This window comes from Ovis canadensis, chromosome 3, assembly GCF_042477335.2.
Source record: "Ovis canadensis isolate MfBH-ARS-UI-01 breed Bighorn chromosome 3, ARS-UI_OviCan_v2, whole genome shotgun sequence".
Lineage (NCBI taxonomy): Eukaryota > Metazoa > Chordata > Mammalia > Artiodactyla > Bovidae > Ovis > Ovis canadensis.
The window spans coordinates 19228157-19369686 of record NC_091247.1 but is presented as its reverse complement, the minus strand read 5'-3'; the positions used below and the strand labels follow the sequence as shown (position 1 = coordinate 19369686).

Below are 141530 nucleotides of genomic sequence, written 5' to 3'. Positions count from 1 at the left end.
AGGAGGGCAAGGTTGGGGGTGCTGGGGGAGGCAACAAGGACCAGAGTCTAGACACTAGCCTCAGCCCCTGAGCAGGAGCCCTGCTGACTTTGTACCAAGTGGAGGCGATCAGAAGAGAAAGCATTTAGGCCGCAAGTATGAGCTCGGGCCAGGGCCACGCTGGGCATTGGGAGAAAGCGGAGAAAGCCATGGTCCTCGCCCGCCAGGGCTCACGGTTGGATGGGGACATAGACACACGCATCCAAAACCACCAGCAATGCAGCAGGACGCAGAGGTGTGCTGCTCGCTGCAGGAGCTGCAGGGGGGCGTGGCACCAGCATCTGCCCTCATCCACACGCACGTGCCAACCCAGGCCCACAGCAACTGAAAACAGGAACCATCATGCCCATCCCACAGATGAGCAAGCTGCGGTCCAGGCAGGATGGAATCTTTGCCCCAAGACGAGGAACTGAATCAGGTCTGCCTTTCCTTCGGAGACCTCTCCATACCTGCCCGGGTGGACTCTTTCCAGGACCAATTCTCCAGGACCGACTCTCCAAGACCGATGGCCCTGGGGCCGGGTCCATCCTGGAGGCTCGCAGTCTCCTCTTCACAGCTTTCCTCACTCTCTTGGTTATAGTCCCAAGGGATTTGCTGCCCTACATCTCTCGTCTTTTCCTTTCAAAGATGAGTCATAAGATGAAATGAGGTCTTTTGGAGTAAATGATGATGGGCTTGAATTATTCAAACTCCTCCAGATTCTGAAATGAGCGTAATGTGTTTATGCTTGGCATTAAGCATTGAAATGGGCTGAGGGTTCACAGGATTTATCTTAATTTGTGAAAAGCCTCTTGGTTGCACGCTCCAGCCCAGGGCCAGCGTGAGATAAATGTCTAGGGGACATAAAAAGCAGTGCCCACTTCCCTGCTAATCCCCCCTGCACCTTTCTCCCCACCAGGTTGACAACCCTGGCTTGGCTATTGGCAATTTCCCATTTTCCCTGATAAAGTGAAGCTCCATCCCTCGGGTGCAAAGTGGGGACTTTGTTGCCTGCTTTGCTGAGATCATGAAGCCCCTGCTACCCATGAAGAACTTAAAGTTTAAAGCGAGGGTGGACAGTTGTCTCTTGTGTAACCTGAAAGTGGGTTTAAAGAAGGAGATAGAACCCTGCTGCGTCTGTGGCTCACAGGGCCCACGGGGTCCCCCGACGTGAAGTAGGCACCAAGTAATGTCAGCTAGGATAGGCTTGGTGCTGGACAGAGTTTCCCCATCCCAAGCAGAAATGCCAGGCTCCTGAAGGTGTGCTCAGCCTGCATCCTGAAGAGCCCACTCGAGGGCAGCAAGCCATGGGGCAGGTTGAACCCCCCGGCATCCAGCCCCGGGGAGCTGGCACCATTCCAGGCCAGTGGGAGGGGGACACCCCTGCCTGGATGCAGCTCTGAGGCAGGAAGGAACACGGGACTTTCCAGCCTCACCTCCTGCACTTGCATTTCTGGACAAGGCTTCCCAAACAGCCCAACCCAATGGGCCCCAGGGGACAGGAGAGCCATTGCCAAGTTCATCCAGGCCAGCCCCCAGGACCCGGACAGGCAGAGAAGAGCACAGAACGGACAGATGGGTGAGGGCTGGCTGAAGAAGGAAGGGGCCTGGGCAAGTCCAAAACCTGACACCTCTGCTTGGACTTCCTTTGGAGCCCTCGGAAGTCTAGCAGCTGTCAGAGCAGAGAAGGGAGGCTGGAGCAGATCTGCATGAGAGGGTAGCATTGTGGGTGGGGGGGGTGGTGGTGGCAGGGGGCTGGGCAGGGACAGAAGTCGAGAGGTGGTGCCCCCTCATGCAGGTTGTCAGTAGGAGGTGTCTTTAAGTTGGATGCAAGTCAAAGAAGAAGGACCAGGAACTATAAAGTGGGGTCCAGGGTCTGAATGCACCACATCCAGGCACTTCCTGCCAGGATGGAAGCAGAATCTCCAGAACGGACCCCAGACAGGCTCTACCACCTCTCAGGCTTCCCCTGCTGAGTGGGTGGAACTGGGGAGACCAGCCCCCAGGGCCCAGAAGAGGGTGCCCAACTCTTTGGGTAGCTCTCTGACTTCAGTTTGAACTTCCTGAGGTTGCCCCTATACTGGAAGGATTAAAAACCTTGGCCACAAGTGCAAGCCTAGGAGCCAGACAAGGAGACCTCCACCCCAAAGGGTAGAGTTTCCCAAAGCGTGTTCCCCAGACTTGTAGTACCACAAGTTGCTGTAGGGAAAGAGGGTTCTGCAGTCACGTCAGTTTGAGAAGCACTGATAACTGCTGCCTGTTACAAATTTCCCAGCCTTCTAAAGGTTCTGATAAGTCCTGCAAGGAGGCAGGGAGGCCTGCTAAGCTCTGTAGAGCTCAGCCTTCCACAGCCACATTTGACCGCAGAACCCTTTCATCACAGAGCATCTGTGGATACTTTGGGCACTGCTGCTGGAAGAAACCCTCTGTTAAAGAGCAGCTGCTATGCCTTTGAGCCATCGAAACCCTTGTCACCGTGGCCTTTATCTCCCTCGTGTCATCCCTGAGCCTTTAGAAAGCCCCGCTTACAGAATCTGGCCCCACTTGGCTGCCCAGTGAGGCTTATCAGAGGCGCTGTCTCTGTGTACAGGCTCAAGGGCTGCCGAGGCACAGTGACAGGCGGCAGCATTTGTCCAGGCCACGAGGAAGGCGAATCTCCAGGGAATGATTAGAGCGGAGACAAGAAACCAGCTGCCCTTCCCACGTGGACAGCCTGCCTCCTCCACAAGCTGGCGTCTGGGTTACTCATATCACGCGCACAAGGCAGCTGCTATCCTGAGGGTGGTCCGGGGTCCAACTGGAGGGAGTGTAGCACTGGCTTCTTCTAGGGTCCTGCTCCCCCATTTTCATCAAGGAGTCCTCCTGCTCTGGCCCAGTGTCATGGGCCTGGGCAGGACAAAAGGTCAGTCCCTGAGTCAGGCTTGGTCCAGGACTTGAGACCGGGACCCCAAGGCCCTCTAGTGGTTTCTGCCTCTTTGTCCCCCAGGCAGGCAGGTGGGCTGGGGTGGGCTGGAAAGCGGCCCCTGAGTCCTGGGAAGGAGCAGTGACTTGGGGCCTGGTCTCCGGCCCCCGAGAAAGGGGGCACCTTCCCCCATCCTGGAATTCCCAGCCCCCTCTCTCCTGCAGTAGGAATGGAACCCACTCTGTGCCTCTAACTCCTTCCTCCAATGACCCCCACCACAGATGAAGGGAACATGTACCAAGTGACATGTTGGTTCCAGCTCAGGTGCGTGTGGCTCCAAAGATGGGGTTCTCCTCCCTGGCCCCCCCACCCCTCCATCAAGGCCTCCATCAGCCCACTGCCCCCTACTCTGCCTGGGGCAGCCACAGGATGGGACAAACCAGAGAAGCTCAGTGGAACAGCTTCAGCCCAGCCTCGCAGCCTCCTGGCTTCTGAGCAGTTTCGGGGAGCTGCAGCCTCAGGGAGCTCAAGTTCACTCAGATGCCCGCCCATTCCTACCCTCTCTCTTGGAGCCCACCTCCAGGTGTGTCCACGCTGGCATTAATGAGATCCTCCGAGGATGCAGTTTTCAGGCCTGACTCCAGATGGCAGGAGAGCCGAAAGTGGATGCAGAGTCCTCAGGGGCCAGTGGTCAGCAGAGGTCATTTCTGCCATTCTCCTGCCTCTACATTGTTGGGCCTCCACGCTAAGGGCGTCCCACCTGCTGCCGCCTGCTGTCAGCACCATGGCAGCCCTTCCACCTGCAGTCAGAGGCGGAGGGCAACAGGAGTCCTCCATCCCAGCAGTAGCCGGACCCTGGAGGTCTGGGAGCCCCCACACCCAGGCCTGGGGACTGCCGTGGCCTCTGTTTACTTCCCAGTGTCCTGGCTTCCTGTTTGTCCTCCAGACCCACCAGGGAAGCCTGGTCAGTGGGACCAGGCCGAGATGCCGCATCTAAGCCCCAGCTGTGGCTGATCCCTGCACTGTGTATGTGAACTGGGTCTCCCCAGTGCTCAGAAACCCAGGAGCCAAGAAGGCCTCATTTCTTCTCTCCTGGCCCCTCTCAGTGCTGAGAATCAGCCTTCCCTTTGTGGGCAGAGACCCCACCTCTCCCCAGGCACCCAGCCGACAGCGCCCCGCCCTGCTCTGCTCAGTCTGTCTGGGTCTAGCTCACTGTCTACCCAATGCCGCCAGCATGTCAGAGGCCACAGCATCAAACCCCCACACTGACAAGGATTGCTGTGGCACTATGACCTCCTACAGATATGATCTTATTAATCTTCCACAGCAGCAGGGGAGGTTCAGAGAGGTTAAGGAACACGCCTGAGGTCACACAGCTCGTAAATGGCAGAGCCAAAGTTCCAGCCTTTCACAAGGCCACTCTGCCCCTGGAGAGTCTCAGCGCTCTGTTGATCTTATCCCACAGGGCTGACAAGCACAGGCAATGGCTGAACTTTTGGAAATCAATCCATGTTACTATCTTCTTTGACCTGAAGCATAGCTAGGAAGGAACTCAGAGGGCAATGCCAGGGTCCTGTGAGGCAGACTGCTCTTCTCACAATACCTTTGTGTACCAAGAGAACCCAGCAGTTTGTTCTTTGTAAGGAAATGTTGAAGTTACTTTCCCTCTACAGTTAGAAATGGTCCTTGTGGTCATGAGTGAGCAACCACAGTGTTGCTCTGGCAAGAGCAGGTGAGAGATAGGACTACAGAGAACAGGAAGTGTGCTTGGAGATGTGTATCCTCATCACCGTCTCCATCACCACTCTCTCCAGCATCACTGTCTCCATCATCATCACAACCATCTCCACCACCATCATTCCCTCTGTTACCAACCTTCAGCTATCACTGAATCCACTGAATCCCTCAGGCCCCAGCATTCGCAAAAGACAAGAGCAAGGAGAATGTATGGAGCTCAGATCTAGACATCAAGATACAGTTCCAGAAGACTCAAGGCCCTTTGTCCCTCTGGCCCCATATTTCTTCATGGCCACAGGCTTCCTGTGATCTCAGTAACTTCACGGGCTCCAGTGGTTGAGACCCTGTGCTTCCACTGCAAGGGCTATAGGTTGGATCCCCAGTCAGGGAACTAAGATCCCGCATGCTGTGCAGCATGGCAAAAAAATAAAAAATAGAACTTCACAAGTCCCCCAAGTGAGGAGAGAAAAGCCAGCCTCTGCCTCCCACCTGCCCTGGTCCTTCCCCTGGCTTCCCCGACAACCAGTCCTGCTTCGGGAAGCTAATTAGTTATATGACCAGTGCCGGCCCCTTCTCATGTGCATGAGTTCATATAAACTTTACAGAAACCCTGCAAAATCTTGGGCCCATTTTATTAATACATAAGGCACTTATGCTCAGGGAGTTTGACTAAAGTGTCCACAGCCACCCCCCAAGTGAACGTTGCAGTCACAGCCCTCATCACAGTACTCGGCCACCACCGCTTCCTACAGTGACCTTTCTGGCCCAACCGGCCCTGCACCCCTCCAGCTTCCCAGTGGCTCTAAGAATCCCACTTTGAGAACAGGTCCAGCAGGAAGTGATGAGCCAAAAGGTCAGAGGCATGGAACAGGGGGCCCCCTCACCCTTCTCCATCCCCGAATGTCCTCATGGAGCCGGGCTAGCAACGAAGACGGAAGGGGGCTGACATTTGTCAACCCCCTGTGTTGTGGCTTGGGCATCAGCCCATTTAATCTTCCGGACAAACTGAGGAGGTAGGTGATACCATCCCATTTTATAGAGAGAAATCCGGCTCAGAGAGGTGAAGTGACTCACCCGGGGTGACACAGATACACATGTGCCAGAGCCCCTGCCTTTCCAGCTGTCTCGGTGACCCTCCACCCCTGCGACCCGAGAGGCACAGACACAGCCTCAGGGCACCCTCATCCCCCCAGACACAGATCCAGATGTAGAAAGCCTTTCTCTCTGTTGTCTCCTGCTGCTTTGGAATGACTCAGACTGAGAAGACTCTGGGGCTGCATTTTACCCTTTCCTCCAAACTCCCCGTGAAGCTTGTGGAGGCCCTGGAAGGAGGGGGATGGTGTCGTCCCCACCGTGGCTGTCAGGTCAAGGAGCGGCGGTCCCACAGACAGAGCCAGGAGCAACGGGTTTCTATGACAACCAAGCTGCAGTTGTCCATAATTATAATTAACTTGAGAGTTGCTCATTCTCCTGGACCCTTCCTGGAAGGGAGGAGGCTGCAGTGGGAAGCAGGGGCTGGTGATTCTCTGAGCCTCTGGGTCACTCCTGGGTTGGCAGCCCTCAGGGCATGGGCCATCCAAGGTTGGGGGGCACCACTGAGCTGGGCAAAGATCCCCCCAGGGGTGACCCTGCCACCTAGCATCGCATCAACCTCTTCCAAGCTCTCCTTGAGGGGTTCTGGGGGCCAGGGGCTGAGTCGTGGGCACTGGACCCACCTGACCTGGTGTCAGAGCACAGCCTCGCTGGACCTGAGAACACGGAACACTGAGTTTTCCCGAGCCCCTGTGGAGGTGGGAGTGGACCAAGGTGAGAGAGGGGTAGCGGCCGAAACAGCCAAGCCCCCTGACCCCATCCTGCCTCATTCAGGGCACAAGGAATAAAACTGAAGGCTGGTATTCACTGCCGGCCCCAGGAGGAGCCCCACGTCTCACAGCTCTGGTCAATGCATCAAAAGACCAATTCAGTCATCCATTCTAACCACTTACACCTATACAGTGATTCATAAAAATAGGATTTTTAAATTTAGTTTTTTATGGAAGTATAGTTGCTATACATTATAAGTTACAGGTGTAAGATACAGTGATGCACCATTTTTAAAGGTTATACTCCATTTATAGCTATTATAAAATATCAGCTATATTCTCTATGTGGTACAATATATCCTTGAAGTTTATACCTAATAGTTTGTGTTCTTAATCCTCTACCTCTCCATAGCGCCCCTTTCCCTCTTCCCACTGATAACCCCTAGCTCGTTCGCTGTGTCTGCTTCTTGTTTGTTATTTTCAACAGCTTGTTGTGTTGTTAATTGTGGGGTTTTTACATGTAAGGTTATGAAAATTTCTTCCCAGGTTAGGCCAACTCTTCTTGACTTCATAACAATAGTCAGGCTGTGCTGGACCTGTCTATGTCCTGTGCCCACTGCTTCAGCTTGAGGGAACTTCATTGAAGATGGGATGGAGGGAGAGTCAGCCGGGCTGCCTGCGCCCCAGAAGATGAGACTGAGGGTCAGGGTGGAGGAAGGCAGGTTAGGGGAGGCTGAGGAGCACAGGGGAGACAAAGGGACAGAGAGACGAGGTTGAAAGGCAAAAAAAAGGGAGACTCTGGGACCTGGAAACTTGTATTTGCAGGAATTTCTCATCCTCAAGAAAATATTCAAGGGTATTATTTTTTAATGTATCCAGATTATTCTAGAATATTGTCAATCATATTCACAGATAAAATGATAGCTCTGGAATGGCTTCACGGTGACCCAGACTTGGGAGAGAAGAGGAAGGAAGGGGCAGGACCAGTCACCACCCAAAGTGAAAGTGAAGTCGCTCAGTCGTGTCTGACTCTTTGCAACCCCTTGGACCATAGTCTACCAGGCTCCTCCATCCACGGGATTTTCCAGGCAAGAATACTGGAGTGGGTTGCTGATTCCTTCTTCAGGGGATCTTCCCAACTGAGGGATCGAACCCAGGTCTCCCACATTGTAGGCAGACGCTTAACTGTCTGAGCCACCAGAGAAGCCCCAGCCGCATCAAAGAGCAAGTGGGCATGGGGCTCACTGCATCATACTCTCTATTGGAGCATGTGTTTGAAATTTACCCCATGATTAAAAAAATTAAAAATCCTTTTAACAGTATGTAGTCAATATAGTCCAGATGTTTTTAAAGAATAGATTTTCGTATCTAGTTTTCTTTATAAGAAGAATAGATTAGTAAAATGACTGCTATCAACTGTCCCTTCTCAGCTTCTCCTTCTCTGCCCCTCCCCAGTTTTTCCCTCTCTCTGTCTCTCCCTTCCTCTCTCTCTCCTCTCCGTCTGCCCTCGCTCTCTGCTCTTGGTCTCCTGCCTTCTCTCTGTCTCCCCTCCCCGCTGCCCCCCACTGCCTCCATCCAGGAGTCAGCAGCCAGATGCAGCAGCTGCATACTGATTCTCCTCTGTCTTTCCTCCAAAATACTTCTTAAAATACTAGCACAAAAGAAAAATAAAAATTACTCAAACAAAACATCACAGGAACCTTCCAAATCCACCCTGTCCTGGCCAATTTGCTACAAACATTAAGATTGATGACTTGGCAGTTTGTCCATTGGGTTCTGGTAAGCCCCTTGTGGGTACACTGGCTGCTCCAGGGCTGGTTCTCATGGCAGAGACAGGGCTGACCCTGGGCTCCTGTCTGGAGACCTGTGCTGTCCTGACACCCACAAATGCTATGAAGCAAAACTGAGTTCCATTAATGTTACCTGGGAACGTCCCCTCCTTTCCTGGCTTAGTTTTCGCATCTATAAAGGAAGTGGGAGCCTGAGGTTGTCACTAAGCCCCTCCCTGCCCTGGGAAGTGGTATCCCCCATGTTAACCTTGTTGCAGGAATGGTTTCGCTTACAGGGCTGATGGTGTGTTCTGGGAGACCCCTGGGAGAGCTCAGGGCTCCCCTCTGGCCCTTCCCCAGCCCACTGCATGGAGTCACGGAGAGAAATGGGAGGCCAGGAGGGGCTGTACGGAGGTTTCAGCTCCCGCCAGGCTGATGCTGCAAGATGAAACCTCCTTTCTTTTTTAAAAAAATCAGTTCATATATGTTTGGCTGTGTTGGGTCTTCCTTGCTGCGTGAGAGCTTTCTCTAGTCACGATGAGCAGGGCTACTCTTCACTAGTGCATGGGCTTCTCATTGCTGTTGCTTCTCACCGGCTCAAAGGACATGAGTTTGAGCAAGCTCCGGGAGTTGGTGATGGACAGGGAGGCCTGGCGTGCTGCAGTCCATGGAGTTGCAGAGTCAGACACGACTGAGCGACTGAACTGAACTGAGAGCAAAGGTTCAGAAGTTGTGGCACATGGGCTCAACTGCTCTGTGGCATATGGGATCTTCCCAGACCAGGGATCAAACCTGTGTCCCCTGCATTGGCAGGCAGATTCTCATCCACTGTACCACCAGGGGAGCCCCCTCAAACCTCCTTTCAACTTAGCCCTTCTGTCTGGGTCCCTTTCACCCACGCTGGTCTCAGGTCACAGGAGCAGCAGAATATTCCCAAGTGTGAGCCTCCCAGGTGGGTGACCAGCTGCCCCATTTGGCCCAGCCAGAGGGTTTCCCATGATGCTGGACTTTCAGGGCTAAAACCAGGACAGTCCTGATCAGCCTGGGCAAGCTGGTTATGGAATTGTTGGTAAAGAGGAATAACAGAAGGGAAATAAGTTTAAGCTTATTGCGATTGCCCAGCTTAGGGAGATGAGGAAAGTGGAGGCTGTTTACGAACTGCAAGTCCTATGATTAAAATAGCAAAACCCCAGGCCTGTGCCGGTCAGTGAGACCTGATTACAAGAAGGTTTGCATTCCTGATGATACTAAATGTTGTCTGAGCCAGAAAAGGCAGCGGCACCAATAGGAAGAATCCTGCTTCTCTGAGTCAAGCAGCCAGTGAGAACCAAGGTCCTTCTCTGCCTGTGAAACAAGGAAAGTGGCTTACCCAGGGAGGGTAGGGGCCAGGAGACCCTGGCCCCAAGGGATCTGCCACAATCAATGCTGCCTGAATGCCTGCCTGTACTCCTGCAACTTCCAGGGGTCACAGCCTGAGGCCACGTTAGCGCTTCCAGCCCCAGGGCGCCTGTCAGACCTGAAATCCTTGGGCCTATACATGGAATGACAAGGTGGTAGGGGGCTGATACTGCACCTGTTTCTGCCTATTGTACTCAAAACACAGACCGCCCTCACTTTTGAAAGAGCCTGTTTTTCTGGCTGTTGTTCAGTCATTCAGTCGTGTTTGACTTTTTTGCGACCCCACTGACTGCAGCACCAGGATTCCCTGTCCTTCACCATCTCCCAGAGTTTGCTTAAATTCATGTCCATTGAGTCAATGATGCCATCCGACCATCTCACCCTCTGCCGCCCTCTTCTCCTCCTGCCTTTAATCTTTCTCAGCATCACGGTCTTTTTCAACAAATCGGCTTTTCCCATCAGGTGGCCAAAGTATTGGGCTTCAGCTTCAGCATCAGTCCTTCCAGTGAATATTCAGGGTTGATTTTCTTTAGAATGGAATGGTTTGCTCTCCTCGCAGTCCAAGGGACTCCAACACCACAGTTCAAAAGCATCAGTTCTTCAGTGCTCAGCCTTCTTTATGGTCCAGCTCTCACATCCACACATGACTACGGGAAAAACCATAGCTTTGACTATATGAATCTTTGTTGGCAAAGTGATGTCTTGCTTTATTAATATGCTGTTTAGATTTGCCATAGTTTTTGTTCCAAGGAGCAAACGTCTTTTAATTTCATGGCTGCAGTCATCGTCCAAAGTGATTCTGGAGCCCAAGAAAATAAAGTCTGTCACTGCTTCCACTTTCTCCCCTTCTATTTGCCATGAAGTGATGGCATCAGATACCATGATCTTAGTTTTTCGAATGCTGAGTTTTAAGCCAGCTTTTTTACTCTCATCTTTCACTTTCATCAAGAGGCTCTTTAGTTCCTCTTCACTTTCTACCACTTTTTTTTCTGAGTGGTTATGTGAAATCAAATCTTCTGTCATAAAGACCAGGTAATTCATACAGTTCCCTCCGGTTCTTTGTTATCACCACTTCCTTTTGTCCCTGGAAAACAGGAATGCATAGGTGGTGAGCTGCTTGATATTCTCAAATTAAGTGGACCTTGGTCAAATTGTATGACCAATTATGGTCAAAGCACCAAACTTATGAACTGCTATTTTTGTGGTAGATTAAAACAGATTCCATGGTATTCAATAACCCTGCTCACCCAGTTGTCATCATGGCCTCAGGGTGGGGAAGAAGTTGCAGGTAGCACAGAGGCAGGTAACCTGAGCCCACCAACACATGCCTATAAGGGTGGAGTCGCCCCTGCAGTGGGACTGGAAAAAACCTGAACCATGAATCCAGAGGGAGGGACTGATGCAAAAATGATTGATTCGATGCTGAAAAAAGATCTCATGAAAAGCGAGGTGTGGTGTCCATCAAACGTGAGCACAATCTTAACTCGAGATCACACTGAAAATCAGAAAATATTTTGAATGGAATAACACACTCCTCCAGCTCAAAACAGGTATAATGCAGCTACAGCAACACTCAGAGGGAAATCCTTAGCCTTAAATACAGAAAGGAAGAAGGATTGAAAAGTAATGAACTCAGATCCATCCCCCAAATTACAAAAGGAACAGAAAAATAAATCCAAAGAAAGTAGAAGAAATAAATAAAATAAAAACACGAAATAGGAAACAAAATCAACAAAACCTGAAGTTGGTTTTCTGAAAAGGCTGAACAAATGAAGAGACTCCTGCAGGGAATGATTGAGAAGAAAAGGAATGACAGTTCCTGCAGGCAATTGCGACTCTGCCTCTTACGAGTTATGTGTCTTTGGGTGAGTGAGTTAACCTCTCCAAGCCTTCATCTTAAAAAGGAGAAATATAATATCTGCCTCACCAGCTATTATGAGAATTCAATGCAGTAATGTGTCTAGGTCTGGCAGGTATTAGAAACTAAATAAATCATAACAGCTATTGTCATAGTGGTGGTGGTAGTCCCACATGTTCTATCAGAGCCCCTAAGTGCTACAGAAAGACGGTAGATGGAGCACCACTTCCTGTCTAGGAGGAGTCACGGAGGAAGGACTTCCGGGTTAAGCCTCTAAGAGGATTTAGTAGAGGAAGGAGAATCATGCAAGCTAACAGCATAGTGGGCAGGATGCAAGAGGCTTCAAGACCTCAGTTGGTCACTTCCCCATAAAATCCAGCTTGAGGGGAGGAAGGGCCAAACCAGAGGGCCAAATTCATCCTGGCAGGGGTTGGGTGGGGGGGGGGGGTGGTGGTGCCAGTGGTGTGCTCTGTGAAGTACTGGGCTGACATTTGAGGCCGGTGTTGAAAATACAAATGGGTCTGGCTCATGGGTTTCATGCATTATGCAGCCAGGGTAAATAATGAATGACTTGGAAATTTTCTTATTAACCATTTGGTTACGGATGTCTTGCAGGAGTTGAAAATGCAATGGTCTTATTCAGCCTGTCTCTAGGGTTAAGAGAATGATTTAATCATAATTCTCTAAGGCTGAGACATTCTCATGTCTCATGTCTCCACTGAGACATTTTCTGCTAGAGACAAGTGAGCAAGTTTTCAACAGATGAAGTCAGTTTCTCCCAAAAGAAAGTTCTTACCAGACCCTGTTCACTTTCTTGAAGGACTCCATCCGTACAAGAGGTGACACACACTGTGTCTCCCAGATACAGAGAACTAGGTGAGTCTGGAGTTGGATGTGTTAGCCTGTAAATTCCCAGGTCTTGCCTCTGGAGAAAAAGAAAATTAATCCATTGTGTCCTCTGTCCAAGGAAGATCAGCAATGGGGACCCTCTTGGGGGGAGGCTGGTGGACTGAAGCACCTCCCTTGCCTGAAGGGATATCTCCAGACCTGGGTTAGACTGAGGGGGGCTCTAATCTCCAACACAAAGAATTAGGAGCGGTCCCCCTGGAGAAGGAAATGGCAACCCACTCCAGTATTCTTGCCTAGAGAATCCAATGGACAGAGGAGCCTGGCAAGCTACAGTCAATAGGGTTGCACAAAGTTGGACACGACTGAAGTGACCTAGCATGCATGCACGCACCAGAGGGCTCATAAGAAAGTCTTCCAGGTCACAGGAAAAGTTTGCATTAAAATACGTTATCAGCAGTCACCTATGACCTTGGGCTCCTCTAAAAATAGTCAGGAGGGGACTGCCTGACAGGCAGGAGTAACTGCACTCCTGTGTGAATTTATATTCACACAAAAATCAGCACCTGGATGTCCAGACAACCTTTATTTGCAACAGGCAAACACTGGAAATAACCAGATGCCCTTTAAAGGGTGAATGGTAAGCTCACCCAGCAGATCTGTGCCACCAACACTCGTCGGACGCAGCCTCCTGGCGGAGCTCCAGAAAGCCACACTAAGCGCAAAAAGCTAATCCCAGAGGTTTACACACTGCTTCGGTCCATTTACCTCCAGCCGTGATGACACAAAAGGAAAGATGGAGAAGAGTCATGGTTGTCAGAAAGGTGGGAGGGGTGATTGGGTGGGGCTGTGAAAGAATGGCTGGAGGGAATCTTGTGCCATTAGAACCATCGAAGGTGCTGGAGCCACTGACATACCCAGGTGATAAAAGTACATAGAACTAAATAAACACACACGCAAATACAAACAGAACTGGGGAAATCTGAATGAGGTGGGTGGCCTCTGTGGAGGTCCTACTGTACCAGTGTGTGTTATTCTCCAGTGCTTATGGTGTGCATACTAAGTTGCTTCAGTTGTCTCCAGCTGTGACCCCATGGACTGTAGCTCGCCAGGCTCCTCTGTCCATGGGATTCTCCAGGCAGGAATACTGGAGTGAGGTGCCATGCACTCCTCTTCAGTAAAGACCTTTAAATAAGAGAAAAAGCACTTCTGCCTCAATAAAGGAACAGAAAGCCACACAATGCCATGCTAGCAGGGTTTTCTGTTTATATTTGGATTATGGGCATATTTTCCTCTGTATGTACATCTCCCTCCTCCCATGGAGATGTCAGGCATCTCCATCTCCTGCTGGCCTTGCTCTCCTTCTCTACCTGAGATTCCAGGTGAAACTCCAAGGTGTCCCACAGCCTGAGTGCAGCAGTGCTGAGAGGGGCTGCTCTCTGCAGGGAGGGGTCTGCCCTAGGCGTGGCCTCTGCCCAAAGGAGAAAGGGAGGGCGTGGGCTTCAGAGTGGACCATGGAGAAGGGCTGCCCAGTGCACCGAGGGAAGGACCCAGGTGATAGGCTGACCCGAGGACCAGTTTCAGCAGCAAGAACAGCTCAGCATCAGCCACTGTCGAGCCTGTTGGGGATGTAGTGGGGAGAAGGGGACCCCAGAAAAAAACAAGGAAGTAGAGGGAGGGGATCAAAGAAGAGGGAGAGAGAAGGGGAGAAAGAATTGGCGCCACACTCAGCTACACCCCCCAGAGTCCAGGTGGGTCTCCCCATGGCCCTGGAGGAGGAGGGGCTACTGCTACTGTTCTCCCCATTTCATAGATGAGGAAACTGAGCAGAGAGGTGAAATCACCAGACTCAGGACATAACTCTAGTAAGTGGCAGAGCTGGCTTTAAACCCAGGCAGCCAGAAGGGCTCTGCACCTGCTTTTTAATGCTCTGCTGTTGCCATCTTGAAACCCTTAAGCATGTTTGAGCCAAGGGCTCCATGTTTCATCTGGCAAGCGATGTCTCCAGTCCCAGGTGTGTTCATGAAGCAAACACCCCCAGGGTCTCCCCACAGCAGGAGGACATTCTAGAGGCCATGCCAGTGGCTCAGAAGAAAGAAGTGAGGTTCTTGACCACAGCACGGGGAACGAGCATCCGCTGGGCTGGCCGGAGGCCTGGGGAAAAGTCACCAGTTGTCCTTTAAAGCTTGAGAGGCATAACTCAATTCCTTTTACAGTTTCATTCCTAGAAAAGTCTATCGGCCCTGGGAGCATCCTGCTCACAGAATTGAAGAAGGATGCTCACTGTGTCTTCCTCAAGCTCCAAGCTGCGCTGTGTCCCATCAGTCACTGACGAGCAGAGGGTGGAGAGAAAGCCCTCCTCTCCTACCGTGGCCGGCCTGGCTGCCCTGAGGCTGGAGACGCTAGGGGAGGCCCCCGCGGGGGCCAACATGGTGCCGGCCTCAGCTCCATCACCTCTCGTCCCTGAGAGTAGTGTGGGGGACAGATCAGCTCTCCCATTCTGAGCCAAGAGGCTGTATGCAAACTCGTCTGAGGCCAACACAGCCAGCGAGTGTCCGATCAGGGTCTAACCCAGGTTCATCTGACTCTAGAACGCAGGCCTTGTTAATGCACCTTGCCCTTCTCTCAATATAGTCATGCTCAGACACATGAATAGGGACTTCCCTGGTAGTCCAGTGGCTAAGATTCCACACTCCCAAGGCAGGGGTCCTGGATTCAATCCCTGGTCGGGGAACTCGATCCCTCTTGCCCACAACTAAGACCTGGGCAGCCAAATAAATAAATATTTTTTTAAATGAATAAATAAACTACATTATTAATTCCTCAAAGGAGCTGTGCTGCCTCTCTAGGCCTTGGCAGACGGGGGTGCCCCATCTGGAGGAGTGTGGCCCCCACGCCTCCTGCCACCCCCGGCCCTCTTCCAGGTCTCCTTCCAAGACGGTGAACACCCTGCAGCAGGACTTTCTCCCAAGTCCTCCCAGGCCCCACCAGGCTGGGGACACCCTCACAGCCTACTGTACTTTCCTTTTATCCAAAGTCCTCAGGGCCAGAGCTTCTGTCTGTTTTGTTCACCACCAAGAGTCTGTGTCCAGTTGGAGCCTGACACAGAGTTCAGTTCAATTCAGTCGCTCAGTTGTGTACAACTCTTCACAACCCCATGGACTGCAGCACACCAGGCCTCCCTGTCCATCACCAAGTCCCAGAGTTTACTCAAATTCATGTCCATTGAGTCAGTGATGCCATCCAACCATCTCATCCTCTGTCGTCCCCTTCTCCTCCTGCCTTCAATCTTTCCCAGCATCAGGGTCTTTTCAAATGAGTCAGCTCTTCACATCAGGTGGCCAAAGTATTGGAATTTAAGCTTCAACATCAGAACTTCCAAAACACACCCAGGACTGATTTCCTTGAGGATAGACTGGTTGGATCTCCTTGCAGTCCAAGGGACTCTCAAGAGTCTTCTCCAACACTACAGTTCAAAAGCATCAATTCTTCAGCATTCAGCTTTCTTAACAGTCCAACTCTCACATCCATACATGACTACTGGAAAAACCATAGCCTTGACTAAACGGACCTTTGTTGACAAAGTAATGTCTCTGCTTTTTAACATGCTGTCTAGGTTCATCATAACTTTCCTTCCAAGGAGCAAGCATCTTTCAATTCCATGGCTGCAGTCACCATACACAGAGATTTTCGAGCTCCCAAAAATAAAGTCTCTCTCTGTTTCCCCATCTATTTGCCATGAAGTGATGGGACTGAGTGCCATGATCTTAGTTTTCTGAATGTTGACCTTTAAGCCAAGTTTTTCACCCTCCTCTTTCATCAAGAGGCTCTTTAATTCTTCTTTACTTTCTGCCATAAGGGTGGTGTCATCTGCATATCTGAAGTTATTGATATTTCTCCCGGCAATCTTGATTCCAGTTTGTGCTTCGTCCAGCCACACGTGACATTTAATTTTTTTTTTTTTAATGAGAAAAACTAGTTGAGTGATGATGGCCCTGGGGAAGTGTCCATGACCACTCCTGCCTCTGCCCAGCTGATTGGCTGATCTGCTCTGATGCCCAGGTGAGGAGAACACTCCTTCACGGACCCAGGACGTCACTGCGCTGGTCCTGACATGAGGCCCAGGACTGCTCCTCCATGGTTCCCATTACCCTTATGTTCAGGCCGATCCAGCATCACAGGCCACATCTGAACAGCTGGGGTGCCAGCCCATGCCCAGCAGCCTGGCCAGCCCCTGCCCCCTTCACGGACAGGCTCCTCTTTAACAGCATTTACAGAAATGTCCTAAGCCAGCAAGAGAGGTTTGGGAGCTGGACTAGAAGCAAGACCTCAGAGGCCACCCAGCACACAGATCACGGCTTCCCCATTCACAGTCACCCAGCAGCCAGTTTCTTTTCTCCCTGTGGAGCATCTTCCCTACTTTTCCATGAAGCTCCATGAGAGGGTCAGTTTTTACTCTTTCCTTTATTTCCAGAGCATGAGATGGTTGGATGGCATCACCGACTCAATGGACATGAGTTTGAGCCAACTCTGGGAGATGGTGAAGGACAGGGAAGCCTGGCGTGCTGCAGTCCATGGGGTTACAGAGTCAGACACGGCCAAGCGACTGAACGACAATGCCTTTCACCACCCTGGGGACTGAGGTTCTCTGTGCGGAAGGCAGATCAAGCTGCATGTGAGCTGTGGAAGGGTTGGGCCTTGATGGCCTGGAAGCCCCATCCTCCCTGCTGTCCCCGGTGTGGGTGCTGAGCCCAGTGGAGGCTGGCACACGTCTGCTCAGGGCAGACAGTGCCCGGGCGTGACCTCTCCAGCCCCACACCAGGCCTGGGCCTGGCCCGCTTCTCAGAGCAGCCTGTGGCCCCAAGGTGCAGCCCTGGTTCACGGGCTCGTTAATAGATGCTGTCTCTCCAGGCCTCCCACTTTGCACTGGCTTTTTAGAACAGCATCTGATTTCTAATCAGGCGTTCATCTCCCGGGCTTTCAAGGGCCCGAGTCTGGGAGGGTGCGGAGCCTGAGTCTCACACTCTCTCTGCTGCTCAGAGGCTTGTGAGAGCCTCACAATTCCTTCCAGTAGGAAGGCAGGTTGGAGGGAAGGAGCCGGGAGGGGAGAGGGAGACCCAGGCCTTCAATGACCCACCTCGCAGTGGGGCCTGTGTCTGTCCCCTCTACAGGCCCAAACTGACTGCAGCCACCAAGGGAAACTGGGCTGATCAGCCACCCAGACTTCACCGGGCATCTCTCCCCGCCACACACACACACACACACACCCCAGACAGGGAAACCAGACTAACAACACAGTCCATCCAGCTACCTCTTCCAGCATCAGTAGCTTGGACTGAAAGCCCCACTCTGATTCCAGCACCCACAGACCGGGGAGGGGGCTGCCTGGTTCCCCCACCAGCTGAGATCAGAGCCAGTCAAGGGAGCAGGCCCAGTCAGAGCAGCCTGGCCGCAGGACCCCTTCTCAGGAGGGAAGCCTGTGTTACCATGATCTACCAGCCGACTCCCCGATCATGATATATTCATGCCCTGTGTCTCAGCCACCTGCTCAGCCTCAACAACAAATTCCCAGTCCCAGCCAAGGAGGAAAGGTGACAGATAGTTGGGAAAGCTGCAAATGGGTCATTCTGGAAGACAGGCGGGGTGACAAGGGGTCCCAGAAGGCGCAAGAGCTCCTAGAGGGGGAGTCTGGGGTTTCCTGAGCCCTCCTGAGAGCAGGAAGCCTGCAGAGAGAGGCAGACCTTGTTACCGAGTCCAGGTTTGCTCTGCTTACTGCGTGACAGGCCAGTAAATCCGAGACAAGGTGTTAAGACAAGGAAGGGACTTTATTTGGCTGACCAAGAAGATGGCAGGCTAGCGCCTCAAATTAACCATCTTGTTGGGGTTCTTTTATGGATCAGAGATGGCAGATGAGGGAACAAAGTAAAAAGACTGTTCAGTCCTTGCACATGTCCCCTAGAATGGCAAGCCTCAGACAGGGGGATGTGTTAGTTTCTCTTCCTTACTGTCCTTCAAAGGGTGGGCATATAGGGTTACTGCTGGGGTCAGGTTATCTTCCCAAGGCAGGCCATTATGTCTGCCTACAATAACAAAAGCAGCAAGATGAGGGTTAAAATCGCCTGTAAAAGAATGAAACTAGAACACTTTCTAACACCGTATGCAAAAATAAACTCAAAATGGATTAAAGACCAGAAACTATAAAACTCCTAAAGGAAAACATAGGCAGAACACTCTCTGACATAAATCACAGCAAGATCCTCTATGACCCACCTCCCAGAGTAATGGAAATAAAAGCAAAACTAAACAAATGGGACCTAATTAAACATAAAAGCTTTTGCACAATGAAGGAAACTATAAGGTGAAAAGACAGCCTTCAGAATGGGAGAAAATAATAGAAAATGAAACAACTGACAAAGAATTAATCTCAAAAATACACAAGCAGCTCATGCAGCTCAATACCAGAAAAATAAATGACCCAATAAAAAAATAGGCCAAAGAACTGAACCGACATTTCTCCAAAGAAGACATACAGATGGCTAACAAACACATGAAAAGATGCTCAACATCACTCACTATCAGAGAAATGCCAACTAAAGCCACAATGAGGTACCATCTCACGCCAGTCAGAATGGCCACTATCAAAAAGTCTACAAACAATAAATGCTGGAGAGGGTGTGGAGAAAAAGGAACCCTCTTAAACTGTTGGTGGGAATGCAAACTAGTACAGCCACTATGGAGAACACTGTGGAGATTCCTTAAAAAACTGGAAATAGAACTCCCATACAACCCAGCAATCCCACTGCTGGGCATACACACTGAGGAAACCAGAATTGAAAGAGACACATGTACCCCAATGTTTTTCACAGCACTGTTTACAACAGCTAGGACATGGAAGCAACCTAGATGTCCATCGGCAGACGAATGGATAAGAAAGCTGTGGTACATATACACAATGGAGTATTACTCAGCCATTAGGAAGAATGCATTTGAGTCAGTTCTAATGAGGTGGATGAGACTGGAGCCTACTATACAGAGTGAAGTAAGTCAGAAAGAAAAACACCAATACAGTATGTTAATGCATATATATGGAATCTAAAAAGATGGTAACTATGATCCTATATGTGAGACAGCAAATGAGACACAGATATAAAGAACAGACTTTTGGACTCTGTGGGAGAAGGTGAGGCTGGGATGATTTGAGAGAATAGCATTGAAACACGTATATTACCATATGTGAAATAGACCACCAGTCCAGGTTCAATGCATGAGACGGGGCACTCAAAGCCGGTGCACTGGGACAACCCAGAGGGATGGGATGGGGAGGAAGACAGGAGGGGGGTTCGGGATGGGGGACACATGTACACCCAAGACTGAGCCCTGTCAGTGTACGACAAAACCACCACAATATTGAAAAGGAATTAGCTTCCAACTATAATAAACAAATTAATTTTTAAAAGAAAGAAAAAATAAAGATGACGGTTAAAATCACAGAAGCAGATCCAGTATGAATTCAAAATTAACCTTTCCTGATTGCATCCTCACCCCGTCCCTCCAGGACAAATTCCCTCTAGGAATGAAATTCATATGAGCCTGGGACACGCAGGACGCTCTCCTGAGGGGCCTTAGTGGCATGAGGAGTAGGTGGGTTCCCCTGTCCAGTGGGAGAGTGCTGGGCAGGCTGCCTGCAAGGCGGGACTGAAGCTGCTCCCCTGGGTTCACTCACTTTGGGTTACTCTCAGTGGAGAGGGGGCAGGACCCAAGTTCGGTGAACTGGGTGTCAGCCAAGGCCACTAGGGCCCTCAGGAGCTGGGAAAACCTGACTCCCATCTCTCTTTGGTCCTGAAGTCAAACTCACTTCAAGACTTCAGACCCTCTGGGGCCTCCAGGATCCTGCTTCCATACTTCAGGGATCCAGGTGTGAAATGCAGCTCAGAGAACCTGAACTTCCAGTTTATTTACACAGCTTTCAGGAGCCCATGGTCTTCAAGAGGACTCTGGAAAGGGCATTTGTTCCCTGGTGGCTCAGTGGTCAAGGATCCACTGCAATGCAGAAGACGCAGGTTCAGTCCCTGGGTCTGGAAGATCCCCTGGAGAAGGGAATGGCAACCCACTCCAGCATTCTCGCCTGGAGAATCCCATGGATGAGGAACCTGGCAGGCTACAGTCTGTGGGGTGGCAAATAGTCAGACACGACTGAGCAGGGCCTTTCTTTTTTGTTCTCATGCCGACAAGCCGCCAAGTAGCAGCAGGCCCTACCAGTCTCAGAATGTCCTCTGCTGGGAGGGCCTTGGTCCCCCCAACCACACCCTGGCCCCCTCACCACCCACCATCACGCTCGCTTTCTCATCTTTTACTGTCTCTGCCACAGAATGCATTCTTGTCTCATACAGAGCATCTTTCCATCTTCTCTGTTGAGTTGGTGCCAAGGACATCTAGGCCTCAACAGGGCGTATGAGGGCATTCTTGGGAACAAAGACAGTCCCTTTCCTAACAGCAGTTCTGGAACCAGTAGTTAATCCAATACATCTTTCCCTCTTGTCCCATGTGTATGTATTCGTGAGTAGTCGCTCAGTCATGTCCGACTCTTGGCGACCCCATAGACTGTTAGCTCTCCAGGCTCCTCTGTCCATGGGATTCTCCAGGCAAGAATATTGGAGTGGGTTGCCATTTCCTCTTCCAGTGGATCTTCCCGATCTGGGAATCGAAATCCTGTCTCCTATGTTGGCAGATGGATTCTTTACCACCGTGCCACCTGCAAAGCCCACATGTGCATAACTGTACCTAAAAAGGGGGCTCCAGCCTGAGAAATTATAGAAAGAATCCAGTAGCCAGGGCATAAAAGGCTGACTGTTCACTGATGAATAAAATAGATAAATGAACAGGTGCAGAGAGAAGACTTTTCAGAGTTTCCATCACCAGACTAAAGACAGATGCTTCTGGAAGGGGAGCTGCCATAAATCTCCTCCCTGGGAGGGTGGGGATGCCCTCCAGGAGAAGACACAGGACCACTTGTATAAACAAAGTGGTAAGACATCAAGCTGTCTTAGCTCTTAAAGCCTGTAGGTCTTCCCTAAATAAACTCGTTTTTTCTTTCTGTCCCTCCCCTCTCCCTACTGTTAGGTGTACAACCCCCTGTCTCCAGTTATTAAGCCACTTCTTTTGTGCTCACATTTTTACTTGAATCTTTTCTCTTGTTCATCTGTCCCCTTGTCAGTTAAAGTCACAGGGCCCCCTCCTCTGAAGCCAGATCTATAGAATGCAAGTTTTTCCTCCCGACAATTTGATGTGTCATTTTGGGAGCTGTCTCCAAGAAAGCCCTGGAGACAGTTCCTCTGGGCAAGCAGACGTTTGGCCAAAGGGCTTAGCAAATGCAAGGAGACAGAGACAGGGCCTTGCGTGGGAAGAAAATCAGAACAGCCGCAGTCATCTCCAATTTGGAAAATGGGACTGGGCAGGCCATAAACAAGGGCCATGAACTACCCTGGGAGCACACTGCCCCTGGAGCCAGGGACACTGGCCCTGAGCCCATCTCTCCCATCTCCGTCCAGCCAGCCTGGCTTCTCCTGTCCCCTGCCCTCCCCTGTAATGGACAACCGGGCTCCAGCTGCTCTGGTCTGGGGACCAGGTCTCTGATCCATGCAGGGGGACTCTGGCTGCAGCCTTGACCCCATGGACACCCTGCCTCGCTCCCCAGTCCTCCTGCCCAGGCGCTCAGCTCCTGTTTTGCCTCCAGTTCCTCCTGGCCCAGAGAGAAGAGGAGCAGAGACAGAGGCAGGAGACCCAAAGGAAAGAGGACCTTCACGGCTGCTGTGTCTTGGGCCCGTACCCACCCAGAACAAGGCATGGCAGTCGGTAGAGAAGATCAGCAAGACAAGATCATTGCCTTTGAGCCCTGAGGGCCCCCTGAAAGCAAGCCCACAGACATACACCCACCTTGCACTGCCCAGGAGGGCGCCCACCTTGGGAGGAACTCCAGACTCTGGCCTGCCCAGGCTTGCTCTCACCTGTGTAGGACATGGGCACTTCCTTTCTGGGCCTGGGTACAGAGGAAGTATCTGTCCATCCTCATAGCCTGCAGGGCCAGAAGGTATCTGGGAGCTGAGCAGTGAGGTCCAGGAGCGAGGGGAGGGCACGATGCCTAGGGATGCCTCCTCCCAACCCACGAAGGGGATCCACTCACAGGCTCATTCCTTTCTCGCCCACTTGCTAATAATTCATGCCTTAATCTGCCCACTGCTTCCTCTAACAACCATTTGCCGGGTGTCTAGCAGGCGGCAGATCTGGGGAAACCGAGGCAAGTAAGACTCAGCGGCGAAGGGCATAGTGAAGGGACGTCCTGGCAACCAAGTTCACAGCTGAGAGATGCTCCAGGCGAGCTGAAGGAGAGGCCAGAGCAGAGTCCTCACGGGGGAGGGGGCACTTGAGCTCGGCTCGAGAGAGGCTGGGGCAGGCCTCTGTGACAGGTGTCAACACACGTGCCTCGGAAAGAATTGCACATCCAGCTCTTGAAGGCACAAGCTCTCATTCCCGCTGACATCTGCCCCAGTAAAGGGAGGGGTGCTCTGTAAGAGACACACTCGAGTCTTTACAGGGCGAGTGGACCCCTCCCGGTGGGGAAGGCTTGCCCCAGGAGAGATGGTGGGCGCACCAGCTCCTCCTGACAGAGTCCACCTGGTGGAATGTTCAAACACTGCGGGGTGCAGCACACACGGCACTGGGGCTTGGGGGGTGCCTTTCCCGGCCCCACAGGGTAGCGAACATGCTTGGGCTCCAGAGTCAACAAAGCCAGCCTGAGGCCCCAGCACCGCCCAGCAGGCTTCAGTTTCTCCAGCTGTAAAATGGGATCGTAAATAATCGTTTTCCTCTTGGAGCAGATTGGAAGATTAGCAGAGACCAAACATTTCACCCACTTGCCATGCAGGGTGCCCTTGACCCTTGCCTACCCCAAGACAGAGGCCCTGGTCACAGGCTGCAGGGGTCCAGGGAGGACAGAGGTTGTTAGGAGCCAGTGGCTGACATACGTCGCCAGGTTGGCAGGAGGCTGGGGTATGGGGGCAGTTGGACCAAGGGAAGGAGTGCAGGATCTAGGCGATGCACCACAGCCCACACTGCGGGGATCCAAGGAGCCTCCCACCCCCGTCCCCTGCCACCGTCAACCCCCACCCCCTGGGCGAGCCGCTCCGTCTGCTTGGCTCTCTACCCCGCCCTCGGCTCTGCAAGGCCTGGTTAATTTAGAGGAGTCATTCTAATCAATTAGATGAAGTGTAAAATAACTGCTCTCTGCTCTACTCAGGAAATGGGGCTTGTCATCTTTAAGGCTTTATTTAAAAGGCATTCAGTTCAGTTCAGTCACTCAGTCGTGTTTGACTCCTTGCAACCCCATAAACTGCAGCACACCAGGCCTCCCTGTCCATCACCAACTCCCAGAATCCACCCAAACCCATGTCCATCGAGTCGGTGATGCCATCCAACCATCTCATCCTCTGTCGTCCCCTTCTCCTCCTGCCTTCAATCTTTCCCAGCCTCAGGGTCTTTTCAAATGAGTCAGCTCTCCGCATCAGGTGGCCAAAGTATTGGAGTTTCAGCCTCAGTATCAGTCCTTCCAATGAACACCCAGGACTGGTCTCCTTTAAGAGGGACTGTTGGATTTCCTTGTAGTCCAAGGGACTCTCAAGAGTCTTCTCCAATACCACAGTTCAAAAGCATCAATTCTTCAGTGCTCAGCTTTCTTTATAGTCCAACTCTCACAGCCATACATGACCACTGGAAAAACCATTGCCTTGACTAGACGGACCTTTGTTGGCAAAGTAATGTCTCTGCTTTTTAATATGCTGTCTAGGTTAGGATGGAATTTTATGTTCCCAGCAGGTAGGCAGCGGAGAGGGCCATGGGGAGGTTCCTCCCCCGGCGGGGAACCGTCTGCCCCAGGCCACCCCCTACTCGGCCCTACTGGCAGAGGGACCACCAGGCCCGCCAGCCCACTGGCAAACTCCCTCTGCGCCTCCCACCGCCCTTTCCACCTTCAGACACCGTGGGCTGTGGGAGGGCCGCTGTACTTAAGCTCAGCAAAGTGGACAGAGAAGCCCCAGGGAGCCACAGGGCACACGACACACACCCGCAGTGAACAGGGACCCAGCCGAACCCCGAGTCCAATCAGTCGCGTGTCCTTTCAGTCTCTTCGGGGGAAGAATCCTCCCTGACCTCTTCACCTCCTTCATCCGCCATGTTTTGATTCCACTCCTACCACGGGTCACCCAGGAGAGGATGCTAGTCATATAACCCTGAGCACCTGTTGGCACGATGCTGTTTATGGAGCTTGTTTCAAACCATTTCATATCATGTAGGCGATACTCTACTTCTCTCTCATGTCCAAAAGGAGCAACTGGGGTCAGGAACAGCAGGTCCCCTGTGTAGCAGCCCCGTTAGCTTCACCCAGCCTCCTCCCTGCACGGAGAGGGGTCCTGGGGACATCAGCTACCTGGCCACGTATCCTCAGGGGCCACTGCTGCTCTCAGCCATGCCACCCTCTGGAAATTTCATCGCTCAGGATTCCATGAAGGTGCTCAGTGGGAAACACATATGGCAGCTCCAAAATTTCCTCAAGTATCAAGATTAAAAAGTTAAAGTTAGTTGCTCAGTTGTGTCCGACTCATTATGACTTCCTGGACTAAAGCCAGCCAGGAGCCTCAGTCCATGGAATTTTCCAGGCAAGAATACCAGAGTGGGTTGCTATTTCCTTCTCCAGGGGATCTTCCGGACCCAGGGAAGACCTAGGATTGAACCTAGGTCTTCAGTATTGCAGGCAGACTCTTTACCATCTGAGCTACTAGGGAAGCCCCATATCAAGATTAAGATAACCAAAAGATGAGACTTCCCTGGGAGTCTGGTGGCTAAGACTCCGGGCTCCCATTGCAGGGAACTGGGGTTTGATCCCTGATCAGGGAACTGAATCCCATATGCTGCAGTGAAAATAAGACCCCGAATGCCACAGCTAAGACCAGGTGCAGGCAAATAAATAAATATATGTAAAGATACCCAAAAGAATAGAGTGACTGTCTTCTGAATGTGGAGAATGCAAAGCCTTTAGTTCGAGGAAGAGCCAAAGGATAAAGGAATAAGACAAAGAAGATTCCCCTCGTGGCCCGGGTAGCCTGTTCCCACGTGCATGCTGAAAAAGCCGAGGCTGGTGTAGCAGCTGTATTCTCACCCCTGGGGACCAGGGGAGTGGCTATGGGGGCTGGGAGACCCCTGCAGGACCCTGGGCTCCTCACAGCAGACCTGGGCACCTCTAGGGCCGGTTTGCTAGCCACACGCACACCTATCCCCTCAGTTTCTGCACTGGAAGAAGAGGGTCTGTCTCTTCTATCCAGGTATAGGTATTCAAAATAGTTAACAGCTGACATGGTCCAGCACAGACCAATAGCACAGATGTCAGCCTGGCAGCCTTGCTGTGAGCACTGGTTGAACCTGAGCCTTGACTCTCTCATTCAGCCATGTGGGAACAGAGTCATCCCCCGTCGCCTGCTGGCACACGCGTGGCTCGGCGTGACCCTGAGCCATCACATAATAAGGACGATGATGTTAAGCTCTGTTGAGCGCTTACAAAGTGCCAGTCCCTGTGCTGATAGTAGTTCCCATCACTTACCTATGAAGTAGATGTGATCATTATCTCGAGTGAGAAATAAGGAAACTGGGGATCAAAGTGCTTATCACACAGCCGCTAAGAGGTGGAGCCCTGATGCAGGCTCAGGCAACAACCTCAAGGCTGGGGCCCTAACACGTGCTTGCTTCTCTTTCTTTATTTATTTTTTAGTATTTATTTCTGTATTGGCTGTGCCCGGGTCTTAGTTGAGGCATGTGGAATCTAGTTCCCTGACTAGGGATTGAACCCAGGCGCCCTGCGTTGGGAGCACAGAGTCTTAGCCACTGGACCACCAGGGAAGTCCCTGCTTCTCTTTAAAAGAAAATAAATAATGAAATATGCACCCTGGACTCCATTCAAAAAAGGTAGGAAGGCAACAGCCACACGCTCACCCAAGCTTTCATTATGGGGAGAATGAGCGTGCGTGGACCCTAGTTTCCAGATGCTGTAGCAGTGATAGGCATTCATGACCACTGGGAGTCAGGCCACTGTGTACCACAATGCACCTAGCTAAGAAAAGGCTTGGGAGAGGTTAGGGAGCATCCCTAACACCACAGAGCTAAGAGGAGGCACAGCTGAGGTTTGAACGGCCACCTCTCTGAACTGGAAGCCCAACAGGGCACTCGAATTAGGATTAGAATTAGAAATCTTCAGGACTTCCCTGATGGTCCAGAGGCTAAGACTCTCCACTCCCAATGCAGGGGGCGCGGGGGTTTGATCCCTGGCCAGGGAACTAGATCCCACACACTAAAACTAAAGATCCTGAATGCTGCAACTAAGACTTAGCACAGCCGAATAAGTAACTATTGGGTGGGGGGGCCAAATTAGAAACTTTCCTCTGGTCCAGGCAGGAAACTGGGAGGAGGCGGGGCAGCGGGTGCAGCCATGGCCGAGAAATGGCCAGAGGACCGGGGCCGCGCCTGGCTGCAGGAGCCCTCTCCTCCGGCCCTTCCGGCACCATCTGCTCTGGACCCCTCGGCTCCCACCTGTCGTTTCTGTGATGGATGGCTCCATCCAGGCCTTTTGCACAGCCCTCATTCTACAGACTCAGGGAAACCACCCCACTGAGCCCCTCGGTGACTGGCCCAAGGTCACACCACCCACCCCTGCAGCCTGAGCGAGTGCAGCCCTCCCTGGTCCAGCCCGGGCTCTGCTCCCGCCTGATGGCTGAACCCAGCCACTCCCACCCAAAGGCAGGCCCAGCAGACACCCCGCTTTCTTTTTTGCTGTCTTTTCTCCCAGTTCTGTGCCCTTTGGTTCTCCCGGGAACAGGCTGTCATTCACCATGATTAGCTCGCTTCCCCTCTCGCCACAGCCAAGAGCTAATCGTCCTGATTTCCTTCCAAGAATGGTCTCTCTGAATAGCCTTTGCAGGCACAATTAGGCAGGTTCAGCCTGGCTTTCACACTCCAACTCTGAAAAAAAAAATAAAATCAGCCAGGAAGCGGGGCCTCTCGGAAGTTCTCTGAGAGCTCCTTTGTGCAAGGAACAAAGAGCACACATAATTACCTGCTTAGCTGATGAGCAGTGGACCCCAGAGCCACGCTTGCAGCAGAGCGGGGCCCGCTAGCCCGCCCCCACCAAGACCCCGTCTCTCGCCCGCCCCATCAGCAGCTGTTCCTGGGAGCAGCCAGCCGAGCGCACCTGCCTCTGGGACATGCCGTGGGGATGGTGGTGCCCTCAGGGGCCCCTCCCCAGTCAGGCCTGGCCAACTGCGGCCACAGGTCATTAGTCAGGGCCTGGAAAACCCCTGATAGCTCAGTTGGTAAGGGAATCCGCCTGCTATGCAGGAGATCCCAATGCAGGAGGTTCGATTCCTGGGTCAGAAAGATCCGCTGGAGAAGGGATAGGCTACCCACTCCAGTATTCTTGGGCTTCCCTGGTGGCTCAGCTGGTGAAGAATCCACCTGCAACATGGGAGACCTGGGTTCCATCCCTGGGTTGGGAAGATCCCCTGGAGAAGGGAAAGGCTACCCATTCTAGTATTCTGGCCTGGAGAATTCCACGGACTGTATAGTTCATGGGGTCGCAAAGAGTCGGAAACAACTGAGCGACTTTCACTTTCCCTTTCGGAGAAACCCGGTCATGCAATGCTGGAGCTGCAAGGCCAACCGCTTCACTGCAGGACCCAGGGTCAGAGAGGAGGGACGTCCTGCCCAAGGTCATGAGGCCAGTCCAGGCCGAGCCCCCACTCGGAAACCAACCTCCCTGCGGGTGTGCTCGCCTCACGCTGACCATACAGCTGGTTTGAGACACGCAGTCATCTTGGCCAGAACAAAAGCAAAGGCTTCCAGCCAACTAAAGAAAATCATTTTTCCCACCAGACTGGCACATGCCTCAAATTGTCGACAGGCCAAGGAAGCTGTTGCCAGTACTTTGCATGGGGACAGAGAGGGGGTCCTTTATCTCCATGTGGAGAAACCAAGATCCAGAAGGAACTGGTTCAACTCAGCCAATAAACGGCAGAGCCAAGACTGCTCCTGTGTCCCCTCCTCCCTGGACCAGGGCTCCCATCAGATATCTGACACTGCAAACTCCCAACGCTGTTCCTGCTGTCCTAAGGAGACAGCATCTTGAGTGACTCGGAGAGCCCATGCCACTGACAGGTGGCTCCAGACCACCTCACTAACCAAGAGCTTTGGAGACTCTGGAGCTTGGGAGAGACCAGTACAGGCGAGGGACCCCTGGTGGTCACTCAGCTCCTCACTGAACTGTGTACCTGGGCGAGTCCCTCACCTCTTCATACCCCTGCGTGCATGCAGGGAGAGTCATGCCCTCATGTTTGGGAAATGCCACAGAGCATTCTTCTCATAAAGCAGTAAAGGCCCTGAGCAGTCCTGCAGGAAGGAAGCCTGATGAACTCTTTCGGTCCAGTGATCCCTAAATCTCGTGCCTCCTGGAGCTGTTTTTCTTTTTTCCTGCCTGCACTAGTAGAATCCTGATTCGGAAAACATCATTGCATGCCCACCTGTCCGTTCATGAAAAGACCCTGCATCCCATCTCAGGATCCCCAGCACAGAGGCCACAGGGTTGTGAGTGGGACTGAAGGGGAGAAGAGCCTCAAGGAGGGTAGCCCCAGTCCTGTGAGAATCAGAGGAGCAGACCCTAAGCAAACACTGCCGGCCAAATGGAAGGAAAAAACAAGGAACTCGGAGTACATCCCTGACGCTGAAGGGCAGGGAGCAAGGAAGAGGAGATGCCGTGGCCCCTGGGGGCCCCTGGGTGTCGCTGTGGCCCCCTAGGGTCCCTAGGGAGTTTCAGTGGTCCCTTGGGAGTTGCTGTAGCCCCTCCCCCTGGGGTCCTTCAGGACTGAGCAAGAGACACCCAGGGAGTACGTGGTGACCACTGTTCATAACTCTTCCACTACTCAAGCTTGAACTAAGGCCATCTCTGCTCACCGGAGAAGCAGTGCCATCTTATTTGGAGCCACAGACCCCTTTGAAAATGTCACCCGCCCCCTCTCACCTTTTAGCACCAGCTGTGACTAAAAGCAGGACCCAACTTGATCCCCATTTGAAACTGACATCTGTCTCTTGGCCAAAGAGTGCAATATAAATGACAAACTAATGGAGGAAGCCAAGAGAGTTCCATCCAGAGGGCTAAGGCCCTGCCAGCCCCAGGGGCACCACTTTTTATGGGGCACTGTTCTAATCATGAGCAGGTCCTCCAGAGGTGAAGGAGCAGGGCGTGCCCAGGGTGGGTCCACGTGGCCTCAGCTTGGGAGGCCGGAAGTACCTGCCATGCCCTCTGCCGGGAGCGGCTGGCCAAGCTCAAGGCAGAGAGCTCAGAGCTCCAGTCACACGCTAGGCTAGTTGTTATTCGAATTTAAATCAGCCTGAGTTCAAGAGGCCCTATTACTCCGGACACAGAAAATGAAATTAGTGAGCACAGCCCACGATTGCATGCTATTTTCATTCTCTGGATAAGGAAGTTTGGAGGTGGGAGGGCGTCAGATCCCAGGGCAGAGTCTAAACCAATCTGCTTAATCATAGCCCGATTATGTGCAGTGAGGAGGGTGGGGGGAGACACAGAGGTGGCTCTGGCACAAGCCCCCCTCACATCCCAGAATTCAAGAGAGAAAAGGACAGGCTGGGGCTGGAAAGATACAGCCACAACCCCTCCTTGACACTCCCATATCCCCAGGGGTAGAAATGATGCAGTGAGATGATGTTAGGTTCACAGGTTCAAATCCTGGGTTGGCCACTTACAAGCTACACGACCTTGAAACATAAAGAGGACGAGCCAGAGTTTATTAAGGGCCTGTCTGTGCCAGGACTATGCTGACTGCTTTATGTAGATCATGAAACTGTTCTCCCAACCACCCACTGAGACCTACTGTTGCCATTTCACAGATGCGGAAACTGAGTCCAGAAGTTAAATGATCTGGATGTCCTGGTCCTTGAATCTTTTTTTCTTCTATAAAGCCAAGGGAGTCACCCCATCTCCAAGACTTAAGAACAATAACATTTACAAAAATGGCCAGCACCGTATTTGACACGCAATAATGTTTTTTTGAAATGCATTCATGTGGTCATTCATTTATCTCTTTATTAATTCATGCAACCTCTTATTTAAAATAAAAGGGCCAGCAATCGTGCTGAGATGCTGACAGCAGGCCCTCCATAAGGCAAGGGTGTTACAAGTTCCATTAGAATACGTGCATGTGCCCTTCACCCCCACCCCACCACGTCAAGCTAGTCCCTACTCCTGCAGAGTAAGGAGTAAGACTGAGCATCAATCCCTCTCCTAGGATTATTCGTAATTCTAAAAATGGAAACAACAAAAATGCCGATCAAAAGTAGAATGAATAAATTGTGGTGCATTCATATGGTGGGATACTCCCTACAGCAACAAGGATGGAGCACAGCTACATGGAAACGTGGATGAGTCCCACACGTGTGACACTGAGCCGAAGAAGCAGATGCCAGAGCAGATGTCTTATGGTTCCGCTCATGTTCAGCACCAGGCCAGGTGAGACCCACCTCAGGTGATAAGAGTTGGAACCTGGCTATGCCTGTGTGGTGGGGCCACAGGGCCTGGGAGGGGCTTCCTCAAGCTGTAACTTTCTCTCTCTTAATTCTGGAGCCGACTTAATGCATTCACTTTGTGGAAAGGCAATTATGCGGGTGCATTTTTCTGTATCATGAAACCTGGTTTTAAAACCGTGTATTAAACACCGCAGGGTGGCACTGTTATAGACTGTGAGATGCCTGTGTGTGATGATCAGAGGGGTCAGCACTGGGCAGTGAGCGTCCAGGACATCAGGGGAGCTGGGAGGCAGGGGACAGAGGAGAAAAAGGCTCAAGTCTGAGACCTGCAGGTGTTCAGAGGTCAGAGGACCCAGCAGAGGAGACAGAGAAGGGGGCCAGCGATGCTGGTGGGAACCTCGGAGGCCATGTAAACCCCTCAGAGCATTGCTCTGAGAGTCAGGGAAGATGGGGATGGACCGAGGGCCCGTGTTTGGGTCTCACAATGTGAAGGTCACCTGATGAGAGCATTTCAGAGGCGAAGAGGGGAAAAAAGCCAGACTGCAGCCGCTGCAGAGAAAAAGGAGGTGAGGAAGGGACAAGACCCAACGGATGCCACTGTCTTCCCAGGCTCACCTCAATGCTGCTGCCTCCGGGAAGCCTTCCATATGGTCCTTTTCCTTTCACGGCCACACCACTTTACAGTCACTCATGGCTGTCCCCGCCATGGGAGCTGTGTGCTCCCCCAGAGCAAGGACTGTCTCTTTGTTCCCCCCGATCCTAGCACACAGCAGGCACTTCAGAAATCTTAGTGCCTCTCTCTCCCTCCTCAGATCACAGAAGGAAGCTCTGAGACTTGTCCAAAACTGTTCTCCCATGTTATGAGTCACCCCTCCCCAAACAATTGTTGTTTTTGTACTGCTACACGAAGATTATTAGTATAATGATGAGACCTAATATTGCATTAATTTGGCGGTGAATCGTATTGTCACAGTCATTAACTCAGTGATGGCAATTTTGTTTTAATTTAATCCAGCTCTTGCGCATTCTGTCAAAAGCTCCACAAATCATGTAACCCAGAACCTCACTGCAGAACAGACTGAATATCAAATGTATGGAATTCATGGAAATCTGCCTGCAGTGACCATTCTCTGGAGTGAGGAAAGCCAAAGACAGCGGGCAGACAGGTGCGCCCAGGGCAGGACTAACAAACTCTCCTGCCTCCCACACGAGACCCCCTCCACTTCCTTTAGAGCCCAAGGGCCTCAAGGGCAAGAAGTGGGTGGGAGTCTCCTCTCTGTTCCTCGCCAGGCTCAGGGGAACACCCTGCGTACAGCATGTCCGTGCTTCCAAAGCAGTGGAAGAGCAGTCCGGGAATGGAGGAAGGAAGGGCCCAGAGCCCAGCAGCACAAGTTTTAGTCCATAGGAGGGACAGATGAGATAATGTGGGTCTCTCTCCAGCTCAAATCAGGACCCTGGCCCTACTCTAGGCTGCAAAGGCTGTGGAAAAGCTGACCAAGAGCCTGGGGTTTCAGGAATTCATCTGGCTTTTCACTACTGGGCTTCACAGTCTCTGTGCTTGAACCAGACATGACCTCTTGCTTGCTAAGTCACTGGTGGCTGAAACTGGTTGGCTGTCCTTCAGGAGCCTCTCAAGATGGCACTCACCCCTCGACCAGCTCTACTCACTGCTGTGCCAGAATCAGAATGGCTTGCAGGGAAGGCTCACATTAGCCAGACTCGCGTAACTGATGTATAAACCAGAAGCCATGTTTTGTTTTGTTTTTTTAACGGACAATGAGCAACTGAGGTGTGATAAGGATTGGGCTACTTTCTGCCAGAGATGCAGTCCTCCCTGTCCTCTTTCTGGATAGGGTCACAGGGCCTGGGAGGTCCCAGGGCACCAGGCACAGCGCCTTCACCTGGCCCCTGCCCTGCTCTCCTCCTGCTCCCTGAAACAGAGAGGGCTTCTGGGCCCTCAAAGTTGCTGAAGCTCTGGTTCCACTTTCTGCTGAGACCACTACCTTTCTTTTTCATTGTAGCTCCTCACCCTGGGGCTTTGGGGGAGAAAGTCCCAGCCCAAGCAATGGGCTGAGCTCAGCAACAGCCCTCCCTTCTTTCTATCCTTGTGTCCAGAACCCAGAACAGTCAAGGCTCAGTAAACACGACGGAATGAGTGGATGAATGAACTGGCGAGGTTCCTTTCTCTCTTCCGGCAGGTGAGCACTTCCCAGGAGTCAAAAAGACCTGGAGTCGGGTGACGGGGGCTGTCTGCCAGCCCTCCAGACGACCCAGAGTGCCTCATCTGAAGGAGCACAGCTGGACACCCACCGCCAAGGAGCGTGCAGCAGAGCCTGCCGCTTTCTTTGCTCACCGCGCTCACTCAGCTTCCTTTAGGTCTTCCAGGCCTGTGAGCTGTTCCCCTCTAAGACTGTGAAGTCTGTCCCATAACAGACTGACTTGGATTTAGCTTTGAGAGTAGCTATCCTTCCAAGGTTTAGATGAGCTCCTTAGGGTGCCCTCAGGGCTCTTCGCAGGCAGACCTTAGCCAGTGGAATCCAGTCCTTGGACAGCGGGGTGGGACAGGGACTTTGGATTCAGATGATCTGGTTTAGAAGATGACCTGTGTGACTTTCTAGAAGCTGAACAACCTCTCTGGACTGAAGCCTTCTCATTCTTAAAGCAGGGCCAGTGAAAATGTGATGGCATAATTACACCTCCCTGAAGGCACAATACATTTCCCTAGTGGCCCAGCAGGAAAGAACCCGCCTGCCAGTGCAGGAGACATGGGTTCAATCCCTGGGTTGGGAAGATTCCCTGGAGATGGAAATGGCAACCCATCCCAGTATTCTTGCCTGGGAGATTCCATGAGCAGAGGTGCCTGGAGGGCTACAGTCCATGGGACTCAAAGAGCTGGACATGACTTAGTGACTAAACAACAGTGGGGGCACAGTGGAGGGTCATGTAACCCTGGCTCAGCGTCACTTCCCCAGCTGGGGGCACTGTGACTCTGGGAGGACGCTTTGCAGTGTCCTAGAGGAATCCCATGCACTGGGAAGGACTGGAAAGAAGAGGGAAGGCCCAGTGGCTCCTGTTTCCTGGGCTGCTGCCAGTCAACTGAAAATCAGAGGCATTAAGGCAGAAAGAAAACACCTTGGGCTAAAACAAAAGAGGAGGGAATCAGAAAAAGTGGAGGAAAACTCCAGAAGCCAACCACAGCGCGGGGTGGGAAACAAAATATTCTGCACTACTCTCGCTTTTCAGTAAGAAAACTGAGGCCAGGGAATAAGGACACGAGCTGGAGACACACCCAGCTCAGCCCAGTTCCAGCCCGTGTCCCCCCAGCTCCTCTGGGCTGACTCATGGCTGACCGGCTGGATGGATGGAACCACTGAGGGGCTGAGTTCCTTCTGCTGCAGAACAAAGACTCTGAGAGAAGAAAACCCAGCCCAGGAAGTTTCAATGGCCAGGTTGCAATTTAACACATGACACTCAGATATGCCAAATATTTAGCTTATTTATTTCTCTGCAGTTTATCTTACCATTTTCACCAAACTCCACCCATTTGGAGAATGTAAACTTACCAATTAAAGAAACCCCAGTGGAATGGGGCCTTGCAGCTCAAATATAGCAAAGAAACAGGAATATCCTTTCAAAAACTGTGTCAAAGATGAGTGCATGCGCGCTCAGTCATGTCCGACTCTTTGTGACCCCGTGGACTATAGCCTGGCAGGGTCCTGTGTCCATGGGACTCTCCAGGCAAGAATACTGGAGTGGGTTGCCATTCCCTTCTCCAGGGGATCTTCCCAACCCAGGGATCGAACACACATCTCCTGTGTCTCCTCCATTGGCGGGCAGATTCTTTACCATGGTGCCACCTGGGAAGCCCCATCTCAAAGATAGCCATATGCAAAAACAAAACAGAACAAAAAACACTATCTTACACCATATTCAAAATTTAACTAAAAAACGGATCATAAGCCTATATGTAAAGATCAAGTTTCTGGAAGAAAACAGAAAATCCTCATGATCTTAGAGCTGGGAAGCACTTTTTAAACAAGACACAAAATACAAACTATAAAAGAAAAAAAGATGTTCAACATCACCAAAATTTAAAATCTTTGATTTTAAAACACTGTTTAATGAAAAGGGGAGGCACAGATTGGAAGGAAAAACCCACAAACCATATATCTAACAAAGGACTGGTGTCTAGAATGTAAAGAACCTTTCAAATTTATTAAGACAAGGGATTTGAATAGACAGTTAGCAAAGATATGCAAAGCTGTCAGTCATTAGTGAAACATATGCCATTAAAACTATGGCAGATACACTTGACCCCCACTTAGGATGGTTAAAATTAAAGACTAGCCACTAGCTCCAGTGGTCAGAGTTCTCACGTTGTTCCCCGTGCTCATTGGCAGGGAAAAGCGACAGTCACTTTGGAAAACAGTTTGGCCATTTCTGAAAGTTAAAAATACACCTACCAGATCACCAGCCATTTCTGCATCTGAGTTATTTGCCCAAGAGGAATGAAAGCATACATCCATGAAAAACTTCTACATGAATGCTTGTAGCAGCTTTCATCATAACAGCCCCCAAATGGAAACAGCAAAAATCCATCAAGAGGTGAATAAATAAATGCATGTGGCATATCCATACAATGGGATACTACATAGCAATAAAAAAGAATGAACCCTCACTGTACACAACTGGGTAAATTTCAAAATAATTATGTGAGAGAAGCCAGTTAAAAAAGAAATCACTATCAGGTTCCACTTAAATACATTTTCTAGAAAATGCAAACTAACCTATAGTGACAGAAAGCAGATCAGTGACTGCCTGGGGACAGGGTGAGCGAGGGTAAGAAGGAGCCTGAGGGGGAAATTACAAAAGGGCGAGAGGAAACTGGGGCCTGGGAGATGGAGATGGTAACTAGCTGGGCTGTGGAGATGGTTTCCTGGGGGTATGTGTGTGTGTGTGCGTGCGTGCGTGCGTGCGTGCGTGCGTGCAGAGTTCTTTCAGTTGTGTCTGACTCTTTACTACACCATGGGCTGTAGGCCGCTCGACTTCTCTGTCCATGGGATTCTCCCATGGAGAATCAATTCAGCTCAGTCACTCAGTTGTGTCTGACTCTTTGTGACCCCATGGACTGTAGCACACCAGGTTCCCCTGTCCATCACCAACTCCTGGAGCTTGCTCAAACTCATGTCCATTGAGTCGGTGATGCCATCCAACCATCTCATCCTCTGTCGTCCCCTTCTCCTCCTGCCGTCAGTTTTTCCCAGCATGAGGGTCTTTTCAAATGAGTTGGTTCATGGAGAAAACTAAGGTGGATTCACATTCCCTTCTCCAGGGGATCTTCCCAATCCAGGGATTGAAGCCCTGTCTCTTATGTCTCCTGCACTGGCTTTTGGGTTCTTTACCACTAGCACCACATGGGAAGCCCTCCTGGGTGTTACATATGTCCAAACTTAGTATATAGTACACATTAAATACGTAGAGCTTATTGTATGTCAATAGTACTTAATAAAGCCAAGGAAAAACAGAAAAAAGAAAACCAAACTAACAAGAATATCTCAAATTCCAAAAAACAGAAATAACAAAACACTCTCATAAAAGTTTACGACGAAACCTGGGCAGGAGGGCGGGGAGCAGGGGAGCTGCCCTCTTGAAGAAGAAAAATTCTGCTAACTCATGCGTTGAAGAAGATGCCCACACTCAAACTGCAGAATATGTAGAAATAATAATAAAACACCCCAAACCAGACCCTACAGGATCCAGCTAAAACAGTCCTCATAGGAAAACCCATGCTCTTAAAATTTTATATTTAAATCAGCAGAACAACAACAAAGGAAATAAATTATAAATCCAAAGTTGGAAGTAAAAAAAACAAAATCAACCTACGTGGAAGGGAAGAATACAAACAAAAGTGAACATAATAGGTTAGAAAAGCAAGGCCCAGGAATGTCCTTTCTGCACCAGGGGGCACAAAGCTCTGCCCTCCCCTCCACCCTCCCCTCTGGGCTCACCAGGCACCTCAGGGCCTGCTCCATCCCTCTGCCATCCCAGCTCTCCAACCCTCCAAAGCTGGCCCACCTGAGGGGGAGGGGATGAACACACACCCGGGAGTGGGCATGGGAGGATGGGGGCAGGAGGTGGGATGGATGAGCTCACGGGGCGGCAGGGTCTGGGCTGTCAGGCTTCCAGCAGAGGATCCACCCTGCGCACCGGCTGAATGGACCACCCGGCAGAGAGTAGACACAGAGTCCACTCACTCCCCTCCCCACCCTCTAGAGCAGTGGTCCCCAACCCTTACCGCACATCAGGTGTTCCAGGGAGCTTTAAACATGCCCAAGTCCTTTCCCCAGAAGCTCAGATTTCATCTAGTTGCAAAGTAAAAGAAGTCACTCAGTCATGTCCAACTCTTTGCAGCCCCATGGACTCGTCCAGGGAATTCTCCAGGCCAGGATACTGGAGTGGGTAGCCTATCCCTCCTCCAGGGGATCTTCTGAACCCAGGTATCGAACCCAGGTCTCCCATCTTGCAGGCAGATTCTTTACCAGCTGAGCCACAAGGGAAGGCCAGTTGCAAAAGCCAGGAGCAAGTGGAGAGAGGCAGCCCAGGACACAGAAAGGAAGGTGGGCGTGGAAGCCATTCTGGAGTTCAAACCCCTTCTGCCTTTATGAGCTGTGTGACCTCAGGCCAATACCTTGCCCTCCCTGAGCCTCAGTGTTCTCAAATGGAAGAAGCATCCCAGATGATGGGAGGGGATCAGCAATAACACAGGTAACTGTTTAGCTCAGCACAGGTACCTAGGAGTGTATGACAAGGCAAGCTGGCATCATTGGCCCCCCCTGGGCAGCCTCCAATTCCTGCAAGGCAGCTGGGCTCCAGGACCACCTGCCACAGCTGGGGAATCACAGAAGCCCCTGGGGGAGACGCTGGCTTGCAGACATGGCTGCTATGGACCCCCAGTCCCAGCCTCCAGGAGACTATTCTGGTTCCAATTCAGAATGCCTGGCTCCTGGCTCAATGGGCTTTGTCCCAAAGATGTAATTTCTATTTTGATTCCACTCGACATTTAATGAAATGACTTTCAGACACCACGCAGCCTGTCTGAGTTATGAAACCACATCTTCTGGATCCCGTACTCAGCCCAATCACAAGGCCCTTCTTGTTGCTTCAGGAGCTGCCCCACGTCACCCGAGGGAGCTGAGAAGGCCCTGGGGGGGCCAAAGCCTGTGGCGCGGAACCTTCGCTCTGTTTGATCAGGGCCCGGACCCAAGTCCCCGCAGGCTAGACCATGACAACAGCCTCCACCCTGCCTCCTACCCCCATCTCCCTCTCTCCAATCCATCGCTGTTCAAACTGATTAAAAACTTCCAGGGAGACAGGAAATCAATGGGGAGGGTTGGAAACAGCACTGTGAGAAAAACAGATCAGAGAGAATAGGATAGAAAACACTGGAATGTATCGGGTGTGGCAAGAGTGATGGCTGATGCCAGGACACGCTGCCTGTGGGGTGGACACCAGGCCTCCGTGAAATGAGCAGAAAACTGAAAGATGCGGCTCTCATCCATGACCCTTGATCTTTCTGAAATGCACACCTGAGCATGTCACTCCCCAGCTAGAATTCAGTGGGTTTAGGGACAGAGTTCAGATTCCTCAGGATGACATCAAAAGCCCCCCGAGACCCTCATCCCACCCCCATCCCCACTAGAGAGCAGAGGTACCCAGGCTGCCCAGCCCCCACCCCCAGAGGACTCAAGGGCAGGACCTAGCAAGCAGGGCATGAAGTCGTAAGTCATCTCCTAGGTGATCCCAGTCCCCCTGCTGACCTCCTCTGGGCTAAGACCACTTCCTGGATTCTACAGAAGCAAAGCTATGAATATTTCTGGAAGCTTTCTATTCAAAACAAAGTGGTGATGGTGGCAGTGGTTTAGTCACTAAGTCATGCTCAGCTTTTACAACCCCGTGGACTGTAGCCCACCAGGCTCCTCCGTCCATGGGATTTCCCAGGTGAGAATACTGGAGTGGGTTGACATTTCCTCCTCCAAGGGATCTTCCCGACCCAGGGATCAAACCTGGGCCTGGGTCTCCTGCATTGCAGGCAGATTCCTTACCATTGAGCCACCAGGGAAGCTCCTCAAAAGAAGTAGAGACCTTAAAATTTCTCTATGACTTGAAGTGATGGGACCAGATGCCATGATCTTAGTTTTCTGAATGTTGAGCTTTAAGCCAACTTTTTTGCTCTCTTCTTTCACTTTCATCAAAAGGCTTTTTAGTTTCTCTTCACTTTCTGCCATAAGGGTGATGTCATCTGCATATCTGAGGTGATTGATATTTCTCCCAGCAATCTTGATTCCAGCTTGTGCTTCTTCCAGCCCAGCATTTCTCATGATGTACTCTGCATATAAATTAAATAAGCAGGGTGACAATATACAGCCTTGACGTACTCCTTTTCCTATTTGGAACCAGTCTGTTGTTCCATGTCCAGTTCTAACTGTTGCTTCCTGACCTGCATATAGGTTTCTCAAGAGGCAGGTCAGGTGGTCTGGTATTCCCATCTCTCTCAGAATTTTCCACAGTTTATTGTGATTCACACAGTCAAAGGCTTTGGCATAGTCAATAAAGCACAAATAGATGTTTTTCTGGAACTCTTGCTTTTTCCATGAGCCAGCGGATGTTGGCAATTTGATCTCTGGTTCCTCCGCCTTTTCTAAAACCAACTTGAACATCTGGAAGTTCACAGTTCACGTATTGCTGGAGCCTGGCTTGGAGAATTTTGAGTGTTACTTTACTAGCGTATGAGATGAGATCATGGCATCTGGTCCCATCACTTCATGGGAAATAGATGGGGAAACAGTGGAAACAGTATCAGACTTTGTTTTTTGGGGCTCCAAAATCACTGCAGATAGTGATTGCAGCCATGAAATTAGAAGACGCTTACTCCTTGGAAGAAAAGTTATGACAAACCTAGATAGCATATTCAAAAGCAGAGACATTACTTTGCCAACAAAGGTCCGTCTAGTCAAGGCTATGGTTCTTCCAGTAGTTATGTATGGATGTGGGAGTTGGACTGTGAAGAAAGCTGAGCGCCGAAGAATTGATGCTTTTGAACTGTGGTGTTGGAGAAGACTCTTGAGAGTCCCTTGGGCTGCAAGGAGATCCAACCAGTCCATTCTGAAGGAGATCAGCCCTGGGATTTCTTTGGAAGGAATGATGCTAAAGCTGAAACTCCAGTACTTTGGCCACCTCAAGCGAAGAGTTTACTCTTCGGAAAAGACTGATGCTGGGAGGGATTGGGGGCAGGAGGAGAAGGGGACGGCAGAGGATGAGATGGCTGGATGGCATCACCGACTCGATGGACATAAGTTTGAGTGAACTCCAGGAGTTGGTGATGGACAGGGAGGCCTGGCGTGCTGCAATTCATGGGGTTGCAAAGAGTTGGGACATGACTGAGCGACTGAACTGAACTGAACTGGCTATTAAAAGGGCTTCTCTTGTGGCTCAGCTGGTAAAGAATCCGCCTGCAATACGGGAGACCTGGGTTCGATCCCTGGGTTGGGAAGATGCCCTGGAGAAGGGATAGGCTACCCACTCCAGTATTCTGGCCTAGAGAATTCCATGGACTGTATAGTCCAGGGGTCACAAAGAGTTGGACACGACTGAGTGACTTTCACTTCACTGGCTATTAAAAATAGGAAGGCAGGTAGCTCTCTGCAGCTGGAGCCCTGCCTCAAGGCTCTGGAAACCTCTAGAACCAGAGGGATGCCAGATGCTACTCTGCCAGCAGCTTCAAAAAGCCCAGTTGCCACCATATCACGTGAACATCTGGACAAGCCCAGGTTCCAAGAGAAACTGAAAAAGAAATAAACTGAGGACTCCCCTGGTGGTACAGTGGACAGGAATCCACCTGCCGACGCAGGGGACACAGGTTGGATCCCTGGTCTGGGAAGATCCCACGTGCCACGGAGCAACAGTGCGTCAAAACTACTGAGCCTGCGCTCCAGAGCCCAGGAACCGCGACGACTGAACCCACCTGCGTTTTGCAACTTCTGAAGCCCGCGCATCCTACCGCCCCCCGGGCTCCACAACGAGAGAAGCCACTTCAACGAGAAGCCCCTGCACAGCAACTAGAGAGTAGTCCCTGCTCACCAGTCCTAGAGAAAAGCCCCACAGCAACGAAGACCCAGCACAGCTAAAAATAAATAAATTTATTCTAAAAAAGAAACTGAACGTTAACCACTGGTCACTGACCCCTGAACCCGAGGTCTCGAACGCTGGCTGGTCTGCATTCTTTCTGAGTCCTCAGAAGGGTGCATGGCCAAGAAGCTTGAGGACACCTGCGGAAGGAAGTTCAGGTCCCTGGCTCTAAAGGCTTGAAGCTCTGCTCACAGGACAGTCTCTAGAAGGCCCTGTGAGTGCAAGGGAGGGATGGCAGAAACATCTACAGTATCTGAGGATGCAGGTTAGCCCCGAGGGAAAGCGGGGAGACGGGCTTCCCAAGTGGCGCTAATGGTACAGAACCCACCTGCCAATGCAAGAGACATAAGAGACGTGGGTTTGATCCCTGGGTCGGGAAGATCCCCTGGAAGAGGGCCTGGCAACCCACTCTAGTATTCTGGCCTGGAGAATCCCATGGACAGAGGAGCCTGGTGGGCTACAGCCCATGGAGTCACACAGAGTTGGATGTGATTGAAGTGACTTAGCACTCAGCACTCTTGAGGGGGGACGGTGCGGAGAAAGAGACCCAATCATTATCTCACTTAACCCCTACTGTGTGCCCCCCAACTCTGGCCCGCTACTGAGTCACAGACAGCAGTTCCCCCAGGTCAGTCACTCACTCTCTCATTCATTCATTCAACAAACATTCGAGAGAATCCAGAACGCCAGGCCTATGCCCGATGATGTCTGGTGGTACCAGGGCACGTGGCCCCCATCCCTGCCCTCAGGGCACTCACTACCCGAGGGATTGGAGGGGGGGTCAAGAAAGGGACAGACAGGTACCATTCTGTATTATAAACACTCAGAGCCACAGGCACACAGAGGCAACCCCGAGCCCAGCCCCACGGTGTCTGAGTAGCACCATGGGAAAGTGACCTGCTGGACAGGTGCTGAGGTCCAGAAGCCCTGAGGCTCGGTGCTGGTCAGATGGGGTGAAGCCAGCGGGTGCCTGGGCTCCAGCAGTGCGAGGGCAAGGGAGGCCCATCCTTTGATCAGCTTTCTAACAGATCACCTGGAGGCTACGTGGAAAACCGACTGGAGGAGGGCAGAGCGGGGGAAGACTATTTTTTGGGCGGCTCCAAAATCACTGCAGATGGTGACTGCAGCCATGAAATAAAAAGATGCTTACTCCTTGGAAGAAAAGTTATGACCAACCTAGACAGAGTATTAAAAAGCAGAGACATTACTTTGCCAACAAATGTCCGTCTAGTCAAGGCTATGGTTTTTCCAGTAGTCATGGATGGATGTGAGATTTGGACTATAAAGAAAGCTGAGTGCTAAAGAATTGATGCTTCTGAACTGTGGTGTTGGAGAAGACTCTTGAGAGTCCCTTGGACTGCAAGGAGATCCAACCAGCCAATCCTAAAGGAAATCAGTTCTGAATATTCATTGGAAGGACTGATGCTGAAGCTGAAGCTCCAGTACTTTGGCCACCTGATGTGAAGAACTGACTCATTTGAAAAGACCCTGATGCTGGGAAAGATTGAAGGCAGGAGAAGAGGGGGACGACAGAGGATGAGATGGTTGGATGGCATCACCGACTCAGTGGACATGGGTTTGGGTAGACTCCGGGAGTTGGTGATGGACAGGGAGGCCTGGCATTCATGGGGTTGCAAAGAGTCAGACACGACTGAGCGACTGAACTGAACTGAACTGAGAGTGGGGGAACCATGAGCATGAGTGCGGCCATAACCCAGGAGGGATGGCTGGGATCTCCACTAGGAGGGGTTGCCTGGGAGCCTCTGGGACTGATTGCCCAGGATGGTACAGACGAGGGTGCAGATTAGGGAGACAGTGGCAGGGAAGGCTCCCCCTCCTGGCCATAGCAGGAAGAGCCGCTCCAGCAGCTTGGATCCCTGACCTGGAGAGTTGGGAGTTCGTAGGGTGAGGAAGCTGTAGATGGTGAGCATCTTGGGGATGTAACTTGGGGAATGGCAGTGGAACGCCGAAGCGGAGATGTCCACTTGCACGTTAGGTCTGGAGAGTTGCAACTCCACAGACGGGCGTGCAGACGGCCTGGGGAAAAACCCTGCAGGAAAGACAGGAGAGAGCACGGGGAGAGGTCGGGTGGAGGAGGCAAAGGGCACTGAGAAGGGCCCCCCAGAGCACAGCCCAGAGGACACAGGTGAGAACTGAAGGGGCCACAAGGGGGCAGCACACGATAGACCTGAAAGTTCAGAGCCACTGTGCTGGGCTCCCCCAGGCTCAAATGCCAGCTCCTCCCCTTACTGGCTGTGTGACCTTCGGAAAAAGCTGGCTCAGCATTCAGAAAGCTAGGATCTTGGCATCCGGTCCCATCACTTTATGGCAAATAGATGGGGAAACAGTGGAAACAGTAGCAGACTTTATTTCTGGGGGCTCCAAAATCACTGCAGATGGTGACTGCAGCCATAAAATTAAAAGACACTCCTTGGAAGGAAAGTTATGACTGACTGAACTGACCTTCGGGAAGTGACTTAACCTTTCTGGGCCTCCATTCCCTCGCTTGTAAATGGATGTTGTGAGGAGCGAGTGAATCAGTATATGAAAAGTGCTTGGAATAGTGTGTGAAAGTCGCTCAGTCGTGTCCGACCCTTTGAGACCCCATGGACTATACAGTCCATGGAATTCTCCAGTCCAGAATACTGGAGTGGATAGCCGTTCCCTTCTCCAGGGGATCTTCCCAACCCAGGGATCGAACCCAGGTCTCCAGCATTGCAGGCGGATTCTTTACCAGCTGAGCCACCAGGGAAGCCCAACAATACTGGAGTGGGTGGCCTATCCCTTCTCCAGTATATCTTGCTGACCCAGGAATTGAACCCAGGTCTCCCGCATTGTGGGCGGATTCTTCACCAGCTGAGCGACGTGATGTATCAATGTTAGGGAAAAGAAAGCAAAGGCCCAGTGTCTCGGCCCATATAGTGTTGGGGATGAGGTGGGGAAGAAGCCAGACTGCAGGGGAAACTGAGGCAGGGATGGGGGTGTGGGGAAGGTGGTGGAAACTGCAGAGGGCTGGATGGGCGGAGCAGGGAGAGATGAGCCGGCGGACAGGAAGGGATGTCACCCCTCCAAGGACAAGATCCAGGAAGGACAAAGGAACCCAGCCCAGGGCCTGGGAAACCTCCTGGGGGCCCAAACCCCAACCCAACCCCTGCCTGGTGCCCTGGCAGCACTGGCGACGTGTCACGAAAGCCAACCCTGCCCACCCTCCCTCTGTCCTACCCGCAGCCCTCCCGCCCCAGGTGAGACCACTCGGGCCCAGACCGCTCGCTTCCTAAGAACGCAGATTCTTGAGGCTCCAGACAAGCAGGGGCCCACGGGGCAGGGGGAAAATGCGTGGAGATCCAGTGTCCACAAGCCATGCAGCCCTGCTGACCACACATCAAATAGCAGAGGCTGGTGGGACCCAGAGGGCTGGGCCTGGGCCAGGTTGGGGTAGAGGTGCCCTGTACAGGGGACAGACAAACTGCTGCTCCCCAGCAATAGTCAGGGGCACCCACAGAGAGGGGGAGCAGGAAAGCACCCCAGGGAGCAGGTGCAGGCCTTCAGGGCCTGCAGCCGCCTGCCCCTCGGCCCTGGGGACCTGGCATGTCCCCCTTGCCCTCTGCCAGCTACACCCCTCCTCCTGCAGCCTGCTGTGTCCCTTGTCCCCGGCCTCCCCCAGCGGCCCCAGCGGCCCTCCTCCTCTGCCCCCTTCTCCAGCCTCATGGGGCAGCCCTCAACCCCCTCTCCCTTCGTCTACACCTGCTTCCTGACTTCAGGTCCCACCTACCCATCAAAGCCCCCCAAAGGGCTGTCTCCAGCTTAGTCAGGCCTCCTCCCTGAACTCCAGTCCCACCTTCTCACCTGCCTGTCCAGCTCCTGCTTGTGCGTGTGCTAAGTCACTTGCAACCCCATGGACTGTAGCCCACCAGGCTCCTCTGTGCACAGGCATTCTCCAGGCAAGAATACTGGAGTGGGTTGCCATTTCCTCCTCCAGGGGATCTTCCTGACCCAGGGATCGAACCTGTCTCTCCTGCATTGCAGGCAGACTTTTTACCACTAAGCCACTGGGGAAGCACACCTGCTTGTGACCCAGTAGGCACCTCAAAGGTAACCTGCCCAGGACAGGCCTCTCGTATGTCCCTCCAGGCGCCCTGCTCTGGCTACTTCCTCTGACTCTCGGCTCACACCACAACAGGCAGCCCCAGAGCTAATCCCATCTGCTTTGTCTTCAAAATCCAGACAGGACATGGCCGCGCCCACCACCCCTCTGCTGCTCTCCCCACACGAGCAGGTCACATCACGTCACCTGGGCACCTGCAACTGCCTCTGAACGGGTCTCTGGCCTCCACCAGGACATCCCGGCCGGTGGCTGACACACAAAGAAACAAAAGTGCTCCTCTGACAATGGAAGACTGATCCCAAACTCCCCACACTCCTCATCCCATAACAGAGAACAAAAGCCAAACTCTTTCCCCGGGCTTGCAAGGCCCCACGCAACCCTCCACGCACAGACACCTCCCCCACCCCATCCACTGACCTGGCCCCATCTCCCACCCCTCGTTCTGCTCTGACCACGCAAAGACAATGGAGGTTCCTGCCACAGGGCCTTGGCACTTGTCTGGCGGCCACAGGAAACGTGCTTCCTCCCTTTAACTGCGTGCTGTGTCCCCCAACTCCTCCTCCAGTTCCTGAGAGAGAGCCCTTTGCTGACCGCACACGGCAAAGAGCACACTGCCTCCCTGGCGCCCCCTCCTGCCCTGGTCTTGTCCAGAGCACGGCCCCCGCCCGACCTCCAGCAGAGTGGCGAGTCCCGGATCAGCGGGCTTTCTGTCTCCCCACCAGCACACGCTCTGCACCAGGGCCCGGTCTCCCCGGTGCCTGGACCAGCAAGGGTACACAGCAGGGCTGGGATTAATGGCCTCCCAGCCCCAGGCCTCACCCCTCCTCCAGACGGCCAGGTCTGCCTCGCCTGGGCTCAGTGTTTCTGACCCTGGACTAGCTCCCCGACTCCCTCCTGCTCTATCCTTCCCAGGTGCATGGAGGGGGCTCATCCCCGGCTCCCTACGCCCCCGTCTCCGGAGATGATCACACTCCCTCTCTGTGACCTTGGGACACAGGACCCTAACTCAGTGCTCCCGGACCCTGGGGTCCCCCCATTCAGCCACGTCATGATCTATCTTCTGGCTGCGTCTGCTGGCAGAAACCAGGGATGTGAAGGAGATGGGTCCTGCCCAGAAGGGGCTGGCACTGACCACGGAGAGGCCCTACGAGCAAAGGAACGCCATCCTAGCACAGCCTACAAAGGGCATCGCAGAGCATGGCTGGCTGGCACCAGCTGTCTGAAGCCCTGAGGGGGACCCAGGAGGGGTGGTGGAAACAGAGGGCACCGCCTGAAGTCAGGCTCTGCCATCTGCAGCCTGAACTCCTGTGAGCTCCGTCTGCACACAGCGAAGCGGGACTTAGCCGGGCTCAGTTCTCTCAACTGAAAGAGGCTTCAGAGCATCCCCAACCTTCCCCCAGCCAGCCCTTGTGACAGAAGCAGCAGGCTCCTGGGTCCCAGCCAGATCCAGAACCTTCTGAGCAGCATCGAGAGCCCATAGCAGAGGAGAGGGTACACACAGGAGTCGCCAACGCAGCCCAGCAAGCAGCAGCCTGGGGTCCTCAGCCTCCACCCGGGCCAGCGCTTCCCGCCACAGCTCCGGGGCTGGGCCCTCTGCCCTGAGCTCCTTGGGGGCCAGAGCAGCCATCCGCCTGAGAGATGTGGCCCTTCCTTGCCGCAACTGCTCTTCAATCGAAAATTAAAGCAGAAACACAGAACAGAAAGCCAAACGGCTCTCCCTCCCACCACTCTGACTTCACTTCTCCATTTGTGATACCCTGTCTTTATCCAGATGGACCCGTATTTCTAGATCACTTATGTCACTGTAACCACCAGGCACATATAATTTTCTGTTCAGCTCCTTCATCTCCCATTACTCTGGAACCAGCTTCCTGCGTTGCAACATAGCCTTCATATTTACCATGTGTAGTGACTAGTTATTACTCCACTGGGTCCATACCCCGTGATTTATTTTAACCATTCCCCTTCTGCTTGACATTTAGGCAATTTCCAGCTCCAGCTCGACTTGGAGATGGAAGGCTGAGTTCCCTGTTAAGAGATTTCGGAATGAATGGGAGGGTGTAGCCTGTCAGCTGGCATCCGTGGAGGCCTTCTACCTGCAGAGGACACGGAGGAAGCAAGTCACGGAGCCCTGCATCCACACTTCACTCACAGGCACAACCACAAACCCACTGACAGGCAGCAACCCCCTCGCCACCCTCGTCTGTCCCCCTGCAGCTGGCTCCATATCTTTCCATGGCTCCCCATGACCTGGCCGCTGGGGCAAGTAGACCCCCCTTTGACTGGCGTTCCAGGGCCTGCCCCACCCCTTCAGACTCCTCTCTTCTCTCCCACCAGGTGGTTCACGCACCACCTCTGCCATCACCCCTCACCCCCAGACCCACACAAGGCCTGGGGTGACCGCTGCCTCAGCACTTAGCGTCCTTTGTCATTGCTGTGCCGGCAGAGGTCACAACTGTCTCTATGGGAGGGGACCCTGAATTGCAGCATGTATCAAATCCAAAAGCTGATTCTGAGCTACCAAAGTGATGTCACAGGTCATGGAATTGGAAAGAGATGCCCAGTAACATGCAACAAATGTAGACAGCCCGAGACGCATGGAAAATGATAGCAACATGTATTAAGATAGACTTTTGAATATTGATCATGCTTCTCTTTAATATAATTTATTTAATTGCAAGTTTATGTAATTTAATTTTTAGTAGAAAGGCAAGAGGGCAAAGTGGTTGTCTGAGGAAGCCTTACAAATAGCTGAGAAAAGAAGAGAAGCAAAAGGCAAAGAAGAAAGGGAAAGATATACCCATCTGAATGCAGAGTTCCAAAGAATAGCAAGGAGAGATAAGAAAGCCTTCTTAAGGGACCAGTGCAAAGAAATAGAGGAAACAAGAGGATGGAAAAGACGAGAGATCCCTCCAAGAAAATTGTAGATACTAAGGGAAACTTTTTTGTAAAGAGGGGCACAATAAAGGACAGAAATGGCAAGGACCTAACCGAAGCAGAAGAAATTAAGAAGAGGTGGCAAGAATACACAGAACTGTACAAAACAGGTCTTAATGACCCAGATAATCACAATGGTGTGGTCACTCATCTAGACTCAGACATCCTGGAGTGTGAAGTCAAGTGGGACTTAGTCAGCATCACTACGAACAAAGCTAGTGGAGGTGATGGAATTCCAGCTGAGCTATTTCAAATCCTGAAAGATGATGCTGTGAAAGTGCTGTACTCAATATGCCAGCAAATTGGGAAAACTCAGCAGTGGCCACAGGACTGGAAAAGGTCTGTTTTCATTCCAATCTAAAAGGCAGTGCCAAAGAATGTTCAAACTACCATACAGTTGTGCTCATTTCACAAACTAGCAAGGTAATGCTCAAAATCCTTCAAGCTAGGCTTTAATAGTACGTGAACCGTGACCTTCCAGATGTTCAAGCTGGATTTAGAAAGGGCAGAGGAACCAGAAACCAAATTGTAATCCATCGGATCATAGAAAAGACAAAGAAATTCCAGAAAAACACATACTTCTGCTTCACTGACTATGCTAAAGGCTTTGACTATGTGAATCACAACCAACTGTGGAAAATTCTTAGGGATGGGAATACCAGAACACCTTACCTGCCTCCTGAGAAACCTGTATGCTGATTAAGAAGCAACAGTTAGAACTAAACATGGAAAAACAGACTGGTTCAAAATTGAGAAAAAAGTATGTCAAGGCTGAATACTGTCACCCTGCTTACTTATGTGCAGAGTGTGTGAGTACATGCTAAGTCACTTCAATTGTACCAACTCTGCGACCCTATGGACTGTAGCCTGCCAGCCTCCTCTGTCCATAGGATGCTCCAGGCAAGAATACTGGAGTGGTTGCCATGACCTCCTCCAGGGGATCTTCCTGACCCTGGGATTGAACCTGATTCTCTTATGCCTCCTGCACTGGCAGGTGTGATCTTTATCACTAGCACCTCCTGGTAAGCCCCCATATGCAGAGTGTATCTTTCGAAATGCTCGGCTGGATGAATCACAATGGAATCAAGATTACCTGGAGAAATATCAACAACCTCAGATATGCAGATGATACCACTGTAATGGCAGAAAGCAAAGAGAAACTAAAGAGCCTCTCAACGAAGACGGAAGAGAGTGACAAAGCTGGCTGAAAACTCGACATTAAAAAAGATCATATCATCTGGTCCTATCCCTTCATGGCAAATAGATGGAGAAAAAGTGGAAACAGTGGCAGATTTTATTTTCTTGGGCTCCAAAATCACTGCAGATGGTGACCTGCAGCCATGAAATTAAAAGATGCTTTCTCCTTGGAAGAAAAGCTATGACAGACCTAGACAGTGCGTTAAAAAGTAGAGACCTTACTTTGCCAACAAAGGTCAAACTGTGATGTTGGAGAAGACTCTTGAGAATCCCTTGGACAGCAAGGAGATCAAACCAGTCAATCCTAAAGGAAATCAACCTTGAATATTCATTGGATAGACTGATGCTGAAGCTGAAGCTCCAATACTTTGGCTACCTGATGTGAAGAGCCGACTCATTGGAAAAGACCCTGATGCTGGGAAAGACTGAAAGCAGAAGGAGAAGGGGGTGAGAGAGGATGAGATGGTTGGATGGCATCACCAACTCAATGGACATGAATTTGAGCAAACTCCAGGAGATCGTGGAAGACAGAGAAACCTGGCATGCTGCAGTCTAAGGTGTCGCAAAGAGTTGGCCGTGACTTAGCAACTGAACAACAACAATTTTTAAAAATGGCTGTAATTAACAACTATTTTTGTAATTAACAATGCTCAGTGCTATGGGTTGAATTGAGTCCCCTCACCCAAAATTCATATGCTGAAATCCCAATCCCCATTACCTCAGAAGTAATGAAGGCTACATGAGATCATAAGGGTGGACCCTGATCCAATCTGACTGGTGTCCTTTTAAGAAGAGAATAACACACACATAGATTGAGGGACAACCACGGGACCACATGGTGAGAAGGTAGTCATTTGCCAGCTAAGGAGAGAGATCTCAGGAGAAACCAAACCTGCCAAGAACCTGATCTTGGACTTCCAGCCTCCAAAACTATGAGAAAGCAAGGGTCAAGGGTCAAGGGTGCTTTGTTGTGGTGGCCCTAGCAAGTGAATACACTCAAAAAATTCCTGAAAATGTACTAACCAGCTCCCGAGTGGGTACTTGCTGGCTCCAGCTGACCATTACTGACCATCTACCGCTTTCCCGTTTCCTGACTTGATCATGGATGCCTCAAGAGCAAGGTCCTGCCTCACGCAGAGGTCATTAAACACTTTTTAGAAAGGGCCAGAGAGAAAACATCTCAGCTCCACACACAGCACAACCTCTGTCGCAATACATAAACAAGCCATGTGGCCATGTGCTGGAGGAAGCATCCAGTGGGTGCTGAGATGTAGATTTCATATCACTTCCATGTATCATGACATTTTATTCTTTTGATACATTTTTAAACATTGTTAGCTCAGAGTCTGTAAAAAATAGGCGTGGAACTAGATTTGGCCCCAGGGCCTGGTGTTCTGACCCCTGACCTTCAGTACGTCCCTCCCACAGCAGAGGTAGGAGGGCTCGGTTAATGTTTGATGAACCAGGGAGGGATGGAATGAAGGTCCGCCAGCCTGCCCAGCATTTCAGTCAGCCAAGTCCCCTTCCGGGCACTGTCAGGAATCTTTTTTTAATGCAAAATGTTTTTCTAATGTGCCAAGGGAAAAAGAGCTTTCTGAAATATAAATCAAATCTCTCTCTGCAAGGCAGACCCATCCCCTCCTTGCTGCCTCTAACATTCTAAGTGATGTGTCTTAGAAATAAAATCCAGTAACTCTTCCATTAATAACTTCTGTTTACGGAGCGTCTCAAAACTATGTTACATCAAACCTAAGGAGACAGAACTGCTGATCACTGGTTCCCCGGGGGCTGGGGCGGAGGGGAAGTGGAGAGGGGCTGCTGATGGGGGACGAGGTATCTTTCTAAAGTGGGTTGTGTGAACCCAACTCTGTGACTATCCTAAAAACCACTGAAATTGTATCTCCGTAAAGCTGTTTGAAAAACACACCAGGACTAGTCGCCTAATTCTCATGGTGACAGTTTCTAAATCGTCTTTGCTGCTGCTGTCCCTGCAGTGACAGAAGCGGGCTTCGCAGGAGGGAGGCCCCCTGGCGCCCATCTGCAGGCCTTCCCAAGTAGGAGCACATTGTGGGGGCGGGGGTCCCTGGGGTCCCATAGGAGAGGCTCTCCACCCCAAGGGGAGGCACAGCAAGATGCCACATAGGCAGCCAGGCTTCTAGGCACCTTCTGGAAACAACTGGAAACTTCCCATTTTCCACCCCTGGAGGGCAGTCACTGCTCCCATTACTAAACCTGGGATTCAACCTTTCTGGTGCTTCACTGCGAGCTTATTTGCGGGACTCAGGCAGAAAGCAGCCAAGGGTGGCTCCAAAGCCTGGGCCGGTGATGACTTTCTCTAATTTACAAACAGGGAGGCGGGCCACAGGCCCACGGTGGCAGAGTGCAGCCTGCCCACCACACCAGGTACACAGGGAAGGCAGGACGAGGACACGGGCCCCTGGCAAGGTCCCTGAGCAGCAGGAGCAGCTCCAGAAGTGCTTCTTGGGACCAGCATGGTGGCCTGGGTGCCAGTCCTCTCATAAAGGAGAACAATCACTCCCAAGGGGTAAAGGGATGGAGTGTGGCCATGGGGCCAGGACACGTGAGTTCCAGTCCTGGTCAGCCACTGTTTATCTCTGTGGTTCCCAGCAAGGCAGGTGACCTCCCTGTGCCTCAAGGCTATATCTGTAAAATGGATCTAATTCTCCCTGCCCCAGGGTGATTGCGGATCACAGGAACTCAGGGCTGTTGTGAACTCATTGGCTTACTTAAAGGAATAATTTGGGTGTGGACTTCAGGCATGGCTGGATCCAGAAAATGAAGTCACGGAACACTCTTTCTCTGCAAATCAGCTCTCTTTTCCCGTGTGTGTGATGCACAGTCAATACAGGTCTACTTCATGGTTGAAAGGTGGCTGCAGCACCCCCAAACCCTCGGTACCCTAAACCCCAAGGCCTGGGGGAAAAACAGGGCCTCCGCTAGCCCAAACTAAATGCAAGCCCTAAGCCTGGCTCTGGCTGGCAGTAACCAGATCCTCCTTTCAAGCCATCTGGCCACGGTGACTGGTCACGAGACTGACTGTGAGCAACAAGGGTCGTCAGTGGCCTCTGGTGGAAGGAGAGGGTAACCAACCTTCCAAGGCTGCTGCTGCTAAATTGCTTCAGTTGTGTCCGACTCTGTGCGACCCCAGAGATGGCAGCCCACCAGGGTCCCCAGTCCCTGGGATTCTTCAGGCAAGAACACTGGAGTGGGTTGCCATTTCCTTCTCCAATGCATGAAAGTGAAAAGTGAAAGTGAAGTCGCTCAGTCGTGTCGGACTCTTAGCGACCCCATGGACTGCAGCCCACCCGGCTCCTCCATCCATGGGATTTTCCAGGCAAGAGTACTGGCGTGGGGTGCCATTGCCTTCTCCCAGGCTCTACTCACTCCTAAAGCAGATTCCATCTTGCAGAGCCAGGAGGGCCGATTCAGAGGGTGCGGAGTTAGAGGCCTTCTCTGGGTCACAGGAAGTCTCAGGTAGAGCTTGAACTCTCAGGTCAAGGCCACACCCAGGGAGACTCAGCCCCAACCCCCAAACTTGGAGGGCCCTGCTGTTTCCACACTGGCCTGTGTGCAGGAGCAGTCCCCCATGTCTCTTCCCCTGCTACAGGCCTGGCCTCAACCCCTCACCTGGCTTGTCCCTAGGTGAGTGTGGCCAAACTGCAAAACTTGCCCCGCTCACATCACGAGCAGTGATGGGTCACACCTGGCCAGCCTACACTGGCCCCAGAACCCTGCTCTGAAGGTGCCATCTGGAAGTGGGAGGATGGGCATCCTTGGACTCTGATTATGAGGACAAGTCAACTCCGGGAAGTTACATGACTACCTCGACATTGCCCACTGTATGAACTCCCTTTAGAAATAAGGTGTCTTCCACCTACTTTCAGGTAATTCCTTACAGCTACATCCCTGAGGGTCACTGATTCATCAGCCATGTCTAATACTAAGCAGGCTATTTTTTAAAGGTCTAAGAGCTTGAATCCCAGTAGTGTTGTATTCTTAGAAATTCCAGCTGGTTCTTAAAAAATCGGCCTGTTATTTATTTATAGTTCTGTTCTATAGGTTTGATTCACTTTTTCCTTTGATCACGTGTGTGTCAGTCACTCAGTCGTGTCCAACTCTGCAACCCCACGGACTGTAGCTCACTGGGCTCCTCTGTACAAGGGATTCTCCAGGAAAGAGTACTTATTATCTTATTAATCCACATTCTTGAGATTTTTATACCCATTGTTCCTACAGTCATGTGGCTTCTTTGACTGTTTTTTTTAAATAGTATTTTATTTAACTTTATTTGACTCCATCGGGTCTTAATTGCAATACCCCAGTTTCTCTCTAGCTGTGGCACACAGGCTTAGTTGCCCTGACACAAATGGGATCTTAGTTCCCAAGACCAGGGATCAAACTCGCGTCCCCTGTATTGGAAGGCCGATTCGTAACCACTGGACCGCCAGGGAAGCCCTTCCTTGTATGTTCTGTTATGTGGGAACCACGCACAGCTGGGTTGGGGGTATGCCTCTCCCACAAGTTTCTAGACCACGAATCCGAGAGGTGCAGGCCTACCTAGGGTTTTGCCTTTTTCAAAGTCCAGAAAGATCAACACCCTCATCCTCTCCCCAGGGCTAGTGAGATTATCTCTATTTCAAAGTCCTGCTTTGTGCAGATGTTTTGGTTCTAACTCCTCCCCTAGTGCCGATCAACCCCTCCCAGCTAACTCAAGGGTGTTTGGTCCTTTACCCTGATTTCTCTAAGGAACCAACAAGAGAGATTGTTGATTCCTTAAAGAAACCAACGGGGCTCTTCCAAGCAGTCTCCCAGGGTCACTGTCTTTGTTTCCAGCATCTGAGAATCTCCCTTTCTGAGGAAGTCAGCAGACACTTAACTTTTATCACTGGGAGGTGTCTGAAGCAGGAGGGTTTTCAGGCACCATCTTGCTGGAGCCACACTTTAATCTTTAGAGCCAAACTATGGTTTGTCCAGTAGTCATGTACAGGTGTCGATGAGGGTTGGACACGACTGAGCAGCTTCACTTTCACTTTTCACTTTCAGGCATTGGAGAAGGAAATGGGCAACCCACTCCAGTGTTCTTGCCTGGAGAATCGCAGGGATGGCGGAGCCTGGTGTGCTGCCGTCTATGGGATCACAGAGTCGGACATGACTGAAGTGACTTAGCAGCATGTGCAGGTGTGAGCATTGGACCATAAAGGATGTGCGGTGAAGAAATGTTGCTTTCAAACTAGTGTTGGAGGAAACTCTTGAGAGTCCCTTGAACAGCAAGATCATACCAGTCAATCCTAAAGGAAATCAATCTTGAATATTCATTGGAAAGTCTGACGCTGAAGCTAAAGTTCCAATACTATGGCCACCTGATGCGAAGAGTCAACTCATTGGAAAAGACACTGATGCTGCGAAAGACTGAAGGCAGGAGAAGAGGGCAAGAGAGGATGAGGTGGTTGGAAGGCATCATCGACTTAAAACTCAGACATGAATTTTGAGCAAACTCCAAGAGCTAGTGAAGGCCAGGGAAGCCCAGTGTGCTGCAGTCCATAGGATTGGACACAACTGAACAAGGTGGTTGTAGTTACTGAATCCACTCCAGGGAATGACTGTACCGAGGGTACACCAGGAGGAGGAGCCCCCTCTACAGAAGGGGATGGGGTGGATAGGATCCAAGCAAAGTCTTTGCTGGTCTGAATGGGCCAAGCCATGCAATTGTGTGGCCTCAAAGCTGCGGTCACTCACTGAGGAGCTGGGATTGTCTTGCTCTGAAGTTAAGACAGTATCAGGATCTTAATCCTACTGAACAGCTCCCTGGCCAGAAAGGGAAAGTGAAAGTCGCTCAGTTGTGTCTGACTCTCCGCGACCCCATGGACTGCACAATCCATGGAATTCTCCAGGCCAGAATGCTGGAGGGGGTAGCCTTTCCCTTCTCCAGGGGATCTTCTTGACCCAGGGATCGAACCCAGGTCTCCCATGTTGCAGGTGGATTCTTCACCAGCTGAGTCACCAGGGAAGCCCAAGAATACTGGAGTGGGTACCCTACCCCTTCTCCAGCATATCTTCCCAACCCAGGAATCAAACCCAGGTCTCCCACATTGCAGGCAGATTCTTTACAACTGAGCTATCAGGGAAGCCCCTCCCTGGCCAAAGGGCACTTATAAATACCATCTCTGCAAGAAGCCAGTCCTCAGGCTGGATCACAGGCCAGGCGATGCCTGGCAGGCAAGGGGAGGCTCCCACCACTATTATGGCAGCCGGGCTGGGCCACACCAAGGGAGCAGAATCCCAGGGATCAGGAGTGACTAAATGTGCCTCCTACATAAGTGCTGGGACTCAGTACATCTGGAGCCCAATCAGAAAGCACATCCAGTGAAACCGAAAGTGGGATCCAGGTTACCAGGTGTTTTAAAGCCCATGGGTGATTATAATGCCCACCAGCACTGAAAACCACTGGTTTGAACCATATAAAGTCCATCCCAATGTCAAATGTTTCAGACTCTCCCAAGGTAAACTCAATGGGGGGTGTATCTGAGGGCTCGGGCGGCCACCATAGGTGGGTCGCAAGAAAAAACATGACCTTGAGCTGCCTGCTTGGAGGCTAATAGTTGATGGTCCTTAGAGCACAGCTAGCTGCCTGGAAGTATGATAGTGCTTTTGGGGTAAAAGGCAAAGCTCTCCACTGAGACTCCTCCAGGACACAGAACACAATTCTACCCACTCCAAATGCCAGCACAAATTCAATGGCATCGACCAGCCACTCCAAGGGCGTAATCCTTGGAGGCTGTGTGATAAGGTAGTTATCTCTTGTGACTTTGTGGACTATATCTCACCAGGCTCCTCTGTCCATGGGATTCCCCACCCAGGGACTGAATCTACATTCTGCATTGGCAGACAGATTCTTTACCACTGAGCTTCGAGGGAAGCCCAAGCTCCAAGACAGGAAGTGGCTAAAATCTGTGCCTCCTAAGTGAACATTCTTCATAGGAGTACAGGGAAGGAATCTCGGTGCAGTGAAGCAGAAAAAAAGCAGTTGGGAAGGCTCATCCCAAACCCGCCTCCACCAGGGAAAGCAGTCTCCACTCCTAAATGCTACCCCCCGACCAGCATCCCCGCGGCTGTCTCCCCTGGTTTGGCTCCAGAACTGCATCTCATCTAACTGGGATTTACTTAGGCACCCAGCTTCCTCCTGAGGGGTAAACCTAACCTCACAGGGGCGACTTTGTCCTCTCACCCACCTCTGACATCTGAACAGTGCCCGGCGGGGAGCCTGCCATTTGCTCAATGAATGACTGTACATCACCAGTGGGGACACAATGAGTAATTTGTTAGTTTAAGGACGAAGAGGTGAAGGGAAGTGGGATTGCCCCAGGAAAGGGCACTTACAGACAGTAAATGTGTAAAAGAGGGACAGTCTGATAGGGGCCAGCAAAGAAAAACCCTAGTCCAGGAGACTCAGGCCCCAAGAGGTGGCTCGCCTGAGACTGTGAGCCAAGTTCAACTCCCTTGCTCCTGGTTTTACAAACCCGCATGCAGTTCGGCAGATGCTTTGGGGCATCACCTTTCAAGTGAACCCGTTTCCCACACCTTGTGCTAGAACAGCCACAACAAAGCCCCCTTCCCAGAACTGCAGAAAGCACATGAACCCCTATGCAATATTTATGAAATACTTTCTAGTTTTTTCTTCCTGGATTGAAACACAAATGTTACCAAGGAACTAACACAAGAGCAGTTTTATTGAAATCACTGAACACTTGTGCAGTACTCAATATTAGGATTTTGAGACGTTTTAGACAAAATCTGTTTCCCTTTAAACGGATGAAGAAACCGGATCCTAGTTGGTGGAAGTTATGCTTGTATCACACAGCTAATGGGAGGTAGAATCCTAAAATTTGCTTCCAACTTCCACCTGTACCTGACCATGCCAGCTAGTGTTTATTTTTGTGTTGCCTAAGTTTAAGGACCATACAATCTGGATTAACTTTACAACAATAATTTAAGATAGAGAAGGATCCCATATTACAGAAAATTTTAAATCAACTATTGTACCATTTATACAATGAAGGTAACTGACAATGGGACAGGCCAGTGGTCAGCCAACACACAACACAATGTGTTAACAAACAGCCAAAAGATTGATGAGTGCCGCTTATTTCCTTCCATGTTACATCTTGCCTTTTTTGGAGGAAGGAATAAAAAGGCAGATTGATTCAAACCAGCCCTATTAAATATACCAATTAAGTTTATACTTTCTTTTCTGAAATTAATATGAGTGGAACATGTATTAATTATTCACATAACACTAGTTTTCTATTGCCGTTTAAGAATCCAGCAGATGATGCTAAGGTTTAAGCAAATCCTAGAAGTCATTGCACTGAATGGTAACTACTCAATTATGAACTGGAAAGTAATATTGGGTAATTATTTCAAAGTATAAACTACAGATATAATATTTAAAAAACATAGATAGTATAAAACTTTTCTAACTTAAAAGTATAAGTGGTTAAGTCAACAGTACCTACTTACAAATTTCACAAAATCAGAATAAACACTCAACTTTTAGGAGGGGATATTTCAGTCCTGCCTTTACCACTTAATAGGAGAAAGATCTTATATAGGTGGGTCCTTTCATTCAGGGGTGATTTCAAAACCAACTTACAATGTTAATATTATATCTTGGATCCCTGCTAAGAAGACTCTTCAAGGATCTTTCAAACTAACTTGCCAAGTTGAGGAACATACAATTTGAGAAACTAAATGATACAGCCCCTCCCGCACACCCAGGTTACCTACAGTGAGCCTGGATCTGAACTTTAGTTCCTAGAGATCTCTCATCTCTTATCCTGAGATACTCAACCTGGGCTCTAGAGCAGGACACCAACCTGTGTTCTAGAGGGCACCACCTGGCTGATATTAATACCTAGGCATGCACAGGATTGAGTCAAAAAGCGCTTCAATTCAATTCATTCAAGAAAAGAAGAAAAATAACATGCTTAGTTTACATAGGCTTAACCTACTCTGGTCACCTAGTAAATCTTGAATTGACTCCCACTACTGGTAAATAGAATACTTTTATATTTGGTGCAGAAACCAACAAATTTAGGTAAAATCAAGCCTTTACCCTGACAGTTCAAACTATGTTTATTTGTATGTAAAGTGCCAGTTTTATATACAAATCATAAGTAAACTTTAAAATCTGCTCAGAAGCAGTGAGTCTGATGTCTTCCTACAGCCTTGTGGTGGTTACTCTTTATAATCTTTCCGGATCAAACTTGCTGGATTCCTTACACTTGGAGGCCAAGAAAGTGGCTGTTAAGACCCAAAGTAAGTCCTGTTCAGCTAGCCTGCTTGCAAAAGCCAAGCACAGACAAGATCTTTCAAGAACCCGAGTAGCTTTCGACTACTTTCCATCTAGGTGACCCCACTAGCATTAACAGGATTGATTTTGAGGTAGCTACACAGTGCTAAAGATGCCATTAGTAAACATGATGGACAATTCATGGTGTAGCTCGTTGATATGGTTCAAGTGGCTGATTTTTTTCTTTTTTGATGAGAAGGAAAAAAAAATCAGCAAGGTAAGAGCACGTCTTCAGGTCACTTAGAAGTCGGCATCCAAGGTAAAGGAATTCTCTGTCGGACTTGACATCACTCCCATTCTCTGATACTCGCCTACTCTCTTCTCAAAGAAGTTAGTCTTCCCCTCCAGTGAAATATTCTCCATAAAGTCAAATGGATTTTCTACTTTGAAAACCTGAAAATGTTCATAGCAAAACATAAGCACAGAACACTGGTTTCAGAAAGGACCAGAGGGCTACCCACAATACTTTACCTTGCTAAAGCCCAGCTCCAGCATAAGTCTATCTGCCACGAACTCGATGTACTGCTTCATCAAAGTGCAATTCATCCCAATGAGCTTCACAGGCAGGGCCTCTGTAAGGAACTCCTAGGGGCCAGAGCATAGCTTCTCAATAAAACGGAAGCCTTAAGAGGTCTTCTAGTAAGCACAAGGCCTCCCCGTGTTACCCACCTGTTCTATCCTAACTGCATTGACGATTATTTCCTTTACTCTCTGTTCCGAAGGTTTGTGCAACAGGTGTTTGAACATCAGGCAGGCAAAGTCACAGTGCAAACCCTAGAAGAAAAAGGTTTAAAGTCACCAACAGAGCAGTAGAATTCTATCATTAACGTGGAAGAGGAAACTGTGTTAGGCTGGCATTCTTGTAAGACATCCTGTGTGGTCAGACATTTCAAAAGTCAAGGGGAAGATGACTCAACTGCTGTGTCACCTAGGCAGGCTCGGGCCCCACGAGACAGGTCTGGTCCTCACTCCTCTGTGGTTGCCAAGGAGTGGGAGAAAATTTTTCTCAGCATTCTTCCTTCCTACAGCCCCGAGCTTTAACATTCACCACCACTACTTCCAGCAGGAAAGGCAAAACTCTGAATAGGCTCGTTAGTTTTTAGATTTATAACCTAATGTCTGGAAATTCAGTAATAGTAATGCAATTTCAAGTGAATCAAGTCTGCAAGTCTTAGTGCATTCAGGGAGGGCTGGCATGCTGCGATTCGTGGGGTTGCAAAGAGTCGGACACGACTGAGCGACTGAACTGAACTAAATTGAACTGAATGTTGGGAGTGGTTTCCCTGGCAGCTCAATGGTAAAGAATTCACCTGCCAATGCAGGAGATGCAGGTTTGATCCCTGGGTTAGGAAGAGCCCCTGAAGAAGGGAATGGCAACACTCTAGTATCTCTTGCCTGCAAAATTTCATGGACAGAGAAGCCTGGCGTGCTACACAGTCCACAGGGTCACAGAGTCAGACATAACTGAGAACACACACACCCAGATAACGCTGATGGGAGTTATACAGAACATCTGGGCACCTTTACTTTCCTCTTTGGCATTTTAACCCAAGTGCATTCAAAGACATACTGGACCTGAATGGATTCAGAGATGTTCGCCAACTAATTTTGAAGTACAGAAGGATCACCCAGAAGACCAGGTAGAAATAATATTACTTCCCCTAAAAAAAATTCCATAGATAGGGAAATACCTATGTATACTGAGAATATGAGCAAAATAATTTCAGCAAATTATTTCATTCTCTGCCAAGATGCCTATGGTTGAACCCACATGTTAAATGTGCATTTAAGGCAATCTCACAGCTTGGGTTCCCTTCAGTGAACATGGGGTTGTAGGTGTTTGGGGTGTAGGTCAGCCTATTATCTGAATTAGACCCACCTCGTCTCTGCTAATAAGTTCATTGGAAAACGTGAGGCCAGGCATCAGTCCTCGTTTCTTGAGCCAGAATATAGACGCAAAAGAACCGGAAAAGAAGATGCCTTCCACTGCAGCAAAGGCTACCACACGTTCTCCTACAGTTAAAAACAAAATATTTCTGTATCTGCCTGTGTTCATAGGAGCAAACCAGTAAAATCACTTAGAAAATGAAGCTCAGCGGTAAGTAGGGGCAAAGTCCCTTACCATATGTAGCTTCTTTGTCCCCAATCCAGCGCAAGGCCCAATCGGCCTTCTTCTTCACACAAGGCATCGTCTCAATGGCATTGAAGAGAAATTCCCTGGTAGGCACACACAGATGATCAGTCATTCTAGCAAAGACTTCTAGTATCAGCTTCTAGGTAAGAGCACTGGGACCAAGACCAATTTGGGACTCAAACTGAAATGTTTTCTTTTTACTAGCTTGCTTTTCCCTCAAATGTTTTAGAAAAAATATCAAAAATCCATTTGGTTTATGTTAATAAAATTTAGGTATTCATTAGTTCATACTGAGCCCCACAACCTCAGTCTATCAAGAGCATTGATTGGTTTCATTATTTCAAGTTCAGGTCATACCCTCTTCCTACCTGTGCCTACTTTGGGAGTCCAGAGATTCCCCAGCCTGTCCCAGTGAGCTTGTTTTCATCAGACCTTGGGCTCCTTTTATTCTCTTTCCTTGTCAACCTGGGTCTTGCCTCTCCCTAGCTTTCAAAGCTCAACCATCAGGCCTTTCTGATCCCTCCCTTCTGGTAATCTCCTCCAATCATGCCCTACCTTTACTATCTTTTTTCATTTCTGTCTCATTTCTGTCTGCAAACATGTTCAAACATTTTACAACCCCACCCTCCACACCCGCAGAGCTTCCTCCATCCTGCTGGCCTTCCAAGTCATCACTCATTTTCCCTCTTCACTTTCTTCCACATCATCTACAAAAGGCTATTCCTCAGCTTCACCACTTCTGTTCTACACAGGCTCTTGTCCTGAAGCTGACTTTAGTATCCAGACTACTCAAACGCCTATTTCTAGTGTTCCCCTCCTCTCCAGTCAATCCTGACAATGTAAAATAGTCCCTACGCTACTCACATTTCTCGGTTACTCCCCAACATATACCATCATTTCAGGCAAATTGCTGTGTGCCTGAATTAATTTCATGGTTCACTGCTGCCTCTGTGCTATTTATTATATAATTCCTCCATTTATATTCCTAGGTCTTATTTTCTATATTATGTTGCAAGCCCCTTAAGAGGCTGGTTTTATCTTCAACTTTGTATCCTCTCCCCACTCCACCCTGTACCAGCCTCACACTGTAGGTTGACAGATTTGCCAGACATGAAAACTATCTAACCTAAGTTTTAGCTCATCAGACAGTCTCTTGGAATGTTTTTTCAGAAGGCATTAGATTGGATGTTCATTAGTATGTTTCCAGCTCTAAAAGGATGGAGTAACCTTATAACTGTTTTTAGCAACGGACTAGTAAAGTGCATTTAGGCCTGTTCTTAAGAGCAGACATGACCATGGGTGCTAGGAATTTCTTTGACTTGCTCATTTTAGAGTCATTTTCCTATCCCTACACAATTTCAAAAAGTAACAACTAGTAATCCTAAATATGTTGGCATATCACCACCCAAATACTCACCTTTCTTTGGAATCTTTAATGTAAGTGTCAATGAGGAGACTATACATTTCAGAATGTATGTTTTCCATGGCAATTTGGAAGCCATAGAAACAACGAGCCTCGGTAATCTGAACTTCTTGGCTAAACCGCTCCACCTAGTGGTAAAACATAAAGATCAGTTTAAGGAAAATCTACCAGCAGCAGCTCAGTCAGTCAATGAACACTGGTTGCCTCACACTTCCTTTTTTGTATCATTATAAGCTAGACATAGTAATTCATTTCCATTCATTCCAAGGAGGATGCACTCAAGACATATATGTGACCAGTTATTAAAAAAAACAACAAAGCCACAAAAAGGAGAGCAAATAGATAGTTACTAGGGTTCTGGATCTATTACTATCACTTAATATTGTCTTAACATTGTTTCTCTACAGTTGGGGGAAAAAATACCATAAGGAAGAAATAACTGCAAAGTACACTATAGAACAGAAAATGCCATAGAATATAAATCCTGGTTTACAGATATATATATATATATATATATATACCCATTCAATGTGCAAAATTTTAAAAGACAAAAAAGAGAATTGTTAGTTCTCTCATAAATCTTGAATAAAGGTACTTTTTCGGGGGTGAGGGGCAGATGGGGGGGAACTCACCAAGTTTTCATTTACTATGCCATCACTTGCTGCAAAGAAAGCCAGCACATGGGAAATAAAATATCTCTCCTCAGGCTTCAGGGCTTCCCAGTGCTGAATGTCCTTGGAAAGGTCCACCTGAAATACAAAAGTTCACGAAGGGTTCAAGCCGGCAGGACCCTCACACGTAGGCCTAATTGTTCAACTTTAATAAGTCTACTAGCACCACCTGATTTATATACTCCTCATTCTGCCAATTTGAACATCTCATGTCCTGAGTGAACAACCATTCCAAAGAGGGACAGAGAGGGCAGCAAAGCATATTTCAAACATGTTATATAGCCGGCCCGGCTGGAGTCTTCCTCTAGAGAGGCAATGGGCAAAGGGTCTTTTAAGTCTCTTAGTTGCTGCATCTGATTACCTCCTCAGCTGTCCAAAAGGAAGCCTCAGCTTTCTTATACATCTGCCAAATATCATGGTATTCGATAGGAAAGATGACAAAGCGGCGGGGGTTTTCCCTCAGAAGTGGTTCGTCCTCCACACTGGGGGCAGATAGCTTAGGATTCTGTTGGGGGAGAAAAAGGGAAAAAAAAAAGTTAAGTATAGGGCGAACCATGAAACTGTCATTTTTTTTTCAAGCAGAATACCTCCAATGATCAGAAATTTCATGGGGCTGAATATAAGTCGGTTGTCATACTTGGATTCTATAGGAGTTTAGGGAAATAGGAAATGTCCAGATGTGCAGTGGTGCTGGGGAGGGAACAGACTTTGGCGGGAAAGCAGCGCGCGCCCGGGAGAGGTGGGTAGGGTTTGAGAGCAGACAATGAGGCTTTGGCGCCAAGCAGCCTCCGCCCGCACCTCCTCGCCTGCAGCGCCCCCTCGCCGGGCGCCCCCGCCGCAGCCCACCTACTCACCGGCTCGGAGGGCTCCTGGAAGATCCTCCTCGCGGTCTTGCTGGCCAGCACGCGGGTCCCACCGAGGGAAGGGGGCTGCAGGGAGGCGCGTGGTCAGAGGCCTGCCCGCGCCCCCACCCACCCACCCACAGGACCCTGCCGCCCTGCCCCCGCCCCCCGCGGCGCTCACAGTGTTCTCCTTGTCTGCTAGGCTGAGCCCCTTCAGGGGCGAGAGCTGCTGCTGCTGCGGGTCAGCGATGGTGGCGAGCGGGACGCGGACGGAGAGCATGGTGGCGAGAAGGTCAGTGTGACAGGGGCTGCGCGCGAGTCCCGAGAGCCCCTGCACGGCCCCGCGGGGGAATATTTAAAGCTCCGGGCACCGGCCCAGTGGGCGGGGACACTTCCCCATTGGCTGGATCCCGGCTGCCCCGCCCACCCCACACAGATTCAAGCGCTGCGCGGGAGCACAGGCTGACCCCCCAGTCCCTGCCCTACCGGGACCCCCCGGCACCTGCCCCTCCCAGGCCTCTGGGGGGCCGCGGGCGCCGCCGCCCGCCTCGCCGAGGGCCTAGTCGCACAAAGGCTGTAGCCCCTGTGCGCTCCGTGCGCCCTAGCGGGCGCGCAGGCTCTCGCGCGCGTCCCCGGGACGGTTTGGGATTGAATGAAGCAACGCGATTGGAGCCCGCCAGCCCGCGAGCGGGAGCGAATTCCCCACCCCCGCGGAGCCCCACCTCTCTGAAGACCTCTCTGGAACCCGGCTCTCGGTTCCGCGTAAATGGTTTTTGCAGATGAGCTTGGTACGGAGGCCCTTAAAACGCCCCTGGCTGCGAGGGAGATGTGGCTGCGGCGATCTGGATACGTGTGTGTACCCGGGTGGGGGTGCCAGGTTCCTGAGGTCCGGCAAAGGAGGGGGCTGGCCGGTGGTGACCGCCTAAAGGTTAGGGCCGCGGAACTACAGGGTCCCCGGGGTGCAATGGCTGTGTCCCTTGGACACGTCATCTGTTGTCCCCTCGCTGGTGAAATGGGCTTGCAGCCATATCTAAGCTGTGGGCTTTCTAATAAAGTGAGAAGACTAAATGAGGTCATTCATGAACAATACGAAGTCCATTGTAAACCTTCAAGCTGATAACAGAGAGAGAGGGTCTTTGGTGAAGTTTCCCCCTGAAATCTCGCCCTCAACGTAGACAGTGTTTTTAAAATTGCAAACTGAGCGAAGATTCAGAGAAAAAGTTCAGAGAATGATTGAATAACTATGACTTCATTTACTGCTTTAAAAGTGAAGTCGTTCAGTTGTGTCCGACTCTTTGCGACCCCGTGGACTGTAGCCCACCAGGCTCCTCCGTCCATGGGATTTTCCAGGCAAGAGTACTGGAGTGGGTTGCCATTTCCTTCTCCAGGGGATATTCCTGACCCAGGGATCGAACCCCGGTCTCCCGCACTGCAAGCAGACGTTTTACGTCTGAGCCACCAGGGAAGCCTAAACAAGCCCATTTACTGCTTATTGGGCCTCAAAGAGCTTGAAGAGGAGGTTGAAAACCTCCATTGGGGTGATGGTGGAGACATAAACTTAGTAACATTTTAATTTTACTTTACACTTGGCCTTTCAAATTTGCCGTAGATTTTTGCCCTGCATGTGGCAAAACGCCAGGAATGACTGATGAGATCCAGGAAAGAAATGATTAACCAGGATAAGCTCTAACAGCGCACACACTCAGGGCTGTCACTGAGTGAGGCTTGGATTTTGTACAATGTCTTTTCTAGATATAATACTTTTAAGAGGTGGGGGTAGGGACCTCCCCACAGAGGTCTATTTCTAAAAGTACTGTATACTGTGTTTAAAGTGTTCTCTAAGCCTGAGAAGAAAGACCAGCGACCATTATATCTCTTAGACAAAGCAACAACTAAAACTTTGGTCTCAATCATGTGTTTGAAAGCAACTCACAGACGTCAGTTTCCCCGTCGGCATGTACCTTCAGAAAATGGGTGTTTTTATTGACAGATGTGATCATAGCTTTATCAGCCATAAAACTAACAAAACTATCGAGGAGTCCTTGGTATCCTCTGATACCTGACTCACATTCTGATTTCGGGTAATCCATATCCGAGCTGCTCCTTTTGGTTGCTGCCCCAGGCACCATGTGCTTTTTTATAAGCTCCTGCTATATAGTCTGTGCACGGGTACCATAAAGGCACTCTGAGAGCCAGAAGCTGTGACTTCATTTTCTGTTGAACAGCCACGAGGCAGTGGTGGTGGAGGTGGGGGACGGTAAGCCGCCTTCCTCACCGTCCCCTCCTCCCACCTCTGAGTCATTCCGGCTTGTCCCGACTTCCTCCTACATCGGGTTTTTACTGCTCTCACTTTACAAAGGAGGAAGAAAGGGCCGAAGGCTACGTGGCCCCGCCGAGGGGTCACACATCCGGATCAAGGTTCTGGTCTGCAGTGGCCCCGTCCGTCTCTTTCCCTGGGTACTGTAGAGGGAAAGGGCCCCGGCGGGACCAGGTCCGGCCCAATCCCCGGAAGAGAGGATGCTCCCGGCAGCCGCCAAGCGCTGGGATCTTCCCCCTTTTCCCTTCAGCGCCCTTTTTGACAGCTACTCTGCGACTGGTCCGCACACGGAGGCTCCGCCCCCAACTTCCGGGAGGCCGTGCTCATTCATAGCTTTGCGATCCCACGCCGGCCACCGCAAGCCTCACCCCGCTTCCGCCGCCCGCCCCCCAGTGGCCACGCCCCACAGAAGTCGCACTTTTTTTTTCCGCCTGGAGGCGCGAGAGACGCGGCGTAGTGACATCTACCCTGCCCCTCGCTCGCTCCACCCCTAGGCAGCATCACTAAGGGTCAGCTCACCCAGGGAGCTCAAGTGAGTTTCCCCATGCCGCTCACGCCTCCATATATACCTGACATCGTACTGGAGACTGTCATAGTAATACTAATGACGATGACCCTATAGCTGCTGGACCAGGCGATTTACTTTTTAATCCAGAGACAGTGGGAAAGTAGGTGTTTTCAGCCCTGGTCTTAGGTTGAGACTAAGTACTTTGGCCACCTCATGCGAAGAGTTGACTCATTGGGAAAGACTCTGCTGCTGGGAGGGATTGGGGGCAGGAGGAGAAGGGGACGACAGAGGATGAGATGACTGGATGCCATCACCGACTCGATGGACGTGAGTGTGAGTGAACTCCAGGAGTTGGTGATGGACAGGGAGGCCTGGCGTGCTGCGATTCATGGGGTCACAAAGAGTCGGACACGACTGAGCGACTGAACTGAACTGAACTGAAGGCCCGAGAGGCAAGGAGACTGCCCGAGGTCACACAGCTCCTTTCACTGCACAGCTGCAACTTTTCTCTTCCAACTTTTTATTAACAGTATTTTCAACAGGGACTTCCGTGGTGGTGGCCCAGTGGATAAGAATCTGCCTGCCAATGCAGGGGACTCGGTTCCATCCATGGTCCAGGAAGATCCCACATGCCTTGGAACAACAGAGCCTGCAGGCCACAGCTACAGAGCCCACGTGCCCTGGAACCCAGAGCTCCAGAACAGGAGAAGCAGTGGCAACGAAAAGCCCCTGCTCCCAGCAACTAGAGAAAGCCCCCACACAGCAACCAAGACCTAGTACAGCCAAAACATAAAATAATAATAAATAAATTTTTTTTTAATTTAAGGAATGTATTCTACAGCCACTTCCCTCGTAGTCCAGTGGCTAAGACTCCAGGTTCCCACTGTAGAGGTCCTGGGTTCAATCCCTGGTTAGGGAAGTAGATCGCACATGCCGCATCTAAGACCCCACACAACCAGATAAATATATATATTTTTTAATGTTTTCAACATACAGAAAAATGGGAAGAAGTCTACAGTGTTCACCCATCACCTAGGATTCAACAGTTTTTTCCCTTTTGCCCTATTTGCTCCATCCTCCTCTACAAGTATGTGACACTTTGTTTTTTTCTGGATCATTTGATGTGTGTTGTAGATGATACTTCATGCCTAGATATTTCAGCATACTGCAGCATGTAGCTCCTAAAAGTATCCACATTTTCTAACATAACCATATTCAGACCTAAGAAAACTAACATCAATTCTGTATATCACTTAACATCTAGTCCATACGTCTCTTAATTTGGTTTGTTCATTTTTTGTGCAGGATCCTATTAAATGCGTGCATTACAGTTGGTTATTGTGTGTTTTTAGTCTCTTTTGATTCGAACAACTCCTCCACCTTTTTCCTCCATGACACAAACTTTTCAAAGTCCAGGCTTGTTTTCTTGTAGACTGTCCCACATTCTACATTTCTCTCATGTGTCTTCACATTATCATTTAACTTGTCTTGCTAATCCCTGTATTTAAACTGAAAGATCTAAAGGTTTTATTAGATTAATTTATCTTTTTTTGCATGTGGTAAAATATACCTAAGCTAAAATTCACTGTTTGAACCATTTTCAAGTGCTCACTTACAGCATTATGCAAACATTGTCACCATCCATCTCCAGAACGTTTTATCACCTCATTAAACACTAGCTCCCCATTCCTCCCTCCCAGCAATCTCTTGTAAAAACCATTCTACTTTCTGGACTTCCCTGGTGGCGTGGTGGATGGGAGTCCGCTGGCCAGTGCAGGAGCCATGGGTTCGATCCCTGGTTCAGGAAGATCCCACATGCCACAGAGCAGCTAAGCCCATGCACCATAACTGCTGAAGCCCTGTGCACCCTAGAGCTCTTGTTTCCCAACAAGAGAAGCCACTGCAATGAGAAGCCCACTCACCACAATTGCCCCAATTAGAGAAAGCCCTCACAAAGCAACAAAGACCCAGTGCAGCCAAATATAAATAAAGTTATTTTTTAAAATTCTACTTTCTATATGAATATAAGTGCCTCATGTGAATGCATTCTTACAATATTTGTCCTTTTGGGTCTAGCTTTTTTAATTTAGCGTAATGTCTTCTTTATTCTTTTTTTTAATAGAAAATAGTTTAGGTATTGCCTTGTTTTACAGCTGTTTAAAATTGAGGTACAGTTAACATATAATGTTACATTAGTTTCAGGTGCACAACATAATGATTTAGTATTTGTGTGCATTGCAAAATCTCCACAATAAACTAGTTAACATCTGTCACCATCAGTTCAGTTCAGTTCAGTTGCTCAGTCGTGTCCGACTCTGCAACCCCAGGGACTGGAGCACACCAGGCCTCCCTGTCCATCACCAACTCCCAGAGCTCAGACTCATGTCCATCGAGTCAGTGATGCCATCCAACCATCTCATCCTCTGTCGTCCCCTTCTCCTGCCTTCAATCTTTCCCAGCATCAGGGTCTTTTCAAATGAGTCAGTTCTTTTCATCAGGTGGCCAAAGTATTGGAGTTTCAGCTTCAGCATCAGTCCTTCCAATGAATATTGAGGACTGATTTCCTTTAGGATGGACTGGTTGGATCTCCTTGCAATCCAAGGGACTCTCAAGAGTCTTCTCCAACACTACAGTTCAAAAGCATCAATTCGTCGGCACTCAGCTGTCTTTATGGTCCAAATCTCACATCCACCCATGACTACTGGAAAAGCCATAGCTTTGACTAGATGGACCTTTGTTGGCAAAGTAATGTCTCTGCGTTTTAATATGCTGTCTAGGTTGGTCATAACTTTTCTTCCAAGGAGTAAGCGTCTTTTAATTTCATGGCTGCAGTCACCATCTGCAGTGATTTTGGAGCCCCCCAAAATAAAGTCTGTGTTTCCATTGTTTCCCCATCTATTTCCCTACATAGTTACAATTTTTTTCCTTGGGATTAGGACTTTTAGGATCTACTCTCAGCAATATTCAAATATGCAATACAGTATTATTAACTAGATATGCATTACACCCTATGACTTGTAGCATAATGTCTTCAGCATTCAGCCATGTTGTAGCCTGAGTCAGAACTTCATTCCTTTTTAAAGCTGGACAATATTTCCCTGTGTGGGTATCCATTGGACAATATTCCCCTGTGTGGGTATCCCACAGTTTGTTGATGAGATTTCCTTTCTGCAGTCTATCGGGCCCTCCCCTCCATGGAGTTCTTTGTTTCTCAACTGCTAGGAAGCAAGTCAACCCTCCTCTAAACTGAGCTACGTATGTGGCTCTAGAGCACCTCCTTCCTCTTCCTGAAGTTGGCACCCCATCTTTCAGACCTTCTGGATGCTCAGACTTCTCTGTTGAAAACACATCATTGGGAAGCAGGAAGATGGAATACTCCATTCCAGGCATGACTATGGGCTGTGGAATTTCGAGAGCGAGGCAGTGGGCTGAGGGGTGGACTTGGATCCACCTCCCTCTGTCCTCCAGTCTCTCTGCCTAATGCCAGAAAACTTGCCAAGGGACATCCCCCTCCATATATCTATCTCCTTTGAAAATGCACCCCCCATCTTACCCCGGGGGGACCCCATATTACCCTCCTTCCTCCAGTCTGGGCCTTTCCATACTCTCCTGTCTGTCTCCAGAACTCTGCTCTGGTCTTCCTGGGCCCAGGTCAAGCCCCTCTCCCAAAGGCTGTGGGTTTGCCCCTTCCAGGCTATGTCTGAAAGACTGACTTGAAAAAGAAAGAAAAATAAGAATGTCAGGCCATGATTGTGCAGATCCAATGGCACCCCACTCCAGCACTCTTGCCTGGGAAATCCCATGGATGAAGGAGCCTGGAAGGCTGCAGTCCATGGGGTCACTAACAGTCGGACATGACTGAGCAACTTCACTTTCACTTTGCACTTTCATGCATTGGAGAAGGCAATGGCAACCCACTCCAGTGTTCTTGCCTGGAGAATCCCAGGGACGGGGGAGCCTGGTGGGCTGCCATCTATGGGGTCGCACAGAGTCGGACATGACTGAAGCGACTTAGCAGAAGGTTAGTTTAGTTCTCTCCCCAATTCAGCTTCCTGTCGGCTTATTACTGAATAATTTCTTCTCTAATAGCCTTCTTCCCTGGATAAAGAAGCCATCATATTGACTTTTTTCTAAGTACAATGGTGTGTGTGTGTGTGTGTTTGGGAGGATGGGGGTGCAGCCACCTTAATGTTATTCTGAACTGGTCGACTGAGAGCAACCTAAACAAATAGGATGTAATTCCTGCTTTTAGTGAGTGTGTAGGGGGCTGCGGGCTTTCTTCCCTGATGACTCAGTGGTGAAGAATCCGCCTGCCAGTACAGAAGACTCAGTTTGATCCCTGGGTTGGGAATATCCCCTGAAGATGAAAATGGCAACCCACTCCACTATTTTTGCCTAGAAAATCCTGTGGACAGAGGAACCTGGTGTGCTACAGTCCACGGGGTTGCAAAAGAGACATGACTTAGGGACTAAACAATAAGGGGGCTAGGGAGGGGAGGGGGAAAAGCAGGGTCAGCTCCAGGACAGAGATAAAATGTCCTAAGCCACTGCCCACCATCTTAGCTAAATAACAACTTCAAGAGGGAGAGAAGAAAAGCCCAGGAGAATCCACCCACAAAACCCCGACAATTCACTTCCTGGCAGTTCAGGTGCTTTTAGACCAGATCAGTATAGTGGAATAAAGGACCCAACACTGGATTCAGGTCTGAATTTGTGTCACTTCTTATTTATTCGATGGCCTTGGACCAATCACTTGACATTTCTGAGCCTGTTGCTCTACTGATAAAATGGGCGTGATGATTTCTACACCATGGGGTGAGCCTAAGGACTAAATGGGGTAAGATATTTAGCTCAATCCTTGCCATTTAGTCAGTCTCGTTGAACACTCTTAGCTCCTTGGAACACAAAACTCAAATTACTCCAGTGTGTTTTTCTTAGGTTCCTAGCTCAGTTCATCTCTGGGTCGTCAGTTAACCACAGCCCTGGATTTGCTATTCCAGGCCCTCTGTCTCCATCTCTTTTGCCTCCTCCCCATCACCACCACAGTATTCCTCATGCCGATGAGTAAAGCAGAAGCAGCCCCTGTCGCCCAAGCCAGAGGGCCCTGCTGCACCCGCTGGCCATCACAAGTGGGGGCCAAGTTTCCTCCAAGGAAACAAAGGGGTAACTCATTAGGAAGAGGGAACCAGGCCCAAGTGTCTCAACTCCACAAAGCCCCTGTGCCTCCTCTCCTAATTCTTACTCTCATGAAAGCATCCATCCCTTGAAATTCTGACCTGAGGCCTGTCCTAACTAGCCAGGTCTGATGACATCCATGCTAAAGGGTGTCACCTCTGGACATCCCAGCTGCAGTGTGTGCCTGGTCTGAGCAGCAACTTGACTGCTCTCTTCAGGCCTGATGTCTGTGTTATGGGGCTGCCCCATCACTCCTCAGCTTGTCATTGTCTGCTGTGCCGTCTTAGGTCGTCAGATTGAGCATGGGGATGGGGGTGAAGAAGGCAGTGCCTGTGAGTGGACACACGATGGTTGAATTCAAAGAATGAGGAAGAAGAGGCATCATGGCATAGAGATCTTGAACCTAGACTGTGTATCCCAGCTGCACCAAGAAGCGCTTCCAGCCTGCAAGAACTTTGCCCTGGACCAAAGAACAAAGAGATACATAAGGGGTATTGGGTCAAAAGCCCAGGAAAAATTATGTGCTCCTTCATGTCTAACTCTCTGCAGCCCCATGGACTGTAGCCTGCAAGGCTTCTCTGTCCATGGAATTTCCCAGGTAAGAATACTGAGTGGGTTGCTGTTTCCTGCTCCAAGGGATCTTCCCGACCCAAGGACTAAACCCACGTCTCTTGAGTCTCCTGCATTGGCAGGTGAATTCTTTACCACTAGTACCATCTGGGAAGCCCACTCAAAAACCCAGATTTTCTCCTATTTAATAGAAGGAGGACATATTTGAAATTCACCTTTACATTGTTTGAAGAGAACTAGCATTTGTTAAAGAGAATGTCTCTTCTTGGAAGAAATGCTGCCCACAGGTTTTCTCTAGTTGTGTCCAGCAGGGGCTACTCTCTAGTTGTGGCAGGCAGGCTCCTTGGGGCGGCTTCTCTCCCTACAGAGCACAAGTTCTAGGGTACTGGCTTCAGTAGTTGTGGCTCAAGAGTTAGTTATCCTCATGGCATGTGGGATTTTCCCAGACCAGGGATCGAACCTGTGTCCCCTGCATTGGCTGGCAAATTCTTAGCCACTGGACTACTTGGGAAGCCCTGGCCTACCCTTTTAGTTAAAACTTTGAAATTAATATGTACAGCTCACCAGAATTGGGCAGGAAATTGTTAAGCAGGAAGAACCTCACCCCTCCTTGCCCCAAACCGTTGGAGCCTTTGATATGGGCCTCAACCATACCGAAGATGGGAGAAGAATTTAGGCAGTTCTTGCCCCCACAGCCTGGTGGAACCCTAAATTCCAGACAAACAGATTCAGGGCATCAGTCATCCAGACAGAATCAGGCAGCCAGCACAGTGCAGGACTGAGACCAGGGCTTTTCTTTTTCCTGGGGTAGCCCCTAAAAAATGACATTGAAAAGTAGCATGCTCCTTTGTACACATGTAAGTTGATCTTTAAACATCTTCGTGGTAAGTTAAAGTAGTTGCAGGGGATATCATTTCCACCATGTGGCACAAATATTAGCATCTCAAAAGCAATGTGTTTCTTAAAATCCCAAATCCAGACTTCTGTAGGCTTCTTAAGTTTAAATTCTTGCTCTTTTCCTTCTAATCTCCAGTGTTGATGGTATGACTTCCATTCCAGGTGGCTCAGTGGTAAAGAATTGCCTGCCAATGGCAGCAGATGCAGGAGATGCTGGTTTGATCCCTGGGCTGGCAAGATCCTCTGGAGAAGGAAATGACAACCGGCTCCCGTATTCTTGCCTGGGAAATTCCATGGACAGAAAAGCCTGGCGGGCTATTGTCTATCGGGTCACAAAGAGTTGGACATGACTGAGCAGGTATGTGCACGTAATCCAGCTTATTGTTTTTCTTTTGAAGTTAGTTTACTTTGTTCGCCTGGGAAGGGTATCAGCTCCCCAGGGTAGAGCCGGCCTTGGAGAGCTCTGGAGAGGGTGGTCCCCCTACATAAATCAGCACCTTCTGCATCCTCCTGGAAGCTTCACTTTCACCTCGAGGGAAAAATGAGCTCCAGCCAGAGGAAGAGCTTTGCAAGACACACGTCCCCTGGCTGGGGTGTGGGGGCTAAGGGCAGCGCCCCAGGCTGTGTAGTTCCTATATGCTTTTTTCTTCCAGTTTCATTGAGATATAGTTGACATACAGCACTGTGTATGTGTAGAGCACAATGGATTATTATTTTTTTTTTTGCTTATGAAAACATGTATTTCATGGAACAAAACACAATTTAGGAAATGCTGATATAAAAAAACAGCATAGGCTCTAGAGTCGGGCTCGGTGGGACACACCACAGCTGTGTGATCCTGGGAAAGTTACAGAATTTCCTTGGGTCTCAGGTTTCTATCTCAAGGAGTTAGGAAGACTGATCCTGCCTATCTCAGCATCTCCAAGTTGTGCGTGCTTAGTCAGGTCCAACTCTTTGCAACCCCCATGGACTGTAGCCCCCACCCCAGACTCCTCTGTCCAAGGGATTTTCCAGGCAGAAGACTGGAGTGGGTGGCCATTTCCTACTCCAGGAACAGAATGATTTTTGAAACCATTTGATGTCATTTCAGGGGCTCCGAAGAGCTCCTGTATCCCAGTTCTTTATGTCTCAGAGCAGAAAAGAATTCAGTGAGAGGCAAAGTGATAGATAAGAAGTGGCTTATCAGAATAAGATGCTTGTAAGGTTTATAGTTGGGTGGGCAAAGGGATGCCACACCCCCAAGAACTTACTAGGCTACAGTTTTGTAATTAAAGGTAAAGTGGGGAGAGTAAGAATTTCTTTGTCTTTCTTGGGTAGACATGCTTCCATCATCAGCTCCTCACTGGCTCGTCTCCCCAGTGGTAAAACAGGCATAATAACAGTGTTTAGAACCTACCTCATAGGATGGTTGTGAGGGTTAAACTGAGTTACTACCTGTAAAATACTCAGGAAAGTTCCTGGAACATTGAAAGCAACAAGTGAGTAGTAGTCGCCATTATTGCAGTTTGTCTAACCAGCCCTCTGTAACAAGTATGCAAGCCATCTCCAGTTTTTTACTATTATAACTGACGCTGCAACATATATCTTTGTGTTTCCTAGAAGCAGAATTACTGGATCCAGTGAGGTAAACATTTAAAATTTGGATAGGTGCCACCAAGTTGCGGGTTAGACTGTTGGCCAATCCCTACTCTCACTGGCAGTGCCTGGGAGTGGCTCTTCCTCTGAATCCATCAGTCTTCATGGATGGAAACTCAGACTTCCTTATCTTATTCTGAATGTATTTGATTATTAGTGAGGTTGAATGTAGACATATGGACATTTGTATTTCTTCTCTGAACTTCCTGATATTTGCCCACACATTGATTGAGCTATTTATTTTCATGGTGATTCATAGGAGCTCCATACATTTTGAATGGCACCTCTTTTTTCTGTAATATATGTTGCAGTTTTATTTCATCATTTTTCATTTACATCTTTTTTTTCTCTTTTTTTCCTAAATGATAAGTTTTTATTTTGAAAGATTTCAAGACACAGAAGAAACTGCAAAATTAGAACAAGGTTCTTGTGTATTTCACCCAGGTTCCCTTTACACCTTACACAACCATCGTGCATTGTTAAAACCAGGAAGCTGGCACTGGTGCAATCCCGTTAAGTAAATTATCACCTTTATTTGACAATTTCACCAGTTACTACATGCACATTTTACCAGTTACTACATGCATTCGTGTGTGTGTGTGTACATGATTCTTGGAAATATTATCGCATGTGTAGATTTGAATAAGCATCACCAAATCAGGATGCAGAACTGTTCTGTCACCTGAAGGAAACTCCCCAGGCTAGTCCTTAATAGTTGTCTTTTTAAAAAATATATTATTTGTTTACTTTTGGTTGCACGCAGTCTTCGTCGCTGCAGGCGTTTTCCAGTTGCAGCGAGCGGGGACTACCCTTGGTTTCCGCGTGAGGGCTTCCATCGCAGTGGTTTCTCTCGTTGCAGAACATGGGCTCCGGGCACGTGGGCTTCAGCACTTGCAACGCGTGAACTCAGCCGGAGTGCCACAGGGGCTCAGTTGCTCCATAGCACGTGGAATCTTCCCGGGCCAGGGATCAGACTCGTGGTCCCCTGCATTGGCACTTGGTATCACCCAGTGTTTTATTATTTCAGCTGTTCTAATAGGCCTGTAGCATTGTCTCATCAATGCTACACGCCTATTTGAACACGTTTATCTGAGTTACTTAGAAGGTCAAAAATGTTAATTATCCATGTTGGTTTGATTTCAGTTTGGGATTCTTATCCACTGTACCACCAGGGAAGAACTAGTCCTTAATAGTTATGCCCTCCCCAACCCCCGACTCCCGGCAATCACCGGTCTGGTCTCCTTCCTCACAACTCTGTCACTTAGAGAACATCATATAAATGGAATCCCAGTGTGTACCCTTTGAGACAGGGTTTTTTTCACTCAGCGTAGTGCCCTTGAGATGACCCAGGTTGCCGAGTGGATCAGAAGTTTGTTCCTTTTTGTTGCTGAGAGGTGTCCATGGTGCAGATGCGCCACTGGTACAGGACCTCAGGGTTTTCTCCAGGCTTTGGCGAGAACAGATCAAGCTGTTAGGAATGTGTGCACACAGGTTTCGGTGTGAACATACGTTTTTATTTCTCTAGGATGACTACACAGAGGTGTCACTGCTGCATCACATGCTGAGGGGATCCTAAACTTTACAAGAAACTGACAAACTGTCTTGCACGGTGGTTGTGCCCTCATTCGCATCCTCACCAGCAACGAACAAGAACCCCAATCACTCCCCTTCCTCACAAGCACTTGGTATCACCAGTGTTTTATTATTTCAGCTGTTCTAACAGGCCTGTAGCATCGTCTCATCAATGCTACATGCCTATTTGAACACGTTGATCTGAGTTACTTAGAAGGTCAAAACTGTTAATTATCCATGTTGGTTTGATTTCAGCTTGGGATATCTTTTAGTTTCCACTCTCAGTTTTTATTGCAGTAGTTTGTAACATTCTTTGGCATTGTGATCAGAAGACGTGGCATGTTTTTCTTCCTCTTTAAAGAAAAATGTCTTTAAGGGGACTTCCTGGCAGTCCAGTGGTTAAGACTCCCAGCTTCTGATGCAAGGGGCACACGTTCTATCCCTGGTAGGGGAACTGAGATCCCATGTGTCACACAGCCAAAAAAAAAAAAAAAAAAAGTGTTCTCAAGTACAGAGAATAATCTAATTTTTTGAACAACTGCCATATTGTTTTCCACAGTGGCTGCAACATTTTATATTCCCACTAAGACTGCATAAGGGTTCCAACTTCTTTATCTCCTCATCAGCACATTATTTCACGTTTGTTTTTTTTTTTAAAAAGAGGGATTTCCCTGGTGGTCCAGTGGCTGGGACTCTGAGCTCCCAGTGCAGAGGGCTTGAGTTAGATCCCTGGTTGGAGAACAGGATCCCACATGCTGCCTCCTGAATGTCACAGCTAAGACCCATCACAGACAAATAGACAAATATTTTTTTTTAAGTTGTGGTTTTTATGTACATTTCCAGCATTAACTTTTATAGTTAATTTTAATAAGTGGACCATGTAGAGTTTGGAACAAAATTTATACTATTATCTGTTACATATCACATGACACCATTCAGTGAAAAATGTTGAAAAGAGACCAGATTCATGTGAGGTGGACACAGAAACAGTGGGGGCCTTTGGAGCAAGACACCCCGAGGCAGACCCTCCCTGCCACCTGCTGGCTGTGTAACTGGACAAGCTGTTTTTCCATTGCACTTTACCTCCCGCATCTGTGAAATGGGTATCCGCACTGCAGTAGGATGTTGTGAGGCTTAAGTGAGGATCCACGGCAGGTCTGACACAGTGGCTGGCATGCTGTGATCCTCAGAAAATGGTAGCTCTTACAATGCTGTGAATTTGCTCCAGGAGTTTCCAAGGCCCCCGCCCTGTACCCCTCACCCAAGAGGCCCACTGCCACGTTGCCCGAGGAGACCGGGGAAGCATTGGGAGGTGTCGCTCTCCTCTCTCCTCCTGTGCCTGATGGGAGGCTTATCTGGGCTCAGCCCCGGGCAGCAGAGGGGTAGATTAGACAGGTGGTGACTGGGCCTGACTGATGCACATTTTCAGAAACCTGCAGAATCATACTTAGGGTGGGTAGACACAACCCAAAGGGGCCAGAAAATGTCCCAGGAAGTAGAAGGATGAGGATGAGGTCATGGAGAGAGTGCAGATGGGGGCCAGGATGCCAGGGTCCCACATTCTGTGCTGATCCTGATGCCCTTTGTCTTCACCTGTCCCATCCCGTGCAGAGCAGAAGTGCGAGTCCTTACAAGGCCCACAAGGCTCGTGAGATTTAACATACAACTCATTCCAAACAGTGGCTTTCCAAAGGGCATCAGTCAAGGTCCACAGCCACTCCCACTCCCTCAATTTAGGGGCAGGTGACAGCCCCTCTGCCTCTCCCATGTGGAGGTTCTGGGAGCCCCCTTGTTGTTGTTCTTCAGTCCCTGAGTCATGTCTGACTTTTTGTGACTCCATGGGCTGCAGCATGCCAGGCTTCCCTGTCCATCACCATCTCTCGGAGTTTGCTTAAACTCATGTCCGTTGAGTCGATGATGCCATCCAACCATCTCATTTTCTGTCGCCTCCTTCTCCTCCCACCTTCAATCTTTCCCAGCATCAGCGTCTTTTCTGATGAGTTGGCTCTTCACATCAGGTGGCCAAAGTATTGGAACTTCATCATCAGTCCTTCCAGTGACTATTCAGGGTTGACTTCCTGCAGGATTGACTGGTTGGATCTCCTTGCTGTCCAAGGAACTCTCAAGAGTCTTCTCCAGAACCACAGTTCAAAAGCACCAATTCTTTGGTGCTCAGCTTTCTTTATAGTCCAACTTTCACATCCATACATGACTATTGGAAAAACCATAGCTTTGACTAGACGGACCTTTGTTGGCAAAGTAATGTCTCTGCTTTTCATTATGTTGTCTAGGTTGGTCATAAATTTTCTTCCAAGGAGCAAGTGTCTTTTAATTTCATGGCTGCAGTCACCGTCCGCAGTGATTTTGGAGCCCCCCAAAAGAAAATCTGCCACTGTTTCTATTTTCTCCCCATCTATTTGCCTTACAAAGCTCCAACTGGGAGTCTTGTCCTGGAGAAAGTATCCCACTAGTGGTCAGCAGGGGGCGTGCTTGGCCTTTGGGACACAAACAAGTTTTTTCCGCAAAAGGCTGGGAGCCAAACAGAAGGCAGCCTTGCTGTTCTCCAGAAGCTGTGAGAGCGATGTGATGCGAAACATGACAGAATAAGACATGGAAGAAGGAAGCTTAGGCCCCACGTGCCGAGGCCGAGAGCAGTGGTATAGTCGTTCATTGTATAGAAGACACCAGGACATGTGTTTATTACAAAGAAGACATTTTAATCCCTGCATAGTCAGTTAAGGGCTTCCCTGATAGCTCAGTTGGTAAAGAATCCATCTGCAATGCAGGAGACCCCAGTTCGATTCCCAGGTCGGGAAGATCTGCTGGAGAAGGGATAGGCTACCCATTCCAGTGTTGTTGGGCTTCCCTTGTGGCTTAGCTGGTAAAGAATCTGCAGGAGACCTGGGTTCGATCCCTGGGTTGGGAAGATTCCCTGGAGAAGGGAAAGGCTACCCACCCCAGGATTCTGGCTTGGAGAATTCCATGAACTGTATAATCCGTGGGGTCGCAAAGAGTTGGACACGACTGAGCGACTTTCACTTTCACTATAGTCAGTTATTAATGTGGTTGAGGTCAAGAGCATCAAAGAGATGATTCTGGAAGCAGACAGACCTGTGCTGAATGCCTCTCCCTCACCAGCTGGTGACGCTGGGAAGCTGTGCACTCAGTGTGACAGGCATCTGATTAAGAGGCTTCATCCACGGGCTTCATTCAGTCCTTACAGCAGGACATGGAGTTTGGAGGAGTGTGAGGCACGTGCCAGCTCCACACTGCACGTGGAGCAGTGTGAGGCGAGGCATTTGCACCGTCTCCAGGCCTCAGCTTGATCATGCTGAAGGGTGGCATTTAGACTGTCGTCGCTAAGGGTAAGCTTCCTTGGTGGTGCTAGGGGTAGAGAACCTGCTTGCCAGTGCAGGGGGCATAGGGAACGCTGGTTTGATCCCTGGGTAGGGAAGATCCCCCGGAGGAGGGCATGGCACCCCACTCCAGTATTCTTGCCTGGAGAGTCCTGTGGACAGAGGAGCCTGGAGGGCTACAGTCCACGGGGTTCACAAAAAGTCGAACATGACTGAAGTGACTTAGCACACACGCATGCATTGCTAAAGGTTCTTTGAGTTCTGCCCTACTTTGCTTTCCGATCCTATTGATGAGTCTGGAGCCAGCAGGCAGAACCAAGCTGTGCAGTGGTTAAGAAGCAAGAACTGCCTGTCATGGCTGCACTGACCAGCATGTCCCCAGTGAATGTTCACAGAACTGGGATCAGCCTTGGGCTGATTATGCATCCTCAGTTCAATGACCAAACTCTTCTCATGAGCTCTAAGGAATAATTAGCTTTTTCTATTCATTCTCTGGGAAAATGTATTTTGGATTTTAAACGGTCACCTTTTACAAATGCATCTGAGCTCCCATTCTTTGAGTGCTTGTTATGGGCTAGACGCTGTTTTGTGCTGATGGCTTGACATGCGTGACCACATTTAATTTTATTCACTTCTCACAGCAGCTTCATGAGGCAAGTACTATTAATCCCCATTTGATGGATGGAGAGACTGAGGCACCATGAGATTAAGCTACAGAGATGGTGTCAGAGTCACACCTGAGTGTCTCCATTTCCAAGGTGCCACTGCTCCATAAAGCTGACATTTGAGAACAGACCCCATTTCTGGGTTGGGCTTGGCAGAACCATGTTCGTGTGACATATTTCTGCTCTGGAGAAACAAACACCTACAACAGAACAGTTCTGTGAACAGTTTGCCCATGCTTGTCCCTGGAGAGCAAGAGTGACTTCTCTCACACTAATCACTGACTCGGCAAATAGTTACCAAGGGCCAACCCCTATTCTAGATGCTGGGGTCACCGCCAGGGACAACACAGGAAAAATCCTGGCCCCGGGAGCTTGTATTCTAGTAGGAGAAAAACAGAAGCAAATTATCAACATAATTAATAAGTATATCAAATTGTATGTTAGAAGGAGAATGGGCTTTGGAAAGAAAATAGAGCCAAATATAGAGGATCTGAAGTGTAGGAGGGGAGATTCAATTTAGAATAAGCTTCCTTGTGATAATGAAATGGGAGGGGACATTGCGGGGGGTATGGACGGATATGAGCTGTACAGCTTTCTGGAAGGGTGAGGCAGACACAATCAGTGCAAAGGCCCTGAGGTGCATGTGTTTGGCATGGCTGAGGATGAGCAAGGAGTCCAGCGGGGCTGGAGAGAGGTGAGAGAGGGCAATGGAGGTGGTAAGAAGGGGCCAGATTCTAGATATGGAGTCAGAAGGCAGAACTAAGGGAATTACGGGTGGTTTAAAGGGGGGTTGTGAGAGAAGAGGAGTCAAGGAGGACCCCCAAGTAACCGAGTAACTGGAATTAATAGGGAATTTAGAATGATGCTGGAGCATTAAGAAGAGGCCAGTTCTCCGAACTTACAGTTGCTAGAGGGAAGGGATAGTTAGAGAGTTTGGGATGGACATGTACACACTGCTCTTAACTGGACAACCAAGAAGGACCTACTGTGTAGCACAGGGAACCCTGCTCAACGTTATGTGGCAGCCCAGATGAGGAGGAAAGTTTGGGGCAGAATGGACATGTGTACATGTTTGGCTGAGTCCCTTTACTGTCCACCTGAAACTGTCACAACATTTTTAACTGGCTATACCCCAATACAAAATCAAAAACTGTATTTTTCTTGTTTTAAAGAAGAGGCCAGTTCTCATCCCTGTTGTCCATGGTCTCTTTAGACCTTTGCCCAGTGGTCTGGATGGCATGACTGTGCCAGAATTAGAGCGGCCAACAGGCAGCGTGACAGAATTATTTTACAGTGTGCCAAGATACTGAAGCCAGCACCTCCTTTTATTTCCGTGAAGAAATATACACAATTTTAGAAACTTTTTATTTTAAAATAATGTCAGACTTATAGAAGATATGAATTGTACAGTTTCTACACGGCAGCCAGCTCCCCCTACTGTTAACATGTGGCATAACCACAGAAAAGTTGAAAAATAAGACATCAACTTTGGTGCAACATTACTAAGTACACTGCAGACTTTACACAGATTTCCAGAGTTTTCCCCCTACTGCCTTTTTTTTTTTAACTTTTTACTTAATATAGGAGGATAGCCAATTAACAATATTGTAACAGTTTCAGGTGGACAGCAAAAGGACTCAGCCATACATATACGTGTGTCAGGGGAGTGTGTAATTTCCTTGGTTCTGTCTCACCACAGCAAACGTTGGAAGCGGCAGACCAGTGTTACAGCTCGGTTACAGCTCAGTTTTATTTGGCAAGCAAAGGAAAACATCCTCGAGGCGTGAGGGCAGGCCGACCCAAAAGAAGAGAGCAGTTCAATTTTGGTTCCTCTTTTTATCTGTTTTTCCTCCTTCCCCTGAGCCTGCCCTATGTAAACTGGGCTAGCCAGGAGGGCTGTGTGTTTCACCTGAGGTTCTCACTCGGGTCCTCGGACCTTCCTTTTTCTATTTTTTGGGGCTTCTCCCTCTTTGTCTTTTAGCCACCGCTATTTTGGACTCCTTCCTATTCTAACTACCTGACACAGGTATCCCTTCTCCCTCACACTCCCCTTCCCGCTAGGCTGCCATGTAACACTGAGCAGAGTTCGCTGTGCCCTACTGTACTGCCACTTTGATGGTACAGGGTCCCTCCCTAAGCTTTCCGTCACGTCCCCTTACTCTCCTTCAGCTCGAGATGGTTTCTCTGTCTCCTTGGCAGTTGCCTGGCACCTCTGTCCTTTCTCCTTGGGCCCCAGGTCTGGGCAGGAGTCTGGGGCCAGGGTGGAGCTCTGGTCAACCACCCAGGGAGCCCACCCACCCCCTCAAGAGAGGAGCAACCCAAGCTTGCTGTCTCCCTGCCCCAGGCTACCACCCTGGTCCCCACCTCACACCCGAGGACCACCAAACGCCCTGGTCACCACAGCCACTTCCGATCCACAGAGCTGGGTCTGAGGCAGAGAAACATCCCCCCACCCCTTGTGTTTCCCCAACAAAACACAGATGGTTAAGGAAAGGGAGGGCCCCTCGGTCAGGATCAAAGCACTGCCTCTGAAATTTTCCCTGGGGCTGAAGAACATGGCAGCCAGTAAGGAGAGGCCCTTCTGCACCTCCTCCTCAGCCCCCACCCTCCTCACTCCCCTCACCTCATCTCACCCCGACCACGGGAGTTCTGCCCCCGCTGTGCCCAGCCAGACAGTGAGCTGCTGCGGGCGCCTTTTGGAGCTGAGACACAGTAGTGTTGCTGGCACTGTTGAAGTCAGGAAGAGGCTAATGGCCCAGTTACCGTGGCAACCAAAGTTTGCTTTCAGAGCAGCTGGTGTTCAGCTCTTGCTTGGACCTAGAGAGGCATGATGTCACGGCGGTGGTCGTGGCAGCTCCAGGCACAGTCAGATGAAGCTCTTCTGGGGGTGGGGCAGTGCTGAAGAGGGTATGAGCCTGCCAGATTGAAACTGAAAGATGGACTGGGATCTCCCCGGGGTCTGGAAGATGCTGAACTCCCTGGTCTAGGAAAGAGGTTCCTCAGAGGACAGGAGCGCATGTGTTAAAACTGTCGCCAAAGCCCCTTGTGTCACTGTCTGCAGCTCTGCTAGTTAGGGTGGCTCGTTGGTAACGGAGGGACAGCCAGGGCCCGGGTACCTGGGCTCAATGTTAGGACAGGTGTCAGGGGCCAGTAGGGATTTGTAGCAAGACCACCGGAGGCTCCAGCACTGAGTAACTGTGTGACTGTGGGGCAAGTGTCTTGGGCTCTCTGAGCTTCAGTGCCCCATCCATCAAATGGAGGGCCACAATCTACCCTGTGATGCTCCCAAAGGTCAAACCATCCGAACCTCACGGAGTGCCCAGGGCATCTTAGCTCTCAGTAAACAAGAGCTCTGAAATCTTTGCCTGGGGACCCCGCAGGAGCCACTTTTCCTGCTTCAGGACCCTGTTCTGAGCGTGCCCTCCCCGAGGCTCCCTCAGGGCTGACCCCACGCCCCAGCCTTTGCCGTGTGCTCCTCCTTGCCACACGTGAAGGACCGCGTGCTCCGAGTGGCAGAATGACATCTGTCTGTCCTGGGAGGGTGTGACGGTCTGGGGCTTGAGAAGCCATCATTAATTTAGGATTTCATTTTGTACCAAATGCAGGATTCTTTTTAAAAAGTCAGGGTGCTGCCTTCCCCACTATAGCGGTAAGCTAAGGACCAGGAGGGCACTGGACCAGAGGGCACCAACTCTCATTTCCCTCCATCCCCTCCCCCAGCATAGGGAGCATCCATATGTCCTTCCACATCTTGATCCTTTCTCATCTGCAATTTGGAAACTCTCCTCCTATTAACACCCAGCTCTAGTGTCTTCTCCATGATGCTTTATTGACCTCTTGTCTTTCCTCAGTATTTATACCTGTTATGTCACATTTCTCTCTTTATTTTAATTTTTGAACACGGCTGTCTCCCTCACTGGTCTCTGAGTTCCTGAAGCCAGGAACTATGAATCATTTATTTATATATTCCCCAAGTTTATCACATGGTAAAAGCTTTACAAGTGCTTATAGAGTTGAGTCAAACTGCATTTCTGTGAGATATATACTTTTTCAAACAGACTGAGTTTCTTTTCTGGTGATTTCATTTTGGTGTTTGCTTTCAGTTTAAATAATCAAAACATATTTGGATAAGTATTCTTGGGTAGATTAAAAATAACTCAATATATTCCTAGGGTTGATACTTGCAGAAACGCAGAAAGACTTTTTATTTGTATCTAAATAAGAGAAAGGACAGGAAGGAAAATGCTGATAACATTTTATCTGTAGAGAAAAAATAAAATCTAGAAGTAGAAAAAGAGATCTGACTTTGAGATCTCATTTCTGGTTCACACACAAGAAGAAATTTAAATATTAAAAGGGCTTATTTGTCTACAAGAACCTTTTCCCTTGGGTTTCATAACTCAGCAATCTCACCTGGGGCCCCAAGTGAGCACGCTGAGTTAGGTATGAAGGCAGAAATAAGTTACTAAAAACTGTAGGTGGTTAATATTAACTTCCTTTTCTTTCATGAATAAACCCTGTCATCTGGGACGAAACTCAGAGCGCTTTCAACTAAACCAGGGCTCCATGCAGTTTGTGTAAAGGGCCAGATGGACATATTTCAGGCTTCATAAGACAAATGATCTACAAGTCTTGAACCTGTGCCCTCCGCAGTGAAAACAGTCCTAACCACTGGCCCATCAGGGAACTCCTTTTTTTTTTTTTGCCAAATGGTCTTTGAAGTAAACCTTGAAGCGTTAGTCGCTCAGTTGTATCCGACTCTTTGTGACCCTGTCGACAGTAACCCGCCAGGCTCCTCTGTCCTTGGAATTTTCTAGGCAATACTGGAGTGGATTGCCATGCCCTCCTCAGGGAGGAATGCAGGAAAGGAATCACTAAAAAGATACGTGTGCATGCATGCTAAGTCACTTCAATCGTGTCCAACTCTTTGTGACCCCATGGACTGTATGTAGCCTGCCAGGCTCCTCTGCCCATAAAATTCTCCAGGCAAGAATACTGGAGTGGGTTGCCAACACAATAAACTGTTAACAGTGATTACCTTGAAGGACCTGGATGGCCTGTGGTATAGCGCATGCTTTATTTATACATTTATCTTTCTGCACTCATTGTGCTTTTTTCCCTCTGCCATGAGCATGCATGCTTTGTAGTTTAAAACACTAGTTAATAAAAAGCTATGTTAAAAAGTGAGGGGAAAAATGTAGGAAAGGAAATCTGCCTCTTTTATTACTCAGAGATTTTATGTGACTTGCTGTATTAGTCAGGCCTCTCAGAGTAACAGAACCATCAGGATTCTTGTGCTCAGTGGTGTCCCACTCTCTGAGGCCCCATGGACTGTAGTCCGCCAGGCTTCTCTGTCCATGGAATTTTTCAGGCAAGAATGCTGGAGTGGGTTGCCATTTTCTCTTCCAGGGGATCTTCCCCACCCAGAGATTGAACCCATGTCTCCTGCACCTCCTGCATTGCTAGGCAGGTTCTTTACCACTGAGCCACCTGGGAAGCCGGAAAGAATACATAAAGAGATGCATCCAAGAGGACACAGCACAGGAATTGGCTCACAGGGCTATAGAGGACAAGAAGCCCCACAACCTGCCATCTGCAAACTGGAGACCCAGAAAAGTCAGTGATGTCAGTGAGTCTGGCTCTGAAGGCCTGAGGATGAGGACGGCTGGTGTCCACAGGCACGAGAAGACAATGCCCCAGCTCAGGCAGAGAGCGAGAATCTTCCCTTCCCCCACTTTCTGTTCCCTGTGGGCCCTCAACTGCATTGAAGGCCTCGGCTATATTGAGTCCACTGACTCTTCTTGAGACACCCTCCCAGGCGCAACCAGAAATAATGTTTTGCCAGCTATCTGGGCATCCCTTAGATCTGTCAAGTTGGCACATAAGATTAACCATCACAACTACCATTAAAGTAACTTTTACTAAATATATATATGATATATATTATATCATATATATATATATGTTTAAGATTAACTTGACTATTAAACATAGTCATGTTTTAAGTCCCCAGGGAAATAGTGGTCCGTGACAACTACAAACCTGACTTTTTTTACTCTCTAGGACCCTGCCTCATTCACAGAATTGAGCGTCAATATCTTTCATATTTGGGGGGATTTTTTTTTTAATTTTAAAATTATATATTTATTTTTTGGCTGCACTGGGTCTTAGTTGTGGCACATGGGATCTTCAGTCTTTGTTGCAGAGTCAGACACGACTGAAGTGACTTAGCAGCAGCAGCAGCAGGATCCATAAGTTGGGGCATGTGAGATCTAGGTCCCTTATCAGGGAATGAAGCCCCTGCCCTCAGCATTGGGAGCTCAGAGTCTTAGCCACTGGATCACCATGGAAGCCCCAAGTGTCAATGTCTTTACTTTAGAGTATCATTGTCAATAGCCTGGATAATGTCACAGGAAGAAACAGCCCCAGTGGAATTGGCTTGGGACAGCCAAGATTTAATTCTTAGACCTCAAGATGAGTTCTTTAGCGGGATGCTCCAGAACACTGACTGACAGAGCTGCCACCAGCTTGAACATGGTCCGTCTCCATGGTGGAAAGAGAATTTGAGGGGCTATTTCAGCAGAATTGACTGCTCTAGTCCATAAATGACACACTCACTTTTTTTCACACAAGATTGTCCCAGGACCATCCAGTCCCATGAGGGGAAGTCATCCCACTCCTACATCCAAGAGGAAGCTTTTGCAGAGCAGTACTGGGGACCACCAGACACCGCATTCTAGACCTACTATATTTCTCCAGCTTCCTTTCCCGTCTGTGCCCGACTAGTTTGTAAAAACATGACTGGGACTTTGTGTTTTGATGCTGTGTGCATGCATGTACAGGGATTGGGAGAAATTCTTTGGCAAGACAGTGTAAAAAGCTTAGTTTAAAATGAAGTCATTACCTTCATCACTGAACTACTTAAAGTTCTGGGTCAACAGTGTCAGAGGAACTGGTGGAGCCTTGGTGAGCCCATGCTGCCCTTGTCTAGGGGGATGCAACTCTGCTTCCCAGGGGATAGCTTGGCAAATGGAACGTGGCTGGACTGCAGCCTTGACTTGCTGCTTGGTTTGGTATGTTTGTTCCATGAGCAACCTGTGCAACCCTGCATGGAGGGTGATCTACTCATCTGCTTGAAAATTCCATGACCCGGAAATACCCCCAGACCCTCAGAAGGCTGTTGAGAGGCTCCTTCAGTGAGTTACAGCCTGGAAGAGAACTGGGGCAGCCTCTTAGGAAGAGGCGGTCAATGGCCTAGAGGAGGAAGTTGTGTTCCTGAGAGCCTTCCCAGCAGGAGGACTTGTGCAAACAGCTCACTGGCGTTCATCAGGAACAGTTGTGAGCAGGCTAGGACTTCAGCTCCACTTGACAAGTTAAAGAGCTGTGAACAAAAAAGTCAAGAAATTTAATGTTTAACCTGAGCTTTAAGCAGAGACCTCTGTCCCTTCAGCTCATTAACTCACTAGATCATTCTCAGGTCTCCAGTGGGAAGTGGGGAACTGTACGTTTTTCTGCTTCTCTGGGACCATAGGCTGTTTCTGTGCAGAATGGACCATCCAAATAGGACAACTTCCACATTGCAGAATTGCCATTCTTGGTGACAACGTTTGAGCTTAAAGTGGGATATTTCAAGTATGTTACTCTTTTAAAAAATGTGTTGATTTACTGGCTGCATCAGGTCTAGTGACAGCACACTGGGTCGTCACTGTGTCACGCGGGATCTTACTTTGGGCACATGGCCTCAGTAGTTGTAGCATGGGATAGTTGCCCTGCACATGTGGGATTTTAGGTCCCCAAGCAGGGATCAAACCCACATCCACTGCATTGCAAGGCAATTCTTAACCACTGGACTACCAAGGAAGTCCCATGTCACACCCTCTTTTTAGCCCATGGTACTGCAAAGGTTGACTTCTGTGATAAGCAGAGCATGTTAATGGCCAAGTTTACACAGGCTTCCTTGCCCCCTCCTCACCTCCCCTCCTGCTACACAATTTCCTCAAGGTGATCAGTTCAGTTCAGTCGCTCAGTCATGTCCAACTCTTTGCCACCCCATGGACTGCACCAAGCCAGGCCTCCCTGTCCCTCACCAACTCCAGGAGTTTACTCAGACTCATGTTCATCAAGTCGGTGATGCCGACCAACCATCTTATCTTCTGTTGTCCCCTTCTCCTCCCGCCTTCAATCTTTCCCAGCATCACGGTCTTTTCCAATGAATCAGGGTGATAAATAACCCTACCAAAGCCTGGAATCTGAGTGTGCTTTGAGTGGCCTCCAAATCTCCGATTCGAAACTATGAGTTTATGGAAAGGAAAGTCAGCCTGTGGGCTCTGGGCAGCAGCTCTGCCAGGAGAGGAGACCGGGCGCACCAAGGCCAGCAGATACTGAACTACATAGTCAGGAGGCCTGCCCTGTCCACCACCCCGGGGAAGGACAGTCCTTCCACAGGAGCCATCACCACGGTTCAGTGGGCAGGTGTGGGCACCTGAACCCAGGGGAGCCCCACTCTAGAGTGACCAGCAAATACCCACCCCCAACACACAGCTCCACACTCCAGGTAAAAGCTCAGCAGGAAAAGAGTCTTTCTCACGCAGAAGCAGAGTGAGCCACGCTGGCCACCTGGTCCCTTTTCCTCATGCATGAAGGGGTTTGGGGGTGATGCAATGTCCACCGGAAGAGTCCCAAGCCTCGTCTGTCAGAAGGCCAACCCCCGTTTCCCCTCCAGCCCCCAACAGCTTATCTTAGGTTGTCACTTCTCTTCCTATTTCATCTGGCAGCTCTGTACCGTCAGCTTTCCATCTTCCAAAAGTGTGCGGAAATCTCTCATTTGTGGATTTCTCTCCCTTTTACAATTCCTTCCCCGACTCCCCCTCCTTTTTATTCTTTTTCTGAACTTCCTTTTTTTTAAACTTCAATATCTTAATTTTAGAGTAACAAGGAACAAGAGAAGCAAACTCTGCCTGCTCTGTCCTTTTGAACCAGAAGCCTGGAGATGTCTCTTTAAGCAGTGAGACCTGGTCAACTAATGGAAAAATCTGCATCAGGAATCCTGTTTCCTACCTTTTGTTCAAAAGGATGTAAGTCATCCATGTTTTACTGCAGGGGGTCAGAATCTTTTACAGTGTTATAGAATGAGCCAAAGCAGTCATGATGCAAACATGCCAGTTCTGAGGACTTAAGATATGTTTTTTCTTTTTCTATTTTTAAATTTAAATATATGTTTTTAAAATTTTTACAATGTTGTGTCGGTTTCTGCCATACAACAATGCAAATCAGCCATCATTATACACACATCCCCTCTCCCCTCTCCTCCCCCACCTCCTCCCACCCCATCCCTCCAAGGCCATCACAAAATGCCAGACTGGGCTCCCCAGCTGGTGCTGCACAGCAACCTCTCACCAGCAAGATATGATTTTTCTGAGTAAATCTTGCAAAAGGATTCTGTAACTCATTAATAGTCCTTAATGAATGGTGTTGACCCTCCCTTGCAACTTCTCCTACCCCTCTCTGTGGGGAAGCCATGAAACAGGATGCAAACCCTTGGAGCTTTGCAAGAAGACAACAGCAATTATATGAGATGCTGCCTGTCGAAAGGTATCAGCAATAATTGATAGCACTGTGGCTCTCTCAAGTTACTGATTAAGCATTCAGGACTGAAATCTGGCTTGCCTGTGTTTCAAATACTGTCTCATTTCTCATCTGAATACAAACATTATCCTTCTGCATATTCATAATGACCTGCACCCACACAATATCTCTCTCCTATGTAATAGCTTGGGATGGGCAGGAATGGTGGGAAATTATATTGGTTCTCAGGAGGGAGAAGAGATCTGGAGGGTCCCAGAAGAAGGGTACTTGAGTGTGGCTTTTAAAGGAAGTATGTTTTGGCAGCCTACTACAATGAGAGTGGCCCCCAGGCTGCAGTAAGGAGAGGACCTCCTTCATTTCCAGATGCCAGGCTAGTCCCATTGCCAAGAGAAACATCACTCAGGACACACATCCTGCAGAAAGTATTACGAACTGCAGTTCTCTCCTGAAGTTTACTTTGTTCATTGCAGGATGTTCTTATTTTCTGGGAGCTTAAGCAGACAGCTCCCAAGCGGAGCCTCATCTTCCACCCCCTCACCAGCCACCACTCCAGTCACTACATAAAGAAGTCCTTTGGTAGTGACTGATGAACCCACATGCAGGGCAGCAATGGAGACAGACATAGAGAACAGACTTCTGGACATGGCAGGGGGCAGGGGTCGGGGGAGGAAGGAGAGGGTGGGATGTATGGAGAGAGTAACATGGAAACATACACTTCACTGTATGTAAAACAGATAGCCAATAGGCATTTGCTATATGACTCAGGAAACTCCAATGGGAGCTCTGTAACAACCTAGAGGGGTGGGATGGGGAAGGAGGTGGGAGGGAGGCTCAAGAAGGAGAGGACATAGGTATACCTATGGTTAATTCATGTTAATATTTGGCAGAAACCAACATGCTATTGTAAAGCAATTATCCAATTAAAAATAAATAAATTTAATTATGTATAAAAAAAGAAGTTCTTTAGCTGGAGGAGTGTGGCTGCCAGGACGCTTCCCTAAGAGGGATCAGACCTATTTTCAATGTCCCAATAATCCTTTGTCTCTTTGGGACAAAGAGATTCTTGTTTATTTCTAAATAAGATTTTAGGCAGCCTTGGTCATGTGGGAAAATTCAGGCTGTTTGCTTGTTATGGGAAGGTGCTAATAAAATCAATCTGGGTTTTAAGCACGAATAAATGGAAGCCAATCCCAGAATGTGGCTGATTTTAAACACACTCTCAGAGTGGAAAGAACACAGGCTTTGGTGGTTATGCGCACTGAAGCCCAGTGAGCCAGAGAAGTCTGGGGAAACAGGGTTGGAATCAAGAGCCATCAGAAAAATCAGTTGCCCTGGGAGGTGAACACAGGGAGCTCTGGATATATTTAAACTATGAGTCACATGACTAGATGCTACTTAGGCAGAAGTAAAACATGTTTTCCTTTAAATGATTAAACTTAGTTGAACTTAGTACAAGAAAAATGTCTTTTCCCTGTGAATGTTTTTTTCCCCCAGGCTTAAAGAACTTCAAGATGAGATTTGTTTTCTTAAAGAGAAAACTTATATCCATAGCTTCAAACTAGATACATCTGTGGACTCAGAACACCCAAATGACACCAGATAAGGTAGCCCATCTCCTGCATCTGGATGGTTAAGACAGCACATTTTAAAAAAAGAAAGGTTAGCCAAAATTCATCTTAACAGTTATTCTGCAGTCCCATCTGGATTCAGGTTAATGTCAAGATGAGAGTTAAAATTCACCATGTTGGAGCTGCCTTGCTTTGGAGAGGTTAAAAAAAAATTTTTTTTTAATAAGTGACAAAGGGAGAGAAAGAAGTCTTAAATAAAATGCAAGCACAATCAACAATTACACCATCGGTTTCGGTTTGAACTGGACACGTCTGGCCGGTTTGCTGCTGTTCTTTTGGGGTTGGTTCACTTAAAAACAGTAAACGTTTTTGTTCTTTCTTTTTTACTATCCAGTGACCCAAAAGCTAGAATTAATTATGATCAGTACCTACTGGCTTTTTCCCTGCGGGGAGAGAGAATGCTTTCCGTGTCTCTTTTTAAATGTTTTCTTTCTCAAAAGTGGTTACCTTTCTGATGAGGGTTTCTAATGAGGCTGGCATTCAGGTACCAGATCGCCTTTGGGGCAGGAGCGAGGGACAGGAAACCCAGGGCACCACTTCCTGCTGCCGGCTCCCTTGCTGAAAGCCTGGACGGGGAAGTCGGTCCGAGAGTCGCTCCCTTCCCTCCTTCTGTCCTGTCTTAGGTCTGTCCATGCGCGCGAGGGAGAAGGGCAGAAATGAAAGGGTGTGAGGCCCTGCACCTGTGTCATCTTACTCCATCCTCAGAGGTATCTTTACCGTCCTCCCCCCACCCCCAACTCAACCTTTGAGGAACAGGAGGCTGGGACAGGTGACGTCCCCATGCGCTCCACACTGGGGCTGGACCGAACCGAGGAGTCACCTCCGCACGCATCACCACCTCAGGCAGGCCGGGTTGGCCTCTGCAGTGCTTTCCATAAAGGAACGAAAAAGCGCGGCCGAGTTCGCCCGAGCGCGGGTAGGAGCTCCAGGGTGTTCAGTTCTTAACTGGCTGCGGGGACTAGGAGGGTCCCTAGTCCCCAGGAGCCAGGGACTGGAGGGCAAACCCCCGCAAGGAAGCGCAGGACCCAAGGTGGGGAGGGGCGGGGAGGAAGAGAGGATGCCGCGCTCCAGTGGCCTCGTCCCCCAGCCAGTGCCCCCAGACCCGGCCCTCGGTCCCTGGCCCCGGCCGCCGGCTCCCCCAGAGCGCTCACCACCCCACCCACACCCCTCACCCCGGGTCTCGGCCCCCACCACCAGGCCCGGGCCAGCATCCGGCTCTCAGCCGCCCCCGGCCGCCTCTTCGCCGTGGGATCTAGTCCCCACCCCGGCCCCTCCTCCCGCCCCAGGCCCGGCTCAGCACCCCAGCCCCAGTCGCGCCTACTCGAACTTTCCCCTGGTCCCGGGCTCTGGTCCCCTCACCGTGACATCAGGCCCCGCTCTCTCCGCACCGGCGGCTTCGCCCCGCCCCCGGTCCGGCTCGCATCCCCGCCCCCAACTGCGTCCCAGACCGTGATCACCTCCACCCCGCAAGCCCCGGCCCGGCGCGCCCCCCGCACCTCCCCGCCCCCTGTCCGGCTTGCATCCCCTCCCCCAATCGCGTCCCCGGCCCGGGATCACCTCCACCCCCAACTCCCGGCCCGGCGCGCCCCCTCCCCCCCACCTCCCCCGTCCCGCTCCCAATCGCGTCCCGGGCCCGGGATCTCCTCCCCCCCGCCCCTGGCCGAGCGGCGCGCCTCCGGGCCTCCTCCAGTGCCGCCGCCCGCCCGCTCCGCCGGCGCGTCATGGGCAGCGGCAGCAGCCGGAGCGGCCGCGCCCTGCGGCGTCTGCGCAGCCCCGACAGCCGGCCGGCGGGGCCCGACGGGGCAGTCCCGGAGGGCGGGACGGGGCCGCGGGTCTCGGCGCCGGCGGCGGCGGCGGCCGGGGAGGAGGCCCCGCAGGCGGCTGCCGGCACCGATCCCAGCCCCGCGGCGCCCCCCGACGGCGGGGACGAGACCCTGCGCCTGCTGGACCAGCTGCTGGCCGAGTCGGCGGGCTGGGGCCCCGGGGAGCTGGCCCCGCGGGGCCCGGCGCGGCCCAGACCCGCAGCCGGCGCCGGGAGACCGGTGAGTGTGGGGGCCGCGGCGCCCGTTCCCGCCCGGGTGGGGGGTGCCCTCCCCGCCGGCCCACACCCCGCCCCCTGTCTCCCAGCCCGTGGCGCCGTCCCGCCTTGCGCTCCCTGCTCGCCCCCCTTCCTCCCACCGCCCCCAGTCCCTGCCAGGCTCTCTGGGCTTGCGCAGTGCCCTGTCCCCGCTGCCCTGTGTCACCCACCTTCTGGCCGTCCCCGAATCCCACCGGGGTCTCTTGCTGATTGCACGGCCTCTCCGTCCCAAACATCCCCTCTGAGTCTCTCTGCCTCTTCTGGGTGCTGGTTTAACTGCCTCCAACTTGGGGATTGACAGGGAGCCAGACAGGGACCCAGACATCCCTTAGCAGAAAAGCATCTCCTGGGCTTTCTTCTGGCCAGAGGTCACTTTTTTTTTTTTTTTTTTAACTGCGGCTCCTTCCAGCCTAGGTAGGAGCTGGCCAGGGGGCTGCTTGTCTCTCTGGTACCTCCCCCCTCAGCCAGCCTCCAGGGCACTGTCAGAGAGGAATCCTAGGAAGTGGGACCGGTAGCCAAACCGTGGTAGCAAAGCCCGGCGCCCGACAGAGGCGTCAGGATCTTTGCCAACTTTGCGAGTTGTCAAGCAACTCGCACCCTGCTGGCTATTTTTAAGATGCTGTGCAATTTCTTTTTGGCTTCCCTCTTCTCTCTTCCAGAACACTTGTAATAACATCCCCGCTGTTCTAGAAAAAGATAATACAAATGAGCACTGTCTTTTGGCAATAGCCACCACTCCGGCAGAACTGAATGAAGGAGATCAGTAGTATCAGCTCTCGGGCTTGGGGAGGATGTACAAGACGGCCCCCTGCCCTGGAGCCCCACAGGCCCCCCTTAACGACTGTTGGGGACGGGAGGGAAGTGTCTTGGGGGCAGCCAGCAAGCAGGAGAAAGTGGGAAGCTCCTCCGCGAGGTGGAGGTGGGGAGAGGTGGAAAGGACGGAGCCAGCCTAGACTGTGCCGGGTCTTCCTCCGCTGACCACCTCCTGCCCACGCCCTGCTACCCTCCCAAAGTGAGCTGCAGCAAAAGGGACGGAATTATATAACAAGATTCCTTTAGGATTACATCAGCGTTCCGTTATATAACCCTCAAAAGGGATCAACAGTTGAGAAATTCGGGGGAAATTCTGAGGTGGCATGGAAGCAATCTTTGTGTTCAGTTTTCAAGTGCTTTGGAAGTTTCAGAAGTGAAAATGAAAACAAAAAGAGAGTTTCCCATCTCACCCCCTGTCCCACCCTCATTGGCTAAGTATCAATGAAACTCCTAGGGTGCTGGGGCTGCCTTATTCACCCTTTCAGTCATTTCTCAGGTATTGTTTGAGCATCTGCTGTGTGCTGGGCATCACTCTGGGTGCTGGAGATGAACACAGATGGCACAGTCTTTGCCCTAGAGAAGTTCACAGTGTAATGGGTGAGAGAGATCCACTGAGTGGAACACCAGTGGGCAGTCTGTCTAGAGAGTCCACTGGAGGAGGAGCCGGTCCCCTGGAGAAGTCACATCAGCATCCCAAGCAGGACAGGGCTTGACCTGGATCTGGAAGGGTCTATGGTGCTAGCCAGGCAAACAAGCAGTGAAGAGCATTTGGGCAAAGAGAATCCTGAGTGTGGGCAATGGTGGTTGGGGCGCATGGTGCCCAGGATGTGGGTGCTAACCGTGGAGTTGAAGGGAGTGGGAAGGATGAATGCCAGGCTCCAGACATGTCATGCTAGGAGTGTTCCGGGTTGAGGTGTTCGGACTTGATCATAAAAACTGTGGGTATTTTGAGGGGCTAAGAGGAGTAGTATTTTGTGTCTCAGGAAGGTTAGGCCAACAGCCATGGGGAGGACGAACTGGGCCCAGTAAGACAAGGGGCAAGATGGCTCACGGGACCACTGCAGCGGTCCACACAAGCAGGTCCTGGGTGAAGCAGGGCAGTTAGAGGGCTGAAGGGGAGTCAAGAGACATTAGGAGGTGAAGTCCTCAGCTGTGTTGCTCTTTTGTGTATGGATAGTATGTATCTTCTGTGCCATAGCTATTTCTTGAATAAATCCTGGAGTCCTAGATTATTATAGCAGAATAGATGCTCCCGAGTCCTATCCATTCTTTTCAGTTCTGGGGAGACTGAGTAAAACAGCTGATGGTGCTTCATGTCCTGGCTCTAGAGGTCTCAGGTAGAAAGTTAACTACCTGTATGGCCAAGTGTGGGGGCTTCCCAGGTGGCGTTAGTGGTAAAGAACCCTCCTGCCAATGCAGGAGACAGAAAGATACCCTGGAGAACGAAATAGCAATCCACTGCAGTATTCTCGCCTGGAGAGTCCCACGGACAGAGGAGCCTGGTGGCTACAGTCCATGGGGTTGCAAAGAGTTGGACATAAATGAAGCAACTTAGCATGCACGCATGCACATATGGCCAAGTGTGGAGTCTAAGCCTTTCTGCTTTATAGTTTATGCCCTTTAATAGGGTCTCTGGTGACTGCACATTTTCTAAGACTATGAGTTATTAATAAATCGGTAAATAGTGCTTTCTCTGTTTTATAAACAAAGCCGTTGTAGTCCCAGAGAATGATCATATACCCAAAGCCACACTGCCAGTAAGTGGAGGAAGCAGAGTTTGTAGCAAGTCTGCCAAGCCCCATCAACAAACCTGGAATGTTATATGCCTTTTTCATTTTCCAGGTATCTAGCACTTCCGATGCTCTACTCACAGCAGCTCGACTTTTTTTTTAATACATAGTCATTTATTAATTACAACCAAATGACTTTTTTTTTTTAACATTCAGTAATCCTGAGTGTTCCTCATGCAAACTCATCAGAACCTTTATTTTGTCTGATAAAGGTACTCCACCTTGCCCTCATAATATGCCCTGAATGGTATTTTTAGCAGCCTCCTTGTTCATTCAGATGTTTATATGCTTAGAGATCATACCAGTTTTACTAAAAGTTGGGAGACTCCCTATTATTTACTTAATACATCTGTCACCAGCATCCTTTTCTTTGAGCGTTTTCATGAGCCTGTGCATGTAAGCATGTTGCTGGTCACCCAGGGGCAGAGGTAGAAGAACAAAGAGGAAAAAGACCCAGAATGAGGTCTGGTCCCCGTCCTGACCAGTTTTGATTTGCTCTGAGGTTCACTTACAGTTGCTCAGAAATTGTTAATATGTTGTAATACAGCCACTATTTACTCAGGCTATTCTGAGACCCCGCTCCTAACATCCAGTGTTTTACTTAATCCTTGTCAGAATAGGTCCTTGCAGAACTGCTGTCATTTTCCCCTAACTTCATGTCACAGGGGAGGGGAGAAGCCCCAAAGAGGCAGTTCACTTGGCCAAGCCCACGCAGTTGGAAAGAGCCAGTCCAAGTCTTTCTGAACACACTCTCTGCAGAGCCCTGTGTATATTAGAATTTCTTTCCCACACTCAGGATCTTTAGTTGCAGCATGTGAACTCTTAGTTGCGGCACGTAAGATCTAGTTCTCAAACCAGGGATGGAACCCAGGCCCCCTGCAGTTAAAGCACAGTAGTTAGCCACTGAACCACGAGGCAAGTTCAGTAGAGTTTTGACAGAGCCAATTTGCCATCAGGAGGGATTATCACTTGTTCCCCAACTCCTCTGGGGCTCAGTTTTTCTCTGAAATAAGTCTCCATTCCCTGGGTCAAGGAGCCTTCACCCATTTCCCTGACTGTATAAGATGTGTCCCAGTCACTGAATATGAGTCCAACCCAGCAAAGGTTATGCTTACTTTTAAGTGTTTATTTTTGAAGTTAGAATAGGTAACATACATGTGAGTGAGAAAAATTTTGTTCTTGGCTGTTCTCTCCAATTAAAAAAAATCCTTAAAATGACTTTACTTATGAAAGGGTTTAAATAAAAAGATGAGCCCTATAATTAGCTTCACTTTACAACTGTAAAAGAATGTTTACTCATTGTAGAAAAGTGAGAAAACAATATATATATATGTAATATATAAAGGAAATAAAGATTTCAGAGTAAACTCTGCAGATATTACTGATACTATTTTGATCTACTTCCTTCCAGTTTTCTCTCTCTTTTGTATGTATCTTTTATGTCAGTAAGATCATGGTATGTGTGCGCTCAGTCCCTTAGTTGTAACTGACTCTTCGTAGCCCCATGGACTATAGCCCACAAAGCTCCTCTGTCCATGGAATTTTCCAGGCAAGAATACTGGAGTGGGTTGCCATGTCCTATACACATGTCAAAACCTATCAAACTGTATTATTTAAATGTCTACAGCTTGTCCCATGTTAATTATATATATTATTGATATGTGTACATATACACATATAAAACTGTTAAAACCTAAATGTTAAGAACCAAAGAAGCAGGATATAAAGCTGGTGGTTTAGTCACTCAGTGTTGTCCAACTCTTTGCAACGCCATGGACTGTAGCCCACAAGGCTCCTCTGTCCATGGAATTTCCACATATTGTTAAATAAAATATGCACTGGATTTTCTATAGATACTTCACTTTTTTCCCAAAACCCCTAGTTGTAAGAGACATGGGAGGCTTTAAGAAATCATCTTATTCATTTCTTCCACATATGCTTCCTGCTTCTCATTCTGCCGTGGTGTGGTGTGGTTCAGCCTCCCCAAGACCCGGAGTGATGACACGTCACACGCTCGCCCTAAGCTCAGCCCGGTTCCCATGGCCCCAGCCCAGGCGCCATAGCCTCCCTGGGGTTGGACAGAAGTCTGTCCTACTGACCAGGAGAGGCAGGCAGGCAGCTGGCTGGAGGCTGCAGCTTGAATCTGCACTTGGCCTGGAGCAGCCACCAGGGGCTGCTGTGTCTTTGCTCTTCATCCAAGCTCCTGCGAAGCTTCCACCAGCTGGATCTTCTGGGAGATCCACGTTGGGTCAAGCTGGGAGGGTGTCTAATGTGTTTTGCATCTAAGTCAAGTTACAGACAGATTAACGAGAGAAAGAACCACACATGCAAACCACAAGCGCAGAAAGAAACACGGGTAAAAAAGTGAAAGAACAAAGCTGAACTGTCAGGAAAGTTATAAAAGAAAGAGTATAGTCTTCCGTTTGAGTGCAGCTTCAGGGTGTCCAGTCCTCGTACGCAATGGACCTCATACGTCATTGCCATCTTGCTTGGCCAGCAGCGTGTCCCCCTTAATAGTGAGTAGAACAGCTCAAGGAAGTGGAAACAGGCTGATTATGCAAATGTTTGATTCCAGTCTGAGCAGTCTTTCACTCAGTTGCCCTTTTTTTTTTTTTTTTGCTTATGAGATCTTAGTTGCCCAACCAGGGATTGAACCCAGGCCCTCATCAGTGAAAGCGTGGAGTTCTAACCACTAGACCTCCAGGGAAGTCCCTCAGCTGTCCTCCTGAGGGCAGAAACTATATCTGAACAACCCTTACAAAATCTGGTGATGAAATGAAAAGCCCCATCTGGTGATGTTAAAAGCTGGTTCCAGCAGAAATAGGCAAGAAAGAACTAGGGTCCCTACTGGATGACTTCATGAAAAAAATCACTGAAGAATGGTTGGGTAAAAAGTATTACTTTCCTTCTGTGTTGTCCCTGAGACTATAACTAAGCTCAGTGACTAAAAACTGCAGGGAGGCAGATTGGTGTCAGTAAAAGAAAGCTTTCTTATATGCCTGAGAGAACTGAAGGTAGGATCTCAAAGAGGCTTCATATTCATATGAGCATTATTCACAATAACCAACAGGTAGAAGCCACCCAAGTGTCCCTTGATGGATGAATGGATAAACAAAACATGGTATATACATACAGGGGAGTATTACTCCACCTTGAAAAGGAAGTAAGTCCTGGCATGGGGTACAACGTGGGTGAACCTTGAGGACATTATGCTAAGTGAAATGAGCCAGGCACAATATTGCATGTTTCCACTCAGGTGGGGTGTCCAGAGGAGTCACTCTTGTAGGACAGAAAGCAGGATGGCAATTGCTGGGGATTGGGGGGTGAGAGTCGTTTAGTGGGGACAGGTATCAGTTTTGCGAGATGAAAAGAGTTTGGGAGGTTGGTTGTAAAACAATGTAAATGCACCTAGTACTGAAACATATCCTTAAAAATGCTTAAGATCGTACATTTTAGATGCTGTGTATTGCACCACAATTAATTTTTTATTAAAAAGAAATTTAAAAGAATTTTCAGATAGTCTGAGCTGCCTGAGCTGAAATGGGCTGTTTCAGGAGGCAGAGGAGGTGAGCATGTGTGTGTGTGCAAGTGTGTGCAAGTGTGTGCGCAAGTGTGTGCATGTGCAAGTGTGTGCATGCACGTGATTTCCCCTGCTTGCTCTCGTATTCATCACCCCCTCTTCCCACTGTGAATTCCCTGCTGACGTGGGAAGCATCTCCTCTTCATCTTTGCACTCCCCAGAGGCACGGTGAATTTTCAAAGGAATCTTTGGGGAACACTGACTCCCCCTGGCAGATCTCCAGCGTCGAGCAGCCCCCGCGGCCCCTCAGGTATCCCAGGACCAAGTCTGTGCACCTTTGCTGTGCAGTCCGACTCCACATGGAGAGAGCGCCAGGTGGGCAGGACAGGCTCTTCTAGCTAGGGCATGGGATGCCCACAGTAGCGGGTTGGCCACCATGGACCACGCCACGGGGCCTGTGTGGCCGGATACACTCAGGGTCAGCTCGCTTCTGTTCAGCACCTTGGGTAACAAACCCCAAGAAACACTAGTTTCTCAGGGAAGAAAGTGCTGTTCTGAACCTCTCAGGCCCCGAACACAAGATCTTCCCTGGGCTCTCCTCCTGCTCACGCCTTCAGGTTCTCTTCTTGCCAGGCCGGGTCAGAGGCTACTTTGGGCTGGACACTGGGTCAGATGTTTTTTGTGGTGTTTGCAGGTATTATACTAAGGATGAGACAGACAATCTGTATTCTCTCTGTGGCCCTCAAGGCTAAGTACCTATTACACAGATGAGTAAACTGAGGCTCATAGAGCCTCACAGTCCACCTAAAGGCACATCATGATTAAATGGCAAAACTGGGCCTTGAACCCTTTTCTGCATTGTGCTATCTTTACTCTTACCCCAACTGCTATATAGACAAACTCAGGATTATGACTACCCATCAAAGTGACATTGAATCTGATTCAGGATCTATTTTATGTTTGTTGTGTGCCCTGAATAGAGATCTGTAAACTGTAGGAGAAGTGATATTCTTGTTGGGGAGGATTAACTGATGTTAATGTTAATGGCACTGGGTTTTTCTCCAGTTGTGTCCTCATGTGGGCTGCTCTGGGCAGGGATATCATATCCTGTATGGGCCATAGAACCCTGCACCCAGCCGGGCACGTGGGAGTTAATGAATAAGACTTACTCACGGCCTTTGATGACTCCACGTATTTGCATATGCTCTTCCTTATCCAGAGTACCCTTCCCTTCCTTTCTATCTGGTAAACTCCTAATCTTTCAAAACTCCAGCTAAAATGTTATTCTTTCCACTCTTCTAGAAAGAGTTTTTCCCATTCAGAGTTGGTTTCCCCTCCTGTTGCAGAGTGTAGGCTTTCCCAGCACCTTATAACTCAGCTATAGAATTCATCATGTGGCATCGCATTGCATCTTTACAAGTCTCGCCCCATGTGCTATGGGCTCCTGGGTTCCTGACAGCCGCGGTCTGTATTTAGGATGCTGCTTGTGCCAAGGAGGATCTGTTGCACAAAGCAGGCTGACGTCTGGATGGACTGTGGCCTTGCTCAGCTTCATAGGTCAAAGGCTGGATTCCACAGTGCCAAGTGCCTTATGCTGGGGAACACAGTGAGGAAGCTTATTCAGACAAGCCCCTCTGCTGAAGACAGTTTAATATTCTGGGTATAATTAATGTGATAAGACTGTCTTGGAAGCATAAAGTGGCTCATGAGACAGTGAGGAATTACCAGCCCAGATCTAAGAGGCAGGTGACCCACTGGAATGTGCTTGCTTCAGGTGAACGCGAGCTTTGGGTCTGACAGTGTCCAATAGTAAAGGGGACAGAGTTTAGGGCCCAGTGTAAATAGAGACTAAGAGTAGATCCTTCGTTCAGGACCCTCACGGGACTGCAAGGCGAGTGTCACAGCACAGAACAGTGCAGGAGGGTACAAAAGCCATAGTCTAGCTGTCCCTTAGGTCTGCAGCCCCAATTCCCATCACCTGGCTGGTGCAAAATACCTGAATCCGTCCAGTGCAGTTCAGTTGCTCAGTCATGTCTGACTCTTTGAGACCCCATGGACTGCAGCACGCCAGGCCTCCCTGTCCATCACCAACTCCCAGAGTTTATTCAATCACATGTCCATCGAGTTGGTGATGCATCCAACCATCTCATCCTCTGTCGTCCCCTTCTCCTCCTGCCTTCAATCTTTCGCAGAATCAGGATCTTTTCAAATGAGTCAGTTCTTTGCATCAGGTGGCCAAAGTACTGGAGCTTCAGCTTCAGCATCAGTCCTTCCAATGAATATTCAGAACTGATTTCCTTTAGGATGGGCTGGTTGGATCTCCCTGCAGTCCAAGGGACTCTCCAGAGTCTTCTCCAACACCACAGTTCAGAAGCATCAATTCTTTGGCACTCAGCTTTCTTTATAGTCCAAATCTCACATCCATCCATGACTACTGGAAAAACAATAGCTTTGACTAGACAGACCTCTGTTGGCAAAGTAATGTCTCTGCTTTTTAATATGCTATCTAGGTTGGTTGTAACTTTTCTTCCAAGGAGCAAGTATCTTTTAATTTCATGGCTGCAGTCACCATCTGCAGTAATTTTGGAGCCCAAAAAGATAAAGTCTGTCACTGTTTCCACTGTTTCCCCACCTACTTGCCATGAAGCGATGGGACCAGATGCTATGATCTTAGTTTTCTTAATGTTGAGTTTTAAGCCAACTTTTTCACTCTGCTCTTTCACTTTCATCAAGAGGCTCTTTAGTTCTTCATTTTCTGCCATAAAGGTGGTGTCATCTGCACATTTGAGGTTATTGATGTTTCTCCCTGAAATCTTTTTTTAAAATTTCTTTATTTTAATTGGAAGCTAATAACTTTACAATATTGTGGTAGGTTTTGCCATACATTCACATGAATCAGCCATGGGTGTACGTGTGTTTCCTGTCCTGAACCCCACTCCCACCTCCTTCCCCATCCCATCCCTCAGGGTCATCCAAGTGCACCAGCCCTGAGCACCCTGTCTCATGCTTCAAACCTGGGCTGGTGATCTGTTTCACATGTGATAATATACATGTTTCAGTGCTGTTCCTTCAAATCATCCCACCCTTGCCTTCTCCAGCTTGCTGGATTTAATTTCAAGTGGGCCCAGACTGAGAGTGCCCCCTAGTGCCTGAACAGAGCAAGCGCATGTCCTCCCCAGAGGAAGGCATCTTCCTCTCAGGCCTCAGAGAACACCCACAAAGCATTTTCAAGAATAATGAGCATCAGACAAGAAAAAATAATCAACCACCCAGAGAGTTGTTCTGATGGCTCAGACGACAAAGAATCTGCCTGCTATGTGGGAGACCCAGACTCAATCCCTGGGTTGGGAAGATACCCTGGAGAAGGGAATGGCAACCCACTCCAGTGTTCTTTGCTGGAGAATTCCATGGACAGAGGAGCCTGGCGGGCTACAGTCCATGAGGTTGCAAAGAGTCAGACATGACTGAGCAACTAATACTTCCAGAGAGCCAAGTGAAAATCAGAAGAAACAAAAACAATGAAAATAGGCTAGTAAGGGCCTGAGTTATTTATTTGGATTACCAACGATTATTGGCCAAAAAAGGTCTGTATACTCAAAGCTATGGTTTTTCCAGTAGTTGTGTACAGATGTGAGAGTTGGACCACAATGAAGGCTGAGCGCCAAAGCATTGATGTTTTCAAGCTGTGGTGTTGGAGAAGACTGTAGAGAGTCCCTCGGACTGCAGGGAAACCAAACCAGTAAATCCTACAGGAAATCAACCCTGAATATTCATTGGAAGGACTGATGCTGAAGCTGAAGCTCCAGTACTTTGGCGACTTAATGTGAAGAACTGACTCATTTGAAAAGACCCTGATGCTGGGAAAGATTGAAGGTGGAGGGAGAAGGGGACGACAGGATGAGATGGTTGGATGGCATCACTGACTCGATGGACATGATTTTTTGAGCAAACTTCGGGAGATGGTGAAGGACAGGAAAGCCTGGCAAGCTGAGGTCCATAAGGTCACAAAAAGTTGGACACAACTGAGTGATTGAACAAAAATAACAATGTTAAAGGATCCACCTGTGCTTCAGGGGATGCAGGAGACACAGGTGCCATCCTTGGGTTGAGAAGATCCCCTGAGGAGGGCATGACAACCCACTCCAGTATTCTTGCCTGGAGAATCCCATGGATACAGGAGCCTGGCAGGCTACAGTCCATGGGGTTGCAAAAGAGTCGGACACGACTGAAGCGCCTGAGCACACGTGCATGTTTATTTGTGAAGAAGGACCTATAGAAAGTGACCGAGCATATTTGAAAAACAACCAGATGGAACTTGTAGAAATGAGAAACACAGTAAACAAAATTAAAGATTCTGATGGATTGGGTGAACAGGAAATTAGAGATTTAGAGAAGATCAGTGCCCTGTAAGACAGAGCTGAAGAAATGACCAGCACAGAGAGACCGGGATCTGATGAAAGACAGCTTGAGAAAAAAGCCACAGCAAAACTAATATTACATTTGAAATAATTAAAATTTTCCCTTTCGCTACAGGAACAAGGCAGAGATGCTTATTATCACGACTTCTTTTCAAGGTTAATGCTGGATGTCCTAGCCAGTGCAGAAAGGCTAGGGGGAAAATATGGAAGGATCGGAAAGGAAAAAAACCTGAATGGCCATTATTCCCACATAATGTGAATGGGAAGCAACTAAGTCCCAAAGAATCTAGAAATAAATTATTAGGGCTGATAACGAGAGCTTAGTAAAACTGCTGAACACAAAATGTATGTATTTCAATTGTATCTCTGCACAAACAAGCAGGTAGAAAATAAAATTTTATTTTAAAAAGATGTTATCAATAATCTAGAAATTGGTTTAAAAAGAGGTGTCTATGACTTCTACAGTGAAAATTATTAAGACTTCTTAAAAGACATTAAAGAAATCCTAAATAAATGGAGAGATGTTCCCTGTTTATAAATTGGAAGGCTTGCTATTATAGAGATTATGGCCTGGGGGAGGGAAAGGAGAGGGCAGGGTGAATTGAGAGAGTGACATTGAGATATATATATATATATATATATATACACACTGTGCTGTGTGCTTCTGTGCTTAGTTGCTCAGTCATGTCTGACTCTTTGCGACCCCATGGACTGTAGCCCACTAGGCTCCTCTGTCCATCGGATTCTCCAGGAAAGATACAACAGTGGGTTGCCATGCCTTCCTCCAGGGGATCTTCTCAACCCACGGATCGAACCCAGGTTTCCCGCATTGTAGGCAGATTCTTTACTGTCTGAGCCAGGGAAGCCCATATCTATACTCTACCATGTATAAAACAGATGGCTAGTGGGAAGCTGCTATATAGCGCAGGGAGCTCAGCTTGGTGCTCTGTGATGACATAGAGGTGGGGTAGCGGGGAAGGAGGCTTAAGAGGTAGAGGATATATGTATACTTACAGTGGATTCACTTCATTGTACAGCAGAAACCAACACCACATTGTGAAGCAATTATACTCCAATTTTTTAAAAAAGATATCAAGTCTGCCTGGAATGATTTGTATATTGATTCAACCCCAACAAAACCCCCAAGGGGGACAAGCTGACTCCAACACACATGTTTGGAAGTGCAAAGAACCAGGACCAGTCCAGCTTCATCTGAAGCTGTGGTCACTGAGACAGGGCGGTGCTGACGACAGGACAGGCATAGATCACTGGGAGAGTTTGCAGACAGACGTGAGCAACGCCTGTGCACTCCTGACTCCGGACAGACATGGTACAGCAGAGCAGCAGGGCGGGCTGCCAGGCAAGGGCTTGGGTGGAGGTCAGGACCTCCACTCCCAGAGTGAGAGGTGGGGGCTTGCTGGCCGGTAGCTCCCAGGGAGGAAGGGGCGGGGGGGGGGTCTCTTGTTTTGAGTTGTGTAGGTCACTCCCTTCTCCCAGCCTGTTTCCCACCTACCGAACAGGCAGTTAGAGCTAGATAGCAGGAGAGCCTTTCCACTTTCCAGCTCTGGTTTATTAGCCGTGGGTTGAACGCAGCAGCTCTGTGTCAGCAGGAAGCCAGTGCGAAGGCAGGCTGCAGCACGGACAACCTTCTGATGCCTCTTCCGTTTGTCCTTCTCAAGGTGTCCCCAAAGCGAAGCATTGAAGACCACCCAGAGGGCAGCTGTATCTCTGAGTAAGTATGGGGCAGGGAGGTGCATCTCTGCAGGAAACCACAGCTCCCCTCCTCTGCCACCCCCCAAGCATCTGCATCTCTGCACCTGCCCTCACTCATTCACTCAGAAACTGCGTTCAGTGCTCATCTGTGAATGAGGCGCAGGCCTGGCCTTCAGGAGTTTCCAGCCTAGAGGGGTGATGGGTGGGTCCCCAATAATCCTATTACAGTGTTAGCAAGAAAACACATTTAAACCCCCTGAAAGTGTCAGCTGAGGACTCCAGGCATCCGGTGTCAGCACAACCCTGGGCTGTGTGAGGATTCCCGGGGCCCCCGGAGCACCCTGCACCTGGAGGCTGGGCTGGGCTGACCTGGGCCCCAGCCCATCTGCCCTTGCTTTCTCATCTCTAAGGAGTCACTGTGATGGCCCTTGTCCCTGGGACGCAGGGGATGGTGGTGCTCAAGACCATGGATGTGAGCAGCTGTGAAAACGCTGGCTCAACAGCTATTTTTATTACCAATTCCAAATGGTTGCGGGGCCAGAACCATGCTGGTTTCCCTTATTTAAACATTTGCAAAAGCCTTTCCCTGAAGAGTGGGGTCTCTTCAGATAGGCTCAAGGGAGGTCCAAGAGGGGACAGAAGCAGCCGGCGGGCTTGTGGAGGAGCTGAGGCTTAAATGGCTTGAAGGACAAGTGGTTTCACTGAGGAGGGCAGGAGCACGCCAGGTGGCTAGAGCCTCAAGCAAGATGTGGAGGTGTGAACAGGATCCTGAACACAGGCTGGTGGCATTTAGAACAGGGTCTGGGGGAGAAGGAGGCTGAAACCAAGAGCTGTAGATGGCCTGGCCTGCACCAGATTGGAGTGGGGGTTGGGTTCCCAGCATTGAGAGCACCAGATCCTGGCCACTAGACTAGTGGTCAGTGACAAGGACCCTGGCCCTTCAGCTTTGCAGGAAAAAATATCCACAAAGATGAAAAATAGTGAAGCAAGTCAAGTATTGATTAGGAGGGAGAAGAGTACAGTCCATGGATAGATATAGGCAGACTCAGCGGGAGAGTCCCTGAGTTGCTGAGCGGGGCTCTCACGGTAGTTTGAATTACTTTTATGGGATGGTGGTGGTGGTGGTTTAGTCACTCAGTTGTGTCCGACTCTTTGCGACCCCTGGTCTGCAGCCCACCAGGCTCCTCTGTCCATGGGATTCTCCAGGCAAGAATACTGGAGTGGATTGCCATCCCTTTCCCCACTTCTATGGGATATTTTCTTCCAATTTTCCTTTAGCCAATCATTCTGATTTGCCTGGTTCACAGTCCATATTTTGCTTATCTCAGGATCCTCCCATGTGTGCACAGGTATCTCTTAGTCAAGATGGATCCTACCGGAAAGGTGTCTGGGTAGAACATCCCTTAACACTGCTCCTCTTTTGACCTCCAAGGAGCCTTTTCTATGCATGTATGGCTGGGGAGGTCTCCTAACTTTAGGAATGAGAAATATGTGGTTTGTGCAAGGTCCAGCCTCCTCCCTTAATTGCCCTGCTATTCTTATCTTGGAGTTTCGGAACAGAGAGAATGTATCTCAATTGCTTTACCATGGGGAGGGGGCCCGTCTATTTCCTGCCTCAGGGCCACTGCTGTTGAGTAGGAGGACACTGGGTGGGCGCTGGGCCTCCATCATGGCCCTGGAGGTGAAGCGGTGAGAGCTTATACGCTGACTCGGCCCCCCGCCAAGGCTAGAGCCTCTCTCGGCAGAGTGGAGCATTCCTACCCATTCTCCCTGACGGCCCCCTGCCCCTCACGTGTTCTGCAGACAGCACCGGCCCCACCTTGCACACCAGCTCCAGGGGGGCTCGGCCCCTTGGGCTCCCATGCAGGACTGGGTGCCGGGTCCCACTGCAGTGACCAGGTACCAGCGGCCAGCTCTGCTCAGCTGACCCGGAAACCCGTGCCTATGGCGATGCTGAGGACACGGGCCCAGCCTGGTGTCCACACTGCTCAGTTCCAGCTGCGTATTTCTGCTGATTGTAAAGAGGCAGTGACTTTCAGTTTTCATCAACCCAAGGACGTTAGGAGGATTAAATTCCGCCTTGAAAGAATTAGCTATTTATTCTTATTTTGAAACAAATGGGTCCCTTCCCCTCACATGCCCATTCCAGGATGTCCTTCACCAGGAGTACTTCATTCATTCATTCACTCCCTCAATAGACTTTGGTGACAGTGTGCTGAGTACCACCCTAGGCCCTGGGCTCAGGCTGGGTGACTCCCAGGCAGGTCCTGGCACAACAACTGGAAGGGGAGAGAGTCTTGCAGGTGCGGTCAGGGCTGTGCCCTTGGGCAACAGGCTCTGAAGCCACACAGGCCCTCCCCAGGGTCTGGACTGCTGGCAGCCTCCCTCCTCAGGGGAGTCTGGGGTCACAGATTAGTCCAGAAAGCTGGAGAGGGCGTGGGCTGTGGGTCAAGGCCAGTGGGAACCAGAGTCCAAGCAGTGAGAGGAGGAGCCAGGACTTGGTCACTTAATACACTGCCCAGTGGGTGGGGGGCCTGGTCATGATCCAGAGGACCCTGACACCAAATCCTGTCCTGTAGCGGCAGCTCCTGCGAGACCGCCCGGGGGTGCAGACACAAGGAGTGAATCAGCTGATAGAGGATCTCGACACAGTTCACCTTTCTGAGGGCTCTGCAGGGTGCAAGATTCAGGGTCACATGCCGTCCACGCATGGTCTCATTTATGCCTCAGAATGAACTTAGGAATGCAGGTCCATTTTAGAGAAAACTGTCACTGAGCTAGTAAGTGGCAGAGCCGGGATGCAAACCAGGTCTTTCGACCCTCAGGCCCTCGCCCTGAAGCACTGCCGGCACTGGCTTCCTCACAGGGGAAGGTCTCGGGTTACACAGCGGGAGGTGAAACCAAAGAATGAGTCAGGAGCTGCTTGTGGAAGAGGTTGAGGATGTGTCCCCAGGCCAGAGGTTTTCAGTCTGAGTCTGAGGATGGATCAGAATTCCATCCATGGCCACTGCGGTTGTCCAGTGGAGATGTGGAGTTTGAAGGTAACATCTTGCTTCCCGTGTCCGTGTTTCTCACCCTAGAGCCCCAGGCAGCTGCCACAAGAAGCCCGAGAGGCAGTCGGCCATCACATATGACTACTCCGAGGAGGAGCTGATGGCCAGCATTGAGCGGGAGTACTGCTGATGAGGCCAGTGCAGCAGCAGCCCCACCGTCACCCAGCAACCAACCAAGGCCCCAGGGGACCAGAACTGGGCTGGGGGCACACGTTCCAAGATCTTTCACAACTGGCCTCTTCAAATCCACATTCAGACAATTCTGAACATGGCTGGCTGCTGGCCATTGTGCTTGCTGGCAAGAGATGATCAGCCATGCAGACCCAGGCAGAAGGAAGGTGTGGGTGCCGGGGAGAGCCATCTACAAGGGTCTACTGGATCCTGAAACACTGCCCTTTTCTGATGACCCCTCGCCACCTGCTCCGAAGGAGGCTCATTAGCTGAGTGTGGCTCAGACTCGCAGCTCTGGGGCCTCACACGTGTCCCACAGTGCCCCAGGGTCTCCCGCTGGAGGGCACATCCAGGAGGTATGCCTTATCGAGCTGGAGGGAGTCGCCCTCAGGTCTGCAAATGAGTCTCCTGGAGATGTTGCAGATGCTGATCCCATGGGTCTGGGGCACGGCCTGTGAGTCTGCAGGTCTCAGCAGTTCCCAGGTGAGACCCAGGCTGCTGGGTCCCAGCCGCGCCCAGAGCAGCGGGAATGAGCCCGAGCCTTCGGCCTGGCTGGATCTTCCTTCCCTGGTGCCAGAGGCCACTCGGAGCCACAGGCCACCCCCCTCCCCAGAGAGAGGCCTGTGCTCCTGCAGTGCATGTGTGTATAGGTGGGGGACAAGAGCCAGAGTCCCCGGTTCTGATCCTTGCCCTCGAACTAACCTGCAGTCACTTCCCCACTCTGGGCCTCAGTGTCCCTCTCTAGAAAGTGAGTCCCGGAGTTGTGCCCCCCACCCCCTGCTCTGACCATCTGGGATCACACAATCCCAGGCGTCCTTGGTCTCTGTGGTCCCCCAGGGGCACGGGACTGCCTCCCCTGCTGGGGTTGAGCCCCGGTCCCACCTGCTCAGGGCTGCCTGCTCTTCCCACCCGGTAGAAGGAAGAAAATCACAGCGGTGAGGCCAGAAGAGCCTTAGAACATCCCCAGCGGACAAATGAGGAAGCTGACGCCTTGTGAACCAGGAGGACCCCGGGGGGGAGACCCGCAGCCTGGCTGGAAGGGAGGCCCCTGCTGTGGGCCCAGCATGGCTGCTGTCAGAAAGCTCAGGGTGGCAGGCGGTCAAGAGCCCAGGAGGCAGGAGACCAGGAGGCGGGCTCTCCAGAGCAGCTGGCGAGGACATGGATAAAAAGGGGCATGTAGAGGGCACCTATTTGCCTCCCGAGGCCAGAACTGGTCTCGGCTTGTCCAGTGCTTCCCACCTGCGTACAGGTGATTCCTCCACAGTGTCACCTGCAAGAGCATCTCGGGGCTCGAGCAATGGCCACCTGGCACCGTGCCCAGGCCACAGGCCTGCTGCCCAAATGGGCAAACAGGCATTTCCACAAACCTCTGTGACTTGGCAAGGGTGCCTTTGATCAGATGTTTCATGGCAGGGAGATTTTAAACTTCGAGGCTTTGATGGAACCATGGAGCTTTCCAGCAAACGCCCTGGAGGGTTGGCTCAGAACCTCCCCCAAACCAGAGCTATTTCTCATCCAAGCCCAAACCATTTGTTTTGATATGAAGATTAAACCTGTTATTATCTTAATAATACAGATACTTCTTTTTGAAGTTAAAATTTTGTTTCTCCCTACTAGACAGATCAGGCCTTGATTTTAACGATGTAAACGTTTAGTTTTACATCATTCATTTGGTGAATTAATTCAGCCAGAAAGCTGACACCCTGTACTTTCCTGTGGAAACCTCATAAAACCCTTCATGAGACAAAAGCATTAGGGAAAAGAATTCCTCAGATCATTTGATGTCACCGATGGGGTGAATACACTTCATCAAAGCTGAGAAATCACAGCGGTCGTTCTCAGGTCTTCGTATTTTTTTTTATTCCCACAATTCAGGAAAAAATGTGTCTTCTGGATGGTGTTTGACAATAAAGCGGCATGTCCCAGCTTTGAGGCGTTGCCGCCCTGTGTCCAGGGGAGGGAGGCCGATCACGCTTGGTGGTGGGGAATAGGGTGCCAGTCCTGGTGACAAGTGCTTCTTGCACTAGGCGTGCGGACAGGGCCACCTGGGTGCCCAGCGTTGCTCCGGGCCTTCTCTTGGTTGCTCAGTGTTGCCTCTCAGCTGCAGCTTTCTGCCGTGGAGCTGAGCGTGGCATCTTCTCATGGACACAGGGAATGTGGCTGAAACAGAGGCAGGAAGGAAAATATCTCTGTGTTGAAAGAGATGACACTTTGATGTCCGGAAAGTCCCAGCACCACAGACGGGCCTCCTGCTTTGTGAGGTGGCAGGTTCCTCTAAGAGGCTCCCAAGCGCAGGGATTTAGAAAATGTGCCCCATCCCCAGCTCTGAGAAATGTCGTGTCCTTCTTCCTGGGGAGGGAGCCATGGCCTTCATTGTGCCAGCCACAGGCCTTCTCAAAGGGGTCCTGCCCAGTTCAGGCTCCCCATCCTCACCTAAAATAAGTTTTTCCCAAGACACTCCCTTTGATGTGCCAAAATCTCAGGTCCGATTCTCACTGGGCTGCCATTCTAGGTGGGCTGAGATTGCAGGGGAGGGTGGATGTTCCCACGAGCGTCTGTTCAATCCACATTCATTCTCATTTTCTGAGCCCCTGCTGCTTTGAGCCCAGCCCTCTACGAGACACCAGGGTTCCGGTAGCCATATCTGGTCTCCGCCAGTGAGGACGTACTGTTTCTAGTGAGCAGAGACACACTTATCAGTGCTCCGGAAAAGCTTGTTGTTCAGTCGCTCAGTCACGTCCAAGTCTTTGCTACCCCACGGACTGCAGCCCTCCTGGCTCCTTTGTCCATGGGATTTCCCAGGCAGGAATACTGGAGTGGGTTACCATTCCCTTCTCCAGGGGATCTTCCACACCCCAGGGATTGAACCCAAGTTTCCTCTGTCTTCTGCCTTGGCAGGCAGGTTCTTTACCTCCGTGCCACCTGGGAAGCCACAGCCCCCCTTGGTAGGGATGTCCTTCAGCAAAACCATCTGGGCACCTCCTGTCCCAGCTCTTATGATCCACACAGAGAGCCATCTCCCCAGGTTCCAATACCAAGCAGGGGCCGCGAGGGGCCAGGTGCCCAGCACACCAAGCCCGAGGCCCACCACTGTCTTGGCCCAGTGCCCAGGCCCTGTGAGCTTCTCCATGCAGCCTAACCCTTGGGCCCCAATCCAACCATGTCGGGTCGGCCTTTGAGAAGTGATGTGAGTAAAGACTCCTCAGCTCAGAGGATGGACACGCGCCCCTGTGCACACAATTTGCCTCCAGTGTCAAGGTGTTCTCCTCCCCTCTAGATACACCCTCTGTAGATCTCCTGGGTTTCCTGAGCTGTTTTCTCTACCTTGGCACCCTACCCCACACCCCCGTCACCTTGGCATCCCTGGACCCGCAGCTCCATCTGCTCAGCCTGGGGATTCTGCTGCATCTCTCGTGAGTTCCTGTCCCTGCACCACAGTCTGGAAAGTTCCTCAAAGCCGCAAATCTGGGCTGTTACAGGGTGTACCCCATTTATATCCTGTCTCTCAGGGTCACTGTCTTTCATGACCTAAGGTCTAGTTCCTAGAAAACTCTCATTTGATAATTTTGTCTGGTTATTTTGGGTGTTGAGAGTATATTTGGCTTTTCCTGTTACTCCATCTTGGGTAGAGGTGTGAAATTCCTATTACTATTACGTTCATGTTTAAACTGTCACAACTTGGCCAGTGGGAGCCCTGTGCCATTTAGCAGTCCCTGACACCCTTGATGGCAGCTGGCAACAGAATACTCTAAGCCCATTGTTATTTCTGTGCTCCAGTTACCCTTCAAGGAGCCCTGAATGCTTTTGGTAAACAACTAGGGCTTTTTCTTCTATGTGTAAAATAAAAGTGCCAGACCCTGAGACAGGCCCCTGCTCTCTCTACCTAGTCTTCACTGTATAAATAAGGAAATTAAAGGTCCAGTTGTTGGCTTAAAGCTCAACATTCAGAAAATGAAGATCATGGCATCCGGTCCCATCATTCATGGGAAATAGATGGGAAACAGTAGAAACAGTGTCAGACTTTATTTTGGGGGGCTCCAAAATCACTGCAGATGGTGACTGCAGCCATGAAATTAAAAGACGCTTACTCCTTGGAAGAAAAGTTATGACCAACCTAGATATTATATTCAAAAGCAGAGACATTACTTTGCCGACTAAGGTCCGTCTAGTCAAGGCTATGGTTTTTCCTGTGGTCATGTATGGATGTGAGAGTTGGACTGTGAAGAAGGCTGAGCGCCGAAGAATTGATGCTTTTGAACTGTGGTGTTGGAGAAGACTCTTAAGAGTCCCTTGGACTGCAAGGAGATCCAACCAGTCCATTCTGAAGGAGATCAACCCTGGGATATATTTGGAAGGAATGATGCTAAAGCTGAAGCTCCAGTACTTTGGACATCTCATGCCAAGAGTTGACTCATTGGAAAAGACTCTGATGCTGGGAGGGATTGGGGGCAGGAGGAGAAGGGGACGACCGAGGATGAGATGGCTGGATGGCATCACGGACTCAATGGATGTGAGTCTGAGTGAACTCCGGGAGTTGGTGATGGACAGGGAGGCCTGGCGTGCTGCGATTCATGGGGTCACAAAGAGTTGGACACGACTGAGCGACTGAACTGAACTGAACTGATCTTTCTCAGCAAAAACACAGCTAGATGGAGACAGATCTGCACCCAGGCCTGTCTCAGGTGCTCCAAGGTTTTGCATCTCAACAGCTAGGATAGATTCCCTAGTATTTTTAAAGACAGCAGGGTCAACTGTGAGAAAAGCAAGTGTCGGGGCGGGGGGAGATGAGTTTGGTCATTTATAGGTTGGGATGCTGGTTAGACAGATGTCAAGCAGACAGCTGGATATAGGAATTTGAAGCCTGGTGCATAAGTGTAAAGGAGAGACAAAAATGCGGGGGTCTTTATAGTAGAGATATCATTTTTATCTAAATCACAAGGCTGGAAAAGATCACCAAGGTTATGAAGAGAGTACAAGAGGGGTCAGGGAGAGGAACGAAGACAGAGAAGGAGCAGTGAGGTTAAGAGGAAAGCAGGGTGGTGTGGCCTGCAGGGGAGCCATCGACCCTGTCCAGGGCTGCTGATAGATGACCCTGAGGAGCAAGAACTGAGGCCATCAGGCCACCTCTGGTGGGGTGTGGATACACAGCCCCAGAACAATGGCTTAGCAAGAACGTACTCACATTACTTTCCCAACAAAGGTCCGTCTGGTCAAAGATATGGTTTTTCCAGTAGTCACGTATGGATGTGAAAGTCGGACCATAAAGCAAGCTGAGCACCAAATAATTGATGCTTTTGAACTGTGGTGTTGGAGAAGACTCTCGAGTCCCTTGGACTGCAAGGAGATTCAATCAGTCTATCCTGAAGGAAATCAGTCATGAATATTCATTGGAAGAAGGACTGATGCTGAAGCTAAAACTCCAATCCTTTGGCCACCTGATACGAAGAACTGACTCATTAGAAAAGACCCTGATGCTGGGAAAGATTGAAGGCAGAAGGGGACGACAGAGGATAAGATGGTTGGATGGCATCACTGACTCAATGGACATGAGTTTGAGTAAGCTCCAGGAGTTGGTGATGGACAGGGAGGCCTGGCGTGCTGCAGTCCATGTGGTTGCAAGGAGTCGGACACGACTGAGCGACTTAACTGAACTGACTCCAGAAGCAGGCCTGAAGGCTATGGCTCCTGGATGTTCTTTGGAAGTCTGGGCTGGGGGTTGGGGGGCGGGAAGCTGCTGCCTCCCATCTCCACTCTTGGCACACGGAGAGCCTGAGGACAAGGGCCACGGTTACCCGGCACCATGGTCCTGGTTCTGCCAAGGCCAGTCCTAACATCAGAGCGGCCAACATGGAAACTGCCTCTTCACATTATTTCTTTCAGAAAGAATCCTCCAAAGAGCCCGAAGGCCAAACAGAATCCCAGAAAACAAAGAGGAGGGGTGGTGGTCAGGCACTGGGTGCATTACAGTACAGGACACAGGTCCAGTTTGCAAATCGAGAGTTTTATATGATTCAAAGAAAAGTTACATCACACATATTCATTTAAATAGTATGTCAAAGTCTGTTACATAAAACATAATTCTGAAACATTTAAAATTTTATCATTGAAACTACTTTAAAAGGCTCAAAGTCAAAAAAGAACAAGCAAAACTGCTTGGGCAGTAAAGTGCTCTAGGGGCCGTGCCTCCCGCATGCTCCTCCAACGCCCTGGTGCATGGAGGGACCCCATGCTGAACACGCCCCATAAGGATCTGGTTCTCATGTTGCGTTTTTCAGGTGAAGCTATTTTCCAACTTACAATCTTTCCATCAACAACAGAGGGCCCAAAATGTTGTTTACAGAAGGTATTTCAAAGTCTCATCAGGAAATGGAAGTGTAAATAAAAACCCTTTTTCCTTTTTTTTTTTTTTTTTAGCACACCTATTCTTTAGAAACAACACTGTTCAGAGAATGAACTTCATTCAGGGTGACAAGCAACCAAACACTCAAGAGACGTATTATCCACCAGAACCTTAGTCAGACCAATACTATTTTGGGTTAATTATGAAAAATATCCGAATTTAATGCTATTTACAGCATACACATAGAAATGTTTATGCTGATCTAGGGCATGAGTGGGAGAAAGGACAGCGTGGTGGGGAAACAAGGGCTATGTACATTGAATTCTGGTTCTCTTGTAATTGTAGTATGTCTCACGACCAGTAGGAATGCTTAGCTATAGAAGTGATCAAAGACACAGAAGCCTCCTAAACACAGCCAGCACTTACAGACCTGTATGTCAATCAGCGGTTGATACTAAAGAGTAACTTAATGCGTATCAAGTGACATACAGTGAATGACCGGGTGAGGGCCATTAGACTAAAAAAGACCTGAACACAAAGCCTAATTGTACGTATTCAATATTTCACCTTTTACCATCATTTTAATAAAGGCAAATGAAAATAAATAAGCAGCAAAGACAGAATCTGATTACATACAGCATGACAAAAACCATTCCCAGGCTTGAAGGGCAGAGTGACATTACCATGTCCCTTATGTACATTCTCTTGCCTGGGTTCCCAAGGCTGCCCAGTGGAAGCAGTCTCAGCAGCTTCCTGGACACCAGGGTGCAGTCTCTACAACGCTGGGACCTGTGCTCATGGCTTCAGTGAGGCCCGTGGTCTCTTCTCTAAGCAGACTGCAAAATACCCCATTCCAAGTACTGTTGTGTTTGATCAAAACAACTCCCTTCCAACAAAGTGAATGAAAAGACAGCTTGGTAGGATTATTGCTGTACCATGTCACTAACATTCCCCATCACTAATACTCAACAAGCAAAGGAATTGGAACATGGCAGCTGGACCGCACACACAGCTACTTCACCTCACCTAAGTTTTCCTTAGGCGGAAAGTTCCTCCAACCACTAAGGACATCTGTTTCTCTAAGTGATTCTACCCACAAAACACTTGGGTAAGGCCACAGCAAAGGAAGTCAAAGGGACAGAGCAGCTGGGTCTGAGTGCTTATGTCATCTTTTCTTGGTGTCTGAGGTACGGACAGGAGGCTGTGAATTGACCACAGACACTTAGATGCTACAGCAGCTCTCTGCTCACTGCATATCTACCGATTATTTTAAGTTCATCTCTGGGCACAATCTTCACAAGTCACTCCACGGACACAGGTGACTAAGTTCTACTTAAAGAAAATTCTAATTCCTTGGGCTACATAAAGCCTTAAAGGGAACTGTTCTCTGGAATTTCCCTTGAGAGTATTAGGAAGAAGCTGCCTGCAAAGGTTTTCCTCCGCTCCCATTTCTTTAAGAGGCCCCTATTCAACTAGTTCTGATTTTAAAAACTCGTAGATCTAAAAGGCCTGATTGCAGAGTTGTAAATTTTTTTTTTGCCTGAATAATGTGTCAACTTTACCAAAAGCAGGGTTATTATAAAAATGTTAAACATTGAAAAGAAGATTTAAAAATCATCTATATAGAAATCAGTGATCTGAGAACCAACAATATCTTTTTTATAAAAAACAGTATAAAAATTAGTACCCTGTCTCAATCCTACAAAATAGGAATAGGAAGGTTGTAAAAATCCCAATTTTGCAAAATTTATTGCCAAACTGTGTGTCTGAATGCTGGTGATTTAGATTACCAAATTTTCTTCCATTTCCTTAAAAGAACTTCTGAAACTACAAAAGATACTGAACAGGGTCACAACCAAAAAAAGACAAGTTAACAGAACGTTCATCAGAATCAGCTCCCCTAGCCCTCAAGACAATTTTTTTTTTGTTTTTGGAGAGAAAACCATCACTTCCATGATTCCTGAAAAGAAGAAAGGCTTTGGAAAATTCCCGTCCACCACCCCCCGGCAGCCCTTTCAGGAGGAGGCTGGCGCGCACTCCGGCTCCGGCGGGCTCCCAGGGTCCTCTGCAGAGGCCACTCTGTTCAGCCTGCTGACCGCTGCCTGCCAGCCGGGGACCCTCTTGGTGGCCATGTGGCGCCGGGCGTGCTTTGTCAGGTGGTCGCTGCGCATGAAACGCCGGTCGCACACTGGGCATACAAATTTCTTCTCCCCGGTGTGAGTTCTGCGGTGGCGAGAGAGTTCATCTGAACGAGCAAATTTCTTGTCGCAGCCGTCCCAGCTGCAGCTGAAAGGCTTCTCTCCTGACGGGCAAGGAAACAGACAGAAACGTAAATGCCCAGCACCTTAGTGGACACGTTAAATCATGTCGTTTTAAAAATTTTGTGCGTGAAAACCTAAGAGGTAAGTAATATCCCACTATTCCAGTAACAGGTTATTTGCAAGTCAAGAAATCGTTCAAAACGCGTTTCTTCCTGCCACACCTAAGACACAACATGTCAGGGGCCCAGGATGTTGAATTAATCTTATCTTTACTTTATTTTTGAACTTTCTATTTTGTATTGGGGTGTAGCTGATTAACAATGCTGTGACAGCTTCAGGTGAATAGCGAAGGGACTCAGCCATTCATATACGTGTATCCATTCTCCCCCAAACCGCCCTCCCATCCAGGCTGCCACGTAACTCTAGGCAGAGTTCCCTGTGCTGTCCAGTAGGACCTCGGTGGTCATTCACTCTGAACAGAGCAGTGTGTACATGTCAATCCCAAACTCCCTAACCATCCCGTCCCCCTGCCAATCATAAGTTCGTTTTCTAAGTCTGTAAGTCTGTTTCATAAGTAAGTTCATCTGTATCATTTCTTTTCAGAGTCCACATATACGGGATGCCACACCATGTTTTCAAATTAAAATCTTTGACTGTGAACTTGGGGTAGGAGGAAGATTCTTGAAAAGAATCAATTCCTTTTAAAAAAAATGTAAAAGAATTCTTTTGCTCTCTGAAGCTGCAGATCTAAAAAAAAAACCCTCCCAGGACCTTCACTTCTTCTCAGAATCATTAACTCCATCTTCATGTCTGTTATTACACTGACGATGAGGTTAATCACAAGACTGGTGAGGATTCTAATAGCTAACCTCTTGTTGTCACAAGCTTCATGCGTCTGTCACTCGCTCCATTCAGAGCGCCTGGCAGCTGTCCCACCTGCACTGGGTCTCCCTGGAGGTACGGAGGGGAGCCAGGGAGCACTTGTCTGCAAAGTCCTCCCAGCCTTTTCCTGCCTCCCAAGGCCCTCACCTTGACCAGGCTGTGACCACCATACACTGCTTGTGCAACTTTGTGAACGTTCTGTTAAATGCTGTGGCGTACTGTCATGACCTTCCTCCTAGAAGGTTTACAACTTGTCTAGTTCACCCATCTGTGTACAGTTTAGCGCCCCCAGCACAGCACTTTGTATGATAGGTGGTGAATAAATGGTTCTGAGTGAATGAGTACTGAAGAGACATCAACTAAATCTTTGGTATTTTCAAAGCAGATTTAACAGGAAAATTCAGCACTCCAGTGGGTTTTTATGAATCACTCTAAGAAAAAGGGCTCGCACTTCTTGGATTTCAAAGACCCCGTGTTGAAAGCATAAGATTACCTGTTTCCAGGAAAACGCCACTGGTGGCAGCGTACCAGGTGGCCAGATGTTGGAGACAGACAACCCTTTGGTGTGGGATTTATAAAGTGTCCCGTGTTTTCAACTTGGCAAAAATGTAGCCTTTGCCCACTCTACCTTATCCTAAGGAAAACATTCTCAGGTTGGTACAGTGAAAAACCATCTTATCTAAAGTAAACTTACCCAAGGTTTCTATTTCTTACGAAAACTCCAATTCAGTGTGTACAAAGTAGCACCGGAATTTGATTCTTCAGAACCTTTATGGTTCCTGACACTTAAGAACTTTGGGAAACCTGAAGACAGCTTGCTTGATCACCTTATTTCATCCCATCCTATCAGTATTTCTACCAAGGGAAGCTGACCGAATGAACAGTAAGACGTCATCCCACTGCATCCTCAGATGTGGAATCTGTGTTTGGACATGATCTGAAGCTCACCTCTGTAGTCTCAGTGAGAAGTAGAGCTTGCCAAGTCAAGGAGCCACTTAGAGGTAACCTGTTCACACTAACCCTACAGCACCAATAATCAATCATGACTTTATTAGTCAGGCTCCTAAGACAGACACTGAGTGTATACTCAGTGAGATCAGACAAGTATGCTGCTGCTGCTTCTAAGTTGCTTCAGTCATGTCCAACTCTGTGCGACCCCACAGGCGGCAGCCCACCAGGCTCCACCGTCCCTGGGATTCTCCAGGCAAGAACACTGGAGTGGGTTGCCATTTTCTTCTCCAATGCATGAAAGTGAAAAGTGAAAGTAAAGTCGCTCAGTCGTGTCTGACTCTTCGTGACCCCATGGACCGCGGCCTACCAGGCTTCTCCGTCCATGGGAGTTTCCAGGCAACAGTACTGGAGTGGGGTGCCATTGCCTTCTCCGTCAGACAAGTATACAAGTAACAAAAACACAAAGGGACAACGTGGTGAAAAGCACAGCAAACCACTAGGGGCAAAGAAAGGAGGAGAGATGAGGAAATACCTTAAGAACTGGCTCTTACAGGGTTTTCAGTAAGTACAGACGGGCAGAGGGTGAACAGGGGCATCGTGCGGCTGCAAAGAGAAGGTGAAGCCAGAGAGGCAAGTTCTTCACGGGCCAAGTTTGGGGCTCATCTCTGAAGCACACAGCCCCTCCACAGCGCGGAGGGTGGTAGAGCTCCTATAAGGCCTGTGTTCCAGATGCAACTTCATTCCGCAAGTGGGAGCCACCACGGTCAGAGTTTTAATGTGCTAATTACAAACTGCTCTACCTCAAATGCATCTCAGAGTAAACTACCATAACCACTCCCTTCAGTTCAGCTTTTCCTCAGCTGTATTCTACAATTCACTGCCGTCCCCCAGGCCACCAGCAGACGCCTAGGGTTCTGTGACCAAGGGTGCTAATGAAACACATCTTGACTGCAGAACCCATGACCTGTTACTGTGCTTTCATGTATGAATGTGTATGAACCTTTCTAAGCTGAGTTTAGTGAGCAGACTATTTAGCCACTGCTACTGCTGCTGCTAAGTCGCTTCAGTCATGTCTGACTCTGTGCGACCCCATAGACGGCAGCCCACCAGGCTCCCCCGTCCTGGGATTCTCCAGGCAAGAACACTGCAGTGGGTTACCATTTCCTTCTCCAATGCATGACAGCGAGAAGTGAAAGTGAAGTCGCTAGTCGTGTCCGACTCTTAGTGACCTCATGGACTGCAGCCCACCAGGCTCCTCTATCCATGGCATTTTCCAGGCAAGAGTACTGGAGTGGGGTGCCATTGCCTTCTCCACACCAGCACCACGTAGCTATGTAAATGCAAACTCCATGAAAACGTAAAACTAGGTTCCTCAGATACACTGTTCACATTTCAAGTGGGTGTCACTGGTAGCTACCCTCCTAACGGACAGAGAACATTTCCATCACTGCCAAAAATCCTTCTGGACAGAATGGACAGGACTACAGAGAGATCACTAGGTCATTACAGTTAGTTTTCTTCTGTGACTTCTGAGTTAAAACTATGTATTTCCCAAAATAAAAAACCGAAATTCCTTTTAAGTTCAAATATTCTAGAATTTTCCACACTTTGGAGAGCTCTTTCCCCACAGTAAGTCTAAGTTGCACTGATACAGAGTGTTTACTGAATGTGAATGGACATTTTCTAAAATGCAAAGAAAAGCCTCCACTGCAATATGAAGAGAAAGAGGGTGCATGAGCCTCATCCTAAAAGCCTATCAATCACAGGTTCAGAGAACAACACTCTGAATGGAAGATTCTAGAAAAACCACTGACAGATGTACTAATGTTCACCCCAAGACGATCAAGGCTTTTCAAAACCAAAGAAAAATGGTCACCTTCTCCAGTGGGTCCCAGCTTTGCTCCCACCAAGAGAAGGCTGGACGTGTGTTTTCTAATCACAGGATCTGACCTCCCCATGCCCTACCTACCCTGCAGTACTCACCTGTGTGAGTGCGAAGATGAGCCTTGAGGTGGGAACTTTTGAAGTAGGTTTTCCGGCAGCCTGGGAAATGGCAAACATAGTTCCTCCTTCGGGAAAAGTCTACCTGAGGGGCACAGCTCTGACTGGATGCAATGAACACTGGAGCAGGGGCAAGGGGCAGGAATCTGGTGTTCCCGACAGGCATGCTGCCGGCTGAGCATGTGGTGGGCTGGGGGAGGGCCCCCTGGGGCAGAAGCAGCATCACGGTTCCCTGAGGCACAGACGTTCCCACGAACACAGGCGGGGGTGCGGGAGCCGCATGGGGCAAGACGGGCTTGACAAGCCCCGCAGACACCTGGGGAGGTGGCTTCAGAACAGCTGGTAACAGGCCACTGGGTCCAGTCACAGGGATCATTTGGCAGAGGATGGGGGGAGTAGAAATGGGGACAGAGATCAGAGGGGTGGCTTTCCTTGCCAAGTCGTTTTCATAATTCTTTGGTGAGCAGGTCTGAATTGCAACGGGCCACCCTGCCTGCTGGCCTTTGTTGGTGGGGATCAGGCCACTGGACTTGTGCGAGCAAGGCTGACAGGACACTGAGTTCATGCTGAGTAAACTGTCTGTGAGATGCATGTCCTGCAAAGTTTCAACATGTCCCAGGAACTGTGCTTCTCCTTCTGTGCAAGTTGGAAGCTGCTGTTCTTGAGTCTGGGCTGTGGGACAGGAGTGATGGGCAGAAGCAGGACTCCCGCCAGCGTGGCCAGTGATACCTGTTACCGTGGCCCTGCAGGGCGGGCTGGCAGCTGGCTCCAGCAGATCAGGTTTCAGACCAGGCAGGACCCCCTCTGCTGTCCTGCTCAGCACTCTGGCAGCCCCAGCAGAGGCTGGGGGGACCGCCACGACCACGGGGGCTTTGGAAGCAGTTACTTGGGGAGGAACAACTGTCCCAGTCAATGGTTCCAGGAGGTCAGGGCTCTGAGGAGGAGTCATGCACTTAAAAAAGAAAAGTACCATGTGAAAACGTTGTTCTGGTTAAATTTTAAGAAACTTACTTTGAACGTGTTGTCTCCCCAAGGCCTTCACAAAGAAGTATCTAGAAAAGACTGGTCGAGGTCTGCTCATAGCAGCACCCAGTGGATACAAAGGCTGTATCAGCCGCTCTACTTCCTAGCTTCCTCCCCTTTTCCTGCCCTCTCAAAGCCATCCATTTGCTCAGTTGTAAGAAAACCAGTGCCATGCTTGGCCTTGCACATCTAAATGGACAATTTAAATATTAGGACTACAAATGAAAGATGAAAATTTATGTTCAAGATGAGTGCTTTACATGATAATTTTAGATTCTCAAAAAACTAAAAATTCTAGTGGAAATCATCACACTTATCCACTAATCACATATGTATCCTGCACCTACTGAATGCAAAGTAAAACCTAACAGAATGATCCCTAAAAGGCCATGTTCCAACCAGGGGTTCTGTCTAAACCAAGCCTTTCTTTGTGTAACAGCCCCCCGCCCCAACAATTCCCACTTATTCTCAGCCTCCGAGGGGAAAATTCCAATGCCAAGTAACTCTGAGAGCATGAAGCAGGGCACCTCAGCCCAGGTGGGTGGGGGCGTGTGTGGTATGGTGTGATGTGTGTGTGGAGTGGTGTGTGTGTGGTGTGGTGTGTGGTGTGGTGTGTGTGTGTGGCGTGGTGTGTGTGTGGTATGGTGTGGTGTGGTGTGTGTGTGTGTGTGTAGAAAGGCTTGATGGAGAAGTGGTATCTGGGTAGAGGTGGAGGAGAAAAGAGAAGGAACCAGCATAAGCTAAGACCTGTGTGTCTGTCATGTGGACACACATGGAAAGGACAAGTGGACACAGGGGTGACCAGGCATTGGGGGCTGGGCCAGAGGAACTGTGTGGGAAGTGCAGAGCTCAAGGCAGACCAGCACTTCACCCTAGGATCAGAGCTGTCTGGGTAGCCAGGCCCACTACCTGGACAATCCTCTCTACTACCTACAAGTCCCTTCTCATCCCTCTAAGTTGGTTTTCCACACTCCTTTCAATACAAGCCTCTAGCCCAGGACAATCAGATTATAATCTCCAGTTTTGTTGGCAACTGACAGCTCTCAACGTCTCCAAGTTGACAAGCAAGTTTTCTCCGGGAACTTCATAGCTGTAGCAAGTTAGGAAAACCAAAACCAGTGCTTGACTGGACCCAACTCACCCAAGAAAGCTGGCTGCCACAGAGAGGCCAGGATTTCAATCCAGCTAACAAAGGCCACCTGGCACCAGAGCACAGGCCTTCCCCAGCTGCAGCTGTTGATCCTGACCTTGGACTAGGGTATCTGGGGGAACCAAAGCCCTGCCCTGCAGTTTCCCAGGGAAATCAGTACACTTCGCTTTCTCCCATCAATCTGCAGGTTTCAGTCGCTGGACATTTTCACCCCGTGGCTACAAACCATGATCAGCTGAAAGCTATTTTCAAGAGCAAAAGGAAGTTTTCACCCTCTGGACCCACACACAGGGAGGACATGAACTTGCTAGCCAGCATCAGGCAAATCTACCTAGGATCTCTTCAGCACATTTAATGAACGTACTTCAGTCACAGCACAAATTACTCCTCTCCTTCGCTCTTACCAGAGTTGACAGAGAATGGAAGTCCTTTGGTAGCTCAGATGGGGCTGTGTCCACATGCACTGACGTGGTGACATCCCCAGAGTCAGAGACGGGTGTGAGGGGTCTGATCTTCAACAGGTCAGCTTTCTGAGATCTCTGACCCCAGGAGCTCATGCAAACAAGAGCCTCCACAGCTTCCATGTCATTCTGCTCCAAGATGCTGCATGTGGACCTCTCGCTGTCGTGCCGTTTCCTCTCCAGGATTGACTCACATATGTCCATGATGTCAACCTAAAGGCAGAACAATAGGATGGCTACTCAGTTCCTGGAGACACAGGGAGGGGCACCCCAACAGACAGCATGGGGACACGCACAGGAGCCCGCCCAGCACCATGGGCAGCACGTGGATGCACTCTAGCTTTCAGGAAGGATGCCCACAGAGCAGCCGAGGACCACCGAGCTCCAAGACAGCATTCTGCCGACGGGAGGAGGAGGAATGAACTCAGCTGGCCAGTGGCTTTCACAGAAAACCTTGATGCTTAACAAAGGTTATTAAGTTCCTGTTTACCGTAGGTAAAATGAATAATAAGACTTATTTCTAGAGGTAGGAGCCTGTCTAGTACCTAACTGTCCCCGGTGGAGAAGAAAAGACACCCATGGCTCAGGTCGGCTGAGATGAGAGCACGGCCCTTCTGAGCCAGTGAAGCCACCAGAGTATCCCCACAGGCCCATCTGTGACAACCTTGGAGGATCCACACCAGGCAGGGCATCCACTGCTCAGCAGAGCTTGAGGCAGGAAAGCCCGTGCTGTTCGGTCCGGGTCCCCACAGCCGGGGGCACCAAGTCACTTCTGAGGCCACCAGGCCAGCGAGGGGACGGAGGAAAGTTTAAGATCCGCCACCAGCCGGAGGCCTGAGGGCTTTCCAGCGCAGCACCCTGTCTTTTTAAGCAAGAGAGGGGTGGGAAGCAACTGGAACGGATTTGTTCCCAAAGAAACTTTACATCTACGAAGATACACACTTCTAGTCAGTTCAGTCGCTCAGTCGTGTCCGACAATTTGCGACCCCATGAACTGCAGCATGCCAGGCCTCCCTGTTCATCACCAACTTCTGGAGCTTGCTCAAACTCATGTCCATCACATTGGTGGTGTCTGCCAACCATCTCATCCTCTGTCATCCCCTTCTCCTCCCGCCTTCAATCTTTCCCAGCATCAGGGTCTTTTCCAATAAGTCAGTTCTTCACACCAGGTGGCCAAAATATTGGAGTTTCTAGTCAATTTGCCTCAATACTCAACCTGTCCTGCCCACGTTGCCCCCCACCCAACCCCCAGAACGCAGGTAACGCTGCTGCTTTTTACAAAGGCTGCTCTGGCCCCGCTTCTGCCCGCTGCTCCGGGCCTCCTTGGAAGGAGCTGCGAACTCACAGACGTGGGGTCTGCCTCCTGCTTGGCGAGGAGGAACAGGGCGTTGCGGGGGGGCCCCCGGATCTCTCTCTAGGCTCCTCAGCGGCCCGCGCGGATCGACGACTAGGCCCCAGATGCAGCCAGCGAAATCCACGCGACCCTCAGGCCTGGACCGGAGACACCCCGAGGTAGAAGCGTGGCGCCCCGCCCCACGCGTGCAGCCTTCCCGCCAGCACTTGCCCCGCCCCTGCGTTCCCACAGCCCTCGCCCCGCCTCCACTTTCCCGCCAGCTGTTGCCCCGCCCCCTCGGCCTTCTCACCGCCCGCCGGCCGCGTTCCCAGTCCCCGCCCCTCCGCCGGCGCCCCGCCCCTCCGCCGCCTTCGCCCCGCCCCCTTGGCCTTTTCACCGCCCGAGGGCCGTTTCCCCAGTCCCCGCCCCTTCGATGGCACCCAGCCCACCTCGGCCTTTTCCCCGCCCCCGCCGGCGCCCCGCCCACCACAGCCCTTGCCCCGCCCCCACCCTCCCGCCAGCTTTTGCCCCGCCCCTCGGCCTTTTCATAGCCCGAGGGCCGCGTTCCCATAGTCCCCGCCCCTCCGCCGGCGCCCCGCCCCCGCAGTCCTCGCCTCGCATTCCCGCCGGCCGCGCCCCGCCCAACGGCCCCCTCCTCACAGGGCCTGGTGACGTCATGGCTGGAAATAGTCCCGCACCTGGGGGCTGGCAGGGCGGGGCCGCTGCGGCAGCGCCGGACAAAGCTGCGCGTGGAGCGGCACGAGGCACACGCCCCCTCCCCGCCCCTCCCGCCGCGGCCTCGCACGGCCACCGCCCCTCCCGGCGGCCGAACCCACCCGGGTTCCTAACGGTGCGCCCAAGGTGGCGGCGAGGCTCCGGGTCCTCCTCCACTCGCCGGGCCCGCACAAGGCATCGCGTCCCCACCTCGCCCCTCACGCCGAGGGGTGGCCACTCACCACGCGCGGCGCGTCGCCCGGGCCCGCGGAGCCCGGCGTGTGCATAGTGCTGGCGGCCTGGAGGCAACAAAGCGCCCGCGAGGCAGGAGCTCGGGGGCTCGGCAGCTGCCGCACGTGCGCGGCGGGCGGCGGCGGCGACCACCCGGAGTACCGGCGGCCGGCGCGCGCCTCCGCCCGCCCGCGCAGCTCTGCCCTGGCGCGGCCCTCGCGGCGCGGGCGGGGCGGGGCCGGGGCCGGGGCCGGGGCAGGGGCTGGAGCGGCGCGGGGGCGGGGCGCGGAGGCGAACCAAAACACGCCCCGCCCCATCTGGGCGGGGCCGCTCGGCGACAGCCAATCCGCGCCCGGCGCGTTCGCCGCCGGCCAATCGGCGCCGCGCCGGGCCGCGTGATCAGAGCCTGGCCGCGGCGTGATCGGGCAGGGCGGGACGCGGCACGTGTTTTGGTCGCGGCGACGGGGCGGGGCCTGAGGCCCTGGAAAGTAGGGGAAAGGTCTCGGCGGCGGCGGCGGCGGTGGCGCTGCGATGTGATGTGACTGCCACGGCTGCGGCTGTTGGCCGCACGGCCAGGCTCCGGGAACCGACCGCGCAGCTGGGGTGGGGGGAGTCCCTGAGCCTAAGGAGCTGGCTGGGGTGAAGGACTGCGCTTAAAGGCGATGGGGGCGGGGCACTGCCCGTAGCCTGCCAGAGGGCAGGTCCCCCTGAGTGAATCCGCACAGTGGAGGCGGCTCACCTAGAGGCCTCTATCCAGAATTTGCTTTCTTGAGCCCCAGGTTACGTTTCCTGCATCTGCTCTTTGCAGCAGATATCCAGAGCCCAAGATTCTAAACCTGTGTCTGCTGGACGCGCCCCCCGTCCCCAGGCAGCTCCGGGCTGCAGCTTCCGCTTAGTTCAGGGGGAGTGGGGAATTGAGGGCAAGACGGATGCCCACCCAAAAGTCACCTGGTGAAACCCATTCTCCCCAGACCAGGTGTGAGCATCACTCCCCTCTGGGACGTCTTCAGGCCTGAATGAGAGAAATGCCAAGGACCCCCAGAACCGCCCCCCTCCACTCCGCCGCCCCCTTCACCTCCCCATCTCCCACCAGCATTTCGGTTTCCTGTGTCTCTCTGGGTGTGGTTTATCCATTCGGCAGCTCAAAGTTCCTAAAGAGCAGGCAGAGTTTATTTGTACCCCCCCCCACCCCCCGCCGCCGCAGCCTGCGGTGAGGCATGAGATCACCCTTCATCCACTTATGTGACCCATGCTTGCTGAGCTCGGATATGGGTTGGCACAGTTCACGGTCCAGAGGCCACGGTCAGGAAACCTCGGCCCTAAAAGCTGAGAGCAGGTGAAAGGAAGGGAAACCTGCCCTGTGGGGACTGGCTCCTAGCAAGAGAATCCCTGAGCATAAGGAACAGGCCACCAGAGCACCAGGCCCTCCCCCTTGTACGGATAAGTAAGCAGATGGGGTCCAGGGCTCTGGCCAGCTTGTTCCTCCACAGGCCTTCTCTGTTGGGCAGTGGGATGATAAGCTGGCCTCCGGCTTCTGTCCATTTCATCTTTTTCAGATCATTCCCAGTACCTTTCATGGCCTGTAACCTTTCTGTTTCTTTAGTTATTTGTTAACTGTCTCTCAACCAGAAGGAACCCTCCCCCCAAGTAGTTAGGGACCTTGTCTGATTCACTGTGAACCTCTGGTGCCTGGTTCCCTGCAAACACACAGTAACCATTGGTTGAATGAGTGAATGAAGGTCAACACCATCCCCCGCAGGCCACCCCCCCTTGGACATCCTGCGGACACCTCTAATTCAATGTCCTTGAAACCGAGTTTCCATTCTACCCCAGTCTTCAATGTCCTTGAAACCGAGTTTCCATTTTACCCCAGTCTGGATTTCTCACCTCTGGAAGGAAACCCACCAGGTACCTCATCCCTTCATCCAGAAATCTGAGTCACCTTTGACCCTTCCCTTGCCTACACTTGCTTCCTACTGCCAGTTACTTTGTGTTCTTCTTCCTAAATATTCCTCAAACTCTTAACTTCTCTCCATTGCCTACTCCTGCTGTGGTTCAAGCCACCATCTTTTCTCCTTTTCTCACCTGAATTATTCCACTGCTTCCCAATGGGTCTCTCTGCCCCTAGCTTCATTGCTGCAGTCTGCCTCTCATCTCACTGCCAGAATGATCTTCCAGAAGTAGAGATGTTATGAAACCCTCAGTTTGGAATCCAAAGAGCTATGGGACTGAGGCTTACTCCTTAGGTGGGACTCCATGAGTCTGGGTAACCAGGCCCCTGCCAGAGCTTCCTGCATCATTCAAACCGGTTCCCCAAATCCTTTTCCCTCCTGACCCATAGCCCCAGTACAGAGCCCCATGTCCCCCACACCACATGAAGTCACTCTCTTCTGCTTTGTAAGTGGCATTCCCTCTGTGTGGAACACCCCTTCCCTTCTCCTCTTTTACTCTCTAAGACTGCAGTGTGACTCCTCAGTGAAGCCCTTCTTGACCCCTGAATGGCAAGTCAACTCAGCCAGGTGCTAAGTGCAGGAGTTTGGAGTCACACCTGGATGCAAATGCAAGCTCTGCCACTGTGGCCAGGCCATGTGGCCGGCTGTGTTGCTGGAGGAGGCTGCGGCAGCCCTCCAGAAATCTAGAGTAGCAGCTCCTCTCACCAGCAGCTTAGTTTCTGCTCCCTGGACAGCAGGCTGGCTCAGGGCTCCGCAGGCAGGCATAGGCATTGTCTTTCCTATATGTGTCCATGTGACTGACAGACAGGTATAATGCTCATCCCTCCTCCCTTCTCCACTACCTCTACCAAGATACTGCTTTTCCGTGAAGCCTTTGTATACACAACCGCACACATGCGCGCGCGTGCACACGCACACACATAGACGCGCACACACACACACACACCCAAGCTGAGGTTGCTGCCAGACCCCACATTCTGGTCCTTCTTACATTCAGTGGGATATTGACATGCTTATAAACTGAAGACAGGCAGAAGTCAATTCACTCTGAGCCATCACCAAAGCCCTCATTGGCACCAAGCCTCACACTGTCTAGGGCAGAGCACACTCCAGCAGGCAGACTGGGCCTCCTGTATAGAGCAGAGTATGTTGCCACCAGCTAGACTCCCACCACTTCTCGTGTGTCCTCCAAGAGTCTGTGTATATACAGAAATACTTTTACACAGAAGATAATGATCTATGCACCTACTGAATCTTGCTTGCTGATTTCACAATGCGTCTCAGAGGCTGTTGTATGTCTGTACACAAAGATCACCCTTGTGCTTTATCATGGTTAAATAACTATTCTGTTATACAGCCGTGTTGTACTTAATTTAACCACTCCTGCTTAAATCACCAGGGAGTTTAGGCTATTTCCAGTTTTCTGGGACATCATCCATGCATTGTCTGTCCACATGCAAGAATAACTTCATAGAATTGGAACTGCTGAACATGCCCTTGGATTTCTTTTTTTTTAATAATAATTATTTGGCTGCACTGGGTCTTAGTTGCAGCACATGGGATCTTTAGGTGAGGCATGCAAACTCTTAGCTGCAGCTTGTGGGATCTAGGTCCCTGATCAAGGATTAGACCCGGGCCCCCTGCACTGGGAGCATTGACCCAGCCAGTGGACCATCAGAAAAGTCCCTTGCATTTCTTTTCCTTTTCCCTTTTCTTCCCCTTTTGATAAATTTTGTCAAAGTATAGCTTAAATATCAGAAAGTGCAAAAACTTGGATGTGCAAGGCAAACACACGTGTGTCATGGCATGAAGATCAAGATACAGAGTGTTAGCAGAATTGTAGATGCCCACTCCGTGAGTCCACCCAGGATGATGCCTGTCATGACTTCTAACACCATCGGATGCCTTTGTGTGTATTGAAACTTGTATCAAGTGAATCATAACAGTTTATTCTCTTTGAGGTCTGGCATGGAGTTATGTGTAGTTCCGATCATTTATTCTTCTTGCTGTAAAATACAGCATCATCTATCCACCTGTTCTTCTGTCCACGGGCATCAGGATTGTTTCCAGTCTGGGGCTGTTATGACTAAAGCGGCTTTGAAAATTCTGATACATCAGTTCAGTTGCTCAGTCGTGTCCGATTCTTTGCGACCCCATGAACCACAGCACACCAGGCCTCCCTGTCCATCACCAACTCCCGGAGTTTACCCAAACTCATGTCCGTTGAGTCGGTGATGCCATCTCACCATCTCATCCTCTGTCATCGCCTTCTCCTCCTGCCTTCAATCTTTCCCAACATCAGGGTCTTTTCAAATGAGTCAGCTCTTTGCATCATGTGGCCAAAATGTTGGAGTTTCAGCTTCAACATCAGTCCTTCCAATGAACACCCAGGACTGACCTCCTTTAGGATGGACTGGTTGTATCTCATTGCAGTCCAAGGGACTCTCAAGAGTCTTCTCCAACACCACAGTTCAAAAGCATCAATTCTTTGGCACTCAGTTTTCCTTATAGTCCAACTCTCACATCCATACATGACTACTGAAAAAACCATAGCCTTAACTAGATGGATCTTTGTTCACAAAGTAATGTCTCTGCTTTTTAATATGCTGTCTAGGTTGGTCATAACTTTCCTTCCAAGGAGTAAGCGTCTTTTAATTTCATGACTGCAATCACCATCTGCAGTGATTTTCAAGCCCCCCAAAATAAAGTCAGCCACTGTTTCCACTGTTTCTCCATCTATTTGCCATGAAGTGATGGGCTGGATGCCATATTCTTAGTTTTCTGAATATTGAGCTTTCAGCCAACTTTTTCACTCTCATCTTTCACTTTTCATCAAGAGGCTTTTTAATTCTTCTTCACTTTCTGCCATCAGGGTGGTGTCATCTGCATATCTGAGGTGATTGATATTTCTCCCAGCAATCTTGATTCCAGCTTGTGCTTCTTCCAGTCCAGCGTTTCTCATGATGTACTCTGCATAAAAGTTAAATAAGCAGGGTGACAATATACAGCCTTGATGTGCTCCTTTTCCTATTTGGAACCAGTCTGTTGTTCCATGTCCAGTTCTAACTGTTGCTTCCTGACCTGCATATAGGTTTCTCAAGAGGCAGGTCAGGTGGTCTGGTATTCCCATCTCTTTCAGAATTTTCCACAGTTTATTGTGATCCACACAGTCAAAGGCTTTGGTATAGTCATTAAAGCAGAAATAGATGTTTTTCTGGAACTCTCTTGCTTTGTTGATGATCCAGTGAATGTTGGCAATTTGATGTCTGGTTCCTCTGCCTTTTCTAAAACCAGCTTGAACATCTGGAAGTTCACGGTTCACGTATTGCTGAAGCCTGGCTTGGAGAACTTTGAGCATTACTTTACTAGCGTGGGTAGGTGCATTTTTAATTGACGGAAATTGTCAAATTGCCCTAGCAAACATGTTTTTGTGTCCACTGACCATGTCAAATATAAGCTGCGAAGACATTCCCCTATGTCTTCACTAATAATGGGCCTTCTCGAATATTCTGACTTCTACCAAGCTAGGTCGAAAAAATGAGAACTCGTAACAGTTGATTGCATTTCTTTGGTGGAGTTTTCTTGAGGGTTTTTCATGTATTTAAAAGCCATCATGGACTTCCCTGGTGGCACAGTGGATAAGAAAACGCCGGCCAGTGCAGAGGTTCCATCCCTGGTCCGGGAAGATCCCACACACCAGAAAGCAACAGCCCATGGGTCACAACTGCTGAGCCCCATTCTCAAGGGCCCCGTAGCCACAACTGATGAGCCCCTGAGCTGCAAGTGCTGAAGCCTGTACACCTTTGAGTGTGTGCTCCACAATAAGAGAAGCCACCACAACGAGAAGCCTGCGCACCACAACGAAGAGTAGCCCTCACTAGCCACACCTAGAGACAAGCCCACGTGCAGCAAAGAAGACCCAGCACAACCAAAAATTAATGAATTTTTAAAAAGAGTCTAAAACAAGATATTATATTTAAAAAGCCATCTTGATTTCTGTTTGTGTGAACTTTGAAGGAATTTTAAATGGCAGTGCGGGGACTTGAGTATGAAGCTAAGGGCTCATTGGAGGAAAATGAGTGACGCTGTGGAGAGGGAAGGGAGGGAGGTTGGGAAGTCAGGGGAGGATGGGAGAGCACATAACAGGGAAGCAGGCCCTGGGCAGGAGGACAGACCTGCTTCATCAGAGGTCGGGGGAGGGGAGAGCAGGTGGCCAGGGAGCCGGGGAGCAACCTAGGTGCAGAGGGGACACAGCCAGGGTGTCCACGTGTGATCTACCTTCTTGGTGACATGGGAGCCATCTGATGGGAAGGGGACTCTGGTGAGATGAGAAAGGTTTGGAGCCAACTCCAGGAAGTGTGTTAGGGACTCGGCCAGTGAGAATGACAAGGATTGCCTCATGCCCTGAGGATCCAGGCAGGATCCTGGACGAAGAATGAGGTTGTGTCCTAGCTCCTGCTATTAGAGTGCTGGGTCACCTGGACAGGTTTCTTTGTCATCTTTGAGGCTCAGTTTTCTGACCTGCCAAATAGAGTTGGATTAGCTCTTGGATTCTAATTAGCCGTGAATTGTGATCAAGTTAGTTTTCATTGTTTGGTTATGAATGAGAAAAATAAGTGCAAGGAATGCATTTTTTTCATATAGTCAAGTACAGTTTAAGGACATCATTTATTCAGACTATCATTAATTCGTTAATTATTAAACCTGTTTTTTTTTTTTTCTTGTGAGATGTCATGTCTTTTAGGAAGAGCTGGTGATAGCAGAAGGTACATCGTACTCTAACTTGTGAGAGCAAAACACTGGCAACCCTAAGGCAGCCCCCTCAAAGTTGTTCTGAAATTTTATGGTCAGTGGAATGCCCACATCTGGGAATTTCTGGACTAGATGCTTCTGAAGGCCCATTCCGCCTTGGATAACCATGGTTCTACAAAGGCTGGTCCTCTTTTCATGTTGAAATGGAAGGAGCTGATTGGCATGTCTCCCTGCCCTGGGCCCGGCAGCCATGAAGAGTCAAGGACCCACAGCAGAGGAGGTGGGGGCATGCACCCTTTCTTTCTCCCGACCCTCAACATCCCCTCCTTGGATTGAAGACTGGCTGGCCCAGGTTCTGCCAGCCCTTGAGTATTTCAGTCGTTGGCCTGAGCCCAGCTGCAGAGCCAAGAGGAACAAAGCAAGTCTGGAGGCTGCTCTCCCTGCCCGCAGTGCGGCAGGGTGGGTGGGAGTGCTGGAGAGAGCGGACTTGGGAGGGGAGAGCTGGCCGCCTGTGAGGCCTGAGTCCAGCCCATCCTTCCTGCTTTTCTTCCTGGGCTGAGCCCACTGGCTGGAAGCCACACAAGGACCAGAACATGCTATAAACTGACCAGTCGCTTTACCCGCAAGCTGATTGACTAAATGACCTCATCCATGATTGACTAGTGGATGATTCATGAATCACTGACCCACCAGTCTCCCACCTGTTGAATGACTGACCCACCAACCTGACAACAGGCATCTAACACCTTTGGTTTCTTCATCTATAAAATGGAGCAGACACTGAGGACTAGAGACGTGAAGCAGCCGTGGCTGGCACAGGTGGAGCCAGGCTCCGTGTCTCAGATCCGTGGCCCCTGCTTCTTTCTCCCAACATCTCCTCCTGGAAACAGGCCCTAAGAGCACGTGTGAGTGCAATGAGTGGACTTGGGAGGGGGCCTCTGCGGCTCCCAGCAGACAAAGGGGACAGTCAGCTCCTTCTGTGTGTGCTCATGCACACACACACACACACACACACACACACACTCCTTTGTGCTGTGCTCTGTCTTCTCTTTGTGTGTCCCCAGGAGGCCAGGATACACCTCTCTGTGTATTGCATCTTCAAACCTGAGAGGGAGAACCAGGCTCTGTGTATGTCAGGCCCCTGGTCCTGGGTTAGAGTGGCCACATAGTCTACAACCTGCACCATTTGCCAAAGGAGAGCTCCAGGGTGGGACTGTGGGCACACTGGGCCCGTGGAGGCTTCCCTTAGGGGACAGTGGTGGGGTCTTGAGAGAGTGGGCTGGGAAGCCTGCAGAGCTGTGGGGAAGGAGGGCTCTGCTGTGTGCCTGGTGTAGGGGGACCGTCGGTCCTTTGGTCCCACCATTTGGCAGGAAAGACTGACCCATGAACAAGAGCCATGTGGGGAGCGGGTGAGGAGGCGGGCAGACGAGACCCCACAAGCTCTGCCTGCGAGCTGGCAGGAGGGCCGTTTCCGCAAGAGAGGTCATCGGAGCTGGCATTAAGGGACAAGGGGGAGGTAGCCATCCCGGGAGTGGAGGTGGCGTCTCAGTGTTGATGACACACCTAGCCCACCTGTGCATATGCAGCGGGTGCTGAAGGTGGAAATAAGCTTGGCAGAAGGCCTGAGACCTGGGGAGAGCGGCCAGTCCAAGGATCTCACACGTGAGCAGCACTGGAATGCCCTGGGGGCTGTGTCGAAATAGAGTGCCCGGTCCACCCCATGTGTCTGATACAGCAGGTCTCCAATGGCGTCGGAGAAGCAGCATCTCTGATAAGTCCCCGGATGTCGGTGCTGCTACTGGTCCAGGGACGCAGCTGCGAGAAGCAGCTCTCTTGTCCGCCCTCCTTATTTTGTGGGAAGAGAAACAGACCCAGAGAGTGGAAACCACTCGCCCAGATCACTCTCAGATGACCAGAACCCACCCCTCCGGGCTCAGTGGCCCCCACCACAGTACGAGGCCCCCTGGATGGATGCCGCTGGGCCGCTGTCCTGAGAGCAGCCAGCCCCAGAAAAAAGCCCTTGGAGGCCAGTGCAGCGTTAAGCAACAGCACAATGAACCTGCTGGCCTGGGCAGGCAGTCTTCCAAGTGTCCCATGGCTGCCCAGCCTGTCTGCCTGGCCAGCGGCCTGTACCTGGGTGTGCTGCCAGCCTGGCTCCCCCAGTGGTCCAGTGCGATGCTGGCACCAGCCCAGGCAGGCAGCAGGGTCAGCGGGACAGCAGCTCGACGTGTTGGCAGAATGGCCAGTCGAGAAGTGTCTCTCAGGGGGCTTGTGTGGGCTCTGCAAGGGTCCTGCCTGGCTGCCTGCTCCTCACTCCTGGTGACTGAAAAGCTGTCTGTGTCCAACCAGTCCATCCTAAAGGAAATCAGTCCTGAATATTCATTGGAAGGACTGATGCTGAAGCTGAAACTCCAATCCTTTGGCCACCTGATGTGAAGAACTGACTCATTTGAAAAGACCCTGATACTGGGAAAGATTGAAGGTGGGAGGAGAAGGGGAAGACAGAGGATGAGATGGTTGGATGGCATCACCAACTCAATGGACATGAGTTTGAGTAAATTCCGGGAGTTGGCAATGGACAGGGAGGCCTGGCGTGCTGCAGTCCATGGGGTAACAAAGAGTCAGACACACCTGAGCAACACCCCGATGGGGTGGATTCCCACCGACAGTAGGCTGGCTGGCTGCTGGGGCCCCAGGTCCAGTCCTGAGATTCTGGGGGCTCAGGGCCACACTGACTCCACAGCTTGGGTAGTTCCTCCCAGGACCCAGCAGTGCTTGCAGACTGTTTTACTGCCCACGGCAGCCCTTCCTCACAGGGAGCAGCAGCCTCCGTGTCAGGGTGTCCCTCCCAAGCTCTTGCCTAAGTGGCCAAGCTGTCTGCTGCTAGCAGGTACCACAAGTCCTCGAGAGGCAGACTTAGCTTGGCACCCCCACTCCAGCATATGTGCCAACTGGATAAGTGCAGAGCCTGCCAGGGAGTCATTCTGAAGGTCATGCATGGCCTCACTTCAGGGGTCTACCAAGCTGGTGGCCCCACTGGCTGACCAAGGATTCTGGGAGAAACTCAAGTTCCTCCTCTGCATTACTTTGACTGGCTCATGCAGGGCTTAACCCCCAGGGAAGTGAGCCTCAGCAGGAAATCCTAACTCACCGGCCAGCCATCCTCCGGGGCCTTGCCTGCCTTCACACTTCCGGACTGCACCCAGCTTGTGGTCCACTGCGCTCATTTCCTCCTGGGCTCCTTTATGGGGCTTCCTGAGGACTCGGGCCCTCCAGGCACCTGGATGCCTTAGCTCTCGGGCTCAGGAGGAAACTTGAGGAGCCTTGTGTCTGCCAGGTGACATAGCTCCTCCATCCCTGTGGGAGGACAGCTTGCCAGGGCCTGGGCCCCCCGCCTGGGCAGTGATCACAAGCCTAGGGAGGCCTGAGTCTCTCCTGAGAAGGGACCTCTTGATCTCTGCTTTGTCTGATCTCCAGGCCTGACCCCAGAGCTTAGGCCACCTGAGTCAAGAGTGGGGCATGTGGGCTGTAGTGATGATCTCTTATACACACACGTTTACAACTGCTTTCCCCCGCTTTCTCCTCGTGATCCCCTAGGCAGGGACCACTGTCTTCAGGAGATCAGTTTCTTCAACTCTAAAATGGGAGCAATCACACCTCCCTAGCAGGGTTGTGTTAGGAATTAGAGGTGATGCTCACAAACCATTGCCCTTTCAGGGCGTCAGACAAGCCCCCATCCAGAGAGGTGATTTCTCTGGTTCGGCTGGGCCCAAAACTCCCCCTCATGTCACACCCATTTGTGATGCTGGGAGAGAGAGGGAGCTTTTTATTCTATGTCTAGGGTGGAAGGGAAAGCTGGGATCCCCACATTGGGACAGCACCCATCACCCTGGACATGGGACCCCCAGAAACCCTGGCAGGGGCAGGGGCCAGAGTCCCCGGGGATAGAGGAAGGCACTCCCAGATCGCTGGTGTAGGACAGGAAGCCATTGAGCTTGCACCTCCAGGGTGGGTGGCCTGGTAGGGAGGCCGGGGTGTCAGGCCAGCCTCAGCTGGGGTGGTCCCAGGGCATTCTCGGAGGGCACCCCGTCCTACAGCCAGGCCTTTGAGCTGTTTTGGACACACACGCACTTCATTGCTCAGCCGTTTCAATTTCTTTTTGGCAGTGCCACGCAGCATGTGGGATCTTAGTTCCCCGACGAAGGATCAAACCCACGGCCTGTGCACTGGGAGTATGGAGTCTTAGCTGCTGGACTGCCTGGGAAGGCCCTCAGCTGTCTCAGAGCAAAGCTGGGAGATCATGCAAGCTCCCCGCCCTCTGGCTTCCTGGCTCCCTTCACAGTTCTGGGCCTGGAAGGAAGGGAGGGACGAGGATGTCGCAGGCCCAGAGCATTCCTCAGGGAGGAGGCAGGTGGGAAGGGGCGCTGGAGGCCCCTGGTCCCTCAGGGCCCTCCGAGGGCTTTGTCTGGTACCCCAAGAGCAGGAAGCGCCCCACCCTGGGGCAATCCCTCTGAAGCTGGGTGGGCCTGGCCCACTTCCCCTGCTGAGGGACACACCCGGGCTGATGGGCTCTGCAGCCGCTGGGGAGAGGTTAGCAAGGCAGGCTCCTTTTGGCCTCAGCCTCTGGGGTTTCCCCCTCTGGGGTAGGAGAGGACTTGGTTGGTATGGTGGTAGTAGACTGGCAGAAGCACAGATAAAATAGTCCAGCCAGCCTCTGTGGATTCCAGCAAGCATCAGCTGAACCCCAGATGCTCTGGCAGTCCAAACTGGAGAGAGGGGTGGGAAGCATTTGTTCCCGAGATCGTGCTCCATTCACATGGAGATGCTACTCTTCCTTCAGAAGACACAAAAGGGTTCAATGACCCCCACTGCCATTCGGAAAGTGACACGTTATTCATTCATTCATTTCAACAGACCCTTGCTGACAGCCAGCCCAGAGCTGGTCTCAGAGTTCCGGAGAGTAAGCCTGTGCTGGTGTCCCAGAGTTCACAGTCCGGAGGACACAGGGCTGACCGGGCGTTGGAGGCTGGGCCAGAGGAACTGTGTAGGGAGTGGGGAGCCCAGGGCAGACCAGCACTTCATCCTGGGGTCAGAACCCTGCCTCTTGGCCATGTTTGAGCTGAGCCTCAAAGAGGAAAGAAAAAAGGAAGCATAAAGGAGGAGTGTGTGTGTGTGTGTGTGTGTGTGTGTGGGTGGGTGGGTGGGAGTGTTGGGGTGGGAGGTAGGGGTGGGAGGCAGACAATAATTTGGGCTTTTTTTGTTTTCTGCTGAATAGTATACCAACGTGAGGGCTTTCTAGGTGGCACTAGTGGTAAAGAACCTGCCTGCCAATGCAGGAGACGTAAGAGACATGAGTTCAGTCTCAGATCTGGGAAGATCCCCTGGAGGAGGAAGTGGCAACCCACTCCAGTATTCTTGCCTGGAGCATCTCATGGACAGAGGAGCCTGGCGGGCTGCAGTCCATGGGGTGGCAAAGAGTCGGACACAACTTAGCAACTAAAACAACAAGTATGAGATTTCCACATACAGTATATTATTATTAATATGTACTATCATGTATGATATATATTGTGTAATATTACATATATATAGAGAGAGACAGAACACAAGAGATGTTTATTACAAGGAAGTGACTTGCACAGTTGTGGGGGCTGGTTAGGTGAGTTAGAAGTTCAGTTGGCGGGTGGCAGGCTGGACCCTCTTGGGCAGGACCGACCACTGCAGACACAGATGGAATTTCTTCTTCTTCAGGGTGACTTCAGCTTTGCTATAAGGCCTTTCGCTGGTTGGAAGAGACCCACTCACATTACGGAGGGCAACCTCCTTTGCTTAAAGCCACCTGACTGTGGACATTAACCACATGGACAAAATCCCTTCCCAGCAACCCTCTAGGTTAGCGTTGATGGACTAACTGGTGATGAGAGTCTGGCCAAGCTGACAGGGAAGACTAACCATCACACCCAGAGGCCAAGAGCTGCTGAGGACCCGATGTCGAGAGGCAAGGGGCAGTCTCAGTTTCGGTGATCGTGGCTTTCAGGTGCTACCAGCCTCCCCCAGACCATTGCCCTGGTTCGGGCCTCCCTGCTCTTGTCCCTCTCCCTTTAGGCCACTGTGTGTGCGTGTATGTTGGATGGTGGTGGAAGGTCTGGAGGGGCAAGGCAGGCTCCCGCATCCCCAGGGCTTCACACAGATGTGTGCCCTTAGCTCCTGCAGGCCTCATTGAGCCCAGGGGCTGAGCTAACAGCTGGTGCTCAGAGCTGCCTCTTCTGGGGAGCCCTGGCACCCTGGCCTTAGAGACAGTGCCTCAGCCTCACACACACAGCCTGTCTGCTGCTCCCCAAGCATTTGCCTGCCCACAGGGGGAGAAGATGAGCCCCAGTTCTCACGCCGAGGGCCCTGCTTCCGCACCGCAGAGGACAAGAAGCAGCTGATGCAGGGCGTACTCCAAGTTCTTTCCCCCACGTGCAACAAAGAAGCACAGCAAACACAGACAATACATGCCAAGATATGGGGGCTCCACCTTCTAAGGTAGGGCTGAGCCGGAACTTTGAGTACCTATGAAAAAAGTCCTCCTGGCCACACACGTCACCTGCCTGGAGCCCACTCATCTCCGACCTCTGTGGTTGTCAACTGCCAGGAGGAGGAGAGCCATCCATGGGGGCCGGAGCCGGCTGGCACCCCGAGTGTGCACACCCCCTCCAGCCCACGTTTGGTGGTGTCATATCATAGCTTGAGATCAGCCCTCATGAGAATACTTACACCACAGAAACTGGAAAACTGAAAAAAGTGTTAGTCGCTCAGTCGTGTCCGACTCTTTGTGACCCCATGGACTGTAGCCCACCAGGCTCCTCTGTCCATGGGATTCTCTAGGCAAGAATACCAGAGTGGGTGGTCATTTCCTTCTCCAGGGGATCTTCCCGACCTAGAGACTGAATTTGCATCTCCTGCATTGGCAGATGGATTCTTTACCACTGGCCACCTGAGAAGTCCTTGAGCTAGATTTAGGAGAAAATAAAAAGAGAATTCAAAACTCAGAAATTGACAAGAACATCAGCAGTGATCACATTTGGGTAATGGGATTGATGGTTTTATGAGTGATTGAAAAAACTATTCTCAAAACTTTATTCATAAAAACAAGTAGTGGGTTGAAGTTGGCTCTTAGGCCGTAACTTGCTGACCCCTGGTCAAATGGGCATTTTTGTGGCTGGATCATGGTTCCATAGGAGTTCACCATGCTGTTCTGTCTACTTTTGCATATGTTTAGTGTCCTCCTCAATAAAATATTTAAAACAATAACAAAACGACTTTCCTTCCCAACTATCTTTAAGTTTAGTTATATATATATTTTCCAGTTTTATGGAGGTGTAGGAGAGTCGGGACCAAATCCATCCCGAGTCCCCCACTCCTGCCCTCTGCTCCAGGGTCCAGGCTGGTGTGGGGCTGTGGTCACCAGGCTCAGTCTCTCTGGCCCCTGCTTACCTCTCCGTGCCTCGGTTTCTCCATGTGCATCTCAGGCTAGGGCTGGGGCTGCGTTTTTACCCGGCCCTGTCGCCTGGTCATGGCTCTCTGGCAAAGCCCCCCGTCCCTGAAGGGTCACAGGCCTGAGGGGAAAAGAAGCACTCTGTCTGTCTGTCTTAGGGACAGGGTCTGGACCGTGAGGATTTGGGGAGCCCTGTGGCGCTGTGACCCTAGACGAGGAGCTGAGAGTTGGGCCTAGGAGTGTTCAGGGAACTCCAAGCAGATGACAGAGGCTCGAGCGGCCGGGATGGTCCAGGGAGGAAGACCACCCACAGCGTGGGCAGCATGAGAGCGTGGGTCACTGAGCCTACCTTCAGGACTGTTGCTCAAGGGAGGAGGACATCAGGGGCCAAAGGAGCCCAATGCTGGCAGGGCAGGTGCTGAATGGAGGAGGGGAGCGCAGGGTGGTCCAGGCCCTGCAGGCCTGCAACCCGGCCCTCCCTGCTCACTCGTGCTGCCCTGAGGCCCAAGCCTGAGAGGGGAGGCAGGGGCCGGCCGCACGTGATTCCTGTTGGCTTCGGGGACCTGGAAGCATCTGGAGGCTGGAACGGGAAGTGGGGGAAAGGTCAGAGCGTCGCGCCGGCAGTGGCCTCGCTCCAGGACCGGTGGGCGGAGGGTGGCTGGCGGCCAGCCAGACCAGACACCCGCAGGCCAGCCCTGGGCTGGCTGTCAGC

General features: G+C 50.3%; 3 protein-coding genes, 2 long non-coding RNA genes and 1 other non-coding gene across 8 annotated transcripts; 1 reads left to right on the top strand and 5 right to left on the bottom strand.

The window, feature by feature from the left end:
• Window positions 1-26198: 26198 nt before the first annotated feature.
• On the bottom strand, window positions 26199-26271 carry TRNAG-CCC (transfer RNA glycine (anticodon CCC)). Its single transcript has one exon. It is a non-coding gene; the product is annotated as a tRNA-Gly (tRNA).
• Window positions 26272-57114: 30843 nt separating this feature from the next.
• RRM2 (ribonucleotide reductase regulatory subunit M2) lies at window positions 57115-64483 on the bottom strand. The gene is made up of 10 exons (XM_069582595.1): window positions 64006-64483; window positions 63837-63911; window positions 63344-63487; window positions 62944-63060; window positions 62306-62439; window positions 60877-60971; window positions 60634-60767; window positions 59424-59528; window positions 59226-59339; window positions 57115-59147 (listed from the first exon to the last, which is right to left on the bottom strand). Exons 1-10 carry the CDS (start codon window positions 64102-64104, stop codon window positions 58995-58997), a joined length of 1170 nt encoding a protein of 389 aa, XP_069438696.1. The 5' UTR covers window positions 64105-64483; the 3' UTR covers window positions 57115-58994.
• A 22152-nt stretch (window positions 64484-86635) lies between these two features.
• LOC138436664 (uncharacterized) lies at window positions 86636-93217 on the bottom strand. Its single transcript, XR_011255517.1, has 3 exons — window positions 93092-93217; window positions 92180-92357; window positions 86636-87900 (listed from the first exon to the last, which is right to left on the bottom strand). It is a non-coding gene; the product is annotated as an uncharacterized lncRNA (long non-coding RNA).
• On the top strand, window positions 93138-113148 carry CYS1 (cystin 1). Its single transcript, XM_069582593.1, has 3 exons — window positions 93138-93774; window positions 106030-106082; window positions 109144-113148. The coding sequence occupies exons 1-3, from the start codon at window positions 93454-93456 to the stop codon at window positions 109244-109246; spliced, it is 477 nt and encodes a 158-aa protein (XP_069438694.1). The 5' UTR covers window positions 93138-93453; the 3' UTR covers window positions 109247-113148.
• Window positions 113149-115267: 2119 nt separating this feature from the next.
• KLF11 (KLF transcription factor 11) lies at window positions 115268-126897 on the bottom strand. Of its 3 annotated transcripts, none has more exons than XM_069582590.1 (4): window positions 126646-126897; window positions 124300-124569; window positions 121705-122674; window positions 115268-117929 (listed from the first exon to the last, which is right to left on the bottom strand). In XM_069582590.1, exons 1-4 carry the CDS (start codon window positions 126688-126690, stop codon window positions 117643-117645), a joined length of 1572 nt encoding a protein of 523 aa, XP_069438691.1. In that variant the 5' UTR covers window positions 126691-126897; the 3' UTR covers window positions 115268-117642. The 3 variants fall into 3 exon arrangements, with proteins under 3 accessions (XP_069438691.1, XP_069438692.1, XP_069438693.1); XM_069582591.1 differs by having other exon boundaries at window positions 126526-126877; XM_069582592.1 differs by lacking the exon at window positions 126646-126897 and adding an exon at window positions 125702-125933.
• A 12042-nt stretch (window positions 126898-138939) lies between these two features.
• On the bottom strand, window positions 138940-140181 carry LOC138438064 (uncharacterized). The gene is made up of 2 exons (XR_011256252.1): window positions 140098-140181; window positions 138940-139120 (listed from the first exon to the last, which is right to left on the bottom strand). It is a non-coding gene; the product is annotated as an uncharacterized lncRNA (long non-coding RNA).
• Window positions 140182-141530: the final 1349 nt, after the last annotated feature.

Bases quoted from the DNA above. Each gene is read 5' to 3' on its own strand.
- RRM2 (XM_069582595.1), bottom strand. From the start codon at position 64,104: ATGCTCTCCGTCCGCGTCCCGCTCGCCACCATCGCTGACCCGCAGCAG. The intron at 62,440-62,943 runs GTGAGTTCCCCC...TTTTACCACTAG, and splicing joins GCATAGTAAATGAAAACTTG to GTGGAGCGGTTTAGCCAAGA. The intron at 59,529-60,633 runs GTGGGTCTAATT...TTTTTCTTCTAG, and splicing joins AACTTATTAGCAGAGACGAG to GGTTTGCACTGTGACTTTGC.
- CYS1 (XM_069582593.1), top strand. From the start codon at position 93,454: ATGGGCAGCGGCAGCAGCCGGAGCGGCCGCGCCCTGCGGCGTCTGCGC. The intron at 93,775-106,029 runs GTGAGTGTGGGG...GTCCTTCTCAAG, and splicing joins CAGCCGGCGCCGGGAGACCG to GTGTCCCCAAAGCGAAGCAT. The intron at 106,083-109,143 runs GTAAGTATGGGG...TTCTCACCCTAG, and splicing joins GAGGGCAGCTGTATCTCTGA to AGCCCCAGGCAGCTGCCACA.
- KLF11 (XM_069582590.1), bottom strand. From the start codon at position 126,690: ATGCACACGCCGGGCTCCGCGGGCCCGGGCGACGCGCCGCGCGTG. The intron at 124,570-126,645 runs GTGAGTGGCCAC...TTCTGCCTTTAG, and splicing joins CGGGCGACGCGCCGCGCGTG to GTTGACATCATGGACATATG. The intron at 122,675-124,299 runs GTAAGAGCGAAG...TTCTTTTTTAAG, and splicing joins TCCATTCTCTGTCAACTCTG to TGCATGACTCCTCCTCAGAG.